The sequence below is a fragment of the Centropristis striata genome, chromosome 5 (assembly GCF_030273125.1).
Source record: "Centropristis striata isolate RG_2023a ecotype Rhode Island chromosome 5, C.striata_1.0, whole genome shotgun sequence".
Lineage (NCBI taxonomy): Eukaryota > Metazoa > Chordata > Actinopteri > Perciformes > Serranidae > Centropristis > Centropristis striata.
In genome coordinates, this window is record NC_081521.1 from 33,185,209 (window position 1) to 33,295,873 (window position 110,665).

Sequence of the window (110,665 nt, forward strand, 5' to 3'; positions counted from 1 at the left end):
AGCAACAAAATAGAAAGTTGTGTAAACAATGAACTGGGTAGATATGGTGCTTGTGACCTAAATTGTGCATACTTATAAAAGTGTCTCCTTTAAGAGACCCGATAACTCTCTTGAAGGAGTTATGTGATAACGCCTGTGATAAAGTCAAGGTGGTGGCACAGTGCAGGGAATATTAAGTATGTCTGGGCTTTTCATTAACCCGTCAACCTGGTGGACTAGATTTCCTCTTGAACACTGTAACACACATAATGCTCAACTACGACCCCAGAAACGCTCTTTTTATACACGTCTCAGGTTCTTCTCGTCAGTTTTGATGAGATAAATCAGGTTAATAGACAAAATGTACATTGTTGTTTAATAAAATTACATTTTAATTTGTTTTACAACATGACAACATGTGAGGACATACAATACATGTCGTGAAATTATTATAATAAAATGAAACATTTATATATTATGATTCAGAAAGTACAAAAATAAAGATTCTATTGTGGGAAAATTCATTCCTATCCCATTAGAATAATATATATTTTTTTACATATATAACTGAAATAATTAAAAGAACTAACATGATGTACAAATAGACTTTTTTTTAATGATCAATATGGGCTTACTTTTGTGTTTTTAATTATTTATTTAAACAGAATAGGTTTGAGATCAGAACTATCAACACTGCAATGTTTTAGTAAGACGAATCGGTTTATTTTTATTGCAGATTGGAACATTTTGATCTTAAACTTATTCTGTTTATCAAAAGCAACCCCATATTATAATTTTTACATTAACCATTTCAGACAATTCGTCTCATCAAGCCCTCTTACAAAATATAGTTTTAAAAAAGTAAAGTATTAGCATGTTTATCAGTAGGATAGATTATAATGCAGTTACAGGTGGGAGGAAAAAAAGAAGGCAAGCAGTGCTTTTAATTTATTGAAGGAAAGAACAGGGAGCGTTAGTGTAAATGTATCAAAGCTGTAACACTGAACATTGCAACAAAGTTTTAGACTTTTTAAGGATGAAATGAGTCTAAAAAGATGCATCCAAAGCTGTACAGTAATCGAGCATACCAGTGCACGTCTGATGTCTGCTTCACGTCCATCCTCAGAGTGCCGTTATTCACACACACACCTGCTTTGTCCTCTGTGGCCAAAGTGCTACAATGAAATGGAGTCTTAGTGCAAGCTGTTTCACTGTCTGTGCTCTGCTGTTCTTTTCTCGTCTCCCCCCAAAGCAGCTGGTTGAAAGAGTAGAGGAGTCGCACAGGTCCAAATGCCCAGTGTGCGAGCCTGTGGTCCTCCAGCAGAGCGTAGCTGGATGCCAGCACCCCATCAACAAACACAGTTCCAGCTTCTGTCAAAGGTGCATACACTCCCACACTCTCCTCTACTGACACTGAGATGATTCGAGATGGACGTACTTGACCCGCTGCTGCATGGACGAGAACACAGTCTCCAGTTTTGGCTCTGCTGGCAAACTGAGCCTGGTACTCACTGCGGTCGAGTCTGCAACGCCAAGATAAAAACACCAAGTGATGTGGAGTAAGGGCCAATCTATGGCCTTCTTCTGTCTCCAGAGATAGGAAAGTAGACCTGCTTTCTTGGTCCCGGTGTAGAAACAAGAGGACTTGGCTAAACACGACTTGGCCTGTCTCAGACAGGGCCATGACTCTGTCCCCGGGAGCCAGGGACGACAGGCTCTTCTGCAGCCCTCCAGCAACAGTCACCCGGGCCCAGCCTGGGAAACAGCCACCTTTCTCCACTGCAACAGAGTGATCTGCAGGAAAATCAGCAGAAAATCCAAGATGACTAAACAAAAAGTCTTTAGGCAACCTGTGGCTCTTTGGCTACACGCCAGTATCTCCCAAAAAATGATATACTATCTAATAAATAAACTAATAAAAATAAATACATTTTGTTCACATTTTATTTCTCTTTTGTCACTGTTTGTCGCAGTTTTAGGGGCGGCTCAGTTGGTAGAGTGGTCACCCACTGATCAGAGGGTCGTGGTTCGATCCCTGACCATGGCAGCCTACATGTCGAAGCATACTTGAGCAAGATACTGAACCCCAAATGGCTCCCGATGCTGCGTTCATCGGTGTGTGAATGAATTCCCAATGGTGGCAGGTGGCATCGTTTAGGGTAGCCAGTATGAATAGGTGTGTGAATGAGTGAATGAGCGCAGTCTGTAGTGTAAAGCCTTTTGAGTGGTTGCAAAGCGACTAGAAAAGCACTATATAAGTCCAGGTCCATTTACCATTTTACTGTTGTAGGCCTAAAGTAATTGTTACATTTTCCATGAGATTTCAGTCAACTTAAGGCAACTTAAGTCACAGCCTAAGCACATCTGACTCTATCCTTTAAATTTTTCCAAACCTAGCTAGTAACTGCAGTATGCTTTATCTGCAGCGAGAAATTGGCAAATTGTTTTATTTTATAATGCTCAAAGATGCTGCTGCAAAGAGATTTTTATTTCTATTTTATGGCCAAAATGGCTCTTTTAATTGAAGAGGTTGCTAACCCCTGTCTTCAAGGGATAGTTTGGATGTTTTGCAGTGGTGTAGTATGAGACATATATCCACAGTCAATGTATTATCCGCAGTAGATGGCGGTCAAGGGCAGCAGGAGTACTGGCAATGTACTGCTGTGGAAGCAGTTATGCTTTCTTCAAAGCCACCAGACTCCATTGAGGAAAACAGTCATTTTACTTCACAGAACACAGGAATTAGTGTCTACGGCTGCCTCGTCTGGTTAGTTTGTGTGTGTTTTTGTGTGACTTTGGTGTTAATTCAGGATTAATCCAGATTCACAAAGTCACACAATGTTGCACAACAAACTATCCGATCAAACCAGCAACTCCTGCGTTCTACAAGGTAAAATAGCCGTTTGGTCAAAGGAATCTGGTGGTGTTCCCCATCATTATAAAGGGGTGTCTGACAGTAAGGTAAAGTGGAAAAAATGTTCTAAATATAGACCATACTTAAACAGCTTTTTTTGCGTGATTTAATGCTGCTGCCCCCCTTCCACAGCAGTACCACAAAAAAATACACAGTTGTATAACTTCACTTCAAAATGATCCCTTTTAAAGTCCTGAGACACCATCCATTGAAGTGATGTTATTTTTCACAAGCTCCCTCCCACAACTTACCAGCTTTCACCGAGCAGTGGATGTGATATTTGGACTCGTAGTGGACCCAGTCAAAGCCGGCCTCCACAGCCAGCTGAGCCAGAAGACCGTACTTCTCAGTTTCTCTGTCATCAGTGGTTATATCTACGGCCCGGCCTTCGTAGTGCAGAGAGCCGCTGGGGTGGTGGCCGTCCTCATCCCAGGCCTCTGTCACACGTAAGTGCACCCCTGGCCACTGGTTCATCACTGCGATAGCCAGCCTGTTCAAACAGTCCTTACAGCGCTAGGAACAGAATGACGCAGAGGGAAGGTGTTCAGTTTGGAACAGTAACAACTGATGCATCAACCAATATAAGATTATCACACAAATATTGGTATTGGCACATATGATAAGTAACAAGAAATCGCCTAAAAATGCCAAGCTATGTTTGAGGTGATTTAGTAACAGTGTCTTCATTACAGTTTATCTACAAGAGAGCTTTGATGTAAATTCTCCCACCCAGAACAGATCAAACATGTTTATTATCTCTGCCATGGAAGTTATGTTTTCTGTTCAGTGTCATTTTTGGTGTGTTTGTCAGCAGGATTATGAAAAACTATTAATCCAAATTTTCATTGGTCATGGCCTTGGCAGAGGTCTGCACCCTCTGAGTGAAATTCTATTTTATGTTATGAATTTATGTTAAAAATCAGCCAATATACTGTATATTTATCCATTTTTTAAACTCTCAAATTAAAATAACGGGACTGGCTTGGGATCTGGCATATAAGGTCTTTATCTTTAAATATTAAACTATATAGGATATATGTTACTTATAGTAATTGAAAGAATAACAAAATAAAACTGACAAAGGCTTTAAAACGATTAGCTCATGATCATTATTAATAAGAAACTGGAGTGACTAATATCTCCCTTTATGCATAGTAAAAAAATGTGTGACTTGTGAATGTTTCTTTATGGGTTTTTTTAATGTTTATTCTATTGTGTTTTAAAATGCAAGGTGTGCTGCAGAAGAAGTGAGAGTTGTGAGTTTTTCTGTGCATAAAAAGAATGTAAAAAGTCACTCAGTCACAGTCTATTTCAATGACAGTTATTATATTTTCAGTCACTCTGTCGGCAGCATGTTTCATATACGGTGAAAGGCAAGTCTGAACCAAACTCTTGTAATCATTTATTAACAGGGGGGATGGCATAAGAAGAATGTGAGCACCTCAGTACACAGACTGTGACTCCAGCACTTAACCACCTACTCTGGCTCCCAGGTTATGATTGTTTGTCTGCTGGCATCACCACACAATTCCTCCTTTAATCCGCTAAAGGCCATCCCAACCTTGCTCCAACAATCAGAGGACGAGAACAAAGCTACTGTAGCTAGTTTGGCACATTCCTTGGCCTTTTCGACAGGGTGACAGAATAATCAAGGCCATTCTCTTGCCGTTTCACGGATTGTTCCAGGCATGAGTTTTCTCTCACTTTCACCCCTGAGACATTTTGATCATAAAAGTGACTTTTAACACCCCCGTGGCCCGTGATGTTACAGACTGTGTCAGCATTGTCACAAAATAGATCGCTCGGAAAATGATGACGCCAGCAGCTGAGGTGATACACTCATTATCATCTCTCATCTACACGCGTATTTCTCTTGTGACTTGACTCCACTAAATTTAACTGACAGCTTTAGTTACTTTTCAGAGATTTAACATAAAAAACATAACCAATGTAAAGTCTTTAGACTTTTTTTTATTACATCAAACCTCAAAACAGTATATTGAGTTCTTACAATGAGCCCAACCTTGAAAAAATTAAATCACTGCTTACATAAATGCATCAATAATAATAATATTCTAATATGATATAAAACAATCTGTTTTGTAAAAGTGAGGCCATTACGCATAACGAGTACTTTTACTTTTGATACTTAAAGTACATTTTGATGCTGATACTTTTGTACTTTTACTTAAGTTTTGAATGCAGGACTTTTACTTGTAGTGGAGTAATTTTACAGTGTTGTATTAGTGCTTTTACTTAAGTAAAGGATCCGAATACTTTTTCCACCTCTCTTGTGGTCTGTAATTGATTAATTAAAGCAGATCTTCCCCAGATCTTATCTGGGAAAAAAAGAGGGTTGGGAGAGAAAGTGATGATGATGTGAGCCGGAGAGATGGAGGGAGAAAAAGTTGGGTGAGAAGAAAGCAGTGTAGCTAAAGGGCCGAGGTTGGGAGTAAGGAGAGAGGGCAGAGGGGAAGAATGTATGGGCATAGACTTGGGAATGTGACAGCAAGAGTGAGAAAGCGAGAGGGACAGAAAACAAACTGGCTACATTTTTCTCGCAATGCCATTGAAGAGAGGCGTTTCATTGTCAGAACTACAATAGTCGCTTTTCCGACGGTGGCATTACTTCAGCAGACGGGAATTTTGTATAGGCGACCCCTAAGAGTCTCCAAATGACGCACAAAGAGTGTCTTTCACATCTGGGCAGAAGAGGGGCACATGCACACGTACACACACTCAAACTGGGCATCAGCAGGGCACACATATACGACCACAGATTTCCATCACATAAAATCACTCAGGGAGGGGAAGGAACACAGATTCATATCCGAAACAATCACAGAAAGCCGCAGCTTCCCATGCAGGGCGACGTCTGACTGTCAGAAACACTGTGGTCATTTTCAGCAGCGTGACATTCAGAATGCTGTCAAAAGCTTAAAGGGATAGTTCAGATATTTTGAAGTGGGGTTGTATGAGGTACTTGTGTATTATCATGCAGGAGTACAGGCACAGAGGCTGAGGACGGGGTCTGCAACATTGCTTATTTTAGCCAAATAAAAAGAAAAGATCACAAGCTGTTTAAGTGTACACTATATTAAAGATCATTTATCTGCTTTACCTTGCTGTTAGTGGTAACTGAAGGCGTTTTATGCACTCGTCTAAACCACCAGACTCCATTGACAAAAACAGTACTTTTTCATGCAGGGCAAAAGGTTTTCTGGCCTACCGCTGCCTTCATCGTTTAGATTGTCGTTTAGACTGTGGTGTTTCAAAGGGTTCATTCTGATTCACCGTCACACAATAATACAAACTAACTCGCCGATTAAGGCTGCGGTAGACCAGCAATGCCGGTGTTCTGTGAGGTAAAATTACTATTTTTGTCAATGAACTCTGGTGGCTTTGCGTAAACTTAAACAGGCTGTCTAATAGAAAGGTTAAGCTGAAATTTATTTTCTCATAGGCCCTTTTCTAGGTGTTTAAAATACATTTTGCTGCTGCTCCCGTCTACAGTAGTACATTGTTTAACTTCTGTGCCTTTCTTCCTGCCGGCTTCTCCAAACTGTAGGCGTACAATCCATTGACTACAGTAGGTAACACACTGACTATGCATAAGTACCTCATATAACCCCACTTCAAAAAATCCAAACTGTCTCTTTAAATGCTCTGGGCCACTGACCGTCTTTTCTAGGCATGAGATTTGAACTTGGATACCTATCTTCAGTAAACATTAAGGAATTTGAGTTTAACTGAGAACCTGCCATAGAAAGAGTTTGATTTTCAATAACAAAGACTTTGGTTAAAGATTAAAAGGAAATGTTCCTGAAGGGGAAGGTAGTCTCTTAAGGGGTAGTGTTGAATTACATCCTGATCTTCTTATCTCAAGAAAAGGGAGGGGAAGTTTGGTTAAAACGTACACATACTGTGTTGAACATTTGTTTGTGTTTTAAGAGCCTGGTAAGGGCAGGTACGGCAAACAATGACTGCGGTATTTGATTTGAAGGTGGCATGCTCGGTGGCAAGGTACAAGCTGTGAACTGCAGACTGTTCCTTCATGGGAACGTAGTTAATCAATCATCCAGCAGAGGGATTGGCTTGAAAAGGTTCAAGAGACACACGACAAAGAGAGCATCCTCCAATCAGTCTGCAGGTTAGTCTCTAGTCCGGCTGCATATTTCATTGTACGGACTATACAATCACAGATAGATTGTATGGTAATGACTGACGGCCCCCCTGGCCTTCCCCTGCTAAATGTCACTCAAAGAGACACATACCAACCAAGAAAAGACTCGAAGAATGACTACAAGGAGACATTGAATGAATTCAAAGAGATGCAAAACAACTGCAAAAAGGGGTCAAAACAATGATTAAATGGTGCTGTTAATTTTCAGAAACCTATGGCAACGTTTATTCTGGCAACTGGGTTAAAGACATATAATGGCTTTAAAAAGGGGGGAAAACACACAGGACACAAAAGGAATAGAATCCAGGAATGGAAGAGACAGAAAGCAACTACAAAGAGACACAAAATTATGAAAAAGAGACACAAACAACTACAAAGAAAAGGCCAAACAACCATGGCCAACTCCCAAAAGACCAAAGCAATTACAAAGAGACAAACAACAACCAAAAAAGGTCATACTATAAAGTCTTGCTCAGAGATGTAAAGGAGAGGTGGTGGGCTCTTTTGCATGTCTGTCCCCAGAGGCCCTTTGTCTCATAATCTGCAACTGTCCCCAGGTCTCACTGGGACAAGTGGAAACAAGTGTGTCATTCCATTTAACAGCATCCCTAAAATCTAAGCTGATTGAACTGGTACCTCACCTTGGTCATGAAGCGGTCTGCGTTGGTGTTCTCCTCATCCTTGAAGACAATGTCTGGATTATAGTTGCACACGAGTTCATTGAACCGATCAGAGTTGCGTGTGATCTTGCCCTCTGCCCTCCCGCTGGCACCAAGGTTGTTTTCTGAGAAGTTGGGGAAAAACTGCTTGTAGTGCATGGCTGTAAGCTTCCTGGGCCTGGACCGGATGCCGTACCCGGGGCCCGGTCCGCATCCCTGGACCAGCCATATGCAGGTCCACACAGTAAGCAGGCCGAGCTGTGCCAGGCGGGCCCACCAGGACTGCTTCATTGGGGAGGGTTGGGGGTCCCAGGAGTCAGCGGCGGCTCACAGTGGTACCCCAGGTCCAGGTGTGTGACAGCATGTGAATGAGGGTCAGATCTAGTTGGTCCATTCCAGATCATGTGGTATCAGAGCTGATGAGGATATGACAAAAACTTACTGATTGCAGGGACATGTAGGAACTTCTTTTTACTGTAATCACTCACTAAAAAGTTGTTCTGATTTTAGGTTTTCATGACCAAAGTCTAATGAAAGATCTGATTGGCTGAAATCTAAATATTCTGAATTTGGCTTCAGATGTGAAAAAAAACAAGATTTCTGTCCAAATATATCGCCAATTATTAGTTTTTTAAGCCTCATGTGAGCCCAAAGTCATCTCTGTACGTCCTTCGCAGGTACCTGTCTCGACGCAGGTGTTTTTCGTGGATTTTCTAGTCACTTACCGCTTCTCTCTCTCCACACAGTTCCTTTGCCGACACACACAAAAAGCACCCACGGCTCCCTGCAGTTCCTATGGACGCTCCCGTGGCGCTCTCATCCTCTTTGTGCATCCAGAAATGTCCCCCCTCTTTTTTTTTTTCTTTCTTTCTTCTCTTCTCCTTCGCCCACCGTCTTCTGTCGCGTTTCAGAGCTCCTGGCCACCTTGCACCAGCCATTGGGTCTTATTAGCGTCCGGACAAGATTGCCCTCCCTTCCTCTGCGCGCTCCCACTGCGACAGCACACGCCTCCAATTCAACCTTACAAAGGACATATGATTAGCCTGCTTATGTTAACACAATGACCCCCGCCTCCCTGCACCCCCCACCACACACACCTCATCAAATATTAAGGGCAGTTAAAGAGAAACTTCTCCACAAAGTTAAATCAAGTATATTTATAAATACTCCCAAATTAGAGCCCATAAAGTTAAAAACGTGTCATTTGATTAACTTTGCCCTTGCTTCTCGGCTCATCCCGCCCATAGGAGTAGATGGGTGATGACCTGATGTTATTAATAGACACAGTTGAAGGTGAGGGTCCAGCCTTGACACCCCCCGACTGAGACTCACAGTGTTGTCTTCCTGTGTTTGGGGAGCCAGCCTGACCCCCCTGAACTCTGTGCACCCAAGACCCTGTTCACTGGAAACACCCGCTGGCCACATCAAAATATTATTTTTATCCATCTCAGAACAATAGCTGGGAGAGTCGTAAAAAATGTGTCAGATAATTCCAAAGAGGGAGCAGAAGAAGAAAAGGCATCGTTGTGTCTCAGGGGCCTGACATCTGTAATCACATACGGAAGCGTAAATTAATGGCGGATTAAAAGGTCAAAGTGTGTCACCATCCTATCTGCAGCTTCCTGGAAACACTCGAGGACTCAATGCATCATGGTCAGTTTCTTCACAGTGACTTTGTTTCAAAGAATCTGTGGCCCACTCGCAACAGAGCTGCTGCGTACTTTCTGGATGTTTACATGCATACTTTTGTCAGTGCATATTTTGGTTTGCTGTGATTGCATGCTAAAGATCCATCAAGATTAAATCACTGCTAAGACACTCTTTTAGCCAATGAGTGCAGAGAAATTCTTATCTCTTTTTCATGTCTTTGGGGCTATTTTGAGTCTCTGTAGTTAATTTCTGTCTCTTTATGTCTTGATAGCAATTTAATGTGTCTCTGTTGTTGTTTTGCCTCTTTTTCGAGTGATTTTGAGTCTCTTTGCAGTTGTTTTCTGTCTCTTTGGTGTCATTTTGCATCTCACTAGTTATTTTGAGTCCCTGAAGTCGCTTTGTGTGTCTTTGTCAACAGTTTGACTCTTTGTGGTTGTTTTGCCAATTTTCTGAACTGTTAATCTTTTTGTTCTTCTTTATAGTCATTTGATGTTTCTTTGTGGTTATTTGTCTCTCTTTGTAATTATTTTGTGTCTCTTTGTAGTTGTTTTGCCCCTTTTCTCAGTTGTTCCAAATCTCTTTCAGCCTCTTTGCAGCTGTTTTGTATTTCTTTGTAGTTGTTGTAGTTGTCTCTTTGGGTTCATCTCTTTGTAGTTATTTTGAGTCTTTGTAGTTGCTTTGTGTCTCTATGTGGTTATTTTGGCCCTTTTCAGAGTTGTTCCAAGTCACGTTGTGTCTCTTTTCAGTTGTTTTGTCTCTCTTTCTAGTTTGTTTGGTCTCCTTGTAGTAGTAGTAGTTTTTATTTTTATTTGTGGTCATTTTGAGTCTCTTTGAGGGCCATTTGTGGTTGAAGGCCCATGACACTTTGGGCCCCTGGGCCTGTGTTTAGTAGGCTCTTTCAATAATCCACCTATGCCCATGCCTGATGTAAAACAGCGCTCAAAAACATTGCTTTTGTGTGGTGATGAAGCACAGGTCACTGAGCTCCACACTTGACCATGTAAAGGCAGCCTTGTTAAGAAAGTTTCCAGAAGATCCCAGGATGTTGTGGGGAGGGTCGGCAAGGCGAAGCTGCATCTTCCTGTCCTTATGATAAACATGGAAGAAGGCTCATGTCTGGCCGGAGCAGAACAGATGAGAGATATCAGCCTTCATGACAAATGCAGGGAATGACTCAATCAAAAAAAAGCAACAAACACTTTCATATCTACAATTACCCACACCGATGTTTCTCTTCAAAGCCATGCAAGAGAAAAGATTTCCATCTGACATGAAAGGGAAAGGAAGGAAGCAAACATCTGCATGTCGGAGATGGAAACACAGTCATTCTTATTCGTTTTTATTTTGATGTCCCCATCCTCCTGCCTCCCCCTGCCTCATACTTGCTCTTAGCATTTCACTCCCCCATTTCAGGATGGGAGTACATGGCTTGGTGAATGGTTGGGTTTCCTGCTAAGCCACAGTGCAGAAAATGAGATCTTTCCGGCCTGGGTGAGCCTCCCCTTATTTGTTCTTTCCAAATGGACATCAGTGTGCTTGCACCTGGGCTCGTGGCCGAATGGAGCACATACCTGCAAGCTCTGTTTCTCAGGAGTACTAAAATTGGACATCTTACAAATGCAGTAGATGGGATTGTAAAGCTCTTATTTAAGGATGCAGTCATCTTAAAACAGAAATTAGATTTTGAAACAATGCTGGCTTTGACATCTCAAGTGTTTGTCTTGTCTCTTGGAGCTGAATAGACACTCTGCAGGATCCACTTCCTGAGATGGAGGCCATAAGAAGGGTTGGGGGGGAAGGAAAGTCAAGGAACTGACACCTAACCGCCTCCCTCCTCTCTCCCAAACACACACACACACACACACACACACACACACACGTGCGTCCTTTCTCTCTGCCCACCACCACACCGCCCATTCCACTGTCTCTCACCATGTTATCAGTGCAGGAAGAGGCAGGGTGGTGCACACTGGATGATTCTTGGCTTATGTTTTGTAACTTTGTGATGGCAGTTACTCGCTGCATGTCACACCTATCACTGCATGCGTCCTGTGTTAAATCCAGGTGTAGCACACACAGTGATATAAAATGTGTAAATCCAGGTTTAAGTTGCTGTTCAGGCTTGGTTTGGCCTTTTAAAAACAGCACCAGTGAGCTGAAGTTTAAGGCGATGCTGCACTGAAGGGGACAATAGACTGAGAAGGGCGGAACTTCCTGCCCCCAGACAAGCAGGTCAAAGGTCAGGTATGATGCTATACCTTGTTTTGTGAACCTGACCCAAAAAAAAGATCCTTACATTGTATGGGTTACATTCTGCATGCTTAAAGAGTTCTCTATTGCATTGAATATTACAGGTTTCGTGCTTTCCTTGTCACGCCAAAGCTGCCCAATGAAGGAAAGCCCTGCGCCCGTCAACTGTGTGAAGTGAGTGTGCCGTGAGTGTGCACGCAGGATGGCGGGCAAACGGACAGTGTGACCCATTATCAGTTGATTAGCGGGCAAGTCTCGCCTTTTCCTGTGAGTGGCTCTGTATTTGCGAGCGTACAAACGAGGGAATAACAGCCCCTAATGCACTTTGGCACAAACTTCAAACGGCCAACTGTCAGGAAAGCTAATCTGTGTCTTTTTCCCCCCTTCATTCTTATGTTTTGACAATAAAGATAGCCTATCTCATCCCATTACAAGCTGCCCGTCTCCCGCCTTGTCCCTGATATGCCCGACAGCCAGTCCAATAGAGTGTGTTACCCAATGGGACTGCTGGGACACTTTGATTGCACTGCTATCGACCTTTATATTTTGCTGCAGAGAGAGGTGCTATCCTAGTGTTTCTCCAACTAAATCCAAGGTTAAAAGAAATGTAGGATGTTACTTGCTCTCTTTCACTATTTTAGGAGTGAATTGGTGAACTAGGATAATATTCAGTTCAGGTAGAGGATATCCATATACACTCTTATCATTATTAGTGCCCTTACATTCTCACCAATTATTTTTTTAAATAACAATACAAGGATTAAGATAATCTACGTAACCAAAGCAAACACACAAAAAAACCCAACACAAACTTGCAAGGCCCTTGACTGTCACTTCATCGTTATCTAAATCTCCAGGTCCTCCTCTCTCCGTATCTATTTACCACCTGTTCTTATCTACCACCATATTCTTCCTCCTGTCTCCTGGGATTTTGGATTACTCAAATTCAAAGCATATCATAATTTTAATGGTATGGATTCAACAAAGAGCTGGAAACATTCCTAAGATTTCGGTCCATGATAGCATCACGCAGACGCTGCAGATTTGTCGTGATGCAAATCTTCCACATCCTAAAACTGCTCTGTTAGATTGAGATCTGGTGACTGTGGAGGCCATTTGAGTACAGCGAAAGCTTTGTCAAGTTAAAGAAATCAGTTTGAGATTATTTGACCCATGTGACATTGTGTGTTATCTGCTGGAAGTAGCCATTAGAAGATTGTTAAACTGTGGTCATTTGTACCCTGTTTCTGGTCCTTAGCAGTGGCACCCAGTGTGGTTTTCTGCTTCTTCGGGGTGCGTTCAGAGAGGCTCTTCTACATAACTAGATTAATAATGAATGATTGTCTGAGTTACTGTTGCCTTTCTATAGGCTTGGACGAGTCAAGCCTTCCTCCTTTGTCACGAACTGCCGCACACTAGATATTTTTTTTGGACCATTCTGTCGAGTTGATGTGTGTGAATATACCAGCAGACCAGCTCGTCTGGCACATTGAAGGTTACCTAAATTACCTTTTCCTTCACATTCTGATGCTTAGTTTGAACTTGTACCGAGATGCTGCCACCTCATTGGCTGATTAGACATTTGCATTAGGAGCAGTGAACCAGGTATGTGTGTGTAAGTGTATTTAAACTTGTTATACATATTTTATTCTACTGGGGGGTTCATTTAGCATCAATTAGCAATGCCTACGTGTATTTTCAAAGACTTGACCCAAAGAATACAGTGAACGACGCATTTCTTAAATGGTTTTTCGGCCCTCTGACCTCACTTGTGACAGCTTCAGTCTGGATTTCTTCAAACATGAATCACATTAAAAAAAAACCTCACTGATCGTGCACTAACCCCCCACCCACCCCCACACCTTATATCTGGCATATGTGTCACTTCCTCAGAGGGCAACCAGTCTGCAGATGTGCAAGTAATGTTACAGGGACATTTGAGTTAATTTCCTTTTAGAAAAGGAAACACAGTTCAAAACAAAACCTAAACCAAATAAGCTTAATTAAAACATCCAACAAAACAAAACAAGAAATGCAAACAAAAATCAAGAGGGAGAAATTAATCAGAGATGGGGTTCTTTAAAACTGACTTTAGAGGAATTAGATGAGGAAATGAACAATGGGCAAGGAAAAGGGATGGAAAAAAGGAGGTGGGGAAGAAGTGAATGTAAGTGGATGTCACTTCTCCTCTTGATTTGCAGGGTTTTTATCTGGCAGTTGCATCAGAGCGGGGAAAGCGTGGGCTACGGCTGTAGTGGCGTCGAGGCTGGACACCGCTGACAGACAGGCCAAAATATGGCTTTCTTCTGCTGCTGATTAAAGAAGTGCAACAAAAGGGTGGAGGGACAGAGAGGACAGACGCCCTCAGCAGTCACACCCACCCACCACAGGCCACATCAGATCAGTTACATTTCATGAAATGTAGCAAACACGTAGCAGCATCAAAGAAAGAGTTTACAGTAAAAGTCACCTTGATGTGTATCCAAAATGACGCACACAAGTTAAAAACATGAGACGGTTTTATTGCTTTCTGCTCGTAAGACAAAATTCTGTTCAGAAAACCTGAAACAGAGCATTTCACAAGTAAACACAATTTTTTTCATCTTTGAGAACAACTCTTAAGAATTTTTTGCCTCAACTTAACACATTCAACATTTTTAACACCTGTTAAAAGAGTCAACATGTGACATATAGATCCCAAAATGCCCATAAATAATGGTAAAAACAGAACATTATAAATGTTGGGTTCCCAAAAATACAAAAGTAAAATTCCCAGAAAAGTGAAATGAGTAAACCTCAGAGTGCTCCATATATATATATAATACATATCAAACTAACCAGAGAGAGACTCCCACAACACAACACAACACAGATGCTGGCGTTGGGTTTAAGAGACACTGTCCCCTGCTGGTCAGACTAACAGCTAATAAACCTGCTGATACAGCAGCAAAGGCAAACTGTGACAGAGTCACCAACACATTGAAGATGATGAGATATAGCTGATACACATTATAGAATTTAGATTATCACAATATAAAAACTGACACCAGAAAAGATTGCATGAATTGATGGTCACATTCGCTTTTTGAACAAATTCCCAAACTATTCTAACAAAGAGGAATAAGATGAAAAAAAAAAACAGTTCACAGAATATTAAAAAGAAAACATTTAGATTTAGAAATTACTTTTGGTAAAGTTAAAAAGTGTGCCTTTAGTTATAAAATATTGCACTTCCCCACATAAATTCTTAGCAATTCACAGTTTGATTGGTCAAAAGGCAGAAGTTCCTCCTAATGAGTATCACATGGTATAAAAAGGTCTTGCATAAGACAAAGTGTAAAGCTTTATATTTAGTGTACTTTTGTAAAAGAATGAGTAATCCTCAGACTCAGTAAGCTTACTGTCACCTACAAAAGTAAAACCCTGCTTTTTATGATAAAATCACCACAAATAACGCTCTTAATTCTAATAGTAAACTGGGTTTGTAAAACACTGAAACTCACATATTCCCTGTGTAACCTGCACATCCAAAGATAGACAGACAAGGTACTCTGTGTCCTGTTTGCTTCCTCTCGTTAACTAACATAACACTGATGCAGACTGGACCTCCAAACACGTGGAAGTAAGATTCCCAATCTTAAAATAGTGGTACAACCAAAGAAGGGAAAGCGTGGGGAAGCCACAGAGAAAGAGAGAGCACTCAGTCGACCTGGAGCAGGAAGAGGAAATTACATCACAGTTACAATGTAATATTTCAAAATAGCTCTGCTGACTTTCACATGTGTCGACAGAACAACGGCCATCTACTGGATCCTCTTTTCATGAGGCGTCAGTGGGTGGATTGCTCTCTTATTGTCCACTTATATCCCTTTTCCTCTTGTTCCAGTCGTAACCGTGACTCAGCTTATCGCTTGTGCCAGCACTTGTCCTTGCAGCAAAATAAATGCACAAACTGGACCCTGATATATTGGTCATTACACACAGGAACAGACTCTCTGATGTCTTCACACGGGGCGACCTGACCATTGTACCAACTGGCAAAGGGCCTGATTTGCAAATGCCTTTAATCCAATAGGTGCACTTTTGAAGTGGCTCAGTTTCTAAAGGTTCAGAAAGGTAGTGTCAAGGAGGCAAAGTCACTGGATTTTAGACAGTCCACTGGCCAGGAGGAGTCTGAAGGGGACGGTGGAGCGTGACACGGTTAAAGGCAGTCTGTGGAGACCTGAAAAAGAAAAAAATGGACCAAAACATCAGGCACAATCACAAGGTGGAGCACTAAAAAGCAAAGCTAAGAAAAATAGTGATTTAGGTGAAATGAAAGTCTATTAATCACAGAACAAAAGTGAGTTGGGAGGTAATGGGAAAGTGCAGGAGAGCTGCCATGGTGCAGAGATGCTATCTGCAGTGAGGAAGGGGAGTGTGTGTATGTGTGTGTGCGGTTGGCGTGTCCATGCTCCAAGCGCTTGTTTGTGTTGGGTGGAGGGTGTGTGTGTGTGTACTGCGAGGGGTCTAGGGCGGTGTGCCTGAAGGTCCCCAAGGGGACCCGACTCTCCTCTTGTCCCTTTACACTTTCCTGAAAGAATTGTATTCTTTCTATCTGAGGAAGAGAGACCAGCCCACAGGGAAATGGGGCCAGAGGTGGGAAAACTTATGATACAGCTACCAGAGTGCAATGAATTTCAGCTCAACACAATCCCACAGACAGAGACAAATATGACTAAAGTAGTTTCACTTTGCTCCGTAAAAATAAGAATGAAAGCAGACTGACCAAAGGCACGGATGAGCTCTCTCTGTACCGCCCAGGTGACGGTCTTGATCAGGGAGGCAGAGGTTAAACCAGCAAACATCATGTTGTACATGAAGACGATGTAGAAGTTCCCAAGCCAGTTAAAGCGACCAAAGTCTCCCAGTAGATCGAAGCGGGTGATCCCTGATACAACAAAACAGTAGCAGAAGAAAATGTTTTTCTTGTGAATGAACATGCCAGGCCGAACCTGCAGCTACAGTATTAAGGCTTACAACGCCCCCTTGTGGGCACTACTAAAACTACAAGTAAAATGTTAATTCAGATGCTATGACACAATTCCATACTACATACAGAATATATACATTATGTGTTATATGCTACTTGACAAAGTATATTCATTGTGCAGTAACTATACAAGAAATCAATGCAACTTTGAAAAGAAAAAATGATAGTTATTCCAGAGATTTAATACTTGTGTTTTAGTTTTCCATGATCCTCTCTGAACTCTCAATTTTTTAAAATGTTTTGCAGCTGTAAGTAAGAGTAATTTCATTTGTGCATTGCATTGCACACCCAAAGATCAAACTTTTTTCCCTTAACCATGCCAAGGTGGTTAAGGAGGTTCGGTTTGCTTGTCCGTTTGTTGGCAGGATTACTGAGAAACTACAGGCCCAATTTGTAGTTTATAGCATGGGATAATGAAGAACCCATACAATTTTGGAGCCAATCCAAATCACTGGGTGGATATACTTTTTGTTGTTGATTTAATTAACATTGTAAGATAGGGCATGGCCTTGGCAGAATAATGTAAGTAGGTAGTAATAAAGTTCAAAACAGAGAGATACTCCTGATCATAATCCACTTTCATACATGTAGTTGCTTAGCTTGCTTAGAAGAAAGCAGACGTTATAGACTCGGGGCATTGGTTCATGGGAAAACTGGTACACTTTCTTCTCAAACTAAGGTGTGGCTATGACATATTGGACACATATGAGGCAACCTATTACACTCTTGCTCACATCCAAATGTGAACTCTGCAATAAACTCCAGAGAAACTATAAAAAATGGTATTTGTCCTTATGCACTAAACATGGTATTGACATGTTTTCTGGTTTGCACAAATGTTCAGAATGCAAAAATATTTCTAATTTAGAAGTTAATGCACTTATAATTGGAATTATAGTTTATAGTGGTAACACTTGCAGAGTTGCATTCGTAGAAGAATGGACTATTGGCCAGAGGACTGTGTTCTCTGTGTGCCTGTCTAGTCTGGTATTATCCTGAATTTTTCATACACTTCCAACGTTCAACTGTAAACACACTGCAAATTCAAAACCTTCTAAGAATTAGAAATATCAGTAGTATTGAGCTGGGACCTGGCTGTAGAGTTTGATAAATGCTCCATTTGCCATTAATGCTATGTCCTTACCAAGTGTGCGTGAAAACACCGGCAGTGCCGAGCTCAGGATAAGCAGTGAAACACAGTTTGCAATCATCTGTAAAAAAGAAACAACAGAAATTTAGGAGGTTACTATGAGGAGTAAACACAGATCACCACTAATTGCTGGTGATATCTCACTGTGAGATAAGATGCATGAAAAGGGGCTGCCTGTGATATACCTGTGTGAGGTTGGTGTCCTGTGCACGAGGCAGGAGGCCAGTGAAGAGTGGAGAACTGTAGAAGCCCACCACTGAGGACACCATCAGATAGCTGACATTCATTTTAAGGACAACACTGGAAGGAAGGATAATACACTCACAGAGTAAATAATATCCGGAGAGTCAATGATTTTAAAATGTATGGGTGTAACAGCATGAGCAAACATAACATATCGGTCAAATATGAACGACAGTCTGTAAGTGGCTGAGTCAGAGCACAATGGACATGATAAGTTAATGGTGTGTGCAGACGCTCACAGGTGAACAAAATAAAAGGATACAGAATAAGGACTACTTGAACTGCAGCGCCCAATAAGCCGAACATGGAGAAGGAGGCCATCCCCAGATGAGGGTCCTGATAAAAACACACACACACACACACACACACACACACACAAAACAAAACAATCATCAGTGTACATAGATGACTGGCTGAGGCACACCAAGCATTAAATGTTCACAACTTCTTCCCAGCTAAATCCTCACCTCCATTCCTCTGGGCATCGCCGTCTCATCCAGGAGCAACTCAAGGACATTGAAACAGACCATCAGTACACACATCACCTGAAGAGAAAAAATGAATTCATTATACAGCAATTAAAACCACCACGTGTTATTAATCCTCTGAACCCCAGGCTGTTTGAGGGCGTTTTTTGCTCGTTACATTTCACTCACTGTGGCCTTGTATGTCAGTGCAATATACACGTCAAAAATGTCTTCTGTGCAGTTTAACACCATTAGAATGGCAACATATGTTTCAGAGGGTTTAATGAGTTAAAACAGCCGGTAAGAACATATAAATAAATAGGCTTGTACCGTCAGTGCGAGGAGCCCAAGCATGGCCAGTGGGTAGCCCAAGTTTCTCTGCCATGGGGACGCTTTCTGACGCATTTCTGTGAGGAAAGTAGGAAGAATAAAAGAGAAGAGAAAATAACGATAAATAAGCGTATCACAACAAATGACTGAACAGACTGCTTTCACTGTGATTAAATTGTATAGTCAGTCCTTACCCAGGGCAATGCGCTTGCTCTGCACTGTTTGGTAATCTTTTTTCATCGCCTCCATGTTCAGCTTGACCCAGCACGACGTTGGACTGCCACCTGCATAATCAGACAACAAAATATGATGAAGAAAAACAGTCAGTCCGCAGCTTAAAATTTAATTTATCAGATAATGGAAAAGGACTGTGTTCATGGTGGCGCACTCACAGTTCAGTTTCCTGGAGAGCGAGTCTTCCTCAAACGTGGTGCAGCTCAAAGTATCGTCTACATCTTCCAACAGCTGAGGCAGGACAAGAGACATCAGCCAATTAAGAAACTTCAGTTCACCTATTCAAGAGATAGTTCTGATCTTTTTTTTTTTTTTTTTTTTAAGTGGGGTTGTATGAGCTACTTAGCCATATCGAATGTATTACCTACAGTAGATGGCAACTGACACACCCCAGTTTGGAGAACTGAAGGTTTACTTTTTTAGTCTAGGTTTTAACAAGTTGTATATGTCTCTTTATTTATTGTCTTTTACCGTTTTAGTCAGACTTTTAACAGACTTACATTTATTTGTATATCTGTCTAATTATTTACTGTCTTGTTCTTAATTGTTATTTAATGCTGATCTTATTACCACTTTTAATTATGAAGTAGTTTATTGCTTGTATTGTGTGAAGCACTTTTTGCTGCATTTTATTTGGATTACAAGTGCTATACAAATAAAGTCTGATCAATCAATAAAATACACCAGACTCCATTGAAAAAAATCAGTAATTTGACCTCACAGAGGTAAAGCAGTGAAAATATTCTAAATATAACAGACTTATTTTAGGTGGCACCTTACAGTGCCAGTAATCCTGCCCGCTTTTCCAAATAAGTACATCATACACAAACCCTATCCAAAATAATCCAAACTATCCCTTTAATGTAAAGGCTACTCTGTCCAAAGTTGAAGTATAGCCTGTGACTCACCCGCGGTTTGACCAGTAGGCTGCCTGTGACACTGAACATTCGAGACAACCCAAAGGGAGTGCACACTGAGGAGGGAAACACACACAGATGGTGATATGCAAGTGTCATGCTACAGACTTTAGCTGCTTAAGTAGTTGTAATGAGATATACTTACACAAAAGCAGCAACACTCCAAACAGAGAGATGCCCGAGTACAAATAGGGAAGGTAATACTCCCACAGGTCTGAAATGCAGAGGAGAGTACATATTAAAAAACTGTAAAAACAGATTATTACTGAGGGATCTTCAGGTATAATGTGAATCACCGTAGAGGCTCTTCCTGGCGATGTTGTCATGGAGGAGGGCTGATGCCACCCACACGATGCCCAGCACGAGCAGAGCCAGCAGCAACAGCAGCACAACTGCTTCATACACTCGTGCCATAACCCCCTAAAGAAACAGAGCAGATACTTTGTGATTCAGTTCAGTCATTACTGAATGGTTCTGTAGCCCTAAGGTGCTATTTATGAATTCCAAAAGCTGGTACCTTTCTAGATCCTGCAAATCCCTCCGACTCGGTGAAGAAGTAGGCAAAAGGCATGAGAAAGACCAGGGACAAATTGGAGAAAAGGAAAACTAGGTTCCACAGTCCTGTGAAGAATAAGACGGAGGAAGAGAGATTCCTCATGTTAGTTTTCAGTGCAACATTCATTAGGAATTCAATTTTTAGGGAAGTATTCCGGCAGTACCGCTGTCTACCACTGTGGGGTGTATCCCTACCAAGCAGTGAAGCATGACAAGCCTGGCTACCCAGACACACATCTTCTCATTAACAAGAATGTGCAACAGTCAACTTCCTTGTATGTTCCTTTGGCCAAAAAAGCTGATTCTGATTCTGAAAATGTCATTTGAAGCAACACTAACAGTAATGGAGCCTAAAAGTAAATCAAACTAATTACTTTACATCTTAGTAGATCAATTTAAAAAAACAACCCAGCAGCAGTTTGTAACCAGCTGGAGCATGCACTGTGCTGCACACAGCAAGGTCACAGACACTCTATCCATAATAATTATCTGTTTGGACACAGGCCTGTTGTGTATTGATTTGGAGGTTATTAACAGTGATCCTTCAAAAAACCTGATCTAGTTTCAGACAGCAAAAGGTTTTCATGCTTATTAACCATTTGGTTATAAACATTCAGATGTACCGTGGATAAGAGAGCCATTGAGCCACTGCATGTAGTAGCTGTGTGGGAAGGTGAGCAGCACCTCGTTGGACAGAATGGAGATGGGCAGGAGGAGCACGGCACACACTGCAACGGACAGGGTGAACGTACACAGCCACAGCCTGGGGGAAGGAGAGAGACAAGCTATCAGTGAAGTCACTAGTGTTTGTGTTTAGCCGCAGCCTGACAGCACAGCCAAGGTGAAAGGCTACGGTGGCTGAGGTAACGCAGTGCCAGCATGTAGGGACAAAGGGTGCAGTGACACTTCTGCTCAATCATTCACAGTGAGTGATTGAGAACTGATTGCTTTGAGTCAGTTAATCATTACAGATTATTACTTACGCAATTTTGTTGACGGTGGCATCTTCAATATCCTCTGAAAGAGAGCAGAGAAATGAGAAGAATTTAGTCTTTAACAAAAAGGTATTTTTTTAGATATATATATATATCCAAGAGTAGTTTCCACAGACATAGCTAACTTATTTAACAAAGTAATTGAGGAAAGCTTAAAATAAAAGCTTTTTAAAAAATATCTTAATTAGTTTTATAGTTAACACAAACACAACAAGAACAATTTAGATCCATAAAATCGTCATATATTGTCAGTTATACAGACACACAGATACAGAAATGATAAAGCACATATTATGCAACGATACTAGGAGTATTCAGAGAGTGCAAACCTCCACCAAGCCCATGCTCTAATCCGCAATGTAAACAAAAGTGTAAATTGTGGATCTGCTGAATGATTTAGATCCTCTTCAAAAAAAAATGGCCTATGCTACATCCTTTCACCAAGTTTAATGAAAATTGGGCAAGTAGTTTTTCCATTATCCTGCTGACAGACATCAAAATGAACCAAAAACTTAACCTCCCTGGAAATGGTAATAATAATGATAGCATGCATGTCTAGAACAGTGTGTGCACATGTGTGAACAGCATAGATATATAGGGGAAAGGTGTAATGGCAAGAGCCCATATGATGATGAAAAAAGTCTTACAGGCCACAGAGTGGGGCGTGAGTGGGGGGCAGGAATGCTAGGACATTCTGTTCAAGCAAGACCAGCCCTCTAGTAAAACCTGACTTACATATGAGGAGGAAACAGTGCAGTATTTAGACTATGAAAGGGACCCATGTGTCACTATGTTCCCAAAACACTCTGCAAAACTCAAAAAACGTGTTAAGAATTATGCAACATGTGATTGCTCTGAGAATGATGTGTGAACTGCTGCATTGCTATGTAACCACAGTGCACACAAAACTGAAATTTACATAAACTCATGAAAATATTGGCAAGAACTTTCTAATATTGAGGTAAGGCCTGAGGAGCAGAAACCAGTTCTCTGCTCCTTACTGTCAAAAACAACTCTGTAGAGAGATATTTCACAATCGGCATTTAGCTTCAGGGCACAACTGTTCTGCTGTTGTTGATGCACAGACAACGTTTATAACTGAGGAGTAATACACAGCAAGTCCTCCCCCTCAACAAAAAAAGAAAAAGAAAAAGAAAAAAAAGCTGGCCATCTCCCAGGTTTAAACCCAGCCCAGCTTCAGTGGAGCAGAGAGACCTGGCTAGTTGGATATCCCACATCTGCTTCCAATAGTGGAGAGTTATTGGATTTATTATGTAACTGGCAGCCTGGTCACCATGCAGAACTTAAAACATCCTCTTAGCTTTAATAATAGAGAACATATTATAGATCCAAGTGAATGAGGGGTGTTGCACAGTTTTACATTTTCAATGCTGTGTTGACCAAAACATATTTTCCTACATTGTTCAAACAGATTAAGCCAGTTTCATGTATTTTTTTGTTTGCACAGTATGAGCTTGTTGAAAAAAAAAAAATGTCTTTTGAGATGCTTTTAGGCCGAGTAGAGGGGCCTGGAGCTACAACGCCAAAGTCTGTTTTTCTTGTAGCAACATTCTTCACCGCCCCTCCGCCACCCTGATCCACAGGGATACTTCATGAAGAGGTGGTTACATGTTACAAAACACGCTGTCTGCACGTCTGGAATGCTCCAGTCAAGGTCCAGAGTTGAAATTTGCAATCCTGGCAGTTTGTTAACATAAGCAATATTCACATGTTTACAAGTAAACATAGAAAACAGATATTATACAAATCTAAAAATGTCTGCACATAAAATATATACATTTATTTTTTTAAGTATGATGGCATTGAGTTTGTAAAATAGGTGATATTTATTTTCATTTATGTTCCCAAAAAAAATAAATAAGAGCATTTACTCAAAACAGAACATAGTGTTCGAAACAACTCCTGTGCTTGCTTGCAAAAGCTTGGCCTAAATACTGTGCAGACAAAAATCCAAAATCCTGATGTAATCAGTATACCCGTCAACACCATCAATTCCCCCTTCGGCGATGCACCTTAAGCCTTTGAGGGGAATCTTTCTCACAGAGCAGTCTTTGTGTGGTGCACCTGTTAAAATCCATGACACAAGTGATTTAAGACTCACCTGTAACAAACTCGGCAGTCTTCTTGAAATGGGTAAGTATGAGGTAGGACACTATGTAGAGGCATGTAAACAGGAGTACACAGATCTGCAGAAGAGACAGAAAAAAAGGATTGTGTTATTACTTCTTCTGCTTGTTTACACTGCTAATTTCATAAAGGAAGCACAGCCTTGTAAACAAACTGTCATGTTCTGCCCAATACTACTGATGAGTAACACATTTATTTAGGTTGGCTCATATCTCTGATTTAGTATATCCTGATCGGTCTGAGAGTGGGGGTGGATATGTGGCACACGTACCAAAAACATCCAGAAGAGATAGAGAAGACATAGCAAGATTAGAGAAGATGACGAGTAGACGGTTTTGGCTGCCACATATTTGTTCTTCATAGAATATTCAGTTCTCAACAATTTTTTTTCACTATGCTGCCAAAGTCAAGAGAAACAGATGGGAGTCTGAAGATTACCAGTTTATTCCAGCGAAGAGTGAAATGGGCGACAGTGATAAACTAGGAGGGATTAAGGATGGTAAAAGAAAGAAGGCTTAATACCAGTGATGGATCGACCCCATACTGCTTGTAAAGATCATTGTCTGACATTACACTAATGCCACCAACAAATTTAAGCTAAACCTACACTCACTCAGCAATCTGTTGTCTGGCAAAGCTCCCAACATTTCACCCAAAGGACTGAACTAAATCCCTTGTATGGCCATCACACCAAACACAAGTGAGTACTCATGAGTTATATGAAAAGTCCCACCAAAAATGTATCTGCACATCTTTCAGATAACCTCTCTTTTCACTTCATGCAACACATTTGACAGTCGGCAAACAACAAGCCATTACTCAGACACATGAATGAATGCTCAGATATTTGTCAATTGTGTGAACCCGTCAGGACAAAAACAAAGTCGTTGTCACAGCAAACAAAAAGACAGACACATGCCAAATACATCTGCGCACAATGCCAAACTTGTGTTTCAACAATGAGTGTACAATAAAATCGGTGTGGTAGCGGATGTGTTCACTCCTTAATGTGCAATGAATAGGAAAGCTGAGGGGAAATTAAAAAACTAACCATGTGGGTGTTTTGTGGGACAGTGGCTGTTAAGTACCTCTCTGAGCAAAACGATCACCTTCCTACATTTCAATACATTTGTATTTTTAAAAGGAATCTGTAAAAAAAACAAAATCTTGTTGTTATATGTTGTTTAATGTTATTTGATGGTAAGTGCTCGGCAACTGTCAGTGCCAGACTTTTTACAGGTTTTTTTTAACAATTTCTTTTTGCAAGTTTTACTGTAAGAAAACAGAAAGTTGCCTTCATTTTACATTTGGCAATGTAATGTGTATTTTGTTAATTTTGTAATTTAACATTCAAGACCATCAACTGTAATGCACCATTGTATTAAATTACCGATTTCAACTTCCATCATTTGGTTTATGATAATATTTAATGAAAGCAAATTAAGTTTTTTTTTTAAAAATGGCATTTATGGCACCTAATGTAGAATAAAAACAAGAAAAACATTGTTGAAAAATTCAGTAAAATTGTTATTGAATTCCTATCAGCCTCAGCTGTCAATCCATTCATTAGTAAAGATGCCGTGTTGAACCTACAGATGAAAGAAATGATCATGATGCCAAAATATTTCCGCATGGCAGCGCAGAGGGAGTGATATAGAAATTTGTCCCTAAGCTAACAACAACAGCAGCAAACAAAGAGAGAGCTGCTCTCTGGAGAATGACAGATATGCCACAACTTACTTCAGGGTGTAAAAACAGGTTCTTTAAATAGATGCTAACATTTGCATATTAAGTTCCTTGAAAGAACGACCTTGAATTTTTTTTTCAGGTTCAGGTTTAAATTAAAGTTATAGGACCATATTATAGTTCAATACATTATGTAAGCAATAAAAAGTCCCAGAATGTGGAAGGCCAGGTCTAAACTATTCATGCTTAGACAAGGTGCATTTACATCAGTGTTTTAATTCAAAATTTTAATCATCATTTTAAATGGATCACTAGGACATATGGAACAATAACAAATGGGGTTGGGGTATGAGCATACACCCCTCCTCCTGTATGGCTCCAGGGAGCACAACATGTTGACCCACTTAAGAATGTAAACAGATAATTTTCCACATGGTTACAAGACTATTTTTCATTTTAACTAACAAAGTTTTATCTGTTGAGAAATACAGTGTTACTGTATAAGCGTCAACATACTAGCTGCATCACACAAACAACAATGGACTGTATGTAACAACTAATCAGCTCAGTCTGCAAAATTGTTCAATTATGCAGCCTAATTTGCTGTGGTTAATCCAACAAAAGGAAAAGCAGGGAACAAAAGATGGGTTTTGGGTGAGAAATCGGTGCAGGGGTAGAATAGCACCCATTAAGACCACCGTATGTGTGGACACGTGCTGATTGTAAATGTTGAGAGCTGGCAGAACATCAGCAGGGCACTGAAAAGAGTTTAAAGAAATTCAGCATGCAGAGGGACATCTTTGTGCTGAACGCAAAGTCCCGGGGTTCAGAGTTCACTCAGAGCACTTTAAAATTCACGGAGTAACCTAAACATCTTTGTGCTGATTCAAGCAAAAAACAATGACACCCAAATGTTTTCAGATCTTTCCTAACCTTGTAGATCCTGTAACCATCCAAAGGAACAGGAAGTTGGCTGTGGCACAGAACGCACATACTTGCAAAATGTCAAGCAGACTCCCTCAGTGTGTTATTTCAGGGGCACCCAGCCTCCTGTCCAGCTAAACACGTTCAGGCAAAGCATGCTGGCCTTTGTTTATAGGTAAGAGGATAGATTAAGCAAGACCTATTCACGATTTATTCAACAGCCAGAAACAACTTGAAATGTTGCACTGGCAAAGCCATCCTAAGCCATAAGAAGGTGGGTGGCTGCAGTATATTGTGAGAGAGAGCGTTTGATCATTTTAATGGAATGTGTCGTGCAATATTTGATTTCTTAGTGATCTAAGATATCAGAGAAGCAACTGAAATCCCATCTATGTAATTGTGTCCGTGAGAAAAGAAAGTGTAACAACTGATTGTTGACTCAATGCAACAGGCGCATCATGTTTCACCTCTGGTACATCTGCCTCCACTTTATTTAGAAACTGATTGTTTTGGTACAGACAGTCTAAAGACAGAATAAAAAAATACTGCAAGACTTCATAGCATAGATTTACAATGATTTTCTATAGAGCTTAAAAATAGGTCACACAATATGTGGCACAAAAAATACTACATAGCATTTGGTGGGCAATACATTTCCTTTGTGTGTTTTTTAAACACAACAAAAACAACAACAAAAATATAAATCATTAAAATTAGATTATGACAACATGGAACTTTTCAGGCACAAGGTTGTGTTCATGGTGGGAAATGATGCAGAAACTAAAAACAGAAGAGCGAAGACGAGTTCGCAATTTGCTTTGATTTATTGTCCTATACATACAAAGGCATTATACAGCCTTTCCTGAAAAATAAACTAAAACAAAATAAGAAGCAGATCTGATCGAACAAATTACAAATCATTAATATCTCAAAAACCCTACAAAAAGAGATGGACTGTCACATTATCTAAATCAGTCCTCAAGGACAAAAATAAGATATTTTCTTTTAGCTGTCATGCTATTTGTGTATTTGTATTTCTATTTGTATCTCAAAAGCAATTTCTCCGTCCAGATTTATGACCGGGTTACTCAAGATCCACAGACCTTGTTGTGAGCGTTTTCATGTAGGAACTATTTTCCTTCTACTGAATCTCAACAGCCGTTTTCTCCAACATCCAGCGACTCACACCGAAACAATCTAGACTGATCAATAAAACTACAGGCAAGAGAAAAAATATCCATTTTTTATTTTGGGGGTGAACTGTCCCTTTAAGCATGTCTTTTATAGATTACATGACACTCAAAACAACTTTTGTCAGTGTGATCTGACATCTTAATGTCCGCTGATGCTAGGCGTTTCATGTCTTTATCTATTGTGACCTTTTATTCTGATGATCATTGATCCCTCTTGATCCCTCTAGGCTCAGGGTGCGGGCTATGGGTGTGTTCCTGGCTTGAACTACCTAACATAGACAATTTATTTAATCTTTACCCTTGCCAGATGCTTTGGTTAAAGATGATTTAATGTTCCATTAGCTCGAGAGAAGACAGATATATGGCCTCAATCAAATGTTCCCAGTGATTAGCTGGCAGGTTAATGTATACATTTAAAACTGTGTGTTTACTTGCCTTGTTTTTCGGTATTCGCAAACATGTATTCATAATTTGGAAAGAATTACTGTTAACTTTCAGGAATGTATCACCAACTGGTGCTGCTATAGAGCATTTAGACTAAAAGCTGTATAAGGTCAACACTTCATATAAATACTGCCTTTTTTCCTGTGAGTCAAGCACAACTTTTACCAATTATCTGTGCTACAACATATTACACAAAGTACTGTGATTATGTAAATGAGTCTTTCTGTCTTCTGAGAGATAACTGCAGGCGCTGTTCTGGCCTTTGCAATGTACAGAATGTTCTGTGACTCTGCAGCAGGATCCCCATAGGTCACCTTGGTCTCAGATTTTATGCATTATTTGGTACACACAATAATGTAATATCTATGTGGCTTTCCTCTGACCTCTGAATGTTCAGACATAAGAAAAAAGTCATTGTAGCTTCTAGGTTTAGATCACCAATATGAATCACTTCAAACATGCTTGGTTTAATACGATACAAATTATTATACAAATGGAACAGTAATATTTCAATATTTGCAGACATATATCTTGGAACATTTCCTTGACTGTATAAGATGCTTAGCCTCTGTATATAAAAGCATTTTACAGCACACATTAATTTAACTTAGAATGAGACAAATCTCCATGTCCCACTGTTGCATATTAAAAGGACACCTACTTGGCAATAAAACTAATTCTGATTCAGAGCCATCCTCAACTGGATGCTTTGCCAAGTGAAATTCTACATCTTTATTTACACTGCTGCCACATAATATTCTATTAAGAAAATGAGCTGATCAATGATAAGCTTGACCTAAAGCCATTAATAAGCAGAGATGCAGCTGACTGACCTGACAGCAAGCACTGAGAAGAGATGTGAAGCCAGCCAGTGGATTAGGAAGGGGGCATCGACTAATAGCATTAGGCCTTAGGTGAAAGGGCCAATGACAAATCAAGGGCATAAGAATACATACAAGCACTTGATCTGTTGCTCATGTGCAGATAAAGCTACATTTAAAATATGTCCGCTACTAAGACTGCTATTTGACATGGGATTGTCTAGTGAATCTCAACCTTTTTTCTTTAATGTCAGGGACCCCTAAACTGATATACAGAGCCCAGTTTGACAAGATTAAGCTAGAGGGACGTCCATCTGATAAGATTTAGGTTGTTATTCTATAGTTGTCAACCACAGTTGAAGATATAATCATGGAGGAAGTGAAACTTAAGATCAGACTAGTCACTCTTATTACTCTTCCATGCAACAGTGACAACAAACTATTCTAATAAACTACATTTTGTTACTTTGACTGTTTTATACTAACTCATACTGCTATTTGTAATTTTTCTTGTGTACACATACAATAATGCCACTATTTATTAATTCTGTTCCATATCACAGTTTTTGCACATTTTCTCCTGTTTTTGAATATCCTCCTATTATTGAATAATGCAATGCATAGACCTCTGTGTACTTGCACTCATTCAAAATCCACTTTGCACTTTAGATATTTTAAGTTATTGCTAGTTTAGTGTGTTTTTGCCTTTAGCATATTTTTTGTACTAGTCTTTGCTTCTCAAAAGGTACCAATTGAGGAGAAGCGCTCCAAATTCTATTGTATACTGTTAAACAATGACAATAAAGCCTTTTTATTCTATTCTTCTCTTTTTTGGGGACCCCGGGAACACCCTCAAGGACCCCTGGTTGAAAATCACTGGCCTAGAGGATGTAATCAGCTCCTGCCTGTGATACCCAATGCAGGTGCCAGACAGATCTAATCATGAATACCTTTAATATGGAAATATCCTACTCTGTCACCTTAAAACAAAAGTGGAGAAAGACAATTTTTGTGTTTCGGAACCATGTCAATTAAAAAAAAAAATCTTAAATCAGCTTAAATGTTTTTACAATTTCAAGCAATTTCACTGCAGAAATGTTGACTTTCAGCAGGAAAAGGGTAACGAATGACACCAACGAAGGCTCAGTCATATAGACAGTCCAATACAATATCCTGAAACCTAAATATAATGGAGTCGTTATTGATGTGATCTGTTACACCTGTGGCTTTGCTGCAAAGACATTTAAATATCTGCTCTGGGAAAAAAGGGCTTGTGGCAACATGAGTTCATTTATTCCACAGTGTTATTTGCTATTGTAATGACTCAATCTCCCTAGGGGGATCATTCACTTTTATATTACATAATTCATCCATAAATGTACACCCTTGTGCTGCGCTAATCTACAACTGCACTGCTGCTTCTGCTCATCCACCCTTGCAGTACTAGTACAATTTGAGCTTTTTTGTTATCTATTTAGAGTTAAGAAAAACCAGGACAAATTGATAAGTCAACCCCTGATTCTAACACATGCAGCAGGAAAGATTAACATTGTGCAACACTATATCAGCTATAGCTCCAATCTCAGGAGAAGAAGCACCTTTGAGATAGGATTGTACTTTTTTTTAGGGTTAAAGGTTAGTATCCATGTGCCTTGCTGTAACTGAACTGGCAAGTCTGAAGTTCAACACGGCACAGGTGTTGCACAAAATAGGAAATGGAAGTACAAGCAAAATGCATTAATGAGAGTAGTCAAACTATGGAAATATTTTGAGGGTTACTGAAACATAGAAAAAATGAAGATCTGAGAGGAGGTGCGGTTCGCTTGAAACTAAGGAAGAGCCCCAGATGCTGAGTAAGCTCCTTGTTGTTCCTGTGCTAACACCACTAACAAGCAGCTGTATCCGTTAAAATAATTAAAGTCTGTACAGAAAACTGCCACAACACTGAAACATTTAACGTTAAACCTCTGAAGTCCAGGAGATTTTGGTTCAAGTTTGTCAACTTCCTATGCATTCTGTATCTGTTTAGAATCTTTCAATCTATCCTTACATCACATGCATTTACCATTTATACACACAAAAACAGCAGAAAACATAATAAATAATCATAAAAATCTATTTTTCATATAAATTAAAAATAGCAATGTTTTCATTGTAGAAAGAAAATCCCCATTTTAAAATTGGTCTAGAAACATAAATGGCACACTGAGAAAACTCCTATGATTGCACTTTCAACTGGCTTTCTCAGCTTGTCTACATATTATATATAAATTAAGTTATTACTGTAAATTAAACATGTGTATTTTCAATAAATAGATGGACTCCAGAGGGTTAAATCACATAAAAGTAACTAACGATCACAGAAACGCTTACTCAAGGCTGAAATATGACACTTGAATGACTGGAATTGCAGTTGAAATCACGCCAAACAAACTTAAAAGACGTGTCTTTGTTGTTCGGACAGTAATCACGGGGGACCCCTCATATGCATATTAACCGACGGTTGGGTACATTAGCACGGCGTTACTTACGATGGTCTCCCGGACACGGTTGTGGAAAAGTTGCTCTCTAACCGACACGTCGTCCGTTTCCATTCTCCGAAACCATACCAGTGTCCACAGGCTTGGAAAGCGCTGTGGGTGCAGGGGGAAGTGGTTAAAAAGTTAAAAAACGGAGCATCTTTGTTAGTAAAAGCCGTTGATGTGTGGCTGTTCAGCCCCGGCTGCATTTACACGGCTGAGCTAGCCTGCTGCTAGCTTCACCCTGATAAATCACAGGGGGCGGGGCCAGAGGCTGGAAGGTAGCTGTCAATCATCACTATTATTATTAAAAGGCTACTTCAGCGTCATCGTGTTAGTCATATCCAAAGGTGTGTTTACATACTTAGCATACTAGAAATGCCGATTAAACATTAAAATGTTCATGTACTTTGGGATGTGCACATGTATTTCACTGTTTTGTGCTCTATGTAAATAGAAAATGTGACACTCCCTATTGGTTAAATGGTATACGCCTAAAAAATTAAGCTTTTTCCATTGGTGGAAGTATATTTTTTTATTTTGAGGTATGTGTACTTAACTTGAGTATTTCCATTTGATCTTATTCGGCAATTGCAATAAGAATACACAAGTACTGTTACAAATAGATGGGGTGGACATTGAAAGAGTCGCCTATATGAACACAAGTTTCTTGGGGTAACAATTGATGATTAAATAAACTGGAAGTCTCATATAAAACATGTACAAAGCAAACTGCCAAGAAGCATTTCAGTTCTGAGCGAAGCAAAACACATTCTGGACCACAAATCACTCCACATTCTCTACTGTTCACTGATGATTTTACCATATTTATAATACTGTGCAGAGGTTTGGGGTAATACTTATAAATATGCAATATCTCTATCAATACTGCAGAAACAAGCCATAAGAATAACTCATAATACGGGTTATAGAGACCATACAAATTCACTATTCTTAACATCAAAAACTTTCAAATTCACCGACCTGGTTCATTGCCAAACAGCACAAATCATGTACAAAGCAATAAACAATCTACTTCCTGGAAATATTCAAAAATTGTTTTTTACAGAGTTGGGGGTTATAATCTGAGGGGTGAGTTCAACTTAAAACATCAGCGTGCACGTACAACATAAAAAAAAAAAAAATCCTTCAGTTTGTGGAGTGAGGCTGTGGAACAGACTGGGCGTGGAGCTCAAGCAATGTCCAAGCATGATCCAGTTTAAAAAGCAGTACAAACACATGGTTTTCACGAGGTACAGGGAGGATGAAGGGCTTTAACAATCGGGTGTTTTCATAAAGATAAATGATTTATGTATTAGTTTATTTAATCTATTTGTTTTCTATTTTTTGTAAATATGTATTGTTTAGGGAAAAAATGTTAATTGAGTAGTGGAGAAGGGGTAGGTTTAAATCAGCATATGCTTCATCCTACTCCTTTTTGGACATGTTGTGTTCACATTATAGCTTTTGTTTTAACTATTGCTATTTTTGTTTTGATTATTCTCATTGGATTCATTTGTTTTTCAGTAAACTTTGTTGTGTTACTCGTCATGTTCGAAATAAAAAAGCTAAACTAAAAAACTAAACTAACATTATAAATTATGTTTTATAGACTTTTATTATTATTAAACCACATAAGATAATTAAGCAGTTAAAATTATCTATCTAAACTATCTTTATAAAATTAAAACATATCTAATATGTTAATATTCATATCCCTTACTGAAGTAAAAGAACAAAAGTATTAGCATCAAAATGTACTTCAGGTATCAAAAGTTAAAAGTACTTGTAATGCAGAATGGACCCACTCATACTGTTATATATATTCTAAATATATATATATATTTTGTAATTGTTATTATTGATTCATTTATGTAAGCGGTGTATGATAATAGAGATGTTTTATAGGATTATACATTAAAAATGTTCATGTACCTTGGGATGTGCACATGTATTTAACGGTTTTGTGCTCTATGTAAGCTACAAGTGATAGAAAATGCAAGACTCCCTGTTGGTTAAATGGTATACACGCCTGAAAATTAAGCTTTTTCCAGTGGTGGAAGTACATTTACTCAAGTACTGTACCTAAGTACAATTCTGAGGTATGTGTACTTTTATCCATTTTATGTAACTTTATATTTTTTACTCCACTACATTTAGCTGCCAGCTTCAGTTCCATTTCAGGTCAAGATTTAACAGGACAAAAAAAACAACAACATAAAAACATGATCAATTTAAAGTGATTAGACTTAAAAAAAAAAAACAACAGCATTTTTATTAAACCACATAAGAGAATATTAAGTAGTTAAAATGAACCCTATCTTTACAAAATTAAAACATCTCTAATATCAAATCAAATCAAAATTACTTTATTTATCCCCGATATGTTAAACACATCTTTGCAGTGGTGTAAAAGATATTCAGATCCCTTATTGAAGTAAAAGTGCAAAAGTATCCGCGTCAAAATGTACTTAAAGTAAATTATTATTATTGATGCATTTATGTAAGCAGCGTATTATACTAGAGATGTAGTATATGTTTATGTACTTTGGGATGTGCAAATGTATTTCAATGCTCTCAAGGCGAGGCAGATTTATTTGTATAGCAACATTCATACACAAGGTCATTGAGAGTGCTTTACAGAGGCATACAAATACATGAAAAATACATCAGACACTGAAAGCATTAGATGTTGCATTAAGAGCAGAAGCAATTAAAATGATTAAAAAGGATCTCTATTGGATTTATGATAAAGTTAAAGTAAACAGTAATGTTTTCAGCCCTGTTTTAAATGAGCCAACTGTTTCAGCAGACCTCGGGTATTCAGGGAGCTTGTTCCACAGATGAGGAGCAGAGAAACTAAATGCAGCTTCACCTTGTTTGGTTTTGATCCTGGGAACACTGAGCAAAACCTATCCCATATGACCTAAGGGGCCTGGATGCTTCATAACGAACAAATAACTCTGAGAGAGATATTTGACTGGGCCGAGATCATTCAGTGCTTTGTAACCAAGTGACATGATTTTAAAATTCATTATCTATTGTTATATTTAAAATCTAATCAAAAGAAAATTTGAAACTCCCAGTTGGTGAAACACACCTAAAACCCTTTCTGTCCCTTCTTTCAAGTGTACCATGACGGCTTTTGTTTATAGGTAAGAGGATAGATTAAGCAAGACCTATTCACAATTTATTCAACAGCCAGAAACAACTTTAACTGTTTCACGGGGAAAGCCATTCTAATCCATAAGAAGGTGGGCAGCTGCAGTATGTTGTGACAAGAGCGTTTGATCATTTTAATGGAATGTGTCAAGCAATGTTCGATTTCTTAGTGAGGTAATTGTGTCCATGAGAAAAGAAAGTTTAGGACAATAGTGACATGTGCTTTGAAGAAGTAGATTTGATACAACACTCCAACAAATTACAGATCGGTAGGCTAATATCTCAAAAATCATACAAAAATTGAGGGATTATTACATTTTCTAAGATACATGTTTTTTTTCTCTCAGCCATAGTGTTATTTTTCAATCTAGATTGTTTGGTGTGAATTGGTGGGACACAGAGATGTCTAGAATATAAAGGCACTACATGACACAAAGAATATACATTTAAAAAACTAAACAGAAATGTCTCTTTTCACACATCATGACCCAGTTATTTAATGAAATTCACAGACGTTGTTGTGAGCAGTCATGTAGTAACTATTTTCTTTCTGGTATAAGTCCTACATACAACTGCTCACAACAACGTCTGTGGATTATACAAAGTAAACCGGGTCAGGATTTTTTGGAAGGAAACGTAAAGCACCACAAGCCACGTGCCATAGATATTTCCATGATATTCAAGAGAAGGCAGACTTCTCCATGGCCAACACCAAAACAATGTAATTCCATAAACAGAACTATAGATTGAAGAGAAAAATATGTATTTTTTATTTGGGGGTGAACTGTCCTTTAAGTACATATGTAAGTACAGTTAGTATAGTCCTGTAGTAAAGTGCTATTTTGAGGTACTTATCCTACTTTAAGATAAAATGAACACAGTGAAATGCAGTTGTTGCAGCACCAACACCACCACCACCACAGAAACAACAAAAATAAATACAGAAAGTTTGGAGACAAAATTACAGTTACTTTAATATGACGATAGGTGTTATGCAAATTCTGCTGCCATTTTTTCCAGATATCTTTTTACATTAAATTTAAAGTATTACATTTTGTGGTTAATATTTGTAATAAAAATATGTTTTATGTTTTTATGGCATTTGCACTCAATGTAGAAAAAAACAAGAAAACTCTGTAAAATAATACAGTAAATATCTGGACAATAGATTTTTTTTTTTTTTACAGTGCAGAATAAGGTAAAATATAGTGATATAGACAAACATATAGTTAAGTACAACAGAAGAATATAGTATATCGTACAAGTTAGTGCAGTAATATAAAGTATGACTTAGTGTATTATATAATATGACATGTCATGTAATACAACAATATATAATAGAATCTCAAATTTGAAAAGATGTCGTATGGTAAAAGATAATATAACAAGAATATATAAACCCATATGTGAAGGTGTATGATAATCAGTTCAGCAGGGAGATAGTGGAGGAGAGGTCAGGTGAGGTAATCCTTTGTCCTTAACCCCACTAAATTTATAAGAGAAATATAGTTAATTTGCACGTTAAGATATATGACATATGAAATATGATGCACAGTTATGCAGTTAATCAAATGATCCAAAAGCAGTTAAAATGAGCTCCAAACCACGATAATTAAATGCTGTTTACATGTTAATCATTTATCAGTAAGAATAGTGACACATGCCATTCTGTCTGCACAAGGACACTTACCTCACAATACTTTTAAGTAAAGTTTTATTTGTAAAGTAATAGTTCTACACATAAAGAACCATAACATATTTTTGACAGAGTTGTTGCACCTGGGAATTTAATAGAAGGCTTTATTTTTGGGTTTATTGTTCTCAATTTGTGTAAAGTTCAGCGTTTCCAGTGCACTTCTTTAAAAGGTTTACCGAACAATTTATAGCATTAAAGCATTTAAATTAGTGTCCTATTTCTCACCAATGTCCCTAAGACCTTTTTTCTCTCACGTTACCACTTTAAATCCAGGGGCCTATGTAGATGAGGCCGCAGTGTAATTGTATTGTCATGATCCAAAGTCCAACTGGTGCAACAACATGCAACTTTAACTACGGAAAGGGCAGAAAAGGATTTATTGGGATAAGGATTTAAAATTATGTTCTCAGTAAGTAACTTAGTTTTCATCAGACACAATCAAATAGGATTTTTTTAAGTCAATACATTAAACAGTGTGACATAGCCTTTGGATTAACTGTGGTTTGGCCTGTAGAGAAAGGTTGATGCCTACAATGTCAGTTTCTGCCTCATTATACAACATGTGGTGTGTGTTTTTTTCTGAAATCCACATGAGAAGTTGCAGCCTGCTATGTTTTGGATGCTGCAATGGCTTAAAATGACAATACCCATCATAAGCTAAGATAAATCCCTGTTATATAATATATGATTTAACCCGGGAAGTGGATCGCAGTGATTAAAAATCTCACTGCCAAGATACCAGCAGCACACAGATCATGGAGAGAACACACTGAAACACTGACTTGTAATGAAATAGATAAAGGTAAAATTGGCAGGAACATAATGAATAATGAAGTCTGTATTGAAAGCAAACCCTGAAATACATCCCAACTTTAATGTGCAATAACTTATATTTATTATGTGCAATAATACGGATAAGGGGCACTTTTTATCCCATTTTAACTGCATACATTTTGCAATGAGTGTATGGTATAAATGGCACTTCTGATGTAGAATGTTAATGAATATAGAATGTATAATTTTATTATTTATTTGTATATTTGAGCCCCGTCCTTGAGTGCATCTGAATTTTAGTTGTATGTTTTTGTAAAATGACAATAAAGAATTTAATCCAATCAAAAGCATAATGCATAATGCAAGATAAAACTCTTCTGTTACTTCATTGCAGGTGCTAATGAAGGATGACTATTATCCACCTGCACAGGGACTGATCCACTGAGGGCCTAAGGATGGCAAAGAGTGTCATGGTAACATATGCCCTGTGGGCAGCAGGTGGGCCTTTGGGCCTGCACCATTTATATTTAGGACGAGACAGCCATGCTCTGTTATGGATGCTCACACTGGGAGGATTCGGGTTCGGCTGGGTCAGAGACTTCATACGCATTCCCTCGTATGTTGCTGAGGCCAATGAAAATGTAGAGAAAGAGAGAGAAACACCTCCCTCCATGGCCCCTCCACCTGTGAGCCTTGTGAGATTTGTGGGACAGGTGTGTGTTGGGATCTACTTCGGCACAGTGGCTCTGATTGGACTGAACTCCCTCAGTTTCTTCTACCTGATTGTTCTGCCTCTAAGTGTGGGTGCAGGGGTGCATCTGGTGTCTTGTATCGGTCAGCAGACTTCTGATCTGCAAAAGACTTTGACTACTTGTCTCATCACCTCCCCGATATTCTACGGCAGCACCTTATCACCTCTTCCTATAAGCCTGGCTGCAAGTGTCACCGCTGCACAGAACCGCAGGGCCAAACCTCCACGCACACCTGGGAGCAAACAGAAACTAGGTGACGTGATCTCACAAATACAATATAGAGCCAGACAGATAAATTGGTCAACAACATTAGACTATCAGATATATATCAGTGATATATTGGTGTACATGTTTTTCATATACACTTATATAGACATTTTCTGTATATAATGCAAATTGGTGTCATACCACAGTTTTCCCAGCAAAGTGTGCTCTGACATTACTCTCAATGTCAATTTTATAGTGTCATTCAACATAAGAAAATGCTCCTCAGTGGGTCCCATTTCCCAGGCTGGGAAGTCGTTTTCCAACTTTGGTGTGTAACAACATGGACGTTTTATTTAGAGTCAGGGCGATTGTTTGCTGATGCTCGTGTGGTGTCACAGGGATTTTTTTCCAGACTTCTTGCTGTGACCCTATTTTTCCTAAAACCACTGAAATATTGCTGTACCTGACTTGTTATCAGGGCCAATGTTAAAAAACCAAACTTTTTTCTAACTAATCTTTGTTACTCTACATGGATAACATTTCACGGGTACAACCTAATATCTTTTTCTGAATTACAAGTGAGCAAAAATTGATATGCATATGTGAGTTTTTAAAAATTTACTTTTACTTTAAGATTTTTCTGGGGACATTCTCCTGCTTTTGATAATGACCATGACAGAGAGAATGGAGTGGGGAGACAGAGGGGGAAGACATGCAGCAAGTCATTCAGGACCGGATTCAAACCCGGGACCACCACGACAAGGACTCAGCCTCAGTGGTATGAGCTCTACCAGTGAGCAACCAGGCAGTCCCTACTTTAACTTTTTTAGCATTTATTTTCGTGAACTAATTAACACCATATGAATTCAGCATAAGAGTCACTGTGGTAAAATACAACTGGCCTCAAGAAATATAATATGATATATCAATATCAGAATTTTTTCACTTGCCAATATCGGTATCTGCATCCAGTATTGGATGGGATCTTCAACAATACCACCTTTAACACCTATAACACTGCTTCCTTTGGATTAAAAAAAATTGCATTTACTTCTGTCTTTTATCCAGCTCCACGGCTCTACCGGCTCGGTCTAGCCTGGCTGGCCTTCTCTGCTCCGCTGGGATACTGTATTTTCCATAACACCACAGCCACCCTGTACTACCTGTCCGACTGTGTAGCAGCACTGTTGGATATCTTCTGGTTCCTGCCTTGGCTCAGAAATGTGTTGGAGTACATTCTTTTAATGCCATATCGACTCTTGTGTGTTATCACTGGAGGGGGGTACTATGAAGAGGCTTGGAGGAAGGTGCTGGAAATACTGCTCAAAGAGTACTCCGAGAAAGAAAAAGAGGCACTGCAGGTGAGCAAGCTCATACGTCTGAAAAGGTTATTTAGGTGACGACCTGGTGGGATTGAAATGGCATTACTGTCGAACTTTGAACTTTGCGACGGTCCTTGAACAGATCATATGTTTTTAAAATATTGCCAGAAAATAAACAATTAGGAATAACTAGATACTGTTAAAAACATTAAATTCTTCTCCTCAGCGAGACTGTGAAGCCATGATTGATTGTGCTGAGACAAACGGTCATGTGACAAATATTCATTGAAAATTCTTTTTTACACAGAGCAGAGAGGAGAGGACAGCAGAAGCTGTAAAAATGCAAATCGTTCAATATATATAGTATGTGACCCATGTTTTTAACCCAACATTCATGATACTTGTGGGCACTGTGTTGTATCTATAAATTCCATTTTATTCCCATTTTTAGAAAATAATTTAGAAATTCAACTTGCATTTTTTTTTTATTTAAATGATGTATGTCATTATAACTGTGTGATTCTGCACAAAAGACATTTCTGAGTTGTTCTCACTTCTAGCCATGATTGTGCTGATTCCATAGAAGTGAATATATTGCAGTGAAATACAAGGCCACAGCGAGTAAATGTAAAAAGAGCAAAAAAAACACCCTGAAAAGACTTGGCATTCAGAGGGTTAAGATAGTTATACCTTTGCATCAGTCTGAACATATTCAGCAAGTAAAGTCATTTCTCTGGCACTATCACAAGCTTCAAACTGTGTGTCTGGATATATTTGTGTTGCAGGTATTGTCGTTGGAAGTAGAGGCCTCTCTAGAAGATATAACTCGCAGTTATAGGGAGCTGGTGAAGACATGGCATCCAGACCATAACCCCAGCAAGGAGGCTGAGGCCACGTTTATGAAGATCCATGAGGCTTATGAGGTCCTCCTACGACGGCACAAACCTCATCGATTCAAATAGTCGCCCTCCATTTCTCACTGACTGGCTTTAATAGTCACGAAGGTACAGTGGGACTCCAAGATTGCTTTGTTTTTATTGTTTTCTATTGGGCATGGAACATAAATCAAGAGCTTGTGCAGCTGAGTTAATATTTCCAATTCATGTTGATGTTTAATTTAATGCAATTATAAGTGAACTCCTTCACACTTAAGTGACTGTAGATTTATTTAGACAAGTGCCCTAAATATGGTCACGTTACTTTTGTTGCGTTGTCAGTATTTCTAATCAGCAGTGGTGGAATGTAACTAAGTACATTTACTCAAGTACAGTACTGTACTACAATACTCTACCTATCAATAAATCACCAATTTATAGTAATTAGACTTTTACCTTGATATAATGTAAATGCAGTTTACATAAATGGATTATTATTATTATTATTATTATTATTATTATTAACAATAATAATAATAATAATAATAATAATAAACCAATAATACATTTATAATAATAAAACAATCTGAGTGGCTCCATTTTGCATAACAAGTACTTTTACTTTTGAAACTTTAAGTACAGTTTGATGCTGATACTTTTGTACTTTTACTTCAATACGTTTTGAATGCAGGACTTCTACTTGTAGTAGAGTAATTTCACATTGTGGTATCAGTCCTTTTACTTCAGTAAAGGATCTGAAAACGTCTTCCAATACTGCTAATGAGAATGTGTTAATATGTTCCGTTTTAATTGTTGCAGCTGGGGCTTTAATTAGCGGTGCACCTCCTCTGCTGCACATGTTTATGATCGTGTGTTCCCTGTCAAAAGCATTGTGGATGTTGACATGGGTATGTTGCATTGTGAAGCTCCCTCCGTTTGTAACATATTCCTTACTATTGGAAAATACGCTAAAATGTTTAAATGTATTGTCATGAAGTTTCGAACATATAAAACAAAACAAAAAGTGATGATCGGATAATGTGACAATAATGACTTAACGATCTTGATGTTATTGTGCTTTGTAGGAATGAAAGAGAGCGAAAGAGAGAGAGAGAGAGAACTTGTCTTTGTGTAACCTGAACGTGCCCCATACTATTTTTTTACACAGGTATGTTTAAAGATTATATTGTTTTGAGTGTTTCAACTAATCAGTGGTGGAATGTAACCAAGTACATTTATTCAAGTACTGTACTTGAGAACAATTTTGAGGTACTTGTACTGAAGATTTAAAAATTTAAAATGCATATTTAGAAATTAAACTACATAAAAGTATATTAAGAAGTTAAAATGAGCCCTACCTGGACAACAGTAAAATTATGCTTACATAAATGCATGAACAATAACAATACTTTTGATACTTTAATCAGAATCAGAAAAACTTTATTGATCCCCGGGGGGTAACTGCTTTGTTACAGTTGCTGCTGTATAAGAAATTGAAATGAGTAGGTCTGCAAATAAAATAATATATAAATAGGCGTGCTACACTAAACACACAACAATATAAAATAAAGAGGCATGTACAAATAGAATATGTATATGTAACAACAGTGTGATAAATTGAATTATTGCACATGATTAATAATATCTAAGTACATTTGATGCTGGTACTTTTGTACTTTTACTTATGTTTTGAATGCAGGACTTGCAGTGAAGTAATCCTGCAGTGTGGTAATGAATTTATTTTTCTATTGAGCGGAACAAAAAAAACATTGTGGATGTTGACATGGAAAGGAGAGAGAGAGAGAGAGAGCTTGTCTGTGTGTCAGCTGATTGTGCCCCATGCTATTTTTACACAGATAAAAGATAAAGATCCTCCTTCTGTGTCCTGTGTGGCTGATTCAATGGGTTGACCATCACTGACCATTTACAGTCTGCTACAGCTGCACACAGCGTTTCTACTTGCAGCTGTCTGGTTGGTTACTTGGCAGAGTTGGTCTCAACCAGCAGTTTGCTGCCACCCTGTGGTGCTACAGATGCAACATCACCATAAACTATTTCATTATTTTACTTGTTTAAATGTGAGCTTTTTTTGCGATTAAGAGCTAAACTAACACCACCAAGCCCATTTTTATTTTCATTTTACAGCATTAAAATAATTACTGCATGGTGTAATAACCATGTATTAAAAAGGTATATTAACAGACGCCAGAGAGAGAGAGAGAGAGAGAGAGAGAGATTGTAAAAATTACCCGCCTACTTAATTTTCCAGCATTTCCGGAAGAGGCCTAGATAAAAAAACTGTCTGAATTTCCAATGAATCATTTGACTAAATGCAGCATGCTTACTGGCTCATCTTGCAGCCAGCATTCTCCAAACAAACATTAATCCACAGCAGCATCTAACAACCTCCTGGTTTTGAGCCTATAAGTTATTGTTATGGCTTATATTTTGTTAATTTTTTTGCCACCTGTACCCCGAAGATTGACATGCATCGATGCATTCGACAATCCCCGAATCAGGAGCTCTGTTGTACAATTATTCGGTCTGTATCCCAGCATGGGCCCGGAAGTTGTTCGGGATTCCCAGGTAAAAAAAAAAAAAAAAAAAAAAAAAAAATCCCGGAGATGCTGTCGTCGCCTGGGAAAACAAACAGCTATCCAGACAATTAAAAAAGGAAAACACCGATCGGTCGCCAGGTAAGGAGGAGGCTTGTGGACTGCACCGCGGCGCTTGGTAAGACCATCCGTCGGTTTTATTCTGGAAGTGTGTGCATGTTTTTGAGGAGTTGGTGGGGTGAATGCCATTTGTCGTGTGGTCGGGTGCCATAGCAACGGCTCATGAGAAACATTGTGCAGCCAGTTTTGACGTGCTCGATGTTGGAGGACAGCTGCGTTCATGCGGACAATTTGCAATGTGGCAACTCCTGCAACAAATTGCCGTTGCGTCTCGCCGCTGTCTCGACCGTCCATGAGCATGATTGGTGCCATAATGGACTCGAATCCCAACGAGCTGCTAAAACAAGTGGCCACGCATACACAGAGCAGCAGCATGGGTAGTTATTTGAATTTTTTTTACTGCACAGTCGGCACGGAAAGCATTGTCAAGGCAAAGGGTCGGCGCTGGTGTGCGTCCCCCCTTTCCTTTTTTTTTTTTTTTTTTTTTAATCGCCGTGCCCTGGTGTGACTGGCGCGTCTCCCGGCTGCCTCAGCGCCTGTTGCTCCCCATGCACGGCCAATGCCAGGATATTAATTTTCCTTGCGATGGGTTGTCTCCGCCTCCCCCCGCCCTCGCTCCACAGTCTCCTATGTCCATTGTTTTTGTCATCCATTTGAGCAAAAGGTGCAGCACTGTACATCTGGGTGTTTTTGTCTCTCTCCCAACATGAAATCACCTTAACTCTGGTCACATAACATCAACATGCTCTCTGTCTGGAAATTGATGTAGTCTCCATATTAGAGCCAGACAGATGTATCGGTTGACAGATATTTATGGCCAATATTTAGTATGGGTGTATCTGATATGTGCCTTCATGAAAACTTTTTTTTACACAGTATATAATTTAGAAAACGTTGCGTGACGTGATTTAGAAATGGTGTTAGTTATCAATTAATTTATTTTTAATAGTAATGATGTTTATTTAGCTATTTATTTTTATTCCTATTTATTTTTTATTTCTCAGTTATAATTTATGTAGTTTTCTGACAATGAAATACATAGTTTGTATACTTATAATAATGTATAACAATGTTAGATGTTTTTTAATAAAGTTTTATGTTTGAGGAAGTAGCTATCGGCGGATAACGTGTCAACTGATATATCTGTCGGGTTTTAATAGTTTTGTCTCAGTCCTAATGTGAAATTATATAGAGCATCACCCTCTCTCTGGTTAATGCTCTCTGTTCGGAAATCTTGTAACTCTAAAAAATTGGTGCAGTCTCCATATCTCTTTGCACTTTGTGGTCCTGTGTGGAGGAGCTGCACTATGTTACCTACAGTAAAGTAATAGCTTATTACACATATACAGAAGGGGTGGACAAAATAACAGGAATATTTAACAACAAATCATATAAACTTAAACTCAACAAAATTGAATTTGATTGGTGAAGCCATTAACATATATATCATTATCCATGTATATTGTAAGAAAACAATAAAAATATCAATAGATATTGAGACTATTTTTTTTAATTTGAATAAAAATCTAAAAATATATGCCCTCATTTAGTAAATGTTTCACCTTAGTATAAAAATGGTATATAATATTGATATTTTTCCAGGTGTTTTATTTATTCATTTTAAACTTTATTGCAGGAGTTAACAGACATTTACATGTATAGGTACTGGAATGTAAGTAAGTACATTTACTCAAGCATTATACTTAAGTACAATTTTGAGGCGCTTGACTTGACCCATTATCTGCTTTGACTCCACTACATCTCAGAGGGATATATTTCATATTTCAAGTTTTTATTCTACTACATTTATTTGAGAACTTTAGTTACTTGTTACTTTACAGACAAAAATATTATATATAGATTTTAGCTTTAAAATCAACAAATAAAGAATGATGCATTATGGATAAAGACTGTTGATCCCTCTGTGAAATTCACAAGTTACATGGCAGTATATATATAGTAAAAAAAAACAGAAATATTAAAATGTAATAATTACACATTAGTAATATAATATGATATACATGATTCTGAAATTAAATGTGCCATTTTACATAATGTGAACTTTTACTTTTGGTACTTTAAGTATATTTTGTTGGCAGTAATTTTGGACTTTTTTGAATGCATACTCTTGTAACAGTATTTCTTCCCTGTGCTATTCCTACTTTTACTTAAGTAAATACAGGAGTACTACTTCCACCACCGCTGGTATTTTTGTCGTCTTTTTGTGCTGCTCTAATGTTAAATTTCCATCCTGGGATCCAAAGTTTGATGTCAATACAATAGAATAACAAATTTTGTGAAGATTACGTCAATACTGTTAGGTGTTCCAGTTACTTTGTCCACCCCCAGTAGTTTATACTCCTCCTCCAACTCTCTTGGCCATTAGGATTCTATAAATGTGAAGCCTCTCATCTTCATTTGCTGGCCACAGTGCCGAAGAATCTACATGATACAGAAACAGCAGGGCAGTACCCAAGTTTACTAGATTAGTTTATTACAGTGAACTTATTATAAGTGACTTGGCAGTGAAAGTACAAAGCTATCTCTTTCCTTGTCTTATTCTTGTTAATACAAACAGCTGGTAAGTGTATTTCATATGTTAGCATCAAATGTATTTTATGCTATTTTCATGTGACTAAGATTTGGAAGAAATGATCATTAGGATTTGGGATAAGTAACTGTTTTTAAATCATATTTCTGTAGGCATCTGGTGAGAGAATGAATGCTGATGACTGCAATGGACGCTCATATGCACAAGGTAAGATTATATATATAAAGGAGGAACTATTGTACTTTTGTGTGTACAGTCTAATGTTTACTTAAATAACATGGGCATATTTGTGTTTCAGGTAATGGAGGAGAGTCATCAACGGAACAGGATTTTTATGGCGGGTTACAGGCCCCTTCAGCGAGATCTCCAAACAGTCAGCAGTCCTCGCCGCACCGCTCCCTCAGCGGTCAGTTATACGCCCTTTGTTTCTCATTGCGGCCACAATGAATTCTTCATTAACATTACGTAAGTAAATGTGTTTTCCCTCACCCTCTCTCCACACAGCAAACTCCATCAAGGTTGAGTTGTGCAGCGATGATGAGTCACCAGGTGCTCCACGGCCAGAGAACAGAGAGGCTGTGAGGGACGATAGCAGAAGGGGTGACAGTGGGGACCCTATGGAAGAAGGGAGCGCAGAGTACGCTGGGGCGGGAAGAGACAGAGGCAGCATTTACAATGAGATGGCAAGTCCAAATTCTGCTTCTCCAGGACCTATCCGGCTACCCAACGGGAAGCTCCAGTGTGAGGTGTGCGGTATGATCTGCATTGGACCCAACGTGTTGATGGTGCACAAGCGTAGCCACACAGGTGAGAAGAAGCCAGAAATACATTTTATGAGAGAAATATTACCCCAAATGTCATTAAAAAAAGGCAATACTTTAGATGATTTACCTCTAAAGCCCTCCATGTGCTCCCAGGCGAGAGGCCATTCCAGTGTAACCAGTGTGGCGCTTCCTTCACTCAGAAGGGGAATTTGTTGCGCCACATCAAGCTGCACTCAGGAGAGAAGCCTTTCAAATGTCCCGTCTGCAATTACGCTTGTCGCCGGAGAGATGCCCTGGCTGGACATCTACGCACACATGCAGGTAAATCAATGAGCTTTCTAAGCAATTTCACAGTATCAAACACATCAAACATAAATGCAACTATTCAGCTCTTGAATGTGATGTTCCATAACAACATTATTCCTTATTGCGATGAGGTATAATGTATGAAACAGTAAGCGGTAGAAGTGGGGAAGGGAATCATTAGAACGGCCCCCCTGCTGTGAAGCTTAGAGGAAACAGGTCTTCATCAGAATCTACTGTAAAAAAAAAAGTATGACATTTAACATTTTGTCAAAACAGGAAATCCTGTGGCGCCTGTTCAATTGTAACACACATTTAACAGGTGTTGACACACAGTGGTGGTACAGTAGATAGTAGATGGTGGATCTCCTCAGGTCTCAGGTTCATTTTCGAAGAAAAGATTCTTGTAAACTGGATTTCAGCGAAATGACGTCAGTCTCTCCGGCGGCTTATTAAGAGGAAACGTTGTGGTGAAGGGTTGAGCTAGGTTTTTTGTCGTCATTGACGAGTTATACAACAATTTCGGGAATTGCCATTCAAAGGGGAAATCCATTCTCGCAAACATAGCCAATAATAAGCTGTTCTTCAAAAAAAATCCCCTCCCACAAACATACTAATAAACAACACGACTATAGTAGATTATAAAACATTTCTCTGTGAATTACATTTCATCATATCCATCATCTTGTTCTATCTTGTTCACAATTTTTTTCTCTGATCCGCAGCTTCTTCTCCAACGGTGGGAAAACCTTTCAAGTGCAGCTACTGTAGCCGCAGTTACAAGCAACAGAGTACACTGGAGGAGCATCTAGAGCGCTGCCATAGTTATCTGAAGAGTCTGGACCACCAGACAGCAGTCAATGCACAGACAGCACCGGGTAATACATCACACAAACATGAAAGTCATTCATTTTAATAAGACGATAACCTTAAAGGTTTGTTGGTATATTGATGACAAAGGGGCTCTCTGTTTGCAGGTGAAGAGTCAGTAAATATGGAGACAATTACTAAACCTGTGCTCCAGCCATCCAGTGAAAAAATCCAGCTTGTGGATAGACTGGCAATTAGCATAACCAAGCGCAAGAGGTCAATGCCACAGAAGTTTTTGGGTGAGTTTATTTGAAAAAGACAAACCATGTTATTCCTGTTTAGTGAGAGTGTAGATGTATAACCTTTATTACTGGTTATTTACTTTTCATAGGTGAAAAGCACATGCACCTTGACCTACCTGAAGCACCTTACGAATTGTCCTCTGGCTCTGAGAAGGAAGGGGACCTCATGAGCTCTCAGCCTGCTGGGGACTCCGCTGGGTTGGCTGAAATCCAACGCAGCAGGGGCAAAGGAGAGAACCACGAGCCTCCTGCACTGTCTCAGCTCCACCCTGCCTTCCTGTCGGAGCTACACACGGTTATGGGCTCCATCAGCAGCAACGCGACTCCTCAGGGCTCCCGAGCCCACAGTGGAGGTGGGCTGGCGACAGTGTCTCTCGGCCTGGCCGGGCGGGAGGCAGGTGAAGGTCGTGACGACCAGCGCTCAGCCCACAGCCACACCACCTCTCCCAACGGCTGCCCCGACTCTACAGACACAGAGAGCACAGCAGAAGAGCAGAGCACAAGGGCTACAGCCCCGACAAGTACCTCCAACAACCACCACCTCCACTACCAAACCCCAGCACTGCCCCGCAGCCATCCCACTTCCAACCCCAGGCAGGCCAAAGACTTGGACCCCGAGTGGGAGAGAGCGTGTCCTGTCCCCCCCACCATAACAAAGAGGAGCCCCATCTCACCCCTTTCTTCCAGGGAGATTGTGCAGGTGTTAGACACGGACGGCCGGCCCGTGCGCTCCTTCCACTGCCGGCACTGTCGCATCCTCTTCCTGGACCATGTCATGTTCACCATCCACATGGGCTGCCACGGCTTCCGCCAACCTTTCGAGTGCAACATCTGTGGCCACCGCAGCCAGGACCGCTACGAGTTCTCGTCTCACATCAGCCGCGGAGAGCATCAGGTGGGCTGAGGAGAGTCGACAGTGGTCGGATCAGGAGGGGCAACTGCTGCCCTCTAAAGTTGTAGGCTCCTGTTTGTTCTGCACCAGATCAGTTGCTTTAAATCCCTAGTGGAAGTAAAAAGGAGTTGTGGTTTTATCAAGAGAATATTTATTAAACTAAAGTAGATGCGAGTGAAAAATCTTTTCGCCGCAACATTTAAAGTAAAGTGGAGGCAAATTACATTCTAAGATTGATTGCACTCCCATATCAAATCATCTGGCAAAACTACTGGTTTTGCTTCAAAAGTGCCTTCTTTTGGGGATTTCCTCTTAACTAAAAAAAAAGAAAAAAAAGAAAAAAAAAAAGAGGGGAACTGGTGCTCAAAAATCTTGACTAGCCATCTTTTACTAAATGATTTAGTTAGCACTTTGAGAGGTCATGTGCACAGGAAGGTAAAGAAAGCATGGCATGTACATTTTAAGAATTCTATTTGGTATGCTTAGTATGCACTAAGAGCTTTGTTTTTGTGGTCGAGGACAGGACTTTGTATCGTGTGTCAGGTAAAGCTTAATATGCACTGAGAGCTTTGTACCTCTGGATTTGGGAGGAGCTTTTGTCACAGACGAAGCACAGAAATAGATTGCCTTAACTCCTACAGTGGTAGGAATACATTGTTTACAGCATGTGTGAAGTCACCTCAGAAGAGAGAGAGTATTTGCAGCTGCATAGTGAGACTGTGCAGGACAAAGTGAAATCATGAGGGAAATGAACTTGAAAAAAAACATTCAAGGCCTTCAGGGCTCGGATGTAAAATGTTTGGATTTTAAAGTGAGCCTTAGGATACTGGTGCAGAGCAGACCACGAGCCATGTAGTGTACAGTGAGAGCCTGACTGAGACGGCCCGGGATGCTATACCTATACAGGATTGCACTTTTAGGTTCCCTGCTTATATATGAACATCTTTGCTGAAGCACTTGATGGCTTTACAATTTTCTTTTTCTGTGATTGTTCTACTGCACTGAAAAATTGCATAATACTCACAATAATTGATCATCTAATTTGCAACAGCAGTGTATTTTTAAACGGAGCCGGCCTTCTACAGAATCCCACAGCGCTGCACTAGTTCTGCGGTCTACACTCAAGTTTGCTGCATTTGTGTGACTGACAATTAAATATCAGTTCGACTAAATTGTTTTTGTGGTTTTGCATTCAGCAGGGTGGCTGAGCTTTTGAACAATTTGCATAATGTAAGTGAATTAACAAATTAATTATTTAAAAATTAATTGACAAATCAGTTTGGATCTGTTCAGTTATAACTTGTGGTTATCTATTTAGTGTTGTTTGTTTTAGCCTTGGTGTATTTAATCAGCTATATTCCAAATCTTATCCAGCATATTCCTCAAGTCCATGAAATGTTACCTCCTGCTTCTTTATAGCACCCAAATACCTTATTGCTACAGTATGGTGAGTTATCTGATAATGTTAATATTGGGAACAAGAATGAGACCAAACTCAGTATTCTTACTTGTTATTGTGGGTTTGCTGCTTCATAGTTTAACTTAATTTCCTTCGATCGCAGGCAAAAATATACTTGAAACTGTTTGAGAAAAAAAGTAATATAAAAATGCACTTGGTTTGATAAAGTAGAGACATGTGTGTGAATGGAATATAGCATGTGTGCTTGTCATTTTCTGCTTTTCCCTGAATTGTGAATTATTTTTGAAATGTGAAGTAATTTCAAGAAGTGAAAATGAGGCATGGGTTTCTGTCTCCTTGTGTGGACTTTTCAATGTTTTAACGATATTTTGTGAATGATGTAACATGACAAAACACTTTACCTCAAAGTTAAAGATGTACAACTGCCTCATTATTTCAACAAGTCATGTTGCTTTCCAAGATGTTCTTGCAGTTACAAATGCGTGCCCCTTCGATATTCTCAAAACTTTTTACTGTCAATAAAGTTGAGTTTATTGTAAAAGTGATTTTCTCTTGTTCGACTGATGGCATCCACATATTTGTGCTTATTTTTCACTTGAAATACATTCACAGTTTCTCATTCGGTTTCTCACTTTCTCCTATGTGACAATACAAAAAGCAAGCAGACAAAATATTTAGGAGATGTTTAAGTATATATTCAGCAAAAAGAATATTTTAAAATCCACATCATATAGGCTTTGCAGGCTAGGGTTGCTCGATTTTGTCATTATCCTTATTATACTGGTCAATATTATGATCACAATATTATTTAACAAGATATCAATTGACTTTTGAAACATGCATTTATTTAACTTTGAAAAAATCGGACCCCGGAAAAACATTTAAAATAAATAAATAAATAAATGGGAAATAAATACTATTTAAATATACATGGAGTTAAGTTATTAAACAAATGTTAAAAAACAAATATTAATAGGATCAACTGTGTTATAATGTTAGTGCACCTTAACAACCTACTGAAAACTACTACACATATACTAAATACAGAAAAATTGTAAATAAAAATAAATCTGACAAAAAAAGAAAGGATCAAACATGTGGACCTGAAGACTAAAAATAATGACAACAGTTGGAAACAATATTCCAGTGTTACTTAGTGGCATTTAACAAAAAGTGAATGCATAATTCCATCAATGTGCTGACGCATAAAGCGTTTAAGAAAGAAACCTCTGTGTTTAGTATTTTGGAAACTGTAATGAAAACCAAATCATTTTCCTCATTTAATTTGATTTTAAAGTTCTTAAGTGTCACAGAAAATACATTGTATTTTGTACGTATTAATTATTGCTTTAGTTTCTGGTAACTTTGCAGGTTTAGATAATAAATATAAAATTAACTGATAAATTATGATAAATTATTGTGGGTCAAGCTTCCCAGATATACAAAAATAGCAAATAAAACCAGCTCTACTTTACCAGCTGCAACGTTAAAGTGGTGAACACATTACTCATCAATAATTTGAATCCAGAATATTATACATATATATATTACTGAAATGGCCCATTCTGCATCATGACTTCTTTTACTTTATGTAGTTATGTATATTTCGATGGTTATACGTTCGTACCGCACTACACTTTTATTACTCTTTACTCTTTTTCTTTATTAAATTTACAAATAGAAAACAGAAATAAATAGAAAACTGTAGCTTCGTTAAAAAAAGGAAAAATGCTTTTAAAATTAAGAACTTTATGCTAGGAAAACAGTCATATATTGTGTATTAGTGATATGTCGTAAGTTGGGTAAAACATGCAAAAACAAACAACAGCATGCCTTCTGAAAGCTTCCTGTTGAATACAGGTATTCTTTGTAAATTCACAACTAAAACTCATGTTATTTACACAGGAATTGCAAGCTGATTATTTCCTCAGAATTGTAAAAGCTGCACATACCACAAGTGCGCACGTTCCTCAAGTTGTGCCAAATCCTCAAACTAGCTTTAATGATTAAAATGCTCTATACTGTGTACATTGATTTTTTCACAGTCGACTTCTTTCACCCTGTGAGAATGTAAACAGCCAGACTGAAGTATGGTAAGCCCCAACAGAAGCGGTGAATTGGGTGCGGACCTTGATGTGATATTTTTTAGATGGTTGCTCTAAGAAGTGGTTTTGAACTTCACATGCAGTTAAAGGTTAGAAAATTGTCTATCAAGGGACTTGCCTCCATCAGAGAGGTGATGGGTGCGTTTAAGGTCACACAGGTCTGCACTTTGAAAAGTGTTTTCAAAGTAAGGAAGAATATTCTGCATGGACATATTTGTCTTTTACATGTTCTGATTCTTGAATGTTGTCACTCACTGTATGGGCGGATTTATTTATGTACCCTTTGAACTGCATCTGGAATTTCTATGTGGGGGCAAAATAGATTTTCCACTGCAGGGGAAAAAAGGGGTCAAAACTTACCTAAAACCAGACAAAACAAACGTCTGTCACATATAGGCCAAAATGTCACGTGTATTTAAAGCAGTCTTTGTTTTGCCCTGTTCTTTTTTAAAACTTCACCTATTTCAAAGGTGTTTTTCGGGGAAAATTCACCGCTTATTGCTGAGGTCTCAACATTCTATATATGTCACAAAAATATTAAATACTTTTTTAGATTTATTACAGTGACATTTTATATATGTTCATACAGTTTTGTTTTTCCTTTTTTAAAAATAAATATAGTGGAATAAAAAGTACAATATGTGCCTCCATAATGAGTAGAAGTATAGAGTACTATAAATTGGATATACTCAAGTGAAGTACAAGTACCTTGAAACTGTGCTTAAGTACAGTACAGTTAAGTAAATGTACTTAGTTACATTTCACTGCTGACATTTTCCCTCTTCTCTATTATTTATAAACAAATCAATCAATGAATTGATGAATTCAAAATAAATTATTAAATTATTAAAAATAAATTATTATTATTATTATTATTATTATTATTATTTATTTTTTACACCAACCAATAGCATAAAACGAACAAAAGGAAAAATACTTTACTTTTTGTAATGTATGTATATTGTAACTTGAGTAAGATTTCAAATGCAAAAGATTTTAATTGTAACAGGTTTTTTTTATAAATAAGACCACTAATATAATTATAAATTTAAATATATACATATAATCTAAATTTAAATATATACATATATATCGTGTGTGCATGTTTGTGTATGTGTACTTACAGATGTGTATGTGGGGGAGGGAGGGGTGGGTTTTGTCATTTTTATTGTTTGTTTTTTCTTATTTTTTGTAAAGCACTTTGTGTTGCATTTTTATGTATGAAAAGCGCTATATAAATAAAGTTTGATTTGATTTGATTTGATAAATGCATAAACATATACATGTATATATACACTCAATAAATTATATTAGAGAAATAATTGTTGGTTGTAGTCCTGCATTAGAGTTTAAGCTGACTGTCCTTTGAACAAGTGGTCGTTTAAAAATCTTAAAACCCACGCTATGCTTGGAAAAAGTTAGTAACAGTGTAAAAACTTTATGTGATGATTTGTAGGTATGCAGTATGGCCAATTTATCTCTTAACTTCAGACAGCTAAGAAGGTTTTTTTTTTTATCTTAATGTCCGATCAGTATACAGATTCAGACAGAGCCAGCTGCAGCATGTTTCTGTGTCATCCAATGTGACTGTGTGACATCAAGCGTCGTTTTGAGGTGATGCTCGACAACCAACACAAGACATGATGAGTATAATTTTACTTTATTTTCAAAGGTGGTCAGTCGTCTATCTTCCACTTAGGCTTACTCACACAGTTAACTGGCCGTAGAGATGTCCCACATGGTGGCAGCATACACCATGACATGGTTCTCTCTGTTTTTGGTCTGTAAGTTCTTCTGCAAAACAGGAACATGAACAAATGAAGGAGTATCTTGTCACGATGTATGACCAAACATAAGCTAAAAATTTGTACAATACATACAGCTCCACACTGTCTCTGTGTAATATGGGAAAATATATTGACAAAATATATGAAATTACACATTTTACAGGCATTGTTGCAAAGAAAAACGCAATTTAAGTGCAGGTACAGATGGAGTAAAGATGTCTCTGTTCAGATAATATTGCAAACCACTCTATACTGCACACTTGTGGTCAAATGACAGAAAAGCAAGCCCACAGAGTCTTCAACTAGTTTATACAGATGCTGAGATTATAACTGAACATACCTATGTGAAATGTTTGTAGCTGCAGGAGTCAAAAATTTCCAAAATGAAAAGTCATGTATATAGTTTATTGACTCTGCAGCTGCCTCTTTATGAGTTGTCTCTTTGTAAGACACTGACTTAATGTTTTGTCAAATCATGATTTATTATTGTTAATTTATATGCAATTCATAGACTGTTATAATTGTTATAATTAATCTAATCCAGGGTGGCTTCTGGCATTTCAGCCCTGAATGTTTTGCCAAAACCCCTGAATGTTTTCTTGAAAGAAATTGCCAAAAGTAAACATTTTATCATAGACAGAAACTGTAAAAACATTAACATTAGTGTCTGATTTTCAACTTTCAACAGTCCTTGAACAGATTGTGTGGTACTTCTGTCAGAAAACAAAACAAAATAGAATCTAAAAATTGTGATATTTCAACAAAATCACTTTACTGTACATTAAAAAAACAGAAACCATTTGCACTACAGGATGGGATGACCTGCCATGTTTCTCCCAAACAACATACAGATTTTAGGCATTCTATAATCTTAAATGCTTCTAGCAAATTCATTTTGCCTTCTTCTGAATATTATCCTTAGTTTCTTTTGTTCAGACATGGGAAAGTAGGAGATGTTTTTTACCTGACATGTTTCGACTGACAACTTCAGTCTTCTTCAGTGGTGTCAGCTGATCGCTGTGACGTGTCTTTTGTGGAGTTCCTCATGGGGCGTGGTCAACCTGACAACTGGCAGGTTTGTCAGGTTGACCACTAGAGATCAGAAGATGGGGGAATACAACAATAAACCGGGATGAAGGAACACACATGCTCTCACACACCTGGGACGCTCTGCTGCTAGGTTTAGGCTTAGCCCCAGTGTTTACAACATCTATCTCTTCCCCTGTTGTCGACCATGAAACAAGTCAATTTTGGTTTTAAATTGAGCTAGAAGCTACTTATTATTTTTATTTTTTTCCCTCTTCTTCATTTTCTTCTTTTTGGCGGTTGGCAAACAGGAAACAGGAAACTCGTGAGTGAGGATAATATCCGGCCAATCAAGTATTTGTGACTGTAAAAAAAACAGTAAACTAATCAGTAATGAGATTGAATATGAACAGGATTACCCCAACAGACAGTTTGTGTTAATTAACGTTACCTGTTGAAATTAAGAATCGAGTTAAAGTCGTTAACGTTACCTGCTAACTTTAGTTTTATTGAAGCTAACGTTAGGTTACCTGGCAACAAGTAGAAATTGAGCTGAGTCTGTTCGGGTAACCGTTACTTTACTGCTCTCAACCTCTCATTATAACGGCGGTTAATTTCATTGTATTGTCAAATATTTCTATTAATCCATTATGTACAGTGGACATTTTGTTTATGGCTATTAGGACTTTACCTAAAGATAACGGTAGGACACTCAGTCAGCTAGCTGAGCTAACTAATAATTACTAACTATTAGTTCAGCCGTATTTTAATTATGCACGTGGCTCATGGTATAATGGCGTCACAAAGAATTTGAAGCATAGGCTACAGACCTCACAAAACAAGTTAACCCTCCTGTCGTCCTTCCGGGTCAAATTGACCCAATCTGTTTTGACTATTCCTTCTTTCCTCCCTCCTCCTGCCTTCCTCTCTTCTTTCCTCCTTCCTTCCTTCTTTCCTTCCTCCTCTATCCTCCTTCCTTCTTTCCTTCCCTCGCCCTCCTTTCTTTCTTCCCTTCTTTTCCTCCCTCCTTCCCTTCTTTTCTTTCCTCCTTCCGCTATCTACTTTACTTTCTCTCTTCTTTCCTTCCTCCTGATTTCCTCTCCTTTCCTCCTTCCTTCCTTCTTTCATCCCTCCCACTTCCATTCCTTCCTCTATCCTCCTTCCTTCTTCCCTTTCCTTCCCTCCTTCCTTCCTTTCTTTCTTTCTTTCCTCCTTCCTTTCTGCCCTCTTTCCTTCCTTCCTCCCACCTTTCTGCCCTCTTTCCTTCCTGCCTCCCTCCTTTTCTCCCTCCTTCCTTCTTTCTTTCTTTCCTTCCTCCTTCCTTCCTTTCTGCCCTCTTTCCTTCCTGCCTCCCTCCTTTTCTCCCCCCTTCTTTATTTTTTCCTTCCTTTCTTCTCCTCCTCCCCTTTCTTTCCTCCATCCTCCTTCCTTTCTCTCTCCTTTCCATTCTTTCTCCTTTTCCTCCTCTCTTCTTTCCTTCCTCTATCCTTCTTTCTTTCCTTCCTTCCTTCTTTCCTCCATCCTTTTTTACTTCCCTTTGCATCCTCCCTCTTCTTCCTTCCTTGACCGGAGGACAACAGGAGGGTTAATCAGACTTGTTTTGGACCTCCCCATGAGAACCTACCTTGAATCATCCCACTTTGATAAGGTGGGATGGTTGAAGGTGGAGGATCGTGTATCTCAGATGCAGTTATGTATGGTGCATAGGTGTGTTTATGGGGAGCTACCCAATTATTAAAAAAAATATATTTAAATAGAGTAAATGAAGTTCACCGCTATTCCACTCGGGGACGCATAACCGATTTTGTACCACCTAGAGCAGCGGTTCCCAAACTTTTTTAGCCGCGCACCCCCTTCTATGTCCCAAACAGGTTGACGCACCCCCAATCCCCCACACCTTAAAAAAACACAAAATGCAATAAGCTTTTTTTATCGCCATATTAAAGGCGGCATGTTTAGTCATGCTCAAATGACCAGAACACACATATAATTAGATAATCACCATCACAACAATGAGCTCTCCTATTTGAATTAATCTGAAACACAGTTTCAATATAATGCAACAAAGTTATGCGCAAGCTTCCACTTTTAAGAGCAAAGAGGATGATGTAAGGCTCAGGATCAGAGGCAGAAAGCAGATCAGTTGGGGGAAAAAAGTTTATAATATTTTGAGCCACATTGAACAAAAAAATGCAGCAATTTTAAATGAGCGTGGAGCTAACAAACACAACCCCGTCATCATAACACAGGTTGGAAAAATGGAAGACGCTTTATTTTGAGATGAAGTGCATTTTGAATAGCCTGCATTTATTAATTAATTACTATTACAGTTTTTGATTTTACATTTTACAAAGGAAATGTTTATTTACACTTCTTTATTGTGTGGGGGAAAAAATGTCATTGTGATATTATCAGATCGCCATTACATTTTTCATCTCGCACACCCCCTAGCAGCAGCTGGTGCGGGTGCATGCACCACACTTTGGGAATCCCTGACCTAGAGTTAAGACGAACATGGGTAAAGAGTCCTTTCTTTATGTTGGAATGTTGGTCAAGCATAAGCAGTTTTAAACAAAACTTTAAAAAATGGTCTATACACCAGTCTTAGACTGTTGGCAGTTAATATTTGTCATTATATTTGTTAATATTTGTCATTTGTCGTATATTTGAAACTGTAATTTATGTTTTTATGTGGCGTATGAATGAATGATACATGTCTGATGTATGTATGATATGCTGCTACTTGACCCTGTCTCCTGCCCTATTGGGACCACAATGGAAATAAGCCTTAGGGCTTTATTGTGTCATACCTGACTATTTTTATTTATTTATATAACGTATGGCACAGGTTGCTGTTTCATATTTTTTATTTCAAGAATGGTCAAATAAAATTAATCAATCAATCAACTCAGTATTGCTGCCTCAACTGTAGGCTAACTGTCAGCTAAAGCCGTAGGCATTTGTCTTCCTATGCAGCTTGCGTTCGCCTCATTCTGTGTCAACTAAAGTCACAGGTGTTACATTTTCACTGTACATACCCAAGAAGTTTGTTTTGTGTGAATTTAAAGCTTGTAATTCGACACTTGCACCACCAGATGGCAGCCGTTAATAATCCCTGCTCCTTGCCTTGACTTGTTAGGGAGAAAAGTGTGTTTGTGACCTCAGTGCTCCCTAAAGGCAAGACAGATTTATTTGTATAGCACCCTTTATACATAAGGTCATTCAAAGTTCTTTACAGAGGCATACAAATACATGAAAAATACAACAGACACTGAAAGCATTAGTTGTTGTATTAAAATCAGAATTAAAATATAAGATTAGGACAGTAAATGTGTACTTAGAAGATGGTGAAAAAACAATTGAAACAAGCAATTAAAATTATTTAAAATTATGTCTATTGCATTTATAAGAAAGCTGAAGTAAACTGTAATGTTTTCAGCCCTCCTTTAAATGAGCCAACAGTTTCCACTTTCCACAGACCCCAGGTATTCAGGGAGCTTGTTCCACAGGTGAGGAACAGAGAAACTAAATGCAGCTTCACCTTGTTTGGTTTTGATCCTGGGAACACTGACTAAACCTGTCCCATATGACCTAAGGGGCCTGGATGCTTCATAACGAAAGATTTTACAGGGTTATAGATCTATTCTTGACACATGGGACGCCAGTGCAGTGATTTAAGGACAGTTGTGATATGATCTTTGTTTCCAGTGTTAGTGACAACACTGGCAGCACCTGTGTAAATTCAAGCTCCATGTTTCCTCACACTCCACATGAAGGATAATTTTGAGACAATTGTGATTTAGGAAACTTAAATGTAGAATGAGAGCATGCAATTATTAGCACTGCTTTTCTAAAGCAGGTCCAGAGTTTGGGTTAAAATCCCAGCAAGGTTAACTGAAGTGTGTTTGTGTGGAGTACTCTTTCAAGTCTTTATTTTACAGCCTAATATCACAAAATTCCAATCACAATATAGGCAATCAAAATGACAAATATTGTACAGAGAATGTAAACAACATGAAGAAAGTGGATGTGGGAGAATGGCAAACAGCTTCCAGGTGTCACCAAACAGATATAACTTGAACCACATGCTCTCCTCTCCACCATTAAACCTGAAAAGGAGAGGACAGGCTACACAAACACACTAGAACCATCTTATAAACAGAAAAGGTCAAAAGCACAGGTTGAATTTCCCCAGGGGGATAAACAGTCTCCTATCCTTATTATTCCTTCTCCAGGGGAGCATGCCAGATTCTGTACAAGCTTGCAGATGAAGATGGAGAAGAAGGGTCTGAGGGGACAGAAGTCCAATATGAACAAGGATGGAGACCCAGACCTCTGAAATGCAAACACAGGTGAGTACTTGCACACTATGATACCAGGACTACTGTACAAACAAAACTTGACCTACATCTGCCCCAGACTCCACAGCTCTTCACAAGCCAACTCATTCATCTATCTACCAAAAACATTTATCAAACTTAAATCCAACTAACTTGTTTATATCCCACAGGATTTTCTAAGGAAATCTTCTGGCTGTAAGATAAATGTGTAGCTGGTAGCCAATCAAAATCTGAACAATTATTCTATCATGCTAACACACCCATTTGTCTTTTAGATGATCCAGCAGCCAGAAAAAGTTTATGACTAGCAGCCAAGCAAAACAAAGATCTTTCCCAACATGCTCTCAGTTCAGAGAAGCTGCTCACTGCAGCTTTACACTGACTGAGCTACAATATGCACGTGATATTAATTAATGCATTTATTGTGCCATTTCAATTGTACAAAGAATGTGTTTATTTTTCAGCAGCTGGGTGTCAACCAAGGACACATTTAGGTGAACTTGGAGTGCAATTAATCTCTCAGTAGTCTCCTCTGCAAGGTGGTTTTGAGGGTTCATCACCTTTCAGCATTTGTTGATAGTTGTAGCACCTCAAATTATGACATTTACAGAGCAATTTTCCGTATTTAACCTTTCACTTTGTACACTGCCCATGTCAACAACATGCAGCACTTAATGTCACTAAAATAAAACAGATTTGTGCATAAAATCACACCACTTGTGGCTCCCGCAGTGTAGCTCACCCAGTTCATGTATTACACTCACACAATATTAATTTAGGGTCCAGAAGGAACGTTTTAGGGTGCAAAATGTACTGAAAGGCTGCTGGCACAGTTTGTAGGACAGCTCTGGCTCTGGAAGCGATTAGCCCTCAAAGCTTGGGTGAGTATATTGCAGAGAGACAGGGGCGGGTGGGAGCAGTATTGTGTGTGTGTAAGTGTGAGTGGGACATAGAGAAATAAGTTGTGTGTGTTTTGAGAGAGAGAGGGAGATTGGGGCGGTTCTGTTATGCAAGCAGTTCTCAGTATGCATGTAGATTGGAAGATGTGTGGCTCCTGTGGTTGGCTGTCCCCTGTGTCACTGCCTTTAAAAAACAGTTGCCAAGAGAAATGTCTTCTTTACAGGCTTTGGCTGCCAGATGCTTGGGATAATGGATAGGACTGCAGAAAGAAAGATGGAGAGGTGTGTGCAGCCAGCCACACAGACATGCAAGTGATCATGCGCACATATTAGCGCACAGACACACATGCACGTTTGCACACTTTGTGGGCAGGGATCACCATAATGCTGAAGTGAGGCATGAATAATTCATCTTCAAGTTACTGTTGTACAACTGGCACATACACACACAGTGACACACAGGGGAAGCATTTGGCCTAAGTCATGTCACACTAAGTCGCCATGAATGAGCATATGGTTTTGGCTTGCTTGCAGATTCCAGAGGTGCCACAATTTGTGTATGTGTGTGGGACGAGTTAGGAGGGAATAGTTGTGTGTGTCTGTGCAGCTGTGAACCAACACATGGGGCGCCAGTGTGTGAATGCAATACTGTGTCTGTGAGCGGGATAGCCAGTGACACAGGAATGTGTCATAGTTCCTGCAAGCCACTCAGCTCCTAAACTGCAGCAAATAAACATTCCTCTACTGCTGTGTCAGTGCTGAGCCCTCGCCCACTGTCGCTGTAAAACACAGCTTGTAATTAAAACCAAAAACTGAACGTTTCTCCTTTTGTTTCCAACAGTATGACTAGATTAGAGATAATGGCCACATGCCTTCACTGATTTCTCAGTATTGTTTATTGAGTAAAAGATGGCATGTTGCGGTCCAGATGATATCAAGGTGGGCCAACTGATAATAAATCTGCCAGGATCATCTTTATTGGTTAAGTGCAGATACAGTGATTCTGACTTGCTGTGGTTAGTCATATTTCACTGTGTGCTGCAGCGTACTACTGCCATGCCAGAAAAAGAAAAAGGGATCAGTATCATGTTATAACGTGAAGAGTTTATTGTTAAAACAAGATGTTCTTCACATTATAAGAAGATATTTTCACATCATTATGACATATAAACTTATCACGATAAAACAAGAAATGTTTCTTGTCTAGAACAATATGCTGTTTTACCTTGTTCTCACTTGAAACCTTTCTTGTTATAACATAAAAGGGTTCACATTGTATAACATTACTATTTCCTCCATATTGTTGTATTGATATAACATGAAGCTGGTGTTTGAATGAGGAAGCAGTGTGCGTAAAATGGATAAATTGAGGGATGTTTACACAATTTAATTTCGTTCTACGTCATGCTTGGGTTGACACATGCTGGGATTCTGCTGTTACTGAGAACTACTCTGTCTCACCGGATGTAGACTGTTGCTTGAGCCTGCCATTGGTCATGTCTCTATTGCGGTATTTTCTTCCTCTTCCACTATCTCTGCTATCTATTATGTAGCGGCACTGATGCATCTGCTGCCCAGATGATTGTATTTCTCGAAACAAATCACAAATTTACCTATTGGGGAATGATAAAAAATGGAGGCAGAATTTTCTCCAGCTACACAGTGCTGTGGAGTTAGGTCTGGCTATGTGAGACCCTTGAGGGTGATGGATGATATAGTTTACGTATGTTTACACTTAGAAGGATGTGATCTGAACCTCACAAATCAAAAGTAAGAAATAATTAAGTACAGAAATGCCCATAAGTCCAACAAAAACACTCACAAACACACTTTATACGGCCATGGTGATACCTGTTCATTGCTAAAGGCCAAGGGCAAGTTCACAACCACAATACATATCACAGGGAGTCCACTTCCATTAGAGACCAGCCTATCTTGTTCTAACTTGAATGTTGGATTGTTGTAAGTGTTTTAACATGAAACTCTTCACTAAATAACAAGATAAATAATGTATTGTTATAACAAAAGATTCAATTATCTTATTTTAAGGCAAGTAACATACAAAAACGTCATACATTTTGGGACACATTTGGATGCAGACAAGTGTTAACATTCAATATAGCCAGACACATATTGCTGTAATTTATCACTGAGTGGTCTGTTTGATTTGAATGAATGCAGGCTTTATCCCTGCTGACAGGTGAAATGATGCGCAGGCTTACGTTATGTCACATAGATAGCACCACAGTTTGTGCTCATATTTCACGAACTGAAACGTTGCCTTGCTGTACCAGTACATTGTCAGATGTCTGTAAACAAATTCTACTGTTGGTTGTCCTTGCCCAGTGTCTTTCCCTGTCATTACAGCTCTGTTTACAGGAGGACCAACAGTGTTTTCTAGCATATGATCTCCCCCAGAATATACAGTGGTTTAAAGTCGCACTCTGACGCACATTTTTCCACCCAAAACGCTTAATCCCTGTGGAACCGATTTTGACATGTCACTTTATCTGTTTGTTGTCTCTTGTCTGGTGTTGCCAGGTTAACCATTCACAGATGTGTGATTGGGGAGTTTAACCTTTTCTTGTTGGATAACGACTGCCTATGCATTCCAATTTGGGTCAAATGGTATTTAAAGCTGACCATTCAATGTTTGCAATAGACTGAAGACCACTTTTAGGTATTTAGTTAGAGGTGATGTTTCACAGTAAAGAGGTGTTTATCTCAGCAGTCTTGAGGTTTAGAAAAGTATTTAATATTAACAAAGAATGGGCCAACAGAGAAGAAGGCTATCAAGCCAAGACAACCAAGAGGTCATGCTGTGTATGTGCAGAGGGATTGGGGTGTTGATAACTCACAATATATCATCACCCCATGCTTGTTCCCCTGCGTGTGTATTCACTACATCTGAATCCACATGTGAGCATTGTTGGCATAACACAAACGCACACACGCACAAACACCGCAAAGTTATATCCCTCCCACCTTAACTGCAGGGCTCGCTCCCCCTCTCGCTCCACAGGGGCACAGAGCCTGACCACAGACATCATACTGATTGCTCACCATGGTCGAGTGGTCTGTCCACGTTCCCACCCTGATTCACTATGTGCAGAAAACCCAACAACGGAAAACAGTGGTTTGAGAGTGTCTGGAGGTTTGTGGACGGCAGCGAGTGTCCGCTGTCTCTCTCCTAAATCTATCCTCCTCTCATCCCCTTCGACTGCCCTGCTGCATACCCCAGGAACATGGGAACAGTTGAGGGCAGACCCAAACTGATGTGTGTGTGGAATGTTTTGGACTTGAAGCCAGAGGATGAAAAAAAAACCAGAGAGGACACTTGAGATAAATGTAACCTTCCTTCTCTCCTGCGTGTGACAGGTTGTGGCAGGCCGGTAGATGATGAAGTGATGGAGATGTTAGGAGGCCTGGGCCATTGTGATGCTGGGTGGCTGTTACTCTGGAACTGCCATCTGCCGAAAAGGTCAGTTGCTAGGGGACGATTCTCCTGGACTGTGTCTGCCTCCCAGCTGCCATTTACACACCCACACACACATACACACAAACACTGGCTTGGGTATGCACACACACACACACACGTGCACACTCACGCTCTTTTCATTCTTTCCTAGAAATCGGAATTGAATTTGAGTAAATTTGACCCACTCTATTGACCGCTATTAATCCACTCTGCAGTTTTCTGTAACTTTAGGTGAGGTTTAGTTGATTATAATTCTTTATGTAATATGTGTGTGATGGGGCTGTAAATGCATCTCTTATTACATAATAGCCCTGTGGTCACTTAATGGCACCAAACAAATGCTTCTGATTATTACATGAGCGGTGTAAGGGTGTTCCCGTCATAACAATACCCTAATTAATTGGAGCTTGGCCCACAATCAGATGCTTGGATTACAATGAAATTCGAGGCAGCAAGGAAATCAAATCAGTATTGTGCGCCAGATCCAAGCCATGCCACATTGTCCATCACAACCACATTGAGCAGCCTATCATTCAGTGTGGTGACCCAAACCGAATTCTAAATTCCTTATCATACACCCTTCAAAGTAAAGCCAACTCCACCCAACGGGCAAACATTTTTCCACAATTTAGCAGGAATTTTAATATGAAGCTGCTGTGCCTTCATTATACTGTATCATCTTCACTGCATGTTCTGTGGTGATTGACCTGATTATTGAAAGGAGCACAGTGTGGATAAGTGAAGTTTTCTTTCTCAAGCTTAGCAATGGACGCTGTCTCACTCTCATGTCAAATGCACTACAAAATGGCTTGGTTTAAAACACAAACAAAGGCGTTTTAGTGCAGTTTCTAAAATTAACTCTGTCCATACCAACGCACCTGAAAACGCATATTATATAAGCATTCATGAAGACTGGGCATGCACTTGTTGGTGTAAACATGAAGCAGGCTCTACCATTGTTCCCTTACTGCTGTAAAATACTACAGAACAAGAACAGCAGAGGCCATAAGTAAGACCAAAAAACTGTGGCACTCCATGTCCGACTGACAGCATCAGTGCCCAATTCTTAACTTAATTCAACTGCACAACAGCTGCTAGTATAAATAATAAGGAGATGAAACGCATATTATTAATTTTCTATTTAGAATCAACCATTGTTAGTAAAGACTGATGTCATTTGTTTTCTTCTGAAAGAGAGTCACATGGTCGGAATAGGAATCAGGAAACCCATTCCGACAATAATATACTCTGTGTAGTTTTTAAACTAATACTGTGTCTGTAGCGTGAAAATCCAGGAGTTTGAAAATCAAGAATAGCCTAGGCAAGATGATGTAGCTTTAGTGTCAACGTACTTAACCCTGTATCCCCGTACTGGTGCTCCCAAAGGGTCTGATGAAGACAGCACCAGTTGATAAAATGGGGAAAAGATTTACTCCGAAAGGAAATTGATCATGTAGGAATTAGTAAGCCCGACGACCAGTGTATTTTTTCAGATGACAGTTTAGAAAGAGACAAAGTGAATTGAACTTACTAACAAGCTGCAACTGTATGTAAATGTGTCATTATCTTAACATTTTGTCAGTATGGTAACTGACACGTTTTTGTGCCATCTCTATTTCTCTTTTTTAATCCTCCTGTTACACTTTCCAGCTCTCCTTCCCTTTCTTCCCTGCTCACACCCTCACCTCCAGCCTACGCTTCTCCACCAGCCTTCCAGAGACAGTGACTTTTGTGTCGTGGAGCTGTTGTTTTTGTTTGTGCCCTTCTCACTGTGGCTGCCTGCTCGCCGCCTGGCAGCCCCGTGTGTCAAAGGTGGCTGCAGCAGAACAGACTGTGGGAACAGCCGGTTAGCCTCCCCTGGTCCCCTGCTCCCCAACCAGAGGGGCAGCCATCAATCCAGCACTCCCCCTGCCCCTGCACACACAAAATGCCCAACCAAACACACACTCACACAAAAAGCCTACAACGCTCACACCCTCTCCCAATAATCCTCGGAAGCAATTTCATCTCGACTCGGGTGGCGGCCCATTGTCGCCAGCCCCTTCAATCTTTCCTTATTAACTCTCGCTTTGTCCTGCATCCGAGCTTCTGGACTCATCTCTGCTACATTCCGATCGGTGCTGCTCCCAGCACTCCCAGGCAACCTCCATTCGCTAATCCCACTGCCTCCCCCACCAGCCGCCCCACCCCAAGGAACTCTTACTGCTTTTTTTTTTCCAACCTGCCGATCACCTACTCACAGAGTAAGGTAGGGGCATTAACTCCATGGGTTTTCTGAAGGCAGAGCGTGAAGGCGGGGTGGGTGAAGGAGGAGGCGTCCACAAAGTGACTCCAACCCAGACAATTAGAACAATGAGCAGGGCCTGTAGGGGGCTAACTCGCTGCGTCACGCCTGGACGGTGGGGTATTTTGTCAGTTTAATGAATTGTCCGTCAGGCCAGGGCCACATCGCAGGCTGCGCAGGGAGAGGCCAGCAGGGACCCAGACACTAAGTCGGTATTTATTACACTGCCTTTGTCACTAATTGAGCTAATTATCACTGACTCCTCAGCACTCCCACAGGCAGCAGCACCCCCTCCACTCACTCTCTCTAACAACTCTCCCACCTCACTCTCACGCCTGGGATTTGAACTCTGCCTTCCCTCTTCTTTTTTTAAATCTGTCTGCCACTTTCTCTTTCTTTTGTTTCTCTCTGTGTATCCATGATCACCTATTAATTCTCTCTCAAGTAAGGATTGTCTCATTTTCACTTTTGTGAGTTTTCTCTGGACTTTTTCTTCATATCATACTTATCAGATTACGTGTTTGCCCATTATCCAGTATAGCAAGACAGAATATTAGTGTTTTGGAGCAATCAGATGTGTTACCCTTTGATCAAGATACATTTTCAGTTTACACTCATATGAGCCCATAATTTGCAGTTTTTTGATTCAGTTGGATTCAGTTGGATTCAGTTGGATTCAGTTTACTTCGTAAACAGGACCTCTATGGTTCACCAGCTTTTCTCCCATGTGTCCAAAAGCATTTTCCAAACGATGTAAATATTGCTGTAATGCAATTTTGCTGCTTCCTGTGCAGGAAATTCTAAATTAAAAAGACAGTTTGCAGAATCAAACCATTAAATTATAGCCATTTGGATTAAATGTTTAGGAATAATTGGTCAACACTGAGCAGTTTTTGCTCTCTCTCTATACAAAGTGGGGATTTTAGAGCAGCAATAGTAGCTATTCTACTACTTCACTTGCTTTTATCACACTGTCTTGTTTTTAGCATGTTGTGTTGTTTTTAGCATGTTGTCTTGTTTTTAAAGATGTTTAAGATTTTAGACTTTGTAAGGTGACCTTGGGTGACATGAAAGGCGCCTATGAATTAAATGTATTATTATTATTATTATTATTAGTTTGTTGACATAATTCTAGAAACAATATGAAAAAAGTTGAGTACAATAGGCATTGTCATATATTTTTTGATGATATATATCGTCCTATGGCCCAACTCTAGTACTTGTTATTATGCATTTAAACTGTGTTGCTGTGTATTATGATGTCTTGATATATGATTTAATCACAGTATGATTCCATTAAAAGACAATAAATTATCAGATTGAATTTTGCCCAGCCCCAATGTCTTGATCTCTGCAGCCAAAGCAGCCCCTTGTGATCCCTCAATGTTTACCTGTAATATCAAGGCTATAGTTAAGAAATTTCTCACTCCTGTCCCTGCTCACCTTGTTTGCCCTTTCAGCTGCAACTTTGCTGCTCTATTGTTAGGACCTCTGTAGTTTTGGGTGTGTGTTGGTGGCCTAACTGTGCTCTATCTGGATGACCCAGGCTGCCCCTGTGCTGTGGTGGGCTATTAGGAGAAAGTGTGAAGCTTTCCAAACTCCCGTGGTTAGTCAGGTTGCCAGGGCTGGGGGAGAAATTTTCCTTTTTTTCATGCTATTTCTTTATTTCTTTCAGACATGGTGCTAATGAAGCAAAACATCCAATGCAGTAAAAGTCTATACTGTATGAAATAAGGTATGTGGCTGCATAATCTGGGGCCGTCTCTTGTGGCTGGGAGCACAGATGCGGGGATGTTTTGTGAGCTGGAGAAAGAGGCTGCTTTGGTGGTGGTAATAGGATTAGGCAAAGGACACCCAGGGACAGGCTTATATGTTCACTTGGTTGGTTGTCAAAACTATCTCAAACACAGAAACTACAACAGGCATAATAGCATCTTTTTACACATTCAGGAGTGCAGCTTAATTGAAAATATAGACTTTATTGTTCTATCATACAATACAAAACCAACTGGAGCCTAAATCTTTTGATTAAATTCTAGAAAAAATGTCTTTTCTCACATCACTCTATAACAGTATAAAAATCCTCAGAAATAAATATTTCATATTTACACTAATAATAAAAAAGGTAAATATTCAGTGCATGAACACAAGTGTTTTTACAGGAAACAAGCAAAGACATGATAATATTCTGTTTCTAGTAAGAGTCGGTTTTGTGTCAGCTACATTTACACCAAAATAGAAAAAGGCATAAGATCAAAACATCTCCTGACCTGACACTAATGATAGTGTATTCTCCAGCCACTGACAGGTGCATAAATCATTCAGCAAACTTACAAGTTACATCATCATAAATATATTCATATATTTTAATATTTACAGCATTTTGGTTCTCATAGCTGCTATACAGAAAGATCTCTTCTGCAAAGGCTCTTATCTTAAAATAAAATGTGTATCTGCTTTTTTTTTTTACAGCCTAGCCTGAAGTAATACACATCTGCCTACTTTAAACCAGTTTAATGCTACACTAATGAATTAACAGGAATTTTGTGTCTTTTTTGTTGCTTTAATGTACGTCTCAAAGTGACATTTCATTTTGAGAGCATGGTGAGATTCTGCAGGTCACTTTTATTTATTTATTTTTTTTTAAATATTAACACCTCAGATTTGCCAAACTACCACTAATCATGCTTTAATATTCAGTGTATTGATAATACATTCAAATTTAGTTGCCTCAGTAAGATTTGTTCTGTCAGTTTCTGTTTTCCTTGGCAAGCACCGGTCCCAGTCGTGTAACATCAGGACCATCCTGTGGTCAGTGTGAGAGTGGCAAATCAGGAGTGAGGTGTATTCAACTCAGGAGAAATCTAAACAAAAAGGGCAAATGTGGTGAGGAAATTATAAGTGGTTGGGCTGCATCCAGGGCCTAAGTACACAAGTTGGGAACAGACAGCCCATCCCTGGAGATAAACTTCACACAATTTCATGTGAGAGAAGCCAAACTTCAGCAAAGCAGAACAAAACAGATTTTTTTTAAATAACTCCCCTCTTGTTAGAGGTCTTCACCAGTTTATGAGAGCACATGTTTGTGGCTCTCTGGCCACAGAAACATCTGTGAAACATTGTGTCCAGTCTCTGCCCTCAGTGGGGGAGAAGACGGCTCTAGTGGTACCCAGTTACAGCAATCGATTCTGCACCACATCGTTTCATCCCTTTACTTCTTATTTTTATTCATCCTCAGTTCAAACACTTGAGGGATGTGGATGGCTTCCATTCTACATGGATGGTTGTAGTGTTTAAATACCCTCTTAAAACTGTTAAGCATCATAGGCAAGGAGCAAATACATATACTCCCTCTGTACCCTGTTCATATATTTGTACTTCTCTCCATCTCCCTCTTTCTAAAACACTGATTGAGATTTTGTGCCAGAGAGCTCCCTGTATCAGTTTACCCGCCTTGAAGCTTTTCTAGCTTCTACCTAACATCTCAAACCACCTGTGTACTAGTGGCTTTCTCAGCAAACTACCTATTTTGCTAAGAAGTTCTTCGTTGCCTTTAATATATGCCTATATATTCACTTGGTGTCCACCTGTGATCATAGACACTGGTGCAACGTTCGTGTACTGGTGCAGTTCAAGCAGCTGACATGACAGCACCAGTGGAAGGTGCAGTGGCAACGTTCAGTCACACTCTCAGTCCGGGTCTTAAACCCACGTCCACAGCAGAGCAGCTCACATCCATCCAGGCCTGGAGAAGAGCTGTTGCATGTTCTCCCAGAAGTTCCCAAAGTGCCAGTTTTTCCATTGTAGGAGCAGAAGTTTGGTGATTTCTCAAAATAGACCAGGTCCATAGCAGAGGGTGGTTTGTGAGCCGGGTTTTCAGGCTCCAGATGTCGGGGGTCGGCTCGGTGAGAAGCGCGGTTGCTTCCCTTGTTGGCATAAACAACTCTGGATGCACCATCAAAGCGGTCCTTAAGGAAGTCTCCCACTGTGCGGAAGCTGGGCAGGCGCATCCAACAGGTGCGCACGGTGCAGGAGCCTGACATGCCGTGGCACTTACACTCCTGACGCATCTCTGATGACACAGTCTGCAGAGAGGAAGACCAAAGGATTATGATGAAATCTTACAAACAGTAAATCACATATACAATAGAGGCTTTTGGGAATTCTGACAAAAGTTTGTGGCATATTCAAGTAACAAATACTTACCATTCTGCCAGCCTCGTTATTGTGTAGGTTGGTGAGGTAGCGCAGATCCCTGCCCCTCTCGCTGGAGTCCACAAACTCACGACTGAACATCCGGCCAAAGTCCACATTGTCACTGCAGCCCCCCCAGTGCCAGTCTGGCCCTCCAGGACCTCTGCGCCGGTAATCGCATGTGCACGACTCAATGGCTCCTTCTGAGCAGGAGCGAGCCACAGCGTGGGTCACCCCTGCGCTGGTAATGGCAAATACAAATGCTGTCTCTCGGCAACCTGAAGAGACAACACCAAAACTTCCCATTAGAAACAATTCCAGCCATTTAGACTTGGCTTTGCCAAGTTTTGCCCAAAATTGAAAAAAATTGAGACAAAGCCTTTTAAATGTGTACAAGAGATTCCATTACATCCTGGCCAAAATTGTCCAAATAATGCCTGGTGAGAAAGACAAGAGAGGCTCACCACGATTGACAATTTTCCCAAAAACTGCTGGGCTGTGGGTGGTCGGGCAGTTCCAGCGGCGGTTGCGGAACTGCCACTTGCACTCCTTTATGGCGGTGTGCAGCCCAGCGGCGATGGCATGCAAGATGCCAGGATTCTGCCGAATCAGCCGGCGCTGGCGACGACTCAGTAGGGCCAGGCTTGGGTCCAGGACCAACTGCACGTTCTTGGAATTGGTTAGGAGGTTGGATGAGGAGGCCACATTGACAATACCCCTGGCACAAGACAAGGACAGTGGAAATCAGAGTCGAGGAGCTGGCAGTTTATGCATGCAGCTCCTTCAGTGACCCTCTTGACTCCTAAACTGATGTGTCCTGGCTTCTCAGTGTTGTGCCTTTAACATTACAGTTTCCATTCTATACAACAGTGGTGCATACTGTTTTGAGACAATGAGGAGAAAGTGATTCCCTGAGTCAGAAGGCAGGTTTCTGTCTTGGTTAATAACACGGAAATATCATTTTACCTCTTTATAAATGACTTGGATCAGAAACCGATTTAATGAGGAGTCAGTTTCATTATTAGAACTTGTAACCATGTGCTTCTGCCAAATATTAAGTCTGTTTTACTCTGTAAAATAGCTGAGTGGCACAGTCACAGGAAATCCCCCTACACAGGTTTTCATCTCCTGTTTAACATAATTTTCTTTCTTTTCTGATAATTTTCTCTGTCTTGTGATAAACTAAGAGCTGAAGAGAATTGAAACAAACTTTTAGATTCGAGTCCAATCTTATCTACAAATCAGAGCAAGACCAATATATTTGTTAGCCAATATTGCCCATCTCATATATGTCGGTATATATTTGTATCTGTATATTTTACTGAACATTTAATGCAGAAAACAATCCTTTAGGTGATTTAGAAATGGTGTCATCATCATGTAATTTGAAGACAATATAAAATGTTCTTTCCTCTATCACCTAAAGATGACTGAAAAGTAACATTGAATACCTTTGCATAGTTTTATTGGTACAAAATATCATATCAATGATTTATTTTTCCTCTCTAAAATTGGTAGCGGCCTCAAACATCCCTTAACTGTAGCCCTATGCTCTGCCTGTCAAAATGTCCCTTAAGTCACTAAAATTTGGGCCTTGATACGATGTTTGTATGCTATAAATGTTTTGTTTGTATGCTATAAAAAAACAACATCAAAAACTCATAATCTGTAGACCATATTTTATTTCATATTTAACAATAAAATAACCATTAATTGTATAATTTTAATATCTCAGTGTCTGTTGTTCCTTTGCCACATGATCTCAGAAAATACTCTGGCATTTGGTTTTATAACCATTTGTGTCCAAATATGGCACCTGTGCTTGTCCAGTTGTATCTAAATTTCAGCTCACTGAACCTGACTTAAATGTTCTCATTTTGGTGGTCAGGTTTCAGAACAGTTCTAGTTTGAGTGTTTCAGCACACAGGCAGTATAATTTTCCACTTTATCTGCTGGCAATTTCTATGAGATTTCTATGTCAACATTTTTTTATTATTATTCATGTAATGGCTGCGTCTCCTGTTAAGCATTATCATCCGGAAAAGCGGGCGAGTCGTGGCCTGTTAGAGAGCAGACCCAGACAGTAGTGTGGTGAGGAGGCCTGGGAACATTAATAATAATGTTTTCTTCATTCCAAAAAATCCGCAGTATTTTCTCCCTCCTCCTACACGTTTTCTTGGATTTCAGCTGACATTTTAAATATTTGAAAACGCCTGACGTTGTGCGCAAATACTGTCCATCTATGACACCGCAAAAACGACACAATCTTTCGCTTAATCATTACCTCAACAAACCCAACCCACAGTTTATAGATTTTTAAACAAAAGCAAGAAAAAATGTCGAGTGACGCAAAACTATACAGATCCTATTTTATTGTTGTTAGTTGTAACCAAATATTGTGGAGTTGGCAGTTTGAGGAGAAAAATGTACAGTATTGGATCAACACGACCTCCTTTCAGCTATGAAATAATTCATATTTAATTTATCCCACATTGGACTTAAAAATCTTGTCTCGTGTTCAAACCACAATTTCCAAATGACAGAAAGCAGTAAGAGAGAGAGTAAATTAAACCAACCGCAAATAAAAGGTAAACCTGTAATTACTCCTAATGTAATTCGTTTATTGTTAAATAGAGTCTGCTGTTGCTAATTCCACTGAAATGTCAATAAATAAAAAAAAAAAAAAAAAGCTTTAATATCATGCGGTTGTTTTTTTTTCAGAGGCTGAACAGAAGTTGTGAACGGTGCCAAAACTAACACATTATTCCGAGCATGCAGTATGGGATGTGGCAGCCCATTGAAACACGGTAGCGCAGGATCCTCCACCGCTCAAACCAGCGTTAAATGCAAAGTTTTCAATGCTGATAAGTGGAAGAGAAAAACAAGTACAGTATCTGGTGAACTCACCACCACCGGCCGCTGTTGTTGACGGCCCCAGTGCCTGAGAGCGAAGACACCAGCAAGATGCAGGCGGCTTTCACCCCTAACAGCAGCGCCAGACTCCTCATCGTGTCTGCAGGTCAAATATGAGGAGGAACATGTCAGATATATCTTTTTCAGCTATTCATGTGCAGAAAAAAAATGCACATTTTATAACAAATTGAAAATAAACCATGAGCCTAAAACAAGAAAAAAATAGACAGAAGTCTGGCATTGCATGACAACATATTATATTTTATCATTATAATCTACTGCTGTAAGTTGTTTATACTTACCACAGCACTTGAAAGAGAAGCAGACAGCCCTAATTGACTTAAATGGATGTTGAGTGGAGACAGGTTGCTAAATGATGTGAAGTGTCCAGGCAGGATGCTACTGCTGCTGCAGTCCTCTTCACTCTGTCTCTCTCAGTGATGCTCTGCACGGCGCATTGAACGCGTGGGACAGTCCCGAAGACTTGATCCCCTCGGTGACTGATAGGCAACACATTCTTCTCTTATTGAGCGCTACGAGGGGAATAAAAAAGGGATTTGCTGCTCTCATCTCCCTCTGTTTTTTTTCGGATCCTTTTCAATAGGATTGGAGGGAGGGATAGTTAATGCTCTTCATAGGGCGCACAATGAATAAGGAAACAGAAAGGAGAAAGGAAGAAAAAAAATAGGGCAATCCACAGAGTTGCGCATATTACTTGTGGAATCTCACGCTCATCACATAATCGATTCCCTGTAAATGAATTTTCCCACTGGCCGTGCGCTCGCTTCCACATCCAGTCCTGTGCCCCTCAAGCAGCGACGTGTTGGTACAGATGCTGTGGGTGCGCCCGGTTTGGTGCTCCGCTCCGCCGCTGCTCAAAGCTGGTGTCACGGTGCAAATACAGTTACAGCGGAATATGAGCCATCTAAAACTGCCCTTTTTACCCGGTGGTTGGATTAGCCTACTCCCTAACCGCATCTCCTCCTCCTTTCCCCAAATGCGCTCTCAAAATGTGCAGTGACTAAGGACATTTCTGCTCATTTCGTTTCCTTTAATCCCTTTACAAGTACTCCCTCAATTAAAACCCTTTAGGAGTGTCTCTTAATATATTTTTATACTAATTTATATTAGGCCCAATAAACAACACTGTTACCACCGGTGTTTATTGCCCAATACGCGCGCATACATGCACAACTCACACGTTTAAAGACGCAATAATAAGCCCTTAGTTGACATATAACTCACACTGCCTGCTGGGCTACTTAAAAAAATCTTGCGAGGGAGAGATGAAATACTGTCTCCAATCAGAAGTTTGATGTATGATGAACCAGGAAAAGAGGGGGACGAGTTAGAATAAAAACCATTCCAAACATCTGGCCTGCAGACCTCCCTCGACGCACATGTAGCCCAGTGTAATCACAGCTTGAGCCACTTTGCGGCATCTCCATCTAACCCCAGACTAGGAGCAGGCTTCAGTGTCCCCAAACTTTTTCTCCATGTTGGTTCATGGGTGAATGTTTCATTATGTGACATTTATCTGCTAATTTGCATGTTCCACATTAGTCACTGCAGCGGTTGTAGCTAGAATAATCTCCCTCCCCTCCTCTCCATCTCTCTCCCTCTCTCTCTCTTTCCCTCAGATGACAGTAAAAGGAAGTGGGCTTTTGTAAAAAGGATTTAATGACAGCCATCCTACGTTTATACTGCAGCCTTATATGAAGGTGCTCAAACGAGTTTCCTGGAGCAGTCATGCGACACCGAGCAGATTAGAGCTTCAATCCGGATAAAGGGGGCCTTTTATATACAAATCAACTTCAAATCACTTTTTAAGCCACTTAGATATACACGCCAAGGCAGAATGCTAATGCACTTTTCATTGCTGCAGCTTAGGGAATGGAAGGAGATTAGATGAATTGGTGTCACTATGCGAACCGTGTTCGAGGGGGGTTTTAACTTAATTTTATGAAAGTAGCCCACATGCACCTTCTCGATTCCAACAGCAGTTCGTGTTGTTGTCTAAAGTCTGGTCAAGAAAACATCATTAATTTGCGAGATAATAAGCAGGCGCACAATATGAGTGATTAACCTGTTGATTCAGTAGCAGTAGTGGATTGTTGTGCTTAATTTGGATGTTCATTGATTTGATGCTGAGCTGCCACATCACTCCAACCAAGTCCTAACAGAAGGCCTGGGTGTCTGGTTTCATAGGTCATTACTGAGAATAAAATAACATAATTTGAATAGATAATTGAGATGATTTTTGCTTGTTTAAACGCCATTAATAAGCTTTAATGAATCCATAAGTGTTATTTGCCTTGTGATTTTTTTTTTTGCAGCACGTGACGCCATAATGTGATAAATAATCACAAAAAATCCGACCTGTCACTCCCGTGATTTATGTATACAATTTTATACTCTGAAATAAAGACTTTGGAGTGACAAAGTGAAGTTGTTTCAAACACAACAATGAGGAACAGCCGCTCTGATGGAGGTGGGAGGAAGGGGGGGCCACATGACTAAAAACAGTATTGTTGGAGGGTCTGTTAGCGGAGCCGCCTGCCTGCTGCTGCCTCCCTGTCGTACAGTGGAACCAGCAGCTCTCCCCTCCCCCCATTCATCATTTAACTCACCCCTTTATGAACAAAATCTTCTTTGACTATCCATATTTCATTTTACTGAGCGTGTCTTTGTCCTTTCGCTCCAAAAATGGGAGTCTATACTACACAATGTACCGACCCACCAATAAAAAGCAATATGTCCTAATACGTTCATATATCTATAAATGTAAATATATAGAATGTAGGATCCAGTATTTTATATTGCCTACCAAATCTTGAGACCATCGTGCGCACGGCTTGTGCGTAAAAGTTTGGAGACTTAATTTTACGCTTGGACAAATGATCACATTCTCAAATGATAAAATGATCAACTGGTGATCCAACTTTCATGTTGGCCAATATTTTGCAAACAGCCGCCTGTGGAGGCATCTCCTCCCCTCCCCTCTTTCTCTCCCCCCTCCCGTTTACTCTCGCCCCCGAGCTCCTCTGTTCTCCGTCTTCACTCTTCGGTCGTTTGGCGGTGCATCGATAATACTCCACTCTTCTTTTCTTTTTTTGACATTCTTATTCTTTACAGGACTTTATCACCAGTGTTTTAATGTCACGTCGCGAAAGACGCTTAACAAAATGGAGCTATCAAACAAACTCCGTTGGGACCAATTCCTGATTTTGGCAGCAGCACTTCTGTCACCTGCGTTAACGTGAGTGCACTTGAGAGCGCCAGGAGAGTTGATGTTACATGCGGGTTCTTGCTACATGGAATTCGGCAAGAGTTGAGGAAAGTTTTCTGTGTATGACTGTGATTTAAACGATAATTTAACATATTTAGTTACATACTTTAACATCTGCCTCTGATTGTACAGGGTGATTTTGTGTATTATTGAACCATTGGAATAAATGTTTACTAATTTTGTAGCTAAAGTCTGAGCTATGCCATAAAGAATTTAATATAAATCCCACTATTGTTAATTCTCCATAAGTTGCATTTGGCAAGTAACTCCGTTTTTTGGACTTCACAGCATGGATGATCTGGTTAGAATTATATTTTTCCCTGCTTTAAGCAACATCTGTAGAAACTCTGCAGTAAATACTTGTGCAATTGATTAACACTTTGTATTTGCTAAGTGTTTTCAGCAAATCCCTCAGAGATGACATACATTTTTAAGTATATCCATTTTAAATGTTCCTGGCTTTGTATTTTTCTCATTTTTCTCAGTATCCAAAACATCTTTCCATTGCCACATACTTCTCTGGATTTGACTAATGAACTCCTGACCGGCTCTGATGACCCCCCCACTAACTCTTTCTCTCTGCTTCTCTTTCTCTCTCTCTGCAGGGTGCTGTGTAATGATATCCTCAGCCTGAAGGTGGCAGGAGATCCAGTGCTAACCCCTAACTCAGTTTGCCTGAGGCTGGCAGGCCTCAGTAAACGTCAGATGCGGATGTGTGTGCGGAGCCCTGATGTGACGGCCTCCGCTCTGCAGGGCATCCAGGTGGCCATCCATGAATGCCAACACCAGCTTCGGGACCAGCGCTGGAACTGCTCCTCACTGGAGGGCCTTGGCAAACTTCCCCACCACAACACCATCCTCAACAGGGGTGAGAGCCTGAGGCAAGCTATTGATGGTCAGAATGTGCCCTGGGTTTATGGGGAGGGAATGGAGGTGTAGGTCTGAGATTGTCATGCACATGGACACAGGACAGTTTATCATTTTCAACTCTTTGAATGTGTGTCTCCTGATTCCAGGTTTTCGCGAGAGTGCCTTCTCTCTGGCTTTGCTAGCAGCGGGTGTGGCTCACTCTGTGGCCTCAGCCTGCAGCATGGGCAAGCTGCGGGGGTGTGGCTGTGAGGCCAAGCGCCGCCAGGACGATGACAAGATCCGCCTGAAACTCACACAGCTGCAGCTGCAGACGCTGCAGAAGGGTGGAGTAGGCCTCGGCATGACACGGTCATTACCCTCAGAGCTAAACGGTCACCATGGAGACCTGCCCGCTAACCTGCGCTCCACCCACCCCTCTGCCCTGCTCAAGCCTCTACCAGATGAGCTGAGCTCCATGCAGGATACGTGGGAGTGGGGGGGCTGCAGTCATGACGTCCGTTTTGGGGACCGTTTTTCCAGAGACTGGCTCGACTCCCGTGGCTCGCCAAGAGACATCCACGCTCGCATGAGGATACACAACAACCGGGTGGGCCGACAGGTGAGTGATGTGCTTATCCACTGTGCTCTTAAAGGAGCATTTGACCATTTGGATATATTTACTCACCCAGTTTTAGTAAGTAAGTAAGTAAGTAAGTAAACTTTATTTATATAGCACCTTTCACAGACAGAAGTCACAAAGTGCTTCACATAGAAATCATACACATAACATAAAAATGTACATACAAGTTTTAAAAGACCAAAACAACAGCAATTTAAACAACCATAGCAGTCCCAAAACAATTAATCAAAAATGTTTAATTTTACTTGAATTATTGAAGAAAAATTTTTCTCCCATGCCTCCACTGTGTTACTCTGTTTTGGGATTATCTGTTTACTGTGGAAGCATGCAAAATAAACAGTTTTCTTTGAGAATTCAAGGTACACACAACACACAATAATTTATATACAAATGGTCATTTTCAGGGTGAAGTGTCCCTTTAATGTCTCACTCCTCACTGACATATGTCCTCAGGTTCATCGCTGTATTTCTGATTTGTTGAATCATTTATGTTTCTCTATACAGATAGTGACTGACAACATGAAGAGGAAGTGCAAATGTCACGGCACATCAGGAAGCTGTCAGTTTAAGACCTGCTGGCATGTGTCTCCAGAGTTCAGGCTTGTGGGTTCTCTGCTCAAGGAAAAGTTCTGGTCAGCCATCTTTGTCAACTCCCAGAACAAGAACAACGGGGTTTTCAACCCTCGAACTGGAAATGGCGCCAGTGGGAGTGCAGGGGGACTCAACGGAGGCCGTCGTCGCACCATGTCCAGAGAGCTGGTGTACTTTGAGAAGTCTCCTGATTTCTGTGAGCGTGATGCATCCATAGACTCTCCGGGTACACAAGGACGCATCTGCAACAAAACCAGCTACAGCACAGACAGCTGTGGCTCGCTGTGCTGCGGCCGTGGACACAACATCCTGAAACAGACACGTAGCGAGCGCTGCAACTGCAGGTTCCACTGGTGTTGCTATGTGCTGTGCGACGAGTGTCGTCTCACAGAGTGGGTCAATGTGTGCAAGTAGATTCTCTCAGTCCCTGCTGCCTTTACTCATCCAGGACTCAAGATGGCAAGCCTGTCCCTTCGCCCACTCCTTTTGTTTCGAGCGATTGTTTTGCTCCTTGTGTAACTCTCCCAGAGAATCTGTTTATCCCCCCCTCCTTTTTTTTCAGTCCATCATCTGGGATCTATTTTCTCTTTGTAGCCGCTGTTATTCTGAAAATGCCAAGTCGGAGATTGAAGAGGTGACTCATGTCATTTGTCCTGCTATGGTCTGTTTAGACGCTGCCCTCTCAGCCATGAAAAAAGCCTTTACCCCCATCTTTTCTATCCCACAAAACAAAGACGGGCAACAGCAGAGGAGCTTTTTTAATTCAATGTCTACATGCTGACTCATCTCTTTGTACAGTAGCTGTGTATTTTAATGTGTACATGTATATTTGTAAATGTATTATTAATATTAATATTATTATTGTGTTGGAGCCTGTCTTTTTGGCTCAAGTTGTGCTGGCCGAGTGGCTCAGGATATTGAACCAGGGCTGTTAGGCAACACAGTCTCACAGCAGTTTACTTGGATCTTACATTTAACTGGGCTTTTCTAATGATCTCCAACATATTTACTCCATTTGTATATTTTGCACCTGTGACGTAGACAGAGCAACAGTACTTATTTGGGGATCAGTTACAAAATCTTTCTAGACAAGGGTTTTACTAATAGAAGAAGTCAAGATAAAGGACAGATAAGGTAAAATGTGTTTTTGTGGTTTTTGAGGAACTGATATTTCTGATAGATACTACAAGCAACAGGACTGAAAGAGCACAACTTATCAAAGCTTGTAGAGTAAAATTCAGTCCTTCAATTCCTAATCACAACAACTAATCATTCTGATTTATTTACACCATTGTAACAATAGTAACTTACTTCATGGGAGTGGTTGCTCGTGGTCATGTCTTTCACGAATATAACTGTGATGTGATGTGTGTCACTTTTCCTATGAAACCATGACTGAGCTCTCGTTATTCTGTGCCTGCTTTTGTCCGTTTCATCAGTCCGAGCACTCCTTAGATTCTTCCCACATGTAGGAGATGTCAAAGTGAGAGATGGACCTGCTTTAGTCTTGAACTGATGCGGAAGGGTGTGTGTGTATGTTTCAGTGTGTGTCCGTTGCTGTGTAAATGGTGGGGTACGTTCTACGCACTACAGATTTGGGAGGTGAGAGCCTTTTTTATGGCCACTCCATGCTGAGAGAAGGACTTTTTATGGCTGCAGGATATTGTTTCCTTAAAGTATGACTTTTATTACTGGAGAGAAGCATCAAGAGAGCAGAGAGTGGGGGTGATTATACCAGTCTTTGCTGTGTGAGCATCTGAGGGGATCATCTGTCCTGGAGTTCATAGCCAAGGAAGGGACTCACTAAACCACGTGGGACGCTGTGTCCCAGTTACCTGGGAGACAGACTACACACATATAAACACAGGCACATAAACACATGCATGCTTTTATGCGCAAAGACACTTGCATGTAGTAATACTGGCACTGGTGCACAATGAAAAACATGCATGCTGGTGCGTGCATATGAGCTGTCAGACAGAACTTTTGGTGACCCGAGTGATTTGCACTTTCATTCTAGTTACACAGCAGATTTAGCAAAACTCTCACGTCAACACCTGACTGAATTTACGATAACAGCATTCCTAGACATCTTAGATTATCCAAACTCCATGTTTTGTCTGACTAATGGGATTTAATGCCAACTCATTCTTGATTGTATGGACTTCTGTAAATAGCCCTCCACTCCTGAGAAATGGCAGTGCCAGTGGCTGAATTGACCGTTCTGTCTGTTTGGTATTTAGTGAGGGAATAAAAAGGAGACAGTGACTAGTATGGAATGATAAGGGAAAGGATTTCTGGTTTGCATTTCTTCATTCCTTTATCATTTCACCCTGGAGCTGCTGCGAAAGGGAATTTCCTGTCACTGTTTCTCCCATGTGTGAGACAGAGGTTGGTGGACAGCCTGGGATTGGTTTCTCTCTCCCTCTCTGCGCTCTTTTTCTCTCTTTCCCATTCTCCCCCTCATTGCTGCAGACATAGACACATGCATAGCAACACATTGACTGCCCCCCGAGTAATGACAACCAGACTGGGCTGAAATTAAAGAGAGGGAGGTTGAGAGAGGAAGTTAGGAGAGATAAAAGTTACCCACTTTGATTGACAGGATGATTATATGTATAAAGTAAGGCGATTTAGTGTGTTTAGTTGGATATAAAGATAGGGAGATGGATCCTCACTGTACGTACGGCGGAGATGCAGAAGCAAAGGACAAATGGGGTATGGAGAAGGGGGTGAATAAAGTGTACTCTGTATAAATACATGCCTCAAAACATCTGCTTCTCAACTCCCCTTTCATTTTTGATGTGGGACAGGCAGAGAAGGAGAGCGGGAGAGAAAACACAAGGAGCCAGCTACCCAGAACATCAAAGCCCCTGCCCTCAACGCACAGGCCCTCATTAGTTCAGCTAGCAGAACCAACGAGACTTGTGATTGTGTTTGCTGGGGTGCACGCTGGCAGACACTTCAGAGGAAAGGCTCCTTTAAGTCATAGCTCCCCACCCCACCTCTCCTGCCACCACCCGAGCCCACTGTAACCCCCCTGTAACCCTCTCGAAACTCCCCGCGCACACAAACTCGGCAGGCTCCCCCACCATCCACTCCACCCCGTAATCTGGTCTGCAGCTGCAAACATCTGCTCGCCTCTTTATTCCCCTGCCTTCACCGCTGAGTTGATAAACACATCTATCACCGGACCACTGACTGACACACAACAGAGAGGAAGAGGGAGACAAATGACGGATTCACCTATGGCTGTGAGGCTGGTCTCAAGCATGCCATTTAATCACATTGGGTTGTTTTGTTTTATGGCTAATGGTTAAACCCACACCAAGCAGAGGGGTTCATTCATATCTCCTACATGTATTGCCACCTGTAAAACCCAGTAAATATGCAGTGTCACCATTCGAAATACATCATACTATAAAAACAATGTTATTATCCTGCTGTAGTAAATAAGTGGTTTATTTTTTAAAGTATCATGCACCACTCTGCTGCATAACATAACAAACAAGATCACAATGAGGCTGAAAGAACAAACATTATATACCACAATGCATGCCAAACAATGATGAAAGAAAAAAAACACAATCCTACACTGGGAAAAAAAAGTTATTTTCCAGAAATTGACTGCTTTTTTTTACATTTTTTTCTTGTTTTTTTCTATATTAAGTGAAAATGCCATAAAAAAAACTGTAAAATGACCATATTAAAAATATTAACCATAAAATGGAAAGTGAAATCTGTAAATTGATATATAATGGGATTATATCTTTTTTCCCACAGTATTATTCAATTGCTCGATTGTTAAGTGAATTCTATGTAAAACAACATACATCATATTGTTGAATGCAAAAAAAGGCAACTTTCTCTTTTTTTATTTTTTTTTTACAGTAAAACTTTAAACTTCATATAAATGTAAAAAGAAATCATAAAAAACAAAACAGTTAAACATATAGATGCAGAAGTTGCCAAACACACCATCATATTAAAGTAAAAATAATCATTATTTTACAGATATAATTTTTTACATTTTTTAAATACAGATATTAACTGTATATAATCCATGTTTTTAAATTAAGTATACATTAAATGACTTACATTTTTCAAATGTTACTTTACAGTAAGTGTTTGGCAACTTTTGCTGACTTTTACAGTGTACATTAGAGCTACAAAACAAAACTTAGGCACCAAACATCAAACATAAAGTGCCCTCCTACACTGCTGGTAGGCCTTTTTACAAAAGCTGAGCTGGGTGAAAAACTTAGAAACAACAGGCTGTAAACAGGTACTGAAGTTTTCCTTCATCAGACATATTGAGTTGGATGGCGTTCAGCACCAGAGGCAAGATGCCACATCTCACCTGGTCTAGTCAGGTTAAGGTTGATATAGTGTTCTGCAGGGTAAATACATTGTGCTGTACATTTTCAAGTAGTACTGTTTTAATTTGACAAACAAGATGATCTATTTACACATAAATATTGGATGCCTGCTCTGCCAAATGTTTTATAACATTGATTAAGTGAATGTGTTGTTGCTTCCTGTCACCTCATTATTTGTGACACACAGAGAGGGCTGCTGCCAGGAAGTATCACTTGGCATCCTATTACAGTCAGTTATTTACTTATTCATTAAGATGATTCCTGTTTTAATTATTCAGGCATGTTTGCCTGCAGACACTCTGTTACATTTCATATTGGTTTAGCTGTTGCTCTCCTGCTGTTGACAGCACATAAATGACATTTGGACAAATTCAATGTCTATTTGTCGGTAAAGGATATCATGTAAATAATCTAACCCCCCCCCCCCCCAAAAAAAAAAAAAGAAAACATTAAGCAGGTTAAGATAAGACTTTATTTATCCAGCAATGGTGAAATTCTGTTGTCACAGATACATAAATATACATACATTATATTTCCACATCATATACATTAAATATTTACATGGCTGGTACTGAACATTATTATTAATATTGCACAAGTGAAATTAGAATCTGAATATGGACAGTATATCATAAAAGCTTATAAAAACAGATATATAATAGAAAGTATACAGGAGAGGTAAGTAGAGAGTGTGCTATTTAATATGACGATAAGTATAATAATATAATAATAATTAAAAAAACAGGTCGATGCTGATGTTACATACAATTTCTCATGTTTTATAAATAGAAAATTAAATTACAGCTGCCCTCCAGGAATGCTCCTGGCTTTTAACAAGTCATCAGAGACGGCAAACGTGAGAGGTGCTCTTGAAACACCAAACTATCGCGAGAACACACAGTTCCACAACCGTTAACCATCGCGAGAGTATCATCCAGTCCTGCTCTGCCTGAATCCAGCTGGTAGCCTGCCTGCCGTTGACGGGTAAGTGTGAATGAGATGCAAATGGTTGAAAACGCTCAAAGACAAGTAATTAAAGGTAACTGCAGCGTGTGTATCGCTGTTTTAACGCCTCGCAACTTTGTAACGGTGAAATGAACGACAGTTAATCGACGACATCAGGCCGACTGGTGTGGTTGTCGTGACTGTACGAGCGGGATTACAGCACACAAATTGTCCCGGAGGTTTTTCTTTAAACGCCGAAGACGTTAGCTAACAATGTCGCTAGGTAACTACGCTCGAATGATTTTAATTTTTACGCTGTAAACACGGTAATTTGGCTCATTCAGATTCATCGCCCGCTCGGACTGCAGCATCAGCCGTCTTCTCCTCGCGTTATGACAGATGTACATGGCCACTGCAGCTGTAACAGGCTGTGCTAGCAGCTACAGCTTTAGCATTTCATATAAATGAAAGGATGCGTTGCTACTCAGTGATGGCATCAGTTACAAGCTCGTCATTAAAAAATAAAGACTCTCTGGAGTAAAAGGGGGGGATGCTCCAAGTGCCGCACAGTGAGCTGTTGGTGCATTTTGATGTGTGCTAATTTTGGAATATCACTCATTTAGCAAAAAAAAAAAAAAGTCCCTCAGGTGGTAGAGTATGTTAGCACAAGTTGACAGCAGATTTGGCCTGTTAAAGGGGCCACATAAAGACAGGAAAGGACAATTCAAACTCCTCACCTTAAAGGGGAAGTACGCCCATTTTAAAAATCCATTCCTATGGTCTAAAACAGTGGTTACCAACCTTGGATTCCTTGGAGCCCCTATGTGTGTCCAAGACAAGTCTGAAAAATGTCTCTTATCAAGAAGTAAACAATAAACTCAACATAAGCATAACCCACATTCAGAGGTCACAGACATGTGGACTGCAAAATAGACTCATATTCTAAAGTGCAGGCCATGTGTTTCTAAGTGCGTTTATACAGACTTTTGATTATTCCATTACCTGTGTTATTTATGATTTTTTTTTTTCATTTCACATACACAAATATTATTTGAACAGCCTCATAAGCTGTCTCAACCTCAAGCAGACAAAGTTTTGCGCACCCCCTGTGACTTCTGGACCCCAGGTCGGGAACCCCTGGTCTAAAAGACAATCCAAAAAAAATTAGCTCTACAACTCTCTCCCAAATCCAAAAGCTAGAGTGCTAAAACTCAAATGTAAACATACACACCATATTGTTGGATGTACAATTGAGGCAACTTTCTTATCTTCTTTTTTTTTACAGTTAAACTTTGAATTTAATCTAAAAGAAAAAGAAAAGAAAGAAGAAATCGGGAAAAAAATGGAAAAATGTCTGGCAGCATTTACTGTCTTATTCAAGTCAATTTTAAAATAATGATATTTACTGTATATTATCCATATTTTTAAAGGAATTATCTATTTCACTATTTTACAGTGTACTCCTTTGCCATCACAGCTAAAAAAAGGGTCATGTCACGAAAAATGTAGGGTCCCAGAAATGCAGCCTTTGGCAACTATTAAACATGCTACTGGGTGTGAAAAGTGTGTCAGTAAGTAAAATGTATATAGCATATCAGCCTCCTGTTAATTTTCGTGAAGAAGGTCCAGACTTTTTACCTGACAACATCACAAGTTTGAGATTTACTTCACTGGTTTCTGGCTTTAAGAGAGAGTAGCTCATGTTCACACATAATGATTGAACATTTCTGAGCCATAGGTGGTGTTCTCCTTTAAAGCTATAGTCCATCTCACAACCTGAGGTTATGCGTCATTTGATGTAATACAAATTGACTGTTACATTGCCATTTATTCATTTGCCAGCAAACAGCATAAAAGGTGGTTACACTGCACCACATGAAAGCTGATCCGCATAACAGAGATCCAGTATGGCGGCCGATTTCCCCTGTGAGCTGTCAGAGCCTAGAGCAACAGCCTTTAAGTCAGGTCAGCTGCCTGCCGAGGTGTGAAGTACGCTTTTACTGGCTTCCCTCTGAGGTGGCTTCAAGCCCTAACGAGGTGGTAATGTTGAGAGTTGCTTTTGAAGAGCTACTGTGTCTCACCGCATGATTTTTTTTTTTTTTACTTTCTCTATGTGGTTTTGTTTTGGCTGCTTTGTTGTTGTATTATATATATGGAAAGCGGTCTCTTAAGTTCCCTGTGTCACAGTTCTATTGCAGTTGAGGTAAGAGAGCCGCTGGTCATCATGGGGAACATCTTTGGCAACCTGTTGAAGAGCCTGATAGGCAAAAAGGAGATGCGGATTCTCATGGTCGGGCTGGACGCTGCTGGGAAAACCACCATCCTCTACAAGCTGAAGCTGGGGGAGATCGTTACCACCATTCCCACAATCGGTGCGTAAGGACATGATTCATTACTGATCATTTTAGATTAAACACAACTAAACGTTACTCAGCTTGTTTAACCTTCTGAACCCCTAGCAATTTTTTTGCTGTTTTACATTTTACTAGTGTTGCACATCTCTCTGTGATGAACGATTCGATTCGCATCTAGATACACAGGTTACGGTTCGATTAAAAAACAATATACTATTATTACAGACCAATTCGATACAAATCGATAGTGTAACAACGATTAGATTTGATTTGATTCTACGGTTAATATTTGTTGTAGATATTTTGTAGTGTGTAATTTACAAGTTTTATATTTCATTTATCTTCTGATTCGCCATGGAGTTGAAAATCTGTTTAATTGTGGTTCTTAACAACAAAAAGACAACAAACATCTTTCTACATTTTTAATAATGTAAAGAAAAATCATTCTAGAAGCTTTTTTCCCTTTCATGATCTGTTATTTCCCCCATTCAGATGTATTATGGATACTATTAAAGTAAAAAAACAAAACAGTGGAGAGTCTGTCTGTCAGCAAGAAACACTTTTACATCGTTTGTCATTTCCATCAGTCCCACGTGAGGCTGATCATTCCTGAGTGTAGGTTTGATACGAGTGACATCGTTTACATTTTCCCATAATCATCTAACCTAATAAAACATTGGCCGGTGTTCAGCGGACACAATCATATTCTGGGATATTAAATAATGAATTCATCACCAGGATAACATAAAGGCATTCCCGTGCCTCTGAGCAGGACACAGTTCACAGTTTAAATACAGAATGCAGGTTGTTATTCATGTGCAGGTGTTTGTTAAACAGAGAAAACACTTATTATTATTAGTGCATGTCTAAAGCTGTTAAAGCCGACTGACAGCTGATCCAGCTGTGATCCGCTGCCGCCGCCATTAGAAACGGATGTCGCTTCACGTGACGCTTTTGAGGGAAGGACATCTCATGTCTCCTAAAACTTTTCCTCTCTCCTCGCTTTGCGTCGGGACTTTGCGTTTGGGCGGGACTAAGACGCAAGTGAACGGTGCAAGTGAGGGAAGCGGGGATGCAAAATAAGAGACTTGGGAGAGAACGGAGAGACCCATGGAGTTGCGCGAGAACCGTTTCATGAGCAGCTTCAGCTCTCGCATTGTTTTAGAGACGGCAACGCAAACTGTAAGTGTGTGAAGCCGCCAACCGATTCCAAGTCTCGCGATACCCGATCCATGACTCTACAACCGATTAACCTAGGAATTCATGGCTGATTTGTATTGATTGAGGAGGCAGCTACCGATGCAGCCGTAGCTCTCACTTGTTAAACCGAATATCCGGTCGCATCGGTTTATCATTCACAACCCTACATTTTACTTACTGTGGTCTTGTATTCCACTAAAATATATAAGTCCTGCACCTCTATGTATCATGGTTAGATAACATAATATAATCATTTTAATGCCACACAACATAAAAACAGAGAAAGCGCAAGTTGAATTTATATGATTTCTCACTTTGATTTGTTTTTCTTTCAGGTTTCAATGTCGAGACAGTCGAGTACAAGAACATCAGCTTCACCGTGTGGGACGTGGGTGGCCAGGACAAGATCCGTCCCCTGTGGAGGCACTACTTCCAGAACACCCAGGGTGAGCCACCACAGCGGTCCTATATATGATGCAGGAGTCAGCCATGTTGGAGCTAACAGTGCCACTCTGTCCTGTGGCAGATCCTGCAGCACCTGAGGTCACATCTGACTAATGTTCTCGATGAGATCATTTGCATACAGCCTCCAACTGTTTCAAATGATTATCGTCTTAGTCATGTTGAAAGCCTTGGCCATGAACAAGCTTACAATATGTTTTTTTAACAATATGTCAGCCTATTGTTGAACAGTGGAATACAATTGATTTCAGGGTCGAAGAGCTGATGATTTAATCAGCAGCTCATGGCAGGCCGTTGTATGTTGTGATTAAATCACAGCCTGGCGCAAATATCACTGCCTAAATTAAGCTATTGCTTTTATAAAATTGTCATTAAGTATGGAAGTTAGAGAAACATTTCAATAATAGTTTTCTGTTAACCCCCTGGCATTTTTTTGCCATTTCTTTTCTTTTCAGAGGCAATAGCAAGCTCAATTTTAAGCCGATTTAAGGCTAACCATGTCATGATATCATATCAGTGGGTGAAATAACACACCAAAGTTAGTTAGTTAAAATATATTTTTTAACCTATTCTCAAATTAAAATTTACCACCAAATGTGCGTAATGTTATCACCCCAAAAATTGCAGCTACAACTTATGGGACATAGTAGAGCTGGAAATGGACTTCGGCAAGCCAAACATTAATGTTCTGAACCCTTATACACCTTAATAGCTTTTAAATTAATATTCAGGTTCCCAGCTTTCAGATGATGTACACCACTTCTATGTGGCATTTATCGTTGACCTGCTTTCTCCCCCTAACAACCCACTGCCCACAAGGGGGTTTTTCACTATAAAATTAGCCCTCCTATTATGGCTGCATACACTTATCATTACTAATCTTCAACCTCATAGACTGTATATAAAGATGGACAGCACAACTTCACTTCCTCTCACTGTTTGAGTTATCTGTTTTATAATTTGATTTTACCTTTAAAAGAGACTTATCTTTCCCTGCAGGTTTGATCTTCGTGGTGGACAGCAATGACCGTGAGCGGGTGAACGAAGCTCGGGAGGAGCTGATGAGGATGCTGGCTGAGGACGAGCTGCGGGATGCTGTTCTCCTCGTCTTTGCCAACAAACAGGTATGGGTGTCCTTGTGTCCTTCTCCTCCTTTGTGAGCCCTACTTTCTGCACCTTTTCTTCTCACTGAGGCCTCCTGATTGACACACTGATGTGTTTTGTTTTTGTTCAGGACTTGCCCAATGCCATGAATGCTGCAGAGATCACAGACAAGCTGGGCCTGCACTCCCTACGCCACCGCAACTGGTACATTCAGGCCACCTGTGCCACCAGTGGAGACGGTCTCTATGAGGGCCTGGACTGGCTGGCCAATCAGCTGAAGAACAAAAAGTGAAGGGTCTGGTCAGTAGAGTGGGGAAGAGCCTGGGTGCCAGCTCCAGGTAGTGGTTATAGAGGATCCATTGTGTTTACATGGAAAGGCAGTGCTGAAAAGCTCCCAGGGGGTGACTCTCAATGGCTTTCTCCCCCCAAACATATACTTTAATTTCCTTATTTTGATAAATTTGTTTAGTTTGGATCTGCGGTGAGCATTTTTAAATATTTACAAACCAACGGTGTTGACCTAAATGACTTACACGCTGAATACATAAATATCGGGATGTAATAATATAATGTTACTGTAAAGGCATATGTATTTCCCCTACTTTGCAGTCTCTTTGACCTCATCACCTTTTCATTTGTTGAAAATATGATGACGTAGACTCATAATGGCAGAACAACCTTCAAATACTTTAAACTTAATGTAAATTATAAAGAATGTCATAATACTATAGTGGGAGTACAACTACTATCTCAGAATAATATCACATTGTTTAAAAACAATATACTCATAATGGCTCAGATAGATGTAAAGTTGTAATTTTCCGTCCATACTTATGTTTTACCACCAAATGATGTGCTTCAGAGCTCAATTTGTGCTAAAATATTAGGTTATTTTAAATTTAATGCAAATGTATTTATTGATTTAATGCATTTATATTGTAGTTTGGATTTTATTTATTTTTTCATGATTTCCTGATGACACACTGGACAGTCTTAGACAATTTATACTTTTGTCAACATGTATTTATTTATTTATTTATTTATTTATTCATTCGTTTACTGTTTTTGTTTTCTAAGTGCTTCATATGGTTTCTCTCCCTTTATTGCAATGTGCATTTACTACTGAGGCAGCTGGTGATAAAAGAAGGTATCACTGTATATTATTGCTTCCCAATCTGCATGGAGATGGAGAAGATCCCAGTACTGGCTCGTGGGCTTGTTAGAGCTGTGAACTACTGCAGGCCGCTGCTGTAAATAAAGATTTGTTCCTAGTTGACTTGCCTGGCTCAGTAAGGGTTAAAACAATTTGTCTGGCGTCAGCGAGGTGTGATAGCTGAACTGATACAAATGACAGAACAGGCACACTGTACCAGCTCTGTGGCTTATGAAGAAAAAAATGCTGCTATTGGCCTGTAGAGAGAGATGCAGCAGAGCATGTGATTGGCAATATCAGAGCGCTTATATGGTTTCTGAATGTTTATTTTTTAAGTCAGTTTGTGCGAGCAGCTGCATTATATCCGTAAGAAGAACTCACATTGCTTGTCATCCTGATTTATTCATCCCCAATTGGCGTGACATTATGTGTGTTTCTTGTGTTTAACTGTATCTATGTATTCTGTTGCACAAAATAACTCTAAATGCATTATTGTTGTACAAACTGTAACGTCTGTTTTATTTTTTCCTGTATTTTTGAATGGAGTATTTATTTATTTTGGAACAAAAAAGCAAGTGTTGATTTTAGTGTCGTTTTTCTTAAGTTGCTAACTAGATCCAGACAGTCGTCTTTTTAAAGTGTAAACACAAAACCACATAATTTGAAAAAAATTGGAGAGAGGATGATAGTAATACTGCATCATAAGGCATGTTAATACTGTACAAGATCTGTAATAAAAGTGAATTATAATAGCCTGTTTCCTCAGACTATATTTGTTAGTCTAAATTACTGCTGCTGGTTGGAACAATGCTGTACTGATAAATGTTATGGATTTAGTGTAAAGTTTACTGAACAACCTAATATGCAAAAGCATGCTTTTCTATGTCAGCGCAACTGTATATATGTTTATGTAACAAGAAGAGTATACCATGGTATTCGCAGTCCAATTGAAAGTGTTGTTGATACACCTGTAGATATTGGGGTCAGTGTGTTGGCAGATGTGTATAACTGACAGCAGCTTGTGTGTGTGACGTGCCCTCTATTACGTTCAGTTTAGTGTGAAAATTGTTTTTGTGGCCTTATATTGCCGGTGGTTAATTTCTCTTTGATAACAGGTTTGTATGTAGGAATGTCCAGCATTCGAGTATCTCACCTATGATCTGTAACACTGATGCACTCACTTGTGGCGAAAAAACCCCAATGTCCTTAACGAATATTGGCAGATTTTAACTTGAAAAATGTAGAAAAGCCAAGACATTCCAACTGATACTCAAAAAAGGAACAAACTGAAAATGGATTTATGTAATTTAGTGGAATATTATCAAGAGGAGGGACAGCACAAACTGGTGCAAAAGTGTTGAACGATTTAATGATTCCTGGCACTACGTCGATCAATCAATAAAAAGACCAAAACACAAGTTTGCTCTGCCTCTTTTTTTCTTTGATATCATTCAGACTTTGGTTGATTTGAGCTTCCTAGTGGAGACCTCATAAGATGGTGCATATTTATCTGTTTGATGGTTCCCATGACTCTTTAAAATCCTCTAAAATTTGAAAAAAATAAAATAGCACAAGGACTTTAAAGTTTTTAAAAATTGACCTAAATAGACATGGATCATTAAAAGGGCTGGAATTAATACATTCTTTTGCAGAAGTAGAAGTTGTTTTTAAACTTAACATTAGGCTTTGTTCCCCTGTGTCCATGTGTGCCTAAAAAATTCTCAGTGTTTCATTAATCGATCATGATCCATGTATCAAACTAAGCAGTGTTGGGTCCTTGAATTGGAGGGAATTGGGCCTGGGAAGTTCTTTAAAGGGCCTTGAATTTGATGTTGAAGAAGGTTATTTAGTCAACCTTTCCCCCACTTTTGATCAAACCTAATTTAAAGATCCCCACCACATGAAAATGCTCTCTTTGAATAATATTTCTGTCTGATATGTTTTTGCTACAATAGTTAAATTATCTAGTAAAATATTCTTTTAGTTACATTCACTTCTCCCTTATTAAAAATACATAATCTAATGATTTATTAGTTAACTTTGTCAAGATTCTGACTTCAGGACTACATTTTAATTAATTGTACCAGTTGCCAGCTAAAGCCAGCTTAATTAACAGCACATATTACAGGCTTGATTATTGAAAATACACTGGTGCACACAGGCTGGGAGAGAGCAGGTCAAATAGGCGGGAAGGACACGTCGTCTTTCTCTGTTGGCCTTTCCTAACTGCTGCCATCAAGAGAAGTTTGGCACAATCAGGTAGTTTCCCTGTGGAACTGCTGCACTCCACATAGAGTCATTTTGTCTGGGCCAATCAGAGGGCCATGTAGGGGAGAGTGCTGCTGTGTCTCCAGGGGTGTGACAGCAGTATGTGGGTCAGAGCTGCTCCCGGGGCCACCAGCCCCCAGGGCCCCCTGCAGGACTGCCACAATAGTATCCCCAGGGCGGATGCCATAGCTGGGATTCCCACCCGTAACCGGGACACCTTCGCCCAGGGCACAGACATACTGGCAGCAGCCCCACAATCAATTCATCAATCTCTGAAGGGAGTGGCAAACTGCAAAAGGCCACAGCAGTCACCCCCACGGCTCGCCTTGGAAGGGGACAGGGCCACCAGGGCTCAGACTGAGGCGGACACCATGGTGGCCACGTGAAACCGCCCAAACTGCAGAGTCACCAGGCTTTTATTGAAGCCACTTTTCTTGACCTGACTGAGAGAATGTGAAAATAATCACCAAACATTTATGTGTTTAATTTCCACTGTGATATTTTCACTTTATACTGTCAAGCAAGAGTGAAAAATTCACACCGACTTGTTGCTTATGTAACTGACTCAAGCTGTGAAAATCTCTTCCAACTCGCTGAGTAATGCAGCTCTGCAAAGTTTTCCATCACTCAAGAGGCAAATGGACAAATCTTAGCTGATGATTTTATTAGAATAGTTTGCATTAAAAGTTATGGGTCAAATAATAATCATGTAAAAACACCACCATGTAGGTGCAAACACTGGCCGAGAGTTTACCTCCCACAGGCCCTGCAGCTCTGATATCTGAGCTCCAATCCTCAGACTCTGTCTCCTCCTGGTGGACGAAGAACTGCTGGGAGGATAGACTACTGCTACACTTTACCACATTATAATAAAAAAAAGGGTTTTATTTATTATACTTTTTAATATTTTATTTGATGACTTATAATATAGATTGAGAGATCAACATTATAATCAAATTTTCATTGAAAATGATATTAATGATTAAATGGTCTCACAAATTCCCATATGGAGATCTTTCCAAACAAACAGAGGCTGTTCATCTATCTCTTTCTCATACAAAATAAGATTAACAGCACATGTGTCAGAATCAGTTACTGATATCCATCCATTAATGAGTTGTCCCCTTCTTTTCTCTCGCAGCTCCATGTTCAGGAATCTCGCCTGCTCCGAGGCCATTTTCTCAAATTAAGCATGTTCTTGTTTTGGGTTCAGAAGTCACTTGACCATCTGACAATGTGCCCCATTGTGACACGCCGCTCCATACGCATCAAAGAGGTGATTAACCAGTTGACAGGGCTGTGGGGACAATACTGCTCTTTACTGGGAAAACAGTGCAGCCACTCACTGCACTGGGTTGCTGACTGGGAGACCACAGCACTGCTTCCACATGCAGCAGCTGACAACATGAAACCAAAATAGCTGCACATAAATGGACATATAGGGGACAGGGTGTCCACACTGCTGCATATGCAGAAAGTTTACATGACAAGGATTTGTTTGCCATATTAGAAGATGCATATTAGTAGTTAAAGGCAGTAATTCAAGGTAAAGTGCATTTATTTAAATTATGTGTTTATTGTAAGGTATTTTATTTGTTGAAAAAAAAAACAATCTCTTGCTTAAATGTAACAGAATTTTATCCGTGTGCATGCAGCACCTCGTAAAAAAAAATGACGGACCAACCTCTGATTGGTTAATGCATCAGGCTCCTGGCCAATCACATGTCGCTCTCTGAGAGGGGGGAACCCAGCGTCAAAATAAACTGCCACTTGTTCGTTGTTTTCAGTTTTTCAATTGGCGCGATTTATCTGCTCGTATTACTAATGTTTTGTGGGAAGTTTTAAAGCAGGATTTGCTTCTGTCCGTCTTTTTAACTGCCTGATATTGGATTTTTTTTCTCTTTCTCTTGTCTTGCAGAGACAGAGCGTTGGACCTGAATATTTTTTTATTCATCACTACTTTTCTACAAAATACTAGCTCCTCTGAGGACTACCTAAACCTGTGTGATATGAGTAAATCTCACTAAATAGATCAACATGATCCAGTGGGGAGTCATATTACTGTGTTTGTCATGGAGGCTACAAACAGCATCATCCCAAACCCATGAAGGTAGGACAAATTATTATTCAACATTAAAAACTCCTGTTTAATCTGTTTTGATTAGTAATTTCAAAATAAAAGCCTTTAACAGGAAAATAGTTTTGTATTATTTTCCTGTTTGAATTCATGTTGACATTCACTCTTGGTTTTCCCTCACTTCAAAAGGTCACAGCTTCTAACATGGTATGCAACTTTATTTTGTGGAATAGAAAAGAATATAATAAAAGTGATTAAAATAGAACTGATGCCATCTAGACTTGTCAGGGGTTAAGAGGGCTACATTTTATGAACTATTAACTCTCATCTCTTCTTTCCTTTGTCTAAGACCACAGAGAACGTACTGTGCTCTCCTCCTCAAGAGCTTTTTTACTGTTGCCTCTAATCAAGGCACTTAATGCAGCAATATATCACGGCTTTATGTACTGTTAGTGATGTCCAGCAGCAACTTTAATGTCCCGGTGAAGACAAAACGGCCTGCATGGTAATGACCCCAGTTGTAAAAAAAAAACGACAGCGGACAGCTGGGCCTGTTCATGGTGATATTTGCAATCTGCAGATGATTGCTTTTGTTTTGACTGTTTGGATTTTGCAGGTGTGCTTGTGCATGTGTTTTATGCATGCATGTGAGTTTTAATTACCCTAATAATAAGGACGATCATGTTATTGTCCCAGATAAGTTGTGCATTCCCATGCATGAAGATATTGGTTACCCTACAGTCATATGTCAATGTGCAATTTTCTATATAAACACACACAACAAGTGGAGTTTCAATGATTAGTCGACTGATCTATCCATAGAAAAAAGACATTAAAAATTATTTAATAATTCATTTATTTTAATGCGGAAAATGGCATAAAATTCTGTTTTTAGATTCCCTACTGTTCTCTGTTTTCTATCATATCAATCTAAAAATCTTTAAGTTTTGGATAGAACAAAACATTTAAAGATCCCTTGGACTTTGAGACCAAAAGATTAATTGAGAAAATACTCGTTGTAATATAACATAATAATTGTTAGTTGCAGCCCTAGCAAGAAGCCTCAAAGGCTGTTTATGGTGACCAACTTTACTTTAAGTGTAGCTGGAAGATTCTGGTTTGTACTTCTGCATGATCCCAATGAAGACAGGAAATGTTACTAGTGTTAACAGCTGCAGGTGTCTAATCTTTACACATAAATGACCAGCACCACAGTTTTTGTTGGTCAGTACGAGATGGTGTGCATGTCTCCTTCCGTTTACAATATTTCCCTTCCCTCTGCCAGAAAGTCCTACTCACACACGGCCCATTGTCTGTTGGTATGATCTCAGCAACACAGACCCCTCAGACGCATACACACACATGAACACACAGAAGCACTGTCTGTCACTGCATCACTCTTTAGTCACTGCGACACACTGTCCACATTTATAGCTTTATCACAATGAGGAACTTTGTCTGAGAAAAGCCCCTCTTCCCCCTCGAACCTCGGCCTCCACTCCATCAGCCCCAGGCCTGGACTGCTGCACGTACCAGGGTTACAGTCTGGTTTACTGCACTTCACATCAAACTCCAGCCAACACAGCAGACAGAACACATCAGGAAGACTCACCAAGTCCAAAAATACTGCAGCAACTTAAATATCCACCATTTATTCACCTCTAAATGACCATAAATGTTAAAGCTTCTTTGCCAACCGTTTTCAACTGCATGCTATATTTTTCATTTTTCTTCCATTCAAAGCCAATATTGGTTTCCATCAGTAGTGGAAGAAGTACTCAGAACTATTACTTAAGTAAAAGTAGCAATACCATAGAGCATAGAAATACTCTGTTACACACCTGAACAGTTGAGGCAGTGTATGAGCAGTACTCACCATTTTCACGACATGCCAATTTAAGGGTTTACAATAGACTGTATAAATAGGGGCTACATACCATCTACCATGGCCCTGCTGTCACTTTATCTGCTGCAATCTCAGAAAAGTGTTGCCATGTTTGTTATTTACATCCTGCATATCCGGCCTGACTTCTCAGATGTGCCCTCTAGTGAAAACCTCCAGTGTAAACATGCTGGGGTTACGGATTGACGAGTGACCGTGTTACTTGGCGACTTTCAGCCGAATGTGTCCACGATTAGAAAGCGTACTAGCTCATCTGACATGACACATACATACATACTCAAACAGACTCTAAAGATATTTTTTCCTTAATGAAAACGAAACAAGGTGGGCAGCTACATAATATTGTTCTCTTCCATTCCCTCATCGGCTGCTGTGACAACTACGGAGAAATCGCAATTTAACTGGGTCGCTTCTTAATTCGTAACACCGGTTCTCTACACAACGGATGGCGGAACATCTCTGGGTTGACGTGGAAAGATTGGCGAGGAGCTCAACTAATTTGAGAAAGAAAATTATTTGATTAAAACAATATATCGATACATTCCCGTTAAGGTTATTATTAACATTGTTTAAGAATGGTTGAAACTAGTTAGCAAACGAGCACAGAGGTTTGGTTTGAACAGATGACTTAAAGTTAGCTAAAAATAGGCTAATGGATAAATGGTAGAAATAAATAGCTAACGAACCAACAGTTCAAATGGATAACAGATGAAGATTGAAATAATAAATGTGACTAAAGAATTAGCTTAAAGTAACATTAATGGATAACCGGTTGAAATTGAATAAATAACGTTTACTGAAACTTAAAGCTAGCTAAAAGTAACGTTATAGAAATAGGAAGCATTAGCTAACATTAAAAGGATGTTTATTCATAAACTGTTGAGATAGCTAGCTGGACGTTTAAAAATAATGGATAATGTATTAAATTAGTTTCCTGAAAGCAGATTCATGGATACATCTAAAGCTAATTGTAGCTCTTAACTCGTAATAGTAGGAAGAGTTAATGCTATGTGACAGTTGCTATCCAAACCAACCTAAATACTGATAGGTATTAGGTCAACTGTATCACATCAGAAAGCGTTTATTGTCATCGCACAGGGTAGTACAACAAAATTTGGGGATGGGGGTGGTGATGTATGTGTATCTGTAAATGTGGAAGTTCGAGTGTGTTAGCCTGAGACCCGCCTTTGTCCAGTGCCTATCATTCCCGTCTCAGCTCGCTGGTATGACAAAAACGAAAACATAGCAGTTGCTATGGAGACAACCTTCCAAGGCCTCCAGACAGCAGCAGACAGTCAACAGGTGTCTGTGGGGGGTTGAGAGGTGGGGGCGGTGGAGGGAGAGTCTCGCTGCAGCACTCAACAGGGGAGTTTTTCCAAAAAAAACCTTGAGTCAGGGCTGTTTGGAGGGAGGCAGCAATTTTCTGCTACTCAACTTGTCATTAATAATCTTGATAAGCTCTGTTTGTGACCACAGTCTGAGTTACGACAGCTCTGCCCATCGTATCAATCATCACGAGCAGCCTTATGGGGCTTTAGACAGCTGTCACCATTTTCTGTGTATCTCGATAAACCAGAGCAAAGCCTAATCCAATCAGCAAAAGCCCTGTTATCAAGGTTCCGAATAGATAGAGGTCTTCAATGTCCTCTACGGAGAGAGCCGCCAGGCACACGATACGCCAACTCTCCATCTCCATCCATCGTGTAGCCAGCTGCAAACATCCCTTCAGGGCAGGAGGGTTCCCCCAAACCCCAGCTTCTCGTCGAGAAGATTGTGTCAATTGCATTGAGAGACCAGTTGATCAAATCCATGATTTTTTAGTTTTGAGAGCAGTGTAGAGAGAGTCTTCCAAAATAAGACAGAAGACAAGACGAGACAAGGGGAGCGAAGCAGGAAAACACACAGAGGGAGAGAGGAAAAAAAGTGTGACCACCTCTATAGAGAGCCAGAGAAGAAGAATAAATTAATAAATAAGTACATCCACTTTTATAGAAAGTTAATGAACAGTGTTATACATCTGGAACTTAAATAAGGAATCAATCAATGATGAGTTAACCGAATCTGACAGGGCTGTTAGGGTACATCAGACCAAACGTTGGGAATCACTGATGTAAATTAAAGTCACATGGGATCTGTAGTGGATAGGCTAAACGTGTAAAAAAAAAAAAAGTCCCTTAATCATAAAGTTATGTGTGTCTCTTCCCTGTCAGTGGTGTGTCCCGGTACACAGAACGGACTGAGCTCCACAGGATCTCAGGAGACTCAGTACAACCTGATTAAAGACCGGTATGATGGCTGTGAGATCATCATGGGAAATCTGGAGATCACTCAGATTGAGAATAACTGGGACTTCTCCTTCCTCAAGGTAAAACTCATCCTCTTCCTCTCCACGTGGTGTTCCACCTGATTTGTATGTACAAGATGTAGCTAAATGTGTGTCCCTTTCTTATTTTTTCCTCCAGACAATCCGTGAGGTGACTGGCTATGTCCTCATTGCCATGAACCACTTTCAGGAGATTCCTCTAGGGCAACTACGGGTCATTAGAGGAAACAGCCTTTATGAGAGACGCTTTGCTCTCTCTGTCTTCTTCAACTACCCCAAGGACGGCTCTAATGGCCTGCGACAGCTGGGGCTCGCAAATCTGACAGGTAAAGAGGGTTTACAGATCAAATAAAAGCATGGACAAAGCATGGCTGTTCTTCGAAGTAAGGTTCTTTAAAAACGGTGGAAAGACACACAAGATGTGCAGATATAGTATACAGTCTCTGTGTCTAATTCCTCACTGTTTCATCACAGAGATTCTGAAGGGAGGAGTACAGATCATCAACAACAAATACCTGAGTTACGGCCCCTGGATCTTCTGGCAAGATATCATCAGAGACACCAGTGCTCCAATTGACATCCAGTACAATGGAGAGAGAGGTCAGTGTTAGAATATTCATAACCTCAAATTTTTATATTGTCTCTTTTAAAAACTACTGCCTCTCTTTCTCTCAGGCCCGTGCCACAAATCGTGTGAAGATTATTGCTGGGGGCCAAACGGGGACCAGTGTCAGATCTGTGAGTGTTCAATTGTTCTGTTTCTCTCTGTGTTTTGTCTTTCTCCTCCTCCTCGTCCTTATTTCCCCTCACTGACTGCCTCTCTTCATAGACAGAAATACAGAGACAGAGGGAGAGAGAGGCACACACAAAGACACAATACAAACACACACATGCACATTCGTGACCTCTGTTCAACCTGTCTCTCCTGTGTGTCGCAGTGACGAAGACGGTGTGCGCTCCGCAGTGTAATGGCCGCTGTTTTGGGACGAGCCCCAGGGACTGCTGTCACATAGAGTGTGCAGCGGGATGTAAAGGCCCTCTAGACGTGGACTGTTTTGTAAGTGCTCCATCTTTGATAAAATGTAGAGAAAGGCAGTCTTTGCAGGGTTTTCATCCTTTAGTAACAAAGGAGGCTAAAAATAAGCTTTTTTTTCCCAAACTGTTTTGCCTCTTTAATGGGAATAAATGTTTTGCTTCCTAGTTGCAATTCTATGCTTCTAATCACAATGGAGTCTATTGAAATAAACACATTAGAAAGTCAAAGGTTTTATGGACTTCACAAGTGGGTTTTATCCAATTAGAAGCTGCATGCTCTTTTGAGAAAACTATTGTTTTTGTTACAGTGATACCTTACATTAATGTGATTTGGAAATCCCCTTTAAACCCACTTTATTTTTGCTATTTTATCATTGGACAGTAATACAGTTGTGCATGCAAACCATTTTCAAAAATAATTGTATTTTTGTTGGTTCATCTAATATTTTTAACATCTGCAAAACAAAAACAATTTCACATTATTCTTTTTCAGCTTGTGAGAAAAAATATTTTAGGGTAGAGCTGCAACAGTTAGTCAGTTGAAAGGAAAATAATGGACAACTAATTTGATGGTCAAATACTATATAAATATTTTTTCATGCATAATTTGAAGAAAATGCTGTTCTCAGCTTCTCAAATGTGAAGATTTCCTCAACTTTTTATTTTGGACTGGCAAATCAAGACATTCAAAGACATTTGCTGACATTTTCAAATTATTAATCAAATTATTAATTGATAAGGACAATAATCATTAGTTGCAGCCCAGTTAAGGGCAATAAAACACAGAGACAACAAAATTACAATGCTCGTACGCTTATTTCTAGCAGGGTGCAGGGGTGAGTGGATGTGAGTTTTCTTTTAATGTATCTTATCTTGTGTTTGTGTGTATCTGTGTAGGCATGTCGTCATTTCAATGACTCTGGAGCCTGCGTGCCTCAATGTCCCCAAACTTTGATCTATAACAAACAGACGTTTCAAATGGAGACCAACCCTAATGCCAAATATCAGTATGGATCCATCTGTGTCTCCCAGTGTCCAAGTGAGTGGCCTGTGTTTATTTGTCTGTTTCTATCAAACCTGAGGTGATGCTCGGTCTTAAACAGTGCCAGCGATTCAACTGTCTCTTATTACGATTATCAACATTGTTTTCTTTCTCCTTGCAGCCCATTTTGTAGTGGACGGTAGCTCCTGTGTGAGCGTTTGTCCTCCAGACAAGATGGAGGTGGAGAGAGAAGGCCAGAGGCAGTGTGAGCTCTGCAGTGGACTCTGCCCAAAAGGTAGACACAAATAAATACTTTCTACTTTTTACACTAGTATATTTGTCAGTCATAATGACAGTGTTTTCCCTGTAGTGTGTGAAGGCACTGGTGCTGAACACAGACAGACAGTGGACTCCAGCAACATCGACAGTTTCATCAACTGCACCAAGATCCAGGGCAGCCTTCACTTCCTGGTCACAGGGATTCTTGGGTAATTGTCTGCCCTGCACAATGAATCTCAGAGTGATACAGTGAGCTTGTTCATATTGTGTGCTTTTATTCTTTATAGAGATGACTTTAAAAACATCCCGCCACTGGATGCCAAAAAGCTGGAAGTGTTCCGCACCGTCAGAGAAATAACAGGTTCGTATATACAGAAGAGTTTGTTGATGCTAATAATGGATCATTACGTTTAGTGATGATTTTGCACGTTTTTGCAGGTTTAAAGGTACGATATATATGAAAATCCTTTGATATTAATGACACCGGTGGTCGTTAAGTTTACTTTATCAGCTGATGTTATGAAGCAACTAATGTTGGGTCAGCAGAGTTTGTGTCTCTCTATATCTGCATTTTTCTATTTCATCTGGAAAATGTAATATGCTATTAATAGCCTAATAGATTAAACTTCCCTTCCAGTCCTTGAAACATATTTTAATGTTATCACTGTGTTTGATTGTCAGATATCCTGAACATCCAGTCGTGGCCCAAAGAACTGAATGATCTGTCTGTTTTCTCAAGTCTCACAACCATTCAAGGGAGGTCACTCTACAAGTAAGGCTTATTTACACACACTGACCTGTATTTTTGTTAATGTGTTATTTGGGGTATGTAGAGAGGAAGTTAAATCAGTAAAATACAATAAATTAACCTGATAAAACAAATTATCTGTCAACAAGATTTTCTTCTATAAGCAGTATTATGGTTGAATACATAAAAGCTGCTTTATACCTCGGGTTGGTTCTGACTCTTGTGTCCCAAACTCATATCAATCTGTATTACATGTTAATTGTGTTGCATAACCATGTGTCATTTCTGCTCTCTCACACACTATACAACACCCTCCTGTCTGCTATAAGCTGCTGTCTGTGTTAACACCTCATGACGAGCCCCCTGTGCATTTTGCTAACACTTTCTAACCTCTCTCTTCTCTATCTATGCTTCACAGCTGTGAGGAGGTATGGATTGTGTGCGTGTGTGTGTGTGTGTGTGTGTGTGTGTGTATGTGTGTGTGTGTGTGTGTGATCCAGCTAATCAAGAGCATGCCATTTTGCTTAGAACTGAAATATAATCTACAGATATAAACCAGTTGTTTTATATTTGCTGTGGTTTAAATGTTTTTCCAGCTAACTTAAATGTTTTTTGTGTGTTTCCTTTTTTGTGTGTTTCCTTCTCCAACCCCCCAATCAAAGGCGTTTTTCTCTGATGGTGATGCGCATCCACACTCTTACCTCACTGGGTCTGCGCTCTCTCCGGGAGATCAGTGACGGCAGTGTGTACATCAGTCAGAATGCCAACCTCTGTTACCACCACACTGTCAACTGGGCGCAGCTGTTCAGAGGCCACAGAGTTCGAATCAACAACCTCAACACCAACAGGCCGCTGGCAGAGTGTGGTGAGGGCAAACAGAAAAAAACCTGTCAATAATCCAAACAAATCATGTTATCTTTAATTTCATTTAATGTTTATTTATGGAGGAACAAGTATGTAACCAATGCCACACACTTACTTATATATTTTCAATGCCCATCCCCAGAGGGCCTTTACAATACATACAATACATAAAACTTACACAAGAACTCACAGTACAAAACACAAACTCAACAATAGGTGCACACATTAAAAACACACAACACAGAACCCAACAAGAAAAAAACAAAACAACACAAGACACAAACTAATACAATAATGCACCCATTTATTCACCTACATGACTGATCTTCTTTAAAAACGGTTTAATTTTAAGTTTAAAATGACCCCAGTCAGGAGGTCATTCGGGATTTACACTGGTGATGTAAAACATGATGTAGCTACACTTCAGTTACAGCCTTAAGTTCAGTTATATAACAGTCAAATAATTAGGCTAACTTTTGGTTTCACACAGGACACATACACCAGTCTTCTGGGTCAATTTTGTTGTTTATTGTTTATTTTTTTGATATTTCAAGCATCCCTCCAGACCACCGCAAGTAGACCTTGTTGTTCTTCCGTCTTAGCATTGTTCTTAACTGCTGCAGCCACTAGAAATGGGTCTTTATAAGCAGCTGTAAAAACGACCCATGGGGTTATATTTGGACAGCATACTTTTGTTATTATATAAAATGTTACCAACTATACTTTTATAAATCTCTATATTGGTATATTGCATATATATGGTCAGAAAAATAACTCCACATAAGCCATCTCCTTCAATTTCCCAATGTTTTTCTCACATTGTCGTGTGTGCAGTTGCAGAGGGCCACGTGTGTGACCCGCTGTGTTCAGACTCAGGATGCTGGGGCCCGGGGCCCGACCAGTGTCTCTCCTGTAGGAACTACAGTCGAGAGGGCACATGTGTGGGCAGCTGTAATTTCTACACTGGGTCAGTAGATACATGTACATTTTGATATTCTTACTGATTTGTGTTGAATTTATTCATTTTATCTGACTATATATTTTTTGAATATTGTGTTCACAGAGCTCCGAGGGAATTTGCAGGCTCTGATGGCGAGTGTGTCGCATGTCATCCAGAGTGTAAACCGCAGAGTGGGAAAGTCAGCTGTACTGGACTGGTAATCACTTTCTTTGGTAGTAAACTGTTTGCCATTACATGGAATTAAATCTTCCATGCATTTGGATATTTACCTAGTCACTATGTATTTGGAGGGCATGACCCAACAAAAACTAAAATCTGTCCTGCTACACTGGCATTTTATCTTAATGGTTTTCGGGGGGACATGTCAAATGCCCCCCAAATCACTTTTTACATTTTCAGATTGTTTTACTTTGTCTTGCCACTTTTGAACCTGAACCTACACCAATCGGACAGTAATATTACCACTGTCAAGGCATGGATTACTGATTGCCCTACAGTAGAAGAAATCTGCATGGATCACCATCTAAATTACTGAAAGATATCTGATTTGTATCTCTCAAAAGACTTTAAACCTTTGATGCAATCTGCAACAAATGTCAACAAAATGCTGACTATGTTGGTGGGTTCTTCCATTAAGAAATGTTTTATAAACTCTCTGCCACTCCTCGTCCATTTTATTAAAAAATATGTGCAGTAGCTGATCGACTTTATGTGCTGAAATCTACATAAAGACAGTTTTTTGCACAATGTCATGTTCATGTTCATTGCAGGTTTCAAAGTCTCCCTGTAGAGCAATATATAACCTCTGATTGCCTTACCCTCCTCTCTTTCTCTGACAGGGTGCAGACATGTGTGTGGCGTGTGCCAACCTTCGAGATGGTCCGTACTGCATGTCCTCCTGTCCCACTGGAGTGAACGATGGACAGAAGGGACTGATCTTCAAATACCCCAACAGGGAGGGTCACTGTGAACCATGTCACCACAACTGCACACAGGGGTGAGAATGAACTCAGAGTATTTGTGTATAGTTTTATGTTTCCATCTGTAGATGTGTAACAATAATCAAATCAATGGTGTGTTTATCTGTTACAGATGTTCAGGCCCAGGATTAAATGACTGTTTGGAACCAGCCAGGCTGGCAGTAAGCAGGTGAGTGTTGCCCCCTGCTGGTGAATACAAAACACTACACTGCCATCACAACTCACTGTGATACACCAAGACATTTTATAAAGACATGGGAAACAAAAGAATTAACTGGAAATAAAAGTATAAAAAGAAAAAGAAAATGACCCATTTTTGCTTCTGTCTGTCTCTGCAGTCCTGTGCTTCTTTTTATACATTCGTGTTTTTCCTTGTACAGTAATTTAAATGAATGAATGAATTTGCCATGATAAATATGTTTTTAATAATTTTGCACATCCTTCACAAAACAACTGTACCTCATTCTAAAACAGTTATATTGTTCACAAAGGTATACTATAATTCACCCTTTTTTATTGTCATTTTTCTATTTTCTATTTATCTTTCTCAATGGTTACTATCTTTGTCTTTATTTTTTTAATCATCTTAAATGTTTATATTTATTGCATACACCAGACTTCAAGGCAAATTCCTTGTTAGTGAAAACCTCCTTCAGATGTAAAACTATGCAAACCCTTTTTAACTATCTTTTGCAAGTGTTATATCTTTTTTGCCTTTTGTAGTGTGTTTCTGACGTTTCCACACTGTATCCTCATCATAGTATCTCTCTGCTTCACTCTGCAGTGGTCAGATCACAGGCATAGCTTTAGGTGTCCCGGCTGGCTTGATTTTCTGCCTGGTGTTGTTTTTCCTTGGTGTGCTGTACCACCGAGGCCTGGCCATCCGCCGCAAGAGAGCCATGAGGAGGTACCTGGAGAGTGGAGAGGTGAGACTTTAGAGGCCAGCCAACCCCATGAGCTTCCTTTGCTTTAAATGGTACATGCATTTGCTTTCAAAGAGAAAAAATATCACCTAGGAATTTATCTTGTGTTGGCAGAGCTTTGAGCCACTGGGTCCCGGAGAGAAAGGTACCAAGGTTCACGCTCGCATCCTGAGGCCCTCAGAGCTGAAAAAAATCAAAGCTCTTGGCTCGGGAGTTTTTGGCACAGTGCACAAGGTAATTATTAACCTATTTGGCTCTGTGCACATCCATTGATTATACACTGATGTATGTGCTATGTTTGCTTTTTACTCTTCCTGTAAGTCGCTTTGGATAAAAGCGTCTGCTAAATGACTAAATGTAAATGTAAATGCTATTACAGTTTTAGTCTCACAGACTCCTGTGAACTGATGTGATCTGTTTAAGGGTTTTTGGACTCCAGAGGGAGAAACAGTGAAGATCCCTGTGGCCATTAAGACCATCCAGGATAGCTCAGGCCGACAGACCTTCACTGAGATAACTGATGTGAGAGCTTCTTATACCCCTCTAAAGATCAATATATCATAAAATTGTGGTGTTTTTAAAAAACTTTTTCTCTGTGCAGCATATGCTGTCAATGGGCAGCCTGGACCATCCCTACATCGTTAGGCTGCTGGGCATCTGTCCAGGTTCCACTCTGCAACTGGTGACCCAGCTCAGTTCACAGGGCTCCTTACTGGAGCACATTAGGCACAACAAGAACAGCCTGGACCCCCAGCGCCTGCTCAACTGGTGTGTGCAGATTGCAAAAGTGAGTGCTTCATGAATTACAGACTTTTCGACTTTTCTTATCAAATCTTATGAATTTAGGCTGCATGATGGTGGATTTTTGCAGATATACGATACTTTGGCATTAAGATTCTCTTGTAGTGGAATTAAAATATTATTATGCCCACTGTCGTCGCCCACTGGCAGATGCAGAGATTAAATACTTTTCACATGAATGTTCACATTTACTGGACAAAATAAGAAACCTACATCAGCGTAAAGTAAAAAGTTCATTTCTAGCCAATATTTAATTTTAAAGCTTCTATCTGCCAATATCAGTAACATGCCGATATCATCATGTATCCCTATTGTGAATAAGTTGTCAGATTAAATATGTTGCTTCGACTCAATTTACTTCTGTGACTCAGGGTATGTACTACCTGGAGGAGCACTGCATGGTCCACAGGAACCTGGCTGCCCGCAACATCCTGCTAAAGAATGACTACCAGGTCCAGATCTCTGACTACGGCGTGGCAGACCTCCTTTATCCCGACGACAAGAAATATGTCTACACTGACACCAAGGTTGTTATGACTCATTCTGTTTGAGCTGCACTGAATTGTTGAGTCACATTTTTCACTGTGCTTTCCAGTAATGGCAACAAATCAATGCTTGTCTGCAACTTGTCTTTTTATCTAGACACCTATAAAATGGATGGCACTGGAGAGCATCTTGTTTCGAAGATACACTCATCAAAGTGATGTTTGGAGTTATGGTAAGAGGTTGTCCGTTTGATAAAATTAACTTCCCTCTTGAAAGCTGGCAGGGAGCATTTTAATGTGGCGTCTCTCTTCGCCGACAGGGGTGACAGTGTGGGAGATGATGTCGTTCGGGGCGGAGCCGTATGCATCTGTGCAGCCTCAGGAGGTGCCGAGTCTCCTGGAGAAGGGCGAACGGCTGTCACAGCCCCACATCTGCACTATAGACGTCTACATGGTCATGGTTAAATGTGAGTGTGATAAAACATCACAGCCGGTATGCACGACCATACAAAGACATGACGTGACTTGTTTCACTTCTTCTCTTTAGGCTGGATGATTGATGAAAATATTAGGCCGACCTTCAAAGAGCTGGCCAATGACTTTACTCGCATGGCAAGAGACCCACCAAGATATCTAGTCATCAAGGTGAGGCTATCAGCGTGATTTTTTTTTTAAAGCTAAAAGCACTGGCTGTTTACTGAGACCGTATAGGAATACTGCACCCTATATCAATTGCTCAACGTGTGTTACCTTAAATTCTGGAAGAAAATGTGTCTTGCATGGCTCCACAGTGAACGCAGAATCTGAAAACATAGGAAATTCTTTTTAATTGACCTAGACTGTATAAATAATACTCATATAGTTTTGCTGTTGCTGAACAAAGCCTCCACTTAGTTCAATTCATCAAGTATTTTCTTGGTTTTCTGATGCTTTGTTCACTATGGAGGAAAGTTAGAACATTTTCTTTGAAGATTGAAAGTAACATGGGGGGAGCACTGGTACACACTGGCCATTTTAAGGGTGAAGTATTCCTTTAAACCCTGTACCTCCATGTCATCTTATAGTTGGAAGGAGAAGAAGCTGCCTCAGTAGAGATCCATCGAAGAGAATCAGAGCGAGGGCTTCTGGATGCAGATTTGGAAGACCAAGATGAGAACGGACTGGAGGACGGTTTGACTACTCCCCCACTCCAACACTCTCCATCTTGGAGTTTGTCTCGTTCACGGATTAATTCTTACAGGGTAATAAAATACACCTTATTTGTGAGAATATTTTGGGATTATTGTGACCAGATCAGATGCAAAGTTACCAGCACAAAACACATTTTCTTCCCTGATTTGTAGAGTGGTACCTCTCAGGCCGGAGCCACTGGATACCTGCCAATGACCCCGAGCCCTGTGGACAGCATTCGCCAGGTGATACAGACTCACACATTCAAACACACTAAAATGGATACATTTTTACGAGCTACAGCATCAGTTCATGTCTTTGTCTTTCTGTCTCAGCTGTGGCGTCAGAGGTCTCGGCTGAGCTCGGTGCGGACGCTGCCCGAGAGGTCAGAGTTCAGGGGGAGTGCCAGAGAGGCAGAGCTGCGTGAGGAAGGGTTACGGACTGGGAGTCTCCACAGGGCCAGGTTTGGCTCCGAGAGGGGCACTCCTCGTATTTCCATCAACCGGCACAGGAAACTCTCATCAGCGTCAAGTCCATCCTCATATAAAGTGTGGACAGCAGAGGAAGAGGAGGAGATGGACCATTATGGCTATGTCCTGGCTGGGTCACCTGTAACTCCAGAGAGAGGTAAATTAGCAGGATGACATATTATTTGCTTGACTGTTTTGAGAGCAATTAATGAAGCTACTGCCCCCTCATCTTTTTCATTCTGCATATTCTGTCATGTCTTACAGTCCATAAAATCCTTCATTCCGGGCGAAGAAACTCAAGACTCAAGAATAATCTGTCTCTCGTGGTGATAAATCCCTCCCAGGAGTATGAAATCATGACAAAGGAGCCTGGAGCTACTCTTTGCTCGACCAGTGGCGTCTTATCACAGACGGAAGCTCTCTGTCGTAAAATCTCACCTTTGCCCTCACCGACCTTCATGGCTCCGCTGCCTGTAGAGGACACAGCACATGTGGAAACTCTGACATCAGCTGTAAGGAGTAAGCAGGAAGATGAGGGCTGTGAAGGAAGTGCAGAGCAAAGAGACTCCACAGAGAAACATCAGCTAACTTGGGACTCTGACAGTGCGATCAGAGCTGTGGATGACCCAGGAGAGACAGATCAAGGGATTGGCAGGTATGAATACATGGATATCCGGCGATCCGACTCTACGGAGGGACAGGATCCAGCATCTGAGACACGTAGGACTCAAACATCTGCAGCAGAGACGGAGGACCTAACCGTGGAGGTGTTGAAAAAAGAGCTTGAGGAGGAAGAAGAAGAGGACAAGCACCAGAACACAAATAAACAACCTGCACTTCAGGGGGATCTGGTCATGCCCAGGCCAGATGTGCTCACAGCTGGGGGAGAAATGGTGGAGGAGTATGAGGAGATGACCGGATTTGGAGTGTTGCCCAGTGGGTGGGAGCAGGCAGACTACCAGAACCTCCCAGTGAAGGGGAGGGCTGTTTCTGAGGAGATGGGCAGTGGCAGGTGTGCAGGGATCGGGGGATACATCAAGGTGTGTGCTGGCATGGGGGAGCCTGGCAGCAACACATCATTTGACAACCCAGACTACTGGCACAGCAGACTGTTCATCAAGCCAGATGCCGTACGCACCTAATCATGTGGACTGGGACAGAGATTTAATAGTAACAGTAACTTTAGTTCCTGTCATAAATGTGAGTTGGCTTGTAAAGTTTTCCAGCTTTTTTTCTTTGAGTTGCAGCATCCAACAAGCTTTGAAATATGAAGATGATAAAAGAAATACACACGAGTGTCATTCCACAGTTTTATGCAGTAAATAAATGTTTATGAAACCAACTGTGAGTGGATACAGAACCACAAAATACACTCACCGGCCACTTTGTTAGGTATACTTATAGAATCTAATGTGAGCCGAAACAACAGCTCGGCCATAAATTCTACCTTTACAAAGATATTTTCAGTTTTTATTGACACTTCAGAAAGGTATTTAATTCATTTTTACTACATGTTTATTTTTGAGGTTGCAGTCCACTGCTTTTGAACTGGCCTGCATTATATTGAGGTGTTTCTAATATTTTGGCCACCCTATTTACATGCAAAAGGGCCTGATTATTAGAAACACCTGTCAATAGAGTGCACTCAAGTAACACTGCCATCGACGATGACCTTAATAACAAACATTTAGCAGAATTATTACCTTTCTGACAGTGTCAACAAAAAACTAGTATAGCTGTTTTGGATTGCATTATATTGTGTAGCTGCATTATATTGTGTGGCTGCACCTGATTTAGTGAGTGTATGGTATGAAGTGTTTGCCTGTAAACTTCAAAGTGTATTGTGAACAGTTCCTAAATGCAATATCAAGTTTACAACTGTAACTGTTTATATTTTTGTTGATTTTGTTGATTTATATGTTTCTTTGAATGTCCTAAATCATATAACACAGGACAGCAACAACAACTGATAGCAGCATGACCAATTATAACCTGCAGTTAAAAAAACAACAAAGAAAAACATTACATTTTTATAACAAAAAAAGTCTTATGTTGGCTTCAGTGTTTTCTATTTTCGTTGCTGTATATTTCCAAGCTATAAACCTGTGTATGTAACTACAACTACTGCATTACTTGTGAATTTTGTTGCAGTATGATGGAGAGCAGTCTTTTTGTACAATTTATTATATGAATGTATTCATATAATTGAATAAATGTGATTATTTTACAAATTTCAAATCACTTGTGTCATTTGCTTTTGGAGTAAAACAATAGAATACCGACTTGAAAATATTACTCAATTTTATCGCTTTGTGATAATATATCTATCTATCTATATCTATATCTATATATATATATATATATATATATATATATATATATATATATATATATATATATATATATATATATATATATATATATATATATATATCCAGCTTGTATGCGGATAACCCTAAAGTGAGATGGAGGCAAGTGAACCCTGAACGCATCAGTGACGTACTCGCGCGCAATTTGGTCAGAGGCCGATCAGAGATGATCGGTGGAGTGAGAGAGTCACATCAGCTTACTTCCGTTTTCGTTCACATACAGTTAATGGGTTTATG

At 39.9% G+C, this 110,665-nt stretch overlaps 8 protein-coding genes and 1 long non-coding RNA gene across 11 annotated transcripts; 5 read left to right on the forward strand and 4 right to left on the reverse strand.

Moving 5' to 3' along the window:
* Positions 1–328: 328 nt before the first annotated feature.
* dhh (desert hedgehog signaling molecule) lies at positions 329–8,640 on the reverse strand. Its single transcript, XM_059332357.1, has 4 exons — positions 8,461–8,640; positions 7,718–8,151; positions 3,145–3,406; positions 329–1,773 (listed from the first exon to the last, which is right to left on the reverse strand). The coding sequence occupies exons 2-4, from the start codon at positions 8,024–8,026 to the stop codon at positions 1,010–1,012; spliced, it is 1,335 nt and encodes a 444-aa protein (XP_059188340.1). The 5' UTR covers positions 8,027–8,151; positions 8,461–8,640; the 3' UTR covers positions 329–1,009.
* A 5,496-nt stretch (positions 8,641–14,136) lies between these two features.
* On the reverse strand, positions 14,137–31,529 carry lmbr1l (limb development membrane protein 1-like). The gene is made up of 17 exons (XM_059333980.1): positions 31,306–31,529; positions 23,681–23,765; positions 21,547–21,580; positions 21,187–21,326; positions 20,526–20,629; positions 20,305–20,428; positions 20,154–20,222; positions 20,000–20,064; positions 19,250–19,322; positions 19,052–19,141; positions 18,858–18,934; positions 18,528–18,605; positions 18,323–18,396; positions 18,003–18,093; positions 17,812–17,878; positions 16,404–16,565; positions 14,137–15,857 (listed from the first exon to the last, which is right to left on the reverse strand). The coding sequence occupies exons 1-17, from the start codon at positions 31,366–31,368 to the stop codon at positions 15,772–15,774; spliced, it is 1,482 nt and encodes a 493-aa protein (XP_059189963.1). The 5' UTR covers positions 31,369–31,529; the 3' UTR covers positions 14,137–15,771.
* A 4,903-nt stretch (positions 31,530–36,432) lies between these two features.
* Positions 36,433–41,339, forward strand: dnajc22 (DnaJ (Hsp40) homolog, subfamily C, member 22). Its single transcript, XM_059332728.1, has 4 exons — positions 36,433–36,560; positions 37,320–37,930; positions 38,953–39,245; positions 39,992–41,339. The coding sequence occupies exons 2-4, from the start codon at positions 37,381–37,383 to the stop codon at positions 40,166–40,168; spliced, it is 1,020 nt and encodes a 339-aa protein (XP_059188711.1). The 5' UTR covers positions 36,433–36,560; positions 37,320–37,380; the 3' UTR covers positions 40,169–41,339.
* A 153-nt stretch (positions 41,340–41,492) lies between these two features.
* On the forward strand, positions 41,493–50,343 carry ikzf4 (IKAROS family zinc finger 4). Its single transcript, XM_059332724.1, has 8 exons — positions 41,493–43,133; positions 45,460–45,514; positions 45,606–45,713; positions 45,812–46,114; positions 46,225–46,392; positions 47,100–47,252; positions 47,352–47,483; positions 47,576–50,343. Exons 2-8 carry the CDS (start codon positions 45,475–45,477, stop codon positions 48,388–48,390), a joined length of 1,719 nt encoding a protein of 572 aa, XP_059188707.1. The 5' UTR covers positions 41,493–43,133; positions 45,460–45,474; the 3' UTR covers positions 48,391–50,343.
* LOC131971331 (uncharacterized) lies at positions 48,318–55,411 on the reverse strand. Of its 2 annotated transcripts, none has more exons than XR_009394367.1 (4): positions 55,208–55,411; positions 54,655–55,080; positions 53,613–53,697; positions 48,318–48,486 (listed from the first exon to the last, which is right to left on the reverse strand). It is a non-coding gene; the product is annotated as an uncharacterized LOC131971331 (long non-coding RNA). The 2 variants fall into 2 exon arrangements; XR_009394368.1 differs by having other exon boundaries at positions 55,168–55,411.
* wnt10b (wingless-type MMTV integration site family, member 10b) lies at positions 55,040–80,476 on the forward strand. 2 transcript variants are annotated; one of them, XM_059332726.1, is made up of 7 exons: positions 55,040–55,419; positions 58,952–59,068; positions 60,180–60,237; positions 63,334–63,436; positions 76,719–76,981; positions 77,130–77,581; positions 78,107–80,476. In XM_059332726.1, the coding sequence occupies exons 4-7, from the start codon at positions 63,363–63,365 to the stop codon at positions 78,605–78,607; spliced, it is 1,290 nt and encodes a 429-aa protein (XP_059188709.1). In that variant the 5' UTR covers positions 55,040–55,419; positions 58,952–59,068; positions 60,180–60,237; positions 63,334–63,362; the 3' UTR covers positions 78,608–80,476. The 2 variants fall into 2 exon arrangements, with proteins under 2 accessions (XP_059188709.1, XP_059188708.1); XM_059332725.1 differs by lacking the exons at positions 55,040–55,419; positions 58,952–59,068; positions 60,180–60,237; positions 63,334–63,436 and adding an exon at positions 75,935–76,083.
* On the reverse strand, positions 68,167–73,595 carry wnt1 (wingless-type MMTV integration site family, member 1). Its single transcript, XM_059332727.1, has 5 exons — positions 73,127–73,595; positions 72,819–72,924; positions 70,376–70,629; positions 69,924–70,189; positions 68,167–69,802 (listed from the first exon to the last, which is right to left on the reverse strand). Exons 2-5 carry the CDS (start codon positions 72,917–72,919, stop codon positions 69,311–69,313), a joined length of 1,113 nt encoding a protein of 370 aa, XP_059188710.1. The 5' UTR covers positions 72,920–72,924; positions 73,127–73,595; the 3' UTR covers positions 68,167–69,310.
* A 3,034-nt stretch (positions 80,477–83,510) lies between the features above and the next one.
* Positions 83,511–91,208, forward strand: arf3a (ADP-ribosylation factor 3a). The gene is made up of 5 exons (XM_059333423.1): positions 83,511–83,556; positions 85,705–85,889; positions 87,407–87,517; positions 88,533–88,657; positions 88,768–91,208. The coding sequence occupies exons 2-5, from the start codon at positions 85,742–85,744 to the stop codon at positions 88,927–88,929; spliced, it is 546 nt and encodes a 181-aa protein (XP_059189406.1). The 5' UTR covers positions 83,511–83,556; positions 85,705–85,741; the 3' UTR covers positions 88,930–91,208.
* Positions 91,209–93,852: 2,644 nt separating this feature from the next.
* On the forward strand, positions 93,853–109,560 carry erbb3b (erb-b2 receptor tyrosine kinase 3b). The gene is made up of 28 exons (XM_059333838.1): positions 93,853–94,168; positions 98,249–98,403; positions 98,501–98,687; positions 98,836–98,961; positions 99,037–99,099; positions 99,300–99,418; positions 100,294–100,435; positions 100,560–100,673; positions 100,749–100,866; positions 100,945–101,018; positions 101,339–101,429; positions 102,068–102,270; positions 103,104–103,236; positions 103,333–103,426; positions 104,070–104,227; positions 104,323–104,379; positions 104,995–105,136; positions 105,248–105,367; positions 105,557–105,655; positions 105,735–105,920; positions 106,306–106,461; positions 106,577–106,652; positions 106,740–106,886; positions 106,967–107,064; positions 107,484–107,660; positions 107,763–107,834; positions 107,925–108,216; positions 108,324–109,560. Exons 1-28 carry the CDS (start codon positions 94,096–94,098, stop codon positions 109,199–109,201), a joined length of 4,350 nt encoding a protein of 1,449 aa, XP_059189821.1. The 5' UTR covers positions 93,853–94,095; the 3' UTR covers positions 109,202–109,560.
* The last annotated feature ends 1,105 nt before the right edge of the window (positions 109,561–110,665 follow it).

What these genes read in the sequence shown, in the direction of transcription:
- dhh (XM_059332357.1), bottom strand. Translation starts at nt 8,026, where the DNA reads ATGAAGCAGTCCTGGTGGGCCCGCCTGGCACAGCTCGGCCTGCTTACT. An exon ending in CAGACCGCTTCATGACCAAG is followed by an intron (nt 3,407 to 7,717) that starts GTGAGGTACCAG and finishes TTCTGTTCCTAG; the next exon opens with CGCTGTAAGGACTGTTTGAA. An exon ending in CCACTGCTCGGTGAAAGCTG is followed by an intron (nt 1,774 to 3,144) that starts GTAAGTTGTGGG and finishes ATTTTCCTGCAG; the next exon opens with ATCACTCTGTTGCAGTGGAG.
- lmbr1l (XM_059333980.1), bottom strand. Translation starts at nt 31,368, where the DNA reads ATGGAAACGGACGACGTGTCGGTTAGAGAGCAACTTTTCCACAACCGT. An exon ending in CAATGGCTCTCTTATCCACG is followed by an intron (nt 20,630 to 21,186) that starts GTACATCTGAAT and finishes TATTCTTCACAG; the next exon opens with GACTGTGGAACCTAGTTTTC. An exon ending in AGGACACCAACCTCACACAG is followed by an intron (nt 17,879 to 18,002) that starts GTATATCACAGG and finishes TCTTTTTTACAG; the next exon opens with ATGATTGCAAACTGTGTTTC.
- dnajc22 (XM_059332728.1), top strand. Translation starts at nt 37,381, where the DNA reads ATGGCAAAGAGTGTCATGGTAACATATGCCCTGTGGGCAGCAGGTGGG. An exon ending in TGGGAGCAAACAGAAACTAG is followed by an intron (nt 37,931 to 38,952) that starts GTGACGTGATCT and finishes TCTTTTATCCAG; the next exon opens with CTCCACGGCTCTACCGGCTC. An exon ending in AAGAAAAAGAGGCACTGCAG is followed by an intron (nt 39,246 to 39,991) that starts GTGAGCAAGCTC and finishes TTTGTGTTGCAG; the next exon opens with GTATTGTCGTTGGAAGTAGA.
- ikzf4 (XM_059332724.1), top strand. Translation starts at nt 45,475, where the DNA reads ATGAATGCTGATGACTGCAATGGACGCTCATATGCACAAG. An exon ending in ACATCTACGCACACATGCAG is followed by an intron (nt 46,393 to 47,099) that starts GTAAATCAATGA and finishes TCTGATCCGCAG; the next exon opens with CTTCTTCTCCAACGGTGGGA. An exon ending in CAATGCACAGACAGCACCGG is followed by an intron (nt 47,253 to 47,351) that starts GTAATACATCAC and finishes CTCTGTTTGCAG; the next exon opens with GTGAAGAGTCAGTAAATATG.
- wnt10b (XM_059332726.1), top strand. Translation starts at nt 63,363, where the DNA reads ATGGAGATGTTAGGAGGCCTGGGCCATTGTGATGCTGGGTGGCTGTTA. An exon ending in AACTGCCATCTGCCGAAAAG is followed by an intron (nt 63,437 to 76,718) that starts GTCAGTTGCTAG and finishes CTCTCTCTGCAG; the next exon opens with GGTGCTGTGTAATGATATCC. An exon ending in ACAACCGGGTGGGCCGACAG is followed by an intron (nt 77,582 to 78,106) that starts GTGAGTGATGTG and finishes TTCTCTATACAG; the next exon opens with ATAGTGACTGACAACATGAA.
- wnt1 (XM_059332727.1), bottom strand. Translation starts at nt 72,919, where the DNA reads ATGAGGAGTCTGGCGCTGCTGTTAGGGGTGAAAGCCGCCTGCATCTTG. An exon ending in AACAACAGCGGCCGGTGGTG is followed by an intron (nt 70,630 to 72,818) that starts GTGAGTTCACCA and finishes GTCTTGTGCCAG; the next exon opens with GGGTATTGTCAATGTGGCCT. An exon ending in ATAACGAGGCTGGCAGAATG is followed by an intron (nt 69,803 to 69,923) that starts GTAAGTATTTGT and finishes TCCTCTCTGCAG; the next exon opens with ACTGTGTCATCAGAGATGCG.
- arf3a (XM_059333423.1), top strand. Translation starts at nt 85,742, where the DNA reads ATGGGGAACATCTTTGGCAACCTGTTGAAGAGCCTGATAGGCAAAAAG. An exon ending in TACCACCATTCCCACAATCG is followed by an intron (nt 85,890 to 87,406) that starts GTGCGTAAGGAC and finishes TTTTTCTTTCAG; the next exon opens with GTTTCAATGTCGAGACAGTC. An exon ending in TCGTCTTTGCCAACAAACAG is followed by an intron (nt 88,658 to 88,767) that starts GTATGGGTGTCC and finishes GTTTTTGTTCAG; the next exon opens with GACTTGCCCAATGCCATGAA.
- erbb3b (XM_059333838.1), top strand. Translation starts at nt 94,096, where the DNA reads ATGATCCAGTGGGGAGTCATATTACTGTGTTTGTCATGGAGGCTACAA. An exon ending in GGGGCTCGCAAATCTGACAG is followed by an intron (nt 98,688 to 98,835) that starts GTAAAGAGGGTT and finishes GTTTCATCACAG; the next exon opens with AGATTCTGAAGGGAGGAGTA. An exon ending in AAGTGATGTTTGGAGTTATG is followed by an intron (nt 106,653 to 106,739) that starts GTAAGAGGTTGT and finishes CTTCGCCGACAG; the next exon opens with GGGTGACAGTGTGGGAGATG.